Raw genomic sequence first — 144,179 nt, forward strand, 5'->3', positions numbered from 1 at the left:
ACCAAAAGTCCAAATATAAAAACCAAAAACGAAAATCAAAAATTGAAATTGAAAAGCGGCTTCATTATTTCACTGTCTCTTTTTAGTCCTTTTTTATTTGTGAATGAAGAAATGATAAAAAATTGTCTTTAAAAATGAAAAATGAATTCACAAAGTTCATCAAGGACAACTCTATAAAAAATTAAATCTGCAGCAATTTAACTATTTCTATTAAAGGGAGAACTTATAATAATTTATAATTAAAGCATCTTGTTTTCCATTTTTTCTGATTTATACAGATAATTACGGGAAGAGAATCATGTATTCTCTTGGCTCTATTTATTTTTTAATGTGGATAGAAACAGAAAATTGGTTTGCTTTTTGAGTGATTCTAAATACCCTCAAACATGAGTGCCAGACCAATAGCTGTGTAGGTTGGCAAAGGGGTTAAAAAAAATTAAGGAATTTTAGTAGAGGCGTAAACAGCAGCAGATACTGCACAAGGTTGTGTAGGAGGCTGGCCTGGCTTGTAGTGGGTACCAAGGGGTATTTACACTCTGTACCAGGTCCAGTTATCCCTTATTAGTGTAGAAGAGGTGTTTCTAGCAGCTTAGGCTGATAGAAGGTAGCTATAGCAGAGCAGCTTAGGCTGAACTAGGAGACATGCAAAGCTCCTACTATACCACTGGTGTCATATGCACAATATCATAAGAAAACACAATACACAGATCTACTAAAAATAAAGGTACTTTATTTTTATGACAATATGCCAAAAGTATCTCAGTGAGTACCCTCAGTATGAGGATGCCAAATATGCACAAGATATATGTACACAATACCAAAAATATGCAGTAATAGCAAAAGGAAGTAATGCAAGCAATGTAAAGTTACAGTAGATTGCAATAGGAGCAGATAGGTATAGGGTCAACACAAACCATATACTCCAAAAGTGGAATGCGAACCACAAATGGACCCCAAACCTATGTGAGCTTGTAGAGGGTCGCTGGGACTGTAAGAAAACAGTGAGGGTTAGAAAAATAGCCCACCCCAAGACCCTGAAAAGTAGGTGTAAAGTGCACCTATATTCCCCAGAGAGCACAGAAATCGTGATAGGGGAATTCTGCAAGGAAGACCAATACCAGCAATGCAACCAAAGTGGATTTCCGGACGAGTGTACCTGTGGAACAAGGGGACCAAGTCCAAGAGTTGCGACAAAGTCGAGAGTGGGCAGATGCCCAGGAAATGCCAGCTGAGGGTGCAAACAAGCTGCCACCGGATGGTAGAAGCTGTGGATTCTGCAAGAAAGAAGAGGGCTAGAAACTTCCCCTTTGGAGGATGGATGTCCCACGTCACGAAGAAGCTTGCAGAGGTGTTCCCACACAGAAAGACCACAAACAAACCATGCTAGCTGCAAGGGTCAAGGTTAGGGTTTTTGGATGCTGCTGTGGCCCAGGAGGGACCAGGATGTTGCCACTTGGATGAGGAGACAGAGGGGGCACCCAGCAAGTAAGGGAGCCCTCCCAGAAGCAGGCAGCACCCTCAAAAGTACCTGAACTGGCACTTGGAAGAGGAGTGAACCAGAGTCCACCCAAAGACACAAAAGGGAGTCCCACGACGCCGGAGGACAACCCATAAGGTTGTGCACTGCAGGTTAGAGTGGCAGGGACCCAGGCTTGGCTGTGCACAAAGGAAATCCTGGAAGAGTGCACAGGAGCCGGAGCAGCTGCAAATCACGCGGTACCCAGCAATGCAGTCTAGCATGGGGAGGCAAGGACTTACCTCCACCAAACTTGGATTTAAGAGTCACTGGACTGTGGGCGTCACTTGGACAGAGTTGCTGAGCTCCAGGGACCACGCTTGTCGTGCTGAGAGGGGACCCAGAGGACCGGTGATGCAGTCTTTTGTTGCCTGCAGTTGCAGCGGGAGGATTCCGTAGTCCCACGGGAGATTTCTTCAGAGCTCCTGGTGCAGAAAGGAGGCAGGTTACCACCAGAGCATGCACCACCAGGAAACAGTCAAGAAGGTGGCAGGAGAAGCGATACAAGGTTGCAGTAGTCGTCTTTGGCTACTTTGTTGCAGTTTTCCAGGTGTCCTGAGCAGTCAGCGGTCGATCCTTTGGCAGAAGGTGAAGAGAGAGATGCAGAGGAACTCGAATGAGCACTTGCATTCGTTATCTAAAGAATTCCCCAAAGCAGAGACCCTAAATAGCCAGAAAAGGAGGTTTGGCTACCTAGAAAGGAGGATAGGCTAGCAACACAGGTAAGAGCCTATCAGAAAGAGTCTCTGACGTCACCTGCTGGCCCTGGCCACTCAGAGCAGTCCAGTGTGCCAGCAACACCTCTGTTTCCAATATGGCAGAGGTCTGGAGCACACTGGAGGAGCTCTGGGTACCTCCCCTGGGAGGTGCAGGTCAGGGGAGTGGTCACTCCCCTTTCCTTTGTCCAGTGTCGCACCAGAGCAGGGCTGGGGGATCCCTGAACCGGTGTAGACTGGCTTATGCAGAGATGGGCACCATCTGTGCCCATCAAAGCATTTCCAGAGGCTGGGGGAGGCTATTCCTCCCCAGCCCTGACACCTTTTTCCAAAGGGAGAGGGTGTAACACCCTCTCTCTGAGGAAGTCCTTTGTTCTGCCTTCCTGGGCCAGGCCTGGCTGGACCCCAGGAGGGCAGAAACCTGTCTGAGGGGTTGGCAACAGCAGCTGCAGTGAAACCCCGGGAAAGGCAGTTTGGCAGTACCCGGGTCTGTGCTAGAGACTCGGGGGATCATGGAATTGTCTCCCCAATGCCAGAATGGCATTGGGGTGACAATTCCATGATCTTAGACATGTTACATGGCCATGTTCGGAGTTATCATTGTGATGCTATACATAGGTAGTGACCTATGTATAGTGCACGCGTGAAATGGTGTCCCCGCACTCACAAAGTCCGGGGAATTTGCCCTGAACGATGTGGGGGCACCTTGGCTAGTGCCAGGGTGCCCACACACTAAGTAACTTAGCACCCAACCTTCACCAGGTGAGGGTTAGACATATAGGTGACTTATAAGTTACTTAAGTGCAGTGGTAAATGTCTGTGAAATAATGTGGGCATTATTTCACTCAGGCTGCAGTGGCAGGCCTGTGTAAGAATTGTCAGAGCTTCCTATGGGTGGCAAAAGAAATGCTGCAGCCCATAGGGATCTCCTGGAACCCCAATACCCTGGGTACCTCAGTACCATATATTAGGGAATCATAAGGGTGTTCCAGTATGCCAATGTGAATTGGTAAAATTGGTCACTAGCCTGTTAGTGACAATTATGGTATACAGAGAGAGCATAACCACTGAGGTTCTGGTTAGCAGAGCCTCAGTGAGACAGTTAGGCATCACACAGGGAACACATACATATAGGCCACAAACTTATGAGCACTGGGGTCCTGGCTAACAGGGTCCCAGTGACACATAACAAACATACTGAAAACATAGGGTTTTCACTCTGAGGACTGGGCCCTGGCTAGCAGGATCCCAGTGAGACAGTGAACACACCCTGACATATACTCACAAACAGGCCAAAAGTGGGGGTAACAAGGCTAGAAAGAGGCTACTTTCTCACAGGTTGACACTGTAATTTGCATATTTTCATATAAGTGCATTGATTTAACTTCTGTAGGTATTCATGTCTCTGAAACCTGGCAGGCATTTAAGCAAAATTGCATTTTTATTGGTTAAATAAATGTGGAAATATGCCAGGTTCAGCTATTTTTTCATGCAAAACCCACAATAAAGATGGATAAATGCAGATACAATAATTAAAAAATAAATAGGGAGAAATACAGATGGTAATATAAAAAATAAAAATAAAATAAAGACCATAAAACCAGAAGCTCTACCCATAATCACTGCCAAGGTAAAATGTCTTTCTTCACCAATTGGCAATGAAACCATAAAGTTCAACTCAAAGGTAACTTCAAACTCCAGAGTTTTGAATTGATTCCGGATAGTTAACACAAAAGGTTGCAAATTCTCTCTCTCAGTCATTTACTGCAAAGTATGTCCATTCAGGAGTTAAGTGTTTTCAGCTTTGCACTCTTTTTTTCTTTGACCTCCTGCTTACTCGGTTCTCGGCATCACCATCAGTTTTACTCGACTTCAGTTTACTCAGCAATAGCCGGCAGCACTTGAATATCTGATACTGATTTTTGTTTGGGCCATTTGTCTCTGGGTATTGTGTTTTTACTTACTGCAACTCGTCTTTCAGAGGCATCGGCACTATCAAGGGTCAATTGCTTCTGTATTCACCCTTCTGTACCAAACGCTGGTATTGACTTGCTCAGAACTCCTTCAGACTGAGCATGCATTGTAGCTGCCACTTGTCCAGTCCCCACAGCTTGGCTAAGCAATCTCATGGTCCTCCCGATGAGGATCTCATGACAGGACAACCCAGTATTTTTGTGAGGTGTGCTCCACATACTCATCTGGCCAGTTCGGAGTTGTGGTCGTACAAACATTTGCCAATCGGGACATCAGGGTTCCATTATTCTGTTCTGCTAGCCCTGAAGCTTCTAGTCTGTAACTGCAATGTAGTCCTTACTCAATTTGAAATGCCGCACATAACAATTTGAAGACCTCACTGTTGAAATGAGTTCCTCTATATAATTCTAGAGAAGTCAGAAATCCAAACCTTGGGATCAACTCACTAACAGCTTTGCTACTGTGAGGCTATCATTTTTCCTGGTTGGGTAGGATTCCACCCAATGTGAAAAAATACAAACAATTACCAAAATGTCCTTCAAACCATCGGACTTCTTTCTGGATTGTAGGAAGATTAATTTTCATGATCACTGAGATTCTCTCTAGGGACACTTTTCTTGCACCCTTCTGAAAGTGGTGCCCTAGATACAAAACTTCTCTTTTGCAACACTTCAATTTGGTCGGGGAAACCTTATCTCCATTTTCTCCCAAATGATTCAAAAGTGCAAGTGTGTCTCTCCTGTATGCTTCTCACATCTATGTATTGGACTAGAACTGAGTGATAGGGTATTTTCAGGGCCTCAAGATTCTTTTTCAGGATCTGATTAAAAAGCGATGGGGACTCAGTATACCCCTGAAAAGTTCAGCGCCATGCCAAAACTTGACTGCCGAATTTAAAGACAAAAAGATACTGGCTTTCTTCGTGCAATGGCACAGAGACAAATGCTTGACACAAATCAATGACTGTGAACCATTCAGCTTCATATGGAATTTGAAATATTATTATTGCAGGCTTCAGTATCAGAGGACAATATGGAATGACAACCTTGTTTGCTTTTCTCAAATCCTGGACAATGCGGTACTCTCCATTGGGCTTCCTCAGTCCTAAAATAGGTGAATTACATGGGCTTCCCGAAATTTCTTTTAATATCCCTTGTTCAACAAAGGATTTGAGCAATTAAGTAAATTCAGCAATCACTTCTTAGGACACATTGCATAGGAGGAATCTAGGGATACACTGAATTGGGCGTCACCGTTACTTTAATAGGCTCAACTCCTTTGATAAGTCCTATATCTTTTCCTGTAAAATCCCAAACTTCAGGTGTCACTGTGTCTTTTGAGTCATCGGGCAAATCATAACATGTCAGCATTGGGTACAATGCTACCTTAGAACATCCCTTCCCTATTTTATAGGGCATGTCTTCTACATTCATCTTGATTTCTATCCCTTTGGGTGGTGTGCAGCTAATGGAACAGTTTAGCTTACACAACAAATCATGCCCAAGAAGGCTCACTGGACTTGAATCACAAGCCACCAATAGAATGCGCCTATTTTTACAGGAACATACTCTGTTAAAGGATCAGTCATTTGTCTATGTGCAACTCCTACAGCTTGAATTCTCCTTCCTGAAAGGGGCAAATTTGGCACTTCTGAGGACCTAACTGTGGAACGAGTAACTCCTGTGTCCACCAAAAAGGACATGTTATGTCCCATAATATTGGCACTTACATAGGGACCACGTTGATCAACTTCTAAGGATGCAGCTAACATGCAAACCTCATCATCAGAGTTATTGCTTCTCAGCAAGTCTGAAGAATTCATCATCACTCAAAGCTATAAGGGGAAACTGACAAGCAACCCTTGATTCATGTTTGCATTTGCAAATTGATTCATGTTTGGTTGTGGTACAATCATCTGCTGATGAGTCAGTACTTAGGGCACATTTAAATATTGCACTCGGGATCTTTGAATTCTTTCAACTTGAACCTGATTATTACCTTGTAACTGAACAATTCCAGCATTCTGAGCTTGATTATTCACATTGTCATAGGGACATTCATGTCACCAACATCCAAAATTTCTTCAAGCATGACACGTTTTCTTCAAAGCATGAATGCCAAAAAAAACTCCACTCTGATCAGCTTGAACACCACATCCTCTACCTCTAGGCTGAACAACACTTGTTACCTACTGCGGTACTCCTTGCATACCTACTATGTTCACCACCTGTGAATTCTGACTACCTTTCTGTGTAGCCTTTAATTGCAAAACCATCACTTTCTCTTTTGGTTTCTTCTGCTTCATGTCCAATTAATCTCTACAATGCTTCAATCCCTGAACAAATCTGAACACAAAATGACCCATAGCTTTAGCTTCAATTGTCTCAGTATGACTACGCTGCTTAATGGCTTGCAACAAACACTCATAGTGTTCTCTTGAGAAGTTCTATCAATTTTCTACCAATCAATAACTTTCTGGGACACTTTATTCTTCAACAATTCAATTATATTGCGGTATTTCTTCATCACCTCTTCAGATGGCGCATCTGTACCTGGATCTCTTGGTGGCTCACTGTCAGGCCAATAAAAATGAACTTTGCACACATTCCACAAATCAGTTAGAACACCAATGTCAAAAATGTATTCATATCCTCCCACAGGTGTTTCAAAAGCTTCACAAATCTCTCTGTCTACTTGTACTACTTCACAGGCTTCTGTCTCAATCTCAGGTATTCATTTGTGAATGATAAAATATATCTTCGACTCCATAGTACATGTACATAATCTCCACCTGGTATTTCTCTCATGGGCATCATTTTCCCTTGACTCTCAGCTTGATTCACTTCTGCCGGAGGCACAATCAGCTTTGCTTTCTCTTAATCGCTTTTTTTAACCATCTGCCTTCCCACTTATCTACAACTTCCCATTTCTATATGAGTGCAATTAATTCTTTAATGTGTGCTTTCATTCCTGGGTATCTCACGTTAATTATGTCTTTTGTGCTAAATTCCAATCTGTAATTGTGCTTTAATGGTTTTGACTTATCCAAATCCACATCATATTTCTTGGCCACATCAGCTAATTTCTCATAGGCTCTTCCTGAGCTGTGTGACATCCTTACACATGAACCATAGATTATCCTCAGTGTAACCTTCTAAGTGGGCAAGATCTATTGTTCCTGAAATCATTTAATTTAATTCTAGATGCAGTCTGGGCACATTTAGGCCCATATTTATGATAGGTTTGTGCTGCCTTTGCATCATTTTTTTATGCAAAGTGGTGCTAACTTAACTCCATATTCATATTTTGACAATAGACCCGATTAGCAGCCAAATAATTGAGTTAACGTCAATTTTTGGGCGCTTCAACCCACCTTGCGTCGTTTGGCGATAATGATATGCAAGGTAGACGTTCCCTTCCAAAAAATGATGCTTGATGTCAAGCACCATATTTACCTCCTGACGCAAAAACGATGCACACTAAGGAAGTGGACTCAAAAAATGATGCTAAGGCTGATTAGTGTCAGATTTTAACACCTGGTCAGACCAGGCGTTAAAGTGATGTTGGACACAGTTCCATAGGGAAACACAGTGTAAACACCTTGGAGTCCACCATGGTGTCACTATTTTGGCCACATAGAGGCCCACTTCAATCCCCAGCATCACCACCACCCACACCACAGGGACACTACAAGTGGAGGGAGCTCATCCTCCATAAGTATATGTGCTTGTCTGTTGTGTGCCACTGGGTCCTCTTACATGGGCCCTCCTGGCTGGCACTGCTTCTGTTGGGATTGCCCTCGGGACACTCGTCTCCTGTGTTGGACATTGTGGTTATGGTGCTTTCTCATGTCTATTCTTAGACAGGCTGCTTTTGCGATCGAAAAATGATTCTAGGCCGACTAGAAGCAGATTTTTGCCACTAATCAGTCTAGCAGCATTTTTGGCACACTAGTGCCATTTTTTTTACGCCATCCATCACCGGCTAGCGTCACTTTCACCATTGTGCATCATTTTTAAATATGGCGCACGGATGGCGCTAGCAAATGATGGTAGTTCGCAGTTGTGCATCATTTTACATAAATATGGGCCTTAATGTTCCATCTCTCTCAGGCTTCTCTTCTGTTCTGGCATTGCAGTGTGCGTTACCTGTTGCACCTTGAGGACTCAAATTATTTAACCATTCAGTCAGCTGTTGTGCAGTGAAAGCTCCCAAACTCACATTATGATTTTGTGCCACTTCGGCTCTTGATGAAACTAAACTGTGTTGAGTTGGGGTCCCGAAGTTTGTCATACTTTCTGGCTTATTATACAATATTAATCCTGGTGGGGCACTGTAAGTTACACGTGGGATCTGATCTGGTCTGGGCATCAAACAAAGTCTCACATCTGGAAAGGGTCTTGTTTGATTTAACCTGGGGCTCTGCACTGAAACTTGGGTCGAGGTTAAAGATCTAATGAAAAAATTCAGTTCTCTCTATTTCACAACTATTTGAATGTACTGAATGCGGCACACCAACTACTACATTTCAGTAGACGTAGTTGGCATATCAGAAATTGTCGGGACACTTACGGGCTGTGCATTATTACCATGTGCACCTGGGGCATACAGTGGAACAACAGGACCAATAGGCACAGGAACTGTAAAGGCTTCTGGAACTACATGATTTGTTGAAATCTGATGAAATGTCATTCCCATTCCTACACCTTGTCTGGTTAAGACTGTGTCAAAGCTCTGTCTTGTTTGACTTGAGGTAATATTTGGCATTGTCAGAACTGGACTAAACACAGGCACAGACTGATTTGGAACATAATTTGACACAGACGGATTCATCTGAGGTGTCTGCATCATTTGATTTGCATTATAATCTGGTACAACTTGATTTACAACTGAACTAGATACAGCCTAAATAGGATTAATATTCTGAACAGGTGTATTCACTACAGGTAATGGTGTTACCTGAGGTACAGGTGTACCTGATACTGTTTGACATGAGGTTTGTGCAACTGGGCATTTGGCACATTTGGGGTTACACTTTGGACTGCCTCACTTCTCTGGGCTGTCTCAACTGCATGATACAGTGGTGCGCGACTCATCAAAATCTGATTTATAAACTCATCATCCAAATCACTGTCATACGCTACTGTCTTTTTATCCTGAAGGTTCTGCCGTCTGTTCTGTCTTTCCTATCTTTTTCTTTGTCTTAGGTTTTGTGCTTTCAAATTTGTCAAAAAAAAAAAAACAACAAGTGATGGACGGAATGCTGAACATTGTCAAACACTCACCCCCAGTCATAGATCTGGGTTTAATCCATCGTTCTTTTGCTCACCATGCCACCCCAGTTTGGACCCAGCCATATGCAAATCAGTCTTGACCCTGTTCCTCAAGGGAACAGTCCAGACCGAACTGCCAAGCCAGGTCCTCACTGGACCGGAAACAAGCATCCTGGGACCGGTTTCGGGGTTTCACCCCTCATCAGCCAGGCTAGCTTGAATCCAGTGGCATGGGAAGCACGGGACCCACGTCTGGGCATACCCTTCCCACTTAGGGTGACAAAGCAAAAACAACAAGTGATGGACGGAATGCTGAACATTGTCAAACACTCACCCCCAGTCATAGATCTGGGTTTAATCCATCGTTCTTTTGCTCACCATGCCACCCCAGTTTGGACCCAGCCATATGCAAATCAGTCTTGACCCTGTTCCTCAAGGGAACAGTCCAGACCGAACTGCCAAGCCAGGTCCTCACTGGACCGGAAACAAGCATCCTGGGACCGGTTTCGGGGTTTCACCCCTCATCAGCCAGGCTAGCTTGAATCCAGTGGCATGGGAAGCACGGGACCCACGTCTGGGCATACCCTTCCCACTTAGGGTGACAAAGCAAAAACAACAAGTGATGGACGGAATGCTGAACATTGTCAAACACTCACCCCCAGTCATAGATCTGGGTTTAATCCATCGTTCTTTTGCTCACCATGCCACCCCAGTTTGGACCCAGCCATATGCAAATCAGTCTTGACCCTGTTCCTCAAGGGAACAGTCCAGACCGAACTGCCAAGCCAGGTCCTCACTGGACCGGAAACAAGCATCCTGGGACCGGTTTCGGGGTTTCACCCCTTATCAGCCAGGCTAGCTTGAATCCAGTGGCATGGGAAGCACGGGACCCACGTCTGGGCATACCCTTCCCACTTAGGGTGACAAAGCAAAACGGAACATTGTCAAACACTCACCCCCAGTCATAGATCTGGGTTTAATCCATCGTTCTTTTGCTCACCATGCCACCCCAGTTTGGACCCAGCCATATGCAAATCAGTCTTGACCCTGTTCCTCAAGGGAACAGTCCAGACCGAACTGCCAAGCCAGGTCCTCACTGGACCGGAAACAAGCATCCTGGGACCGGTTTCGGGGTTTCACCCCTCATCAGCCAGGCTAGCTTGAATCCAGTGGCATGGGAAGCACGGGACCCACGTCTGGGCATACCCTTCCCACTTAGGGTGACAAAGCAAAAACAACAAGTGATGGACGGAATGCTGAACATTGTCAAACACTCACCCCCAGTCATAGATCTGGGTTTAATCCATCGTTCTTTTGCTCACCATGCCACCCCAGTTTGGACCCAGCCATATGCAAATCAGTCTTGACCCTGTTCCTCAAGGGAACAGTCCAGACCGAACTGCCAAGCCAGGTCCTCACTGGACCGGAAACAAGCATCCTGGGACCGGTTTCGGGGTTTCACCCCTCATCAGCCAGGCTAGCTTGAATCCAGTGGCATGGGAAGCACGGGACCCACGTCTGGGCATACCCTTCCCACTTAGGGTGACAAAGCAAAAACAACAAGTGATGGACGGAATGCTGAACATTGTCAAACACTCACCCCCAGTCATAGATCTGGGTTTAATCCATCGTTCTTTTGCTCACCATGCCACCCCAGTTTGGACCCAGCCATATGCAAATCAGTCTTGACCCTGTTCCTCAAGGGAACAGTCCAGACCGAACTGCCAAGCCAGGTCCTCACTGGACCGGAAACAAGCATCCTGGGACCGGTTTCGGGGTTTCACCCCTCATCAGCCAGGCTAGCTTGAATCCAGTGGCATGGGAAGCACGGGACCCACGTCTGGGCATACCCTTCCCACTTAGGGTGACAAAGCAAAAACAACAAGTGATGGACGGAATGCTGAACATTGTCAAACACTCACCCCCAGTCATAGATCTGGGTTTAATCCATCGTTCTTTTGCTCACCATGCCACCCCAGTTTGGACCCAGCCATATGCAAATCAGTCTTGACCCTGTTCCTCAAGGGAACAGTCCAGACCGAACTGCCAAGCCAGGTCCTCACTGGACCGGAAACAAGCATCCTGGGACCGGTTTCGGGGTTTCACCCCTCATCAGCCAGGCTAGCTTGAATCCAGTGGCATGGGAAGCACGGGACCCACGTCTGGGCATACCCTTCCCACTTAGGGTGACAAAGCAAAAACAACAAGTGATGGACGGAATGCTGAACATTGTCAAACACTCACCCCCAGTCATAGATCTGGGTTTAATCCATCGTTCTTTTGCTCACCATGCCACCCCAGTTTGGACCCAGCCATATGCAAATCAGTCTTGACCCTGTTCCTCAAGGGAACAGTCCAGACCGAACTGCCAAGCCAGGTCCTCACTGGACCGGAAACAAGCATCCTGGGACCGGTTTCGGGGTTTCACCCCTCATCAGCCAGGCTAGCTTGAATCCAGTGGCATGGGAAGCAGGGGACCCACGTCTGGGCATACCCTTCCCACTTAGGGTGACAAAGCAAAAACAACAAGTGATGGACGGAATGCTGAACATTGTCAAACACTCACCCCCAGTCATAGATCTGGGTTTAATCCATCGTTCTTTTGCTCACCATGCCACCCCAGTTTGGACCCAGCCATATGCAAATCAGTCTTGACCCTGTTCCTCAAGGGAACAGTCCAGACCGAACTGCCAAGCCAGGTCCTCACTGGACCGGAAACAAGCATCCTGGGACCGGTTTCGGGGTTTCACCCCTCATCAGCCAGGCTAGCTTGAATCCAGTGGCATGGGAAGCACGGGACCCACGTCTGGGCATACCCTTCCCACTTAGGGTGACAAAGCAAAAACAACAAGTGATGGACGGAATGCTGAACATTGTCAAACACTCACCTCCAGTCATAGATCTGGGTTTAATCCATCGTTCTTTTGCTCACCATGCCACCCCAGTTTGGACCCAGCCATATGCAAATCAGTCTTGACCCTGTTCCTCAAGGGAACAGTCCAGACCGAACTGCCAAGCCAGGTCCTCACTGGACCGGAAACAAGCATCCTGGGACCGGTTTCGGGGTTTCACCCCTCATCAGCCAGGCTAGCTTGAATCCAGTGGCATGGGAAGCACGGGACCCACGTCTGGGCATACCCTTCCCACTTAGGGTGACAAAGCAAAAACAACAAGTGATGGATGGAATGCTGAACATTGTCAAACACTCACCCCCAGTCATAGATCTGGGTTTAATCCATCGTTCTTTTGCTCACCATGCCACCCCAGTTTGGACCCAGCCATATGCAAATCAGTCTTGACCCTGTTCCTCAAGGGAACAGTCCAGACCGAACTGCCAAGCCAGGTCCTCACTGGACCGGAAACAAGCATCCTGGGACCGGTTTCGGGGTTTCACCCCTCATCAGCCAGGCTAGCTTGAATCCAGTGGCATGGGAAGCACGGGACCCACGTCTGGGCATACCCTTCCCACTTAGGGTGACAAAGCAAAAACAACAAGTGATGGACGGAATGCTGAACATTGTCAAACACTCACCCCCAGTCATAGATCTGGGTTTAATCCATCGTTCTTTTGCTCACCATGCCACCCCAGTTTGGACCCAGCCATATGCAAATCAGTCTTGACCCTGTTCCTCAAGGGAACAGTCCAGACCGAACTGCCAAGCCAGGTCCTCACTGGAATGGAAACAAGCATCCTGGGACCGGTTTCGGGGTTTCACCCCTCATCAGCCAGGCTAGCTTGAATCCAGTGGCATGGGAAGGCATGGTGAGCAAAAGAACGATGGATTAAACCCAGATCTATGACTGGGGGTGAGTGTTTGACAATGTTCAGCATTCCGTCCATCACTTGTTGTTTTTGCTTTGTCGCCCTAAGTGGGAAGGGTATGCCCAGACGTGGGTCCCGTGCTTCCCATGCCACTGGATTCAAGCTAGCCTGGCTGATGAGGGGTGAAACCCCGAAACCGGTCCCAGGATGCTTGTTTCCGGTCCAGTGAGGACCTGGCTTGGCAGTTCGGTCTGGACTGTTCCCATGAGGAACAGGGTCAAGACTGATTTGCATATGGCTGGGTCCAAACTGGGGTGGCATGGTGAGCAAAAGAACGATGGATTAAACCCAGATCTATGACTGGGGGTGAGTGTTTGACAATGTTCAGCATTCCGTCCATCACTTGTTGTTTTTGCTTTGTCGCCCTAAGTGGGAAGGGTATGCCCAGACGTGGGTCCCGTGCTTCCCATGCCACTGGATTCAAGCTAGCCTGGCTGATGAGGGGTGAAACCCCGAAACCGGTCCCAGGATGCTTGTTTCCGGTCCAGTGAGGACCTGGCTTGGCAGTTTGGTCTGGACTGTTCCCAATAGGAACAGGGTCAAGACTGATTTGCATATGGCTGGGTCCAAACTGGGGTGGCATGGTGAGCAAAAGAACGATGGATTGAACCCAGATCTATGACTGGGGGTGAGTGTTTGACAATGTTCAGCATTCCGTCCATCACTTGTTGTTTTTGCTTTGTCGCCCTAAGTGGGAAGGGTATGCCCAGACGTGGGTCCCGTGCTTCCCATGCCACTGGATTCAAGCTAGCCTGGCTGATGAGGGGTGAAACCCCGAAACCGGTCCCAGGATGCTTGTTTCCGGTCCAGTGAGGACCTGGCTTGGCAGTTCGGTCTGGACTGTTCCCATGAGGAACAGGGTCAAGACTGATTTGCATATGGCTGGGTCCAAACTGGGGTGGCATGGTGAGCAAAAGAACGATGGATTAAACCCAGATCTATGACTGGGGGTGAGTGTTTGACAATGTTCAGCATTCCGTCCATCACTTGTTGTTTTTGCTTTGTCGCCCTAAGTGGGAAGGGTATGCCCAGACGTGGGTCCCGTGCTTCCCATGCCACTGGATTCAAGCTAGCCTGGCTGATGAGGGGTGAAACCCCGAAACCGGTCCCAGGATGCTTGTTTCCGGTCCAGTGAGGACCTGGCTTGGCAGTTCGGTCTGGACTGTTCCCATGAGGAACAGGGTCAAGACTGATTTGCATATGGCTGGGTCCAAACTGGGGTGGCATGGTGAGCAAAAGAACGATGGATTAAACCCCGATCTATGACTGGGGGTGAGTGTTTGACAATGTTCAGCATTCCGTCCATCACTTGTTGTTTTTGCTTTGTCGCCCTAAGTGGGAAGGGTATGCCCAGACGTGGGTCCCGTGCTTCCCATGCCACTGGATTCAAGCTAGCCTGGCTGATGAGGGGTGAAACCCCGAAACCGGTCCCAGGATGCTTGTTTCCGGTCCAGTGAGGACCTGGCTTGGCAGTTCGGTCTGGACTGTTCCCATGAGGAACAGGGTCAAGACTGATTTGCATATGGCTGGGTCCAAACTGGGGTGGCATGGTGAGCAAAAGAACGATGGATTAAACCCAGATCTATGACTGGGGGTGAGTGTTTGACAATGTTCAGCATTCCGTCCATCACTTGTTGTTTTTGCTTTGTCCCCCTTTCAAATTTGTCACCTGAAATAGCCAGAAACATTTTAACTCCATCTAAAATATCTGATCTCTGCAGTTTATTGCCTTCTGCATCCTATGCTCACATATGTTTGACAATCTCTCCCTGAAAATAAGTTCCTAAATGCTAAGAGCTTCAAATTGAATGAGTCTTGGAGGCAGTTTTATTTCATACAATATTTGCCTCAAATTGTATAAAATTCTCAAATAAAAAGTTCCATATCAGGGAAATGCTACGGCACCTTCTTTTTCAGTTATTTTGCACCATTGTTTAAGCCATGTACATGCGTGAAGACCTTTAAGAGAAGACACAACGTAACCTGAAGTCCCTTCTGGTGGCATTTCTATACCTTCTCTTACTGGAATAAACATGTCTCCTCTTAAAATACTCTTAAATGCTTTGAAAATTTTCATTTTTGTTCAATTTAGTGTACTCAAGCAACCTTATGATTGAATTAGGAAGTAATCTTCAATCCCACAATGCTTTTCTGTTGTTGTTCTCAACCAATAGCAATGCAGCACTGTTCACCAATACCTGCGCGGCTTCACACCAACCAACCTATACCAGAGTGGCACAAACTGACATCACACTCACTTCACTCAGCACTGCAATCGCTTGGCAATTATCTCTCACACAATAACTCATGCTTACCTAAATGCAAAAGTAATGCGAGAAAAAATCCACAACCTGTCTGCACACTACAGGGTAGGAACTCAAACACTTCAAAGCTGTATGGTGATTCGCTTTCCAACTGTAGCTTTCACAATCACACAACAAGTGAAATTTGACTACCAACTCACACCTTGGTTGATACGGATCCTCCACGTGCACTCAGGATTCACAAAATACCAAAATACCAGTCAACAACACACAATCACTCAAGGAAAAAACAAGTGGTACTGTCAACGACACCCAATGACAAGCACCTCACTGCAGACAATAAATTAACTAAGTGATTCCATACACTTGTGTGTTATACTGGGATCTTGGGCCACAATTAGCCCGTCAACAGCAACAACCATGGACATTTTTGAGCCAAAAAGTGGCACATTCACTTTGAGTACAATGACTCCGCCAAACATGTCACAACATCACACTTTACCGCAATCTTCAAGGCAAAAACAATGCAAGCGCAAGCACTATTTATACTCATACATCCATCACTTGTAGGCACAATGCTGGAACTTCATCAATCTTTGGAACAGAACATGGGACTGATTTTGGCCAGACAAGATTTGGACTGGGCATTCTCATGGGGCAATCCTATTCTCCCTTACACTGGACAAAACGATTCTCCCCCTTTTTGCGTCAAACCATAATTCTGCTACCAGAACTGCTGGAGCACTTTTCATCCTTCCCAGGAATCAAATGCTCACTGAGGTCAATGGATCTTTGAGTCCAGTAAAAGACATGGTAGAACCATTACACAATTTCAAATACAAACCAAATACATTTTACGGTATGACTAATGTGGCTATACATGGAAAACTCCAGACAGAAATCAAGTTAAAGGGAGTTTGTTACAAACGCAAGCTCAAAGTCATGTAGACAATTCCAAGAACAAGATTATTGAAATAAAAGATCACCAAGGGTTGACCAAGGTGACAAAATAAATGCAAGCGAAATAACATCAAAATGACAAGATTCTCAATTAGGATCATACAGAACATAAACAACAGAATCTGCAAATTAGAAAGAAAACTATGCTCATTTCTAAATAGCATTAGTTCAGTTTCAAGTTACAAAGTCAAACTACCGAGCAATAGAGGGTAAACCCTACTGCTAACCAAATTAGGGAAATACTTGTGTGGGGACGGACACATGTGGGCAAAAGATAAAAAATTCCAAAAGGACAAAAATAATTTGGAAAAAGACAAACTTGCTTATCAAGTAACTAACTATTGTTAGTAAAAGATAGGTAAAAAGTGAGAGCATCAGCATGTTATAGAGTTAAAGGCTCAATCAAAAGTCTTCTGATAGGACACAAGGGGAAATCTCTAAAACCTAGCAGGACATCTCCAGGGCAAAGTCAGAGAGGAATATACCACTCCAAGGGGCTCAGCATTCAGGGTTCTTCATCAGCAGTCAGGATCTGTGAGGAGTCTCTTGGGAACTTTCTCAGGAACTCCTTCAGGACTGACTCAAATCCATAGGTTCATTAGCATATCAAAGGGTCACATTACTCCGATTCGTCAAAGCGATCAGTCCATGTTACGTTGAAGGGGTTGCCATCTAATAAAAATTGATTGCACGCCTCCAAAAGTTGCAATGCCATCTTTTCCCATGTATGTCTTAAGAACACCATCTCTCTATGCCACACCATGCTATGTGTTGTCAAGTCTACATTTCAAGCTCATAATTCCATGTTAACTTGATGCATTTTCTATCATGTATAAGTGAATACTATAGTGTTGAACCTGGCTTTTTGACAGGGACATCCCCAAACTTTTTGCCTCCTTCCTCCTATTTTTTCTGACCTGTTGTTGTTGGCTTTTGACCTCTGGGCACTTTACCACTGCTAACCAGTGCTAAAGTGCATATGCTCTCTGTGTAAATTGTACTATTGATTGGTTTATCCACGATTGACTATTTAATTTACTTGTAAGTCCCTAGTAGAGTGCACTACATGTGCCTATGGCATGTAGATTAAATGCTACTAGTGGGCCTGCAGCACTGGTTGTGCCACCCACTTCAGTAGCCCCTTAACCTGGTCTCAGACCTGCCATTGCAAGGCCTGTGTGTGCGGTTTCACTGCCACTTCGACTTGGCATTTAAAAGTACTTGCCAAGCCTAGAACTCCCCTTTTTCTACATATAAGCCACCCCTAATGTGTGCCCTAGGTAACCCCTAGAGCAGGGTGCTGTGTGGGTAAAAGGCAGGACATGTACCTGTGTGGTTATATGTCCTGGTAGTGTAAAACTCCTAAATTTGTTTTTACACTACTGTGAGGCCTGCTCCCTTCATAGGCTAACATTGGGGCTGCCCTCATACATTGTTGAAGTGGCAGCTGCTGATCTGAAAGGAGCAGGAAGGTCATATTTAGTATGGCCAGAATGGTAATATAAAATCCTGCTGACTGGTGAAGTTGGATTTAATATTACTATTCTAGAAATGCCACTTTTAGAAAGTGAGCATTTCTTTGCACTAAAATCTTGTTGTGCCCTTCAATCCACGTCTGGCTAGGTTTAGTTGACAGCTCCTTGTGCATTCACTCAGACACACCCCAAACACAGGGTACTCAGCCTCACTTGCATACATCTGCATTTTGAATGGGTCTTCCTGGGCTGAGAGGGTGGAGGGCCTGCCCTCACACAAAGGACTGCCACACCCCCTACTGGGACTCTGGCAGACAGGATTGAACTGAAAGGGGGCTTGGTGCATTTCTTAGACACTCTTTGAAGTCAACCCCACTTCAAAGGCACAACTTAGTATAAAATAGGGCCTCTGCCCTACCTCATCAGACACTTGCTGGAGAAGAAACCTGAACCAGAAACTACATCCTGCCAAGAAGAACTGCCTGGCTGCTCAAAGGACTCACCTGTCTGCTTTTCTACAAAGGACTGCTGCCTTGCTGTTGGCCTGCTGCCTTGCTGAACTCTTGTCTGGCTGTAAAAGTGCTCTCCAAGGGCTTGGATAGAGCTTGCCTCCTGTTCCCTGAAGTCTCAGGACCAAAAAGACTTCTCGCTTTCACTTGGACGCTCCGTGCGCCGAAATTTTCGACGCACAGCTTGCTCCGCGGCAAGAAAAACGCTGCACACCGATGCTGATCGACGGGACGCCTTCGGGACGACCGAAACTTTGACATACGGCCTCGCAAGGACAACGCCGCCCGACTTCCAAGGAGAAAACAATGGCTACCGTGAGCTCGAAACTTTTATGCACGGCCTCGCAAGGACAACGCCGCACGACTTCCAAGGAGAAATCGACGCGACGCCTGCCGTGAGACCAAAACTTCGACGCACGGCCTCGCAAGGACAACGCCGCCCGACTTCCAAGGAGAAATCGACGCGACGCCTGCCATGAGATCGAAACTTCGACGCGCAGCCCCGCAGAACGACGCGCAGCCGGAAAACAAGCCGGAGAATCCACGCACAGACCCGGGACATCTGGTAATCCCCGCGATCCACAAAAAGAGACTGTCCGCGCGCCGGAAAACGACGCACGACTTCCCCGCGTGGAAAATAACGACGCAAGTCTGTGTGTGCTGAGGAGAAATCGACACACACACCATTTTTCCACGTATCTCTTCTCCTGTGGCCCTCTGAGGAGATTTCCCACCAGAAACCAGGTACTTTGTGCTTGAAAGACACTTTATTTGCTCTTTAAAGACTTAAGACACTTTATATCACTTTTCAGTGATATCTTTACAAATTCATATTGCAACTTTGATCGTTTTGACCTGCAAATACCCAGATTAATATTATATATTTTTCTAAACACTGTGTGGTGTATTTTTGTGGTGGTATATTATGGTATTGTATGATTTATTGCACAAATGCTTTACACATTGCCTTCTAAGTTAAGCCTGACTTCTCGTGCCAAGCTACCGGAGGGTGAGCACAGGCTGATTTTGGATTGTGTGTGACTTACCCTGACTAGAGTGAGGGTTCTTGCTTGGACAGAGGGCAACCTGACTGCCAACCAAAAACCCCATTTCTAACATTGGTGATCAGCGGTGAGGATAGGACTTGTGTTTGTGCAGTGACATACAGTAGCTAAGTATTTCACTACCTACCCACAGATGAAGGTCAACTTGATTTTTCATCTTTTTTGGCTTTTGGTTCTCTGATGTCCTCTTGGATATACTATTGATATTTTGGACTTTGGATTTTGTTTTTTGCTGGTAAGATCTTATCAGAATGGGATTGCTTACCTACTCATACTTTGTTCGTACTGATCACCTCACTAAGGCTGATCTAAGGAAGCTTTGCAGAAAATGGGGCCTTCCTGTAGCAAGGAGATCTACTAAGGCGGAGATGCTACATAACTACATAGTCTGGGGGGAGGAAAGATGGGCAGAGAGAGAGGCAGCAAGAAACTAAATGACTAAGTACCCCTCAGATGAGGAGGAGGACTACTCACATGAGGAGGAAGACTACTCACATGAGAAGGAAGACTACTCAGATGAGGAAAGAGACCCAGAGATAGCTGAATGGCTCCAAGGTCAAAGGCGACAGGAGCAACAATTAGAGGAGTATCTTGCAAGGGTTGAGGCAAAAAGACTCTTAGCCCTAGAAGAAGAAAAGATTGCAGCTCAAGAGCTGAGCTGTAAAGAGCTGAAACTGGAGGCCGAAAGGGCTGAGTCCAGTTCAGATGGTGGCAGCAAAAATCTTGCATCCGGTACTGCTGAAGAAGGGCACAAGCCCAGAGATGTGGTGCCCAACTTGAAGAAGGGAGTTGAAACACCCCAGGTGGTTCAAGAGTATGAGGTAGTTCCCGTTATGCACAGGGTCCCTGAGAAGGATTGGGGAACTGGCACAGGGAGTCATGTTCCTACTGGGGGGAGGGACACTTTACTGACTCTAGCAGAGAGTGACAGAGAAAAGGGTTCCCCCCTGGTGGACGTCCTGGATATAGAGTGTAGAGACATCCCAGAAGAGTATGGGTTGAGTGTCAGGGACAGGCAGATACTGTCTCACCAGTCTCAGGAGGGTGATGTAGAGTGCTTTTCCAAAGCTGAGTTACTGGGTGGTTGGGTGAAGGGTACTGTGGTTAATACATGTGAAGGGCAGAGTGATGTAATTGCTGGAGAGCATATGTCTGGTCCTTATTTTCCAGAGCTACGCCAACACCAGGTGGAGTGTGAGTTCTCTGACCCCAGGGAACTTACAATGGAGGCAGACTTCTGGGTGAGTACCAGAGAGTCTGAAGAGGCATTTGGGGGTGCTCCTGAAGGGAGTGGTCTAGGTGGTCCCAACCACCTAGAGGTGGGAGAGGATTGTAGTGTCCCAGGTAGGTCTCAGAGCCTAGCCTGTACCGTAGGGCCACCTTTTGAGGGAAGCCCCGCAGTGTCAGAAGAACTTGGGGGGGTGACTGTAGCCAGCATCCCAACAGTTCTGGTGTCTGGCAGTACCACTCCTAGTGAGGGGGTGCAGAAGTCCAGACATAGGGTTGAGAGGGGGTGGCAGACCCCAGTGGAGGACCTTGAGAGTCAGGGGTCAGCTCTGAGAGCAGAGCCCCCCAGGAATGACCCAGGTGAGACCATTTCTGGTTTGGGGGAAACCCAGACTCTGCCGGATGGGCAGAGGTCGGGAGACCTGCGCCAACCAGACTCTTGTGTGGCCCTTGGGGACAGTGTGTCCCTTGTGGGGGGTGAGAGTGCCCCCCAGGAAGTCCTGGCATGCCACGCAAAGATTCAACCTCAGGGTGGTGACTCTGGGTTGGATAACCGGGTTCAGAGGTTAAACTCTGAGCTGGTGGGGGGTAGGTGTGCCCCCCAGAAAGTCCTGGTATGCCAGGCAATGGTTCAACCTCAGAGTGGTGACTCTGGGTTGGATACCCCGGTTCAGAGGGTAAACTCTGACCGGGTGGGAGGTAGGTGTGCCTCCCAAGAAGTCCTGCTGTGCCAGGCAATTGTCCAACCTCAGGGTGTTGACTCTGGGTTGGATGGCCAGGTTCAGAGGTTAAACTCTGACCTGGTGGGGGGTAGGTGTTCCCCCCAGAAAGTCCTGGGGTGCCAGGCTGTTTTCCAACCTCAGGGTGTTGACTCTGGGTTGGATGGCCAGGTTCAGAGGTTAAACTCTGACCTGGTGGGAGGTAGGTGTGCCTCCCAGAAAGTCCTTGTGTGCCAGGCAATTGCCCAACCTCAGGGTGGTGACCCTGGGTGGGAGAATCAGGCTCAGAGGTTAAACTCTGACCTGGTGGGAGGTAGGTGTGCCTCCCAGAAAGTCCTGGGGTGCCAGGCAATTGCCCAACCTCAGGGTGGTGACCCTGGGTTGGAAAACCAGGTTCAGAGGTTAAACTCTGACCCGGTGGGGGGTAGGTGTGCCCCCCAGAAAGTCCTTGCATGCCAGGCAATTGTTCAACCTCAGGATGGTGACCCTGGGTTGGGTGACCAGGTTCAGAGATTAAACTCTGACCTGGTGGAGGGTCAGTGTGCCCTCCACGAAGTCCTGGCGTGCCAGACAATTGTTCAACTCCAGGGTGGTGACTCTGAGTTGGATGGCCAGGTTCAGAGGTTAAACTCTGACCTGTTGGAGGGTCAGTGTGCCCTCCAGGAAGTCCTGGCGTGCCAGGCAATTGTTCAACTCCAGGTTGGTGACTCTGAGTTGGATGGCCAGGTTCAGAGGTTAAACTCTGACCTGTTGGAGGGTCAGTGTGCCCTCCAGGAAGTCCTGGCGTGCCAGGCAATTGTTCAACTTCAGGGTGGTGACTCTGAGTTGGATGGCCAGGTTCAAAGGTTAAACTCTGACCTGGTGGAGGATCAGTGTGCCCTCCAGGAAGTCCTGGCGTGCCAGGCAATTGTTCAACTTCAGGGTGGTGACTCTGAGTTGGATGGCCAAGTTCAGAGGTTCAACTCTGACCTGGCAGGGGGTAGACGTTCCCCCCAGAAAGTCCTGGTTTGCCAGGCAGTGATCCAGTCTGAGGGTACAGACCCTGGGCTGGAAGACCAGGTTCAGGGTGTCCCCCCGGACCTGGAGGGAGGGGCTACTGATAACAGTGCCCTTACCATGTTGTCTTCTGAGGAGGCCACTCCTAGTTGGAGGGTGCTGGACCCCAGAAGGGAGGGCAGGGGAGGGAAGCCTCACCCCGGGCCCTAGTCCAACCTGAAGGTACAGACCCCAGGTTGGAGGGCCAGTTGCAGGTTAACAGCCCTGCACTGGTGGAGGAATGGTACAGGGCGACTTCTATAAGCACCCTGACCATGTTGGACTCTGGGGGTACTGCTCCAGGAGGGAGGGTACAGAGCCTCAGAGGGGAGGACCAGGTTCAGGCTGTCATCCCTGACCTGGTGGAAGGGAGAGTGGTTAAAGGGTGCCCTGCACCTGGGGCTACCGCCCCCCACTCTCCACAGCCACAGTGGTGGGAGAGCTTCGAGAGGCCTGGGGCCTGGCTCTCATCCCTGGCAGCTGTCAGTAACCACTGTGGCTTGCTGTCCGGGTGGACAGAGTTAGCCCTGGGAGGGGACAAGTGTCGCCCCCGGGGGTAGATTTGGCAACACCACTGTGTTAGTCCTGGTGGTACTATCCTGCTCCTGGGATACATCTGTGAGCAAAGTAAGGTTAGGTGCTGCACAGATGGGACCCGCAGGTAAGGAGAAAGGTTCCCCATGGATGGGCTTAGTGGGCTTAGTGGGCCCTGAGAGTATGGACAGAGGGATCCAATAGGAGTCAGGAAGGCGAAGAACTGGAGCATGCCCCTGCTGTTGTGGGCCTGGGTCCTCCTAAAACTTTTTGCCTCCTTCCTCCTATTTTTTCAGACCTGTTGTTGTTGGCTTTTGACCTCTGGGCACTTTACCACTGCTAACCAGTGCTAAAGTGCATATGCTCTCTGTGTAAATTGTACTATTGATTGGTTTATCCATGATTGACTATTTAATTTACTTGTAAGTCCCTAGTAGAGTGCACTACATGTACCTAGGGCATGTAGATTAAATGCTACTAGTGGGCCTGCAGCACTGGTTGTGCCACCCACTTCAGTAGCCCCTTAACCTGGTCTCAGACCTGCCATTGCAAGGCCTGTGTGTGCAGTTTCACTGCCACTTCGACTTGGCATTTAAAAGTACTTGCCAAGCCTAGAACTCCCCTTTTTCTACATATAAGTCACCCCTAATGTGTGCCCTAGGTAACCCCTAGAGCAGGGTGCTGTGTGGGTAAAAGGCAGGACATGTACCTGTGTGGTTATATGTCCTGGTAGTGTAAAACTCCTAAATTTGTTTTTTCACTACTGTGAGGCCTACTCCCTTCATAGGCTAACGTTGGGGCTGCCTTCATACATTGTTGAAGTGGCAGCTGCTGATCTGAAAGGAGCAGGAAGGTCATATTTAGTATGGCCAGAATGGTAATATAAAATCCTGCTGACTGGTGAAGTCGGATTTAATATTACTATTCTAGAAATGCCACTTTTAGAAAGTGAGCATTTCTTTGCACTAAAATCTTGTTGTGCCCTTCAATCCACGTCTGGCTAGGTTTAGTTGACAGCTCCTTGTGCATTCACTCAGACACCCCAAACACAGGGTACTCAGCCTCACTTGCATACATCTGCATTTTGAATGGGTCTTCCTGGGCTGGGAGGGTGGAGGGCCTGCCCTCACACAAAGGACTGCCACACCCCCTACTGGGACTCTGGCAGACAGGATTGAACTGAAAGGGGGCTTGGTGCATTTCTTAGACACTCTTTGAAGTCACCCCCACTTCAAAGGCATAACTTAGTATAAAACAGGGCCTCTGCCCTACCTCATCAGACACTTGCTGGAGAAGAAACCTGAACCAGAAACTACATTCTGCCAAGAAGAACTGCCTGGCTGCTAAAGGACTCACCTGTCTGCTTTTCTACAAAGGACTGCTGCCTTGCTGTTGGCCTGCTGCCTTGCTGAACTCTTGTCTGGCTGTAAAAGTGCTCTCCAAGGGCTTGGATAGAGCTTGCCTCCTGTTCCCTGAAGTCTCAGGACCAAAAAGACTTCTCGCTTTCACTTGGACGCTCCGTGCGCCGAAATTTTCGACGCACAGCTTGCTCCGCGGCAAGAAAAACGCCGCACACCGACGCTGATCGACGCGACGCCTTCGGGACGACCGAAACTTTGACGCACGGCCTCGCAAGGACAACGCCGCCCGACTTCCAAGGAGAAATCGACGCGACGCCTACCGTGAGCTCGAAACTTTGCCGCACGGCCTCGCAAGGACAACGCCGCACGACTTCCAAGGAGAAATCGACGCGACGCCTGCCGTGAGACCAAAACTTCGACGCACGGCCTCGCAAGGACAACGCCGCCCGACTTCCAAGGAGAAATCGACGCGACGCCTGCCGTGAGATCGAAACTTCGAGGCGCAGCCCCGCAGAACGACGCGCAGCCGGAAAACAAGCCGGAGAATCCACGCACAGACCTGGGACATCTGGTAATCCCCGCGATCCACAAAAAGAGACTGTCCGCGCGCCGGAAAACGACGCACGACTTCCCCGCGTGGAATATAACGACGCAACTCTGTGTGTGCTGAGGAGAAAACGACGCACATACCATTTTTCCACGTATCTCTTCTCCTGTGGCCCTCTGAGGAGATTTCCCACCAGAAACCAGGTACTTTGTGCTTGAAAGACACTTTATTTGCTCTTTAAAGACTTAAGACACTTTATATCACTTTTCAGTGATATCTTTACAAATTCATATTGCAACTTTTATCGTTTTGACCTGCAAATACCCAGATAAATATTATATATTTTTCTAAACACTGTGTGGTGTATTTTTGTGGTGGTATATTATGGTATTGGATGATTTATTGCACAAATGCTTTACACATTGCCTTCTAAGTTAAGCCTGACTGCTCGTGCCAAGCTACCGGAGGGTGAGCACAGGCTGATTTTGGATTGTGTGTGACTTACCCTGACTAGAGTGAGGGTTCTTGCTTGGACAGAGGGCAACCTGACTGCCAACCAAAAACCCCATTTCTAACATATAGCATAAGAGACACTCCAAACATTTCAGCTATATCAGTTGCAACTCACTATTATGAGTAAGTCAAGGGGAAAATACTTCCAAGGTTAATTTCTTTAATGGTTCACAACAAACATTTAATAGATTGATTTTTAGGGCATGCCATAATCAATCTGGCATTTCATAATAAATACAAACACAAAGAAAGTTTTATTGATTGTTTTCAAGTGAGCACCGCAGCAATTTTGAATAAAAGTCACAAGTTGAGGCTGTGCAAGCCCTGTGAAGTTTTATGAAGGGGAACCCCAGACACACATTCACATCATCAGTCTATTAAAAACATGTCAGTTTCACCCTTTAAATCATGATGGTAGGTGTAATTGCTATAAAGTTCATCCTTGAAAAACCAGGCAAAACGAGCATACTCCATCTTTAACCATAACATTATGTCCTGTATAAAACAGTAAATGTGCAACACCCAAAAGACACCTTGCACTGAGCCTATGTACTTTCAGCAACGGGAGCAAGTTCCAGTGCATAACATTACAGTGCAAAGTATTACACAACAAGTTGATCACCTTCTAATCACCTGTCTTTCATCATCTTGGTCAATTACTCAACCAGCAAGATATCTCCGGGAGGAGACGTGCTCGGGTGGAGCATAGTATTGGGCTCAGTATCTTCACCCCACACCACCACCATGTCTATAATCCAGTCTGGTTCTTTGGTATTTGGACCGTAATCCATCAAATACCTAGTCTGTTTTTTAGCTAGAAGTAATGAAACCACAGATAATCGTCAGACTGTGCACAGCCTGGCAGGGCTGCCACTGACATCATTGGTAAATATACATCTGTCACCCTTGGTTGAGAAAATGCTATTGTAATATACCCAGTGCTTTAAATAGGCCGATACTCAGGGGTACTGGGTACTGACACTTTTTTATTTCTCCCCTTGAGTACCAGAACCTTTCCTCATCAAAGGAGAATTCCTGCCTCAGCAGCAGCTTCTGCACGTCCTGTATCAGTTTAAACATACTTTTTAAATGGTGGAATCCTAGGCTGAGCTGGTATAAGAGCACGAGAACAGCAGCTCTTGTCCCTAGGAAACAACGATCTACGCTTTTTGAGCGTGGAGAGAATGTGTGTTAACTGTCCATCTCTGTCTTTTCCAGAGTGACTTTTGTGATGTTTTGAGATTTTGTGAAATTTTTTGAATTTCTTTAAGTCAGGCAAGGGCCAAGAGTTGGCAGCAGAAAGTGGGTGGAGTTAGAAAGAGCAAAGTCTGAACTTCTTTATTTTTTAAAATTCTGACAAGATCACTATGTTAATAGCTGTTCTGGCTTGCTTAACTGATCACAGCAGGTTGCATTTCAGAATATCACCTGGTACAGAGATCTTTATGTATGCAGCAAGTTGCTGGGCACAATTACACTTTAATTACTCTGGAAGTTAATGCACTTGCTGGAAAGATCTGGGTGCATTCTAATCAAAGGTTCAACTCAGCATGAAATTGCATAGAGGATCAAAAAGCCTGCCATTAAGCACAGCATGAAACATGCAGATCAGAGGTTTGTTTATGTAGGTAGCCCACTTGGTTATTGTTTTTGTTGCAGAGATCCTTGTGTTACCTGCAGTTAAAATGATTGGGATTTCACTTAGGTGATTCAGGATCCAGTATCAAGGAAAGGCATGCAAACTGAAAGGCATATGTTGGGAACCTTGCTGTTTTTCCACAATGTGTTGTTATTCTAAGATTGTTAAAGAAGGGTTACTTGGTTAATAATAAGCACTTATTATAAAAGTAGTATATAACTGGTTATTAGTGTAATCACTCATGGACATCACACATTCTAAGAGTGCATGCAGATTTCTGCCATACAAACCTTAGAAAGGCCAAAAACGTAGCCATGCCTCTTGCCCAGCCCTAAGCAGTACTCTTCTGCCCACCATAAACTCCACCCTAGTCCAGCACTCCTTTTAGTGAGTACTTACACATTTCTTTTCATTTAAAGCACTGAATACACTTGTAGTCATGATATATCTAGGCTACGTGTATAAAATCCACTATTGGTTGCTGACACCTACAGAACAATGGTGTAAAAACAGCAGATTATAATGATATTCATGTAAACATTTAAAACGTAAAAGCTTGTGTCTACTATTAATGGGTTAAACATTTATATCTCCGTGCATACTTTCAATGTCATATTCTGGTAAAATATCTAGAACTTTGTGCTGAGGCCCAGATTTACAAGAAACTTTCACATCAGTACTGATGCGCCAGATTTTTTGAGCCCTCCCACCGCCAGTTAACAACACTATGGGTGTGCCATATTTAAAATATAGTACACCATGGCGCACGTTAGGCCAATAGTGTCAACATCTTTTACGCTATTGTGGCGCTTTGCTCCACTAGTGTAAAAAATGTTGACGCTAGTGGAGCAAAGTGCAAGGAGGCCCCTTGATTTCAATGGGTGTGCCCTTTTAACACCTGCTTTGAGCAGGTGTTAAAAATGAGGCCAAAAATGGTGCAATGAAATCTTGAAGATTTCATTGCACCATTTTTTAAGGCCTCTTAATGCCAGAACACCCCCCCCCCGATACATTATGCCTGGCACAGGCATAATGTGGAGCAAGGGGTCGCAAAGTGGCGCACTGCATGCATTGAGCCCCTTTGTAAATATGACACAACGATGTTTGCCTTGTTGATCCACAATAATGTAGAAAAAGTTACGCTAATGTGGTGCAAGGAGGCGCTAGGGCCTTGTAAATCTGGCCTTGAATGCTGACTGACGAAAAATGTTTTTAAAGCAGTCACAGTTGCTAATCTCAAACAGAGGGCTCAGCATCTATCTCATAATGCCATGATGCTGTAATTTGGTTCGTGGAGTGTGCTTTATACATGCTAAGCATATATTAGAGTATGTAAAACCAAACCATTATAATTATAAGAATATTTTTACCTGCATGTCTATGCTCAACAAATCAATGGTTAAACTAAACCTGATGTCACTAGAAAAGACTCACAGTCTTCCTGAGCCCACTGTGTGGCCTGACGGTCCAGTGAATCTGTATGAAGGCTAGTTTTTATAGGGAGAAGAACATGGACGTCATTTAGGGGTTGCCAGAGGTCGCAGCTTCGACCCCTGGCTTGCCCCTTGCAACCTCTGGCACTGCCTTTGTGACCCCATGGCCTCAGAGGATGCAAAATCAGTGCCTTGTCCACAGGGGTAGCACATCCTAATGGACCTCAATTGGGGCTCCACTTTCCTGATTTTCAGTCAAATTTTTTATTACATAAATAGTGAATAATAATATTCACTATTTGTGTATTAAAAAATGAAGTATGATTCGCTGGTATATGACTCTATCTGGCAGCTCAGGTAAGCAAAAAATGCTTTCAAATGTATGTGGCATGCCGGCTTGCAGGTGAGAGTATGTTTATGTGGGAGAAAGTGTAAGCTTGTGTGTGAATTACAGTATAGATCAAATGGCTTGTGATGTAATTTCCGCTACCCCTGGCATTTTGGTGAATTGACGCTCATGGAGTGGCACCTACACATTCTTATTAACGCTGCAACTACCCGTTTAACGCTTGGATTATTACAGCTAAGCACTTGATGCTGGTAGTTGGGCGTACTGAGGTTGTCCTTGAGAAGGTAAAGGATGTGCTGCTGGACTATGATCTTTGCACCTCTGCTATACCATGAAATCACCATAGTTCATATAGTGATTGTAACATAATACAGATTTTCCTGCCTCAGTTTCTGTTCTCTGTATTTCGTTCATATTGGTTTTATTGTGTGCGGGCTTATTAAGTTCTGGGTCAATTTCCGTTATATCAAGAGTCAAAAGTAACGTGACATAATTTCCTGTGATGCCAACAGGGTCAAAGGCATAGTCATTTTCTGTGAATACTCGAGAGGAGGGGTGAAATAAAGGGATGTCTCCTCTGCTACCCCTGGTCGAATCGACGTTCATGCTGATTCTCATCCTGGCTCTGCTATTAAAGCTGTTCCTCTTGCTGGGCTGGCAGGTAGCACTTTTACTGCCCTGTGCGAATGGGTGGTGATGCTGGACCAATACTAGCTAATGGCAAGGCCACTGAAATTATGGAATTCTGCATAACTATGTTTTTGCCGCATTTGCAGTGTCTCATCTGCTGCATAGTTTTCAGATGAAACAATATTTCTAGCTCAAACGGATCAAAAGTTACCAAAAATGCCTGCAACTTTTGTTGCCGTGAAGTGAAAATAACTCTCGCTCAATTCGACTGGCCGCCTTTCCATTGCCAATTGCTGTGTTTGAGAGTTAAACTGTCAATAATGAGCAGGAACGTTTGGCCAGACAGTGTTCACTCGTAAACAAAGACAAATAATGCAGTGTTACTGTAGCAAAATATGCCACATTTTGTAGCATAAAGTTTCTTTTACTGACGCATAATTTGATACTCCCCTATCGCATAATTCCCGGCTGTTGTTTTTGCTTTCTGGGTCTACATTGCAAATGAAGGTCTTGTAGCTCACCTTAAAAATCGCAGCACTGGAATAATGTGACATTTTTCAGAATGGGCACATGAGGAGCATGTTATTTTTCATGACATTACATGCAACCCTGCGAGCCCTATCAAGGAGCAAAGGAGTTAAATGTTCACTGCACAGCTGGGCCCCTCCCTCGTCCTCTTGTCTGGATCTAGTTCCTATAAGAACCAGACCGGAAATGCGTAGTGGAAGAGGCTGCTGAGACAGCGTGAAGGCTGAAGTTCGCTAAGTGAGGCAAACTGCTGCTTGGGAAGAACAACGGCTGCTTTGGGCCACTTGGATCCTTTTTGAAGTAAGTGTATTTTGTTTCCTCATATTACAGGCTCCAAAATACAACTGATTATCTTAAATGGGCATAGCTATCGACGGTACAGCAGGTGCAGTGCCACCGTGGCTCAGGGGCGTGAGGGTGGACTGCACTTCAATTATAGCTTTCTATTACTATCTAACGTAGCTGCTAGCGTGTCTCACTTCCCCTGCTTGCCACTGGCGCTTTTGCTTCACCACTGATATTAAACTTGCAGACAAATGTTGAGTGCGCACAATCGGCAGGCAGAACTGGAGAGGTCAACAATTTTAGAAACTCAAAAAAACAAATTCCGCTAACAAGGATTTTTAAAGAAAATGAGCAGCATTGGATTAAAGAAAGCGCGCCAGGGCTACGTTACGTTTTATTGCAGAAATACACATAGTTCCCAACAATAAGCGTTGGCAAAGCCAATAGGTCTCGCCCACACTTGGGCTATTGGCTTTGCCAATAGTCTTTTAGCCATGTTGCACAACATTGTTGTTGCTGTGCAGCATGAATAAATGTTAGAAAAGAGCACTATGACATAGCCAGCACTGAACTTGTCAACGTATTTTTCCCCCCCTTAGACCAGGTAAGGGGTGGCAACACAGACAACGAGAGGGAGAGTGGGAAGTAAGGGGAACACAGACAATGGGAAGGTGGGTGGGCGTGCACGAGCAACAGGACATAGAAAAAAGCACTATGACATGGCCAGCACAGGCCGTGTCTTAGTGCTTAGGGCTCGTGTGGAAGAACACAGACAACAGGAGGTTAGCGGGTGGGAATAAACAACACAGACACTGGGAAGGTTGACGAGTGGGACGGAGTAATTAACAATGACAATAAGAGGGTTAAGAAGAAACACACACAACAGAAGGGGTGATTTGAAAGGGAAAAAGCAGCACGGACATGGGGAAGGGGGGCGGGAGTGAAGAAGCTACACCACAGCAAGAAGAAAAAAACGAAAACATAGTACGTCAATCGCAGAGGCAGAAGGTCCCTAATCAATATGAAGCAATTAGTATCTGGCCCTTGCTCCACCTGAAAGAATTTGGAACTGAAGCCATCACACGCTGGCCAATTGTGAGGCAGCAAATCAGAGTTGTAGGAAAGTTCCAACTTTCTGGCATAGTTACTCTTTTTGCCTGATGTCAGTGTGTTTGAACTGTAGTTCACTGGGATCCTGCTAATCAGAGCCCCAGTGACTGTGTTCTGTCCACTAAATGTAGTTGTTGGTAACCTTTCACACCCACAATCGGCTTACTGGTGCACCCATGTAAGTTCCTAGTATATGGTACCTAGGTACCCAGGGCATTTGTACACCAGGGGTCCCCCATAGGCTGCAGCGTTTATTATGCCAAACCTGACCACTGCACTTAGACATTATAACTCACCCATCTGGTAGGCCCTTCTGCCCAAGGCTAGGGTGCAAGTCTCTAAGTCTGAGGGTACCCCTGTATTAGCAGGGTACCCCTTCAGACCCCAGGAGAATTCCAGGACTCTATAAGTGAGAGGAAGCCTTCTAAAGGTATGCAGTGGACACTGGTCAACACTAGTGGTCCAACTACACCATGGCTTATCTGAATGCAGGGATGTTTGGTATCAAACATGTGGGAATCATGCAACTACACTGATTCCATTGTTAGTTGCATGATGCCATGTATTCTGGGGGTTCCCTAGGGGACCCCCCCAGTTCGGCCTGTGCAGCCTTGCGGGGTCCAGCTGCCAGCCCGTGCTGATGTTGACCACAGACACTGTTCTGCCCTCCTGCTGGTGAGCCAGACTCAGGCCTGAGGAGCAGAACAAAGGATTCCCTGCAAGGGAGAGGTGTGACCACCTCTTCCTGTGTATTAGGTGTCTAAGGGCTTGGGTGGGGTGGCATCTGAGTGCCACCAGACTGCTTTGAAGGGCATATTTGGTGCACTCCTTGCATAATCTGGTTTGCACCAGTTGAGGAACCCCCGCTTCCTACTCTGGAGCGAAACTGCACAAAGGAGAGGGGAGTGACCATGCCCCTGTCCAGCTCCAAACCTAGGGGGGGTGCCCAGAGGTCTGCCAGGTGGCCACTTGATTCTGCCATCTTAGAAATAATATTTGTGAAGAGGCCCCTTGGAGCATCTGACTGGTTGGGCCAGGTAAATGTTGTCCCTGACCTCCTCTGATAGGTGTGTCCCTGCAGAGAGTGACCAACCCACTTTTAGGGTTACTTAACGGCTCCTTCGTGGGTGGGTCCTCAGATTCATAAATCAAGAATTTACAAGGAACACCCTGCAACAAAGCTGATTCTGGCCTCTGGAACCACTGCTGGTCTTTGTTGGAACTGGACAAGTCTGCTTCTATATGGGAAGGCTCCCATTGCAACATTTTTCTCCGGATCTCCCTAAGATAACTATAACTCAAGCCCCGCCATGCAATGTTTTCATCAAAAATGTTACTGCAAATATTACATTGATATTATCAAAGGTGTCATGAGTGTCATAATTTGTGGGGTAATTAGCAGTGCATGGCGAGGGTGCGAGTTATAGTTACCTTAAGGCACGAGTTATAGTTTTTTGACTATAACTGGTGAATTTCTGTGGTTTCATACATTCAAAATATGAGCCTAACTATAACGCCCCTGTAACCTTTGTTTTTTTTAAGTGAATTTCTGTTTTTTTAAAGTCTATTTCCTAACTGTAACATCCCTGTAACCTTTGTTTTTTCAGTGAGTTTCTATGTGTTTTTAACGTGTAGTAATTTCCATTACTTCCATTACTATACATTAATCCAACCAATGCTGCACACGGCCTTTGCTGTTGGCAACAGATGCCAACCCCCTATAAGCACCCAACCTTGCACCAGGCATGGCTTTTGCCCATGTGCAGCATAGGTTGCCTGCAGCCAACCCCTCTAACCAACCAACCCCATGCTGTGCTCAGTCTTTTGGTTGTGCACGGCGGAAGTAGGCCGCAGCTTCTCTGAGTGTCAGAATAGGTGTGAGAGGATGTATCTGGGGGTGGGAGTGGATGTGAGACTGTCTGGGTGTGAGAGTGCGTACATCAGTGTTTTAGGGGGTGTGATAGTGTGTTTGTGAGAGTCTGATTGGGTCTGTGAGTGGGTGCCTAACTGTCTGAGTGGGTCTGTGAGTGGGAGTGTGAGGGTCTGACTGGGGCTGTGAGTGGGTGCACGAGGCCCTGAGTAGGTCTGTGAGTGGGTGCTTCAGTGTCTGAGTGGGCCTGTGAGTGAGTTCGCAAGTGGGAGTGGGTGAAATTGATTGGAAGAGAGACAGAGAGAGAAAGAAAGTAAGAGCGTTTTTCTCAGGCTTTGATGTATGATATACTTAGAATGAGATATTTCTGTACAATAAAAAAAAAATGTATCTGTCATTTAAAAATAATCAAAATAATTTGTACTTTAAGAAAAAGAAAAGAGGGAAGCAGGTCCGGCTGGACTCAAACCTTGAGTACTCAGTGTGAAAGTCTGTGACCTTTACACTGAGCAATAGCTTGCTTTTTTGCAAAAAATGGGCTACCTGGGACCACGAGGGAGGCCTCAAGGGCAACCCCACGGTCCCTACATAGTTATGTATTTATTTAATATTTACAAAATGTTCTTTAGGGGCTATCTGGCACTGCGGGGTAAGCCTCAAGGCTTACCTCACAGTGCCATTGATTCAGCATTGTAACAGCAGCTCCCTGCTTGCTGAAGCATTTTACGCATGCAGAGGACAGAGATGAAAGCTTCGTTTTTTGACAATGGGACCTGTTAGACAGGTCACACTGTAAAAAAACAAAGTGTTTGATGTGACTTGGCAAACAGCTGTGTCCCGGGACTGGGCACCCCAGGACATAGCAGAAGATGGCCCTGGGAGGTAGCGGTCCTCAGGGCCCCTCTCCAACGTGCTAGAAGCCCCAGGGAGGTGGTGATCCCCAGGGCAGCAGGGGGGATCACACGCCTCCCCGCATTATATATTTTTAAAAGCACCAGGGAGATGATGGTCCCCAGGCAGCGGGTATGCATTATACTTATTTTTAGCCCTGGGGAGGGGGCTCGCGGCCCCACTGCATATTATTTACCAGCCCCTGGGAGGTGGCGTTCCCTAGGTCAGCGGGAGGGGGCTAGTATGCCCCCCGCATTATTCTGCTAATGCCCTCGGGACTTGGCCCACCCGGGGGCTTTAAAATGATGAAGATCTAGAGCCTGGGCTTCGTTTTTTTTTTGGGGGGGGGAGTTTGCTGCAGATTCGCGACCCCATCACGACTCTGCTACAGCAAAAAATGTTTTACATGCTTTTTAGCCCTGGGGGGCGGAGTCCCAGCACCAGAGCTAAGGGGTCAGGGTGTTCATACTCTAGTCCCTTTTCTTTATTTTGACTGAATCTGAGTCCCAACATGTCTGACAACACTTCAACGGCTTCCTTGTTGAAGTGTTCTTAGCCAATCAGATCTCAGCATGAGATCGGGAGGGGTCACAAATCCCTCGCTTCCCTATATATACAAATTTGTTTTCCCCTCAATTTCTCAAAAACTACTGAATGAATTTAAACCAAAACAAAAGAAGGTCGCTTTCTGGAGCAGGACCTTCCTTTCTGACAAATTTAATGTAATTCCGTCCAGTAATTTCCATCCTATGGCTGTTCTAAATCCCTATGAAAAAATGAATGGTGAAAATGTGTTTTGGGACCCCCCTTTTTCTCCCACGCACCCCCCCTATCCCCGGATGGATCACCCCGAAACATTTCAGACAGCAGCTGTGGACATTTTTTTGGGAAAGTTTTGTGAAGATTCGTCAAGCGGCACCAAAGATATGGGCAAGTAAAGAAAAAAGCTTTTTATGCAGCAACTAGGTCCTAACTATAACTACCTAGTGGAGACCCCCACTAGGTAATATATATATATATATATATATATATATATATATATATATATATATATATATATATATATATATATATATATATATATATATATATAAAAATATTACCTGATGGTGGTCGACAGTAGGTAGGTATAGTTAAGACCATGTTTCCATATAAAAAGTGTTTTTTGAGTTGCCTATATCTTTGGTACCATATGACGAATCGTTACAAAATTTTCCCAAGAAAGTGTGCCAGTCATTCTTCTTGTGCATGGGAAGTTTTGCAGTTATCCGTCAAGCATGGGTCGAGAAAAACAGTGGGTCAAAAACCATGCATTTCCAACGTTAATTCCCATTGGAGTTTTGAACACGACTACAGCTTGAACCGCTGGATGTCATTACACCAAATTTCACTGTGACGGTCCCCAGTGACATAATTCAAGTACAAATTTGCAAGTAAGGCAGGCTTGTCAGCAAAAAGCACACATGGCAAAACATCATGAATTATGCAACTGGTGCACATACTACAAGTGAATAACTTATCTGCCCAAATAACATGAAATGGGTAAAACAACATGAGTTACTGTAGTGATATTTGTATTTTGACCACTGACTTCGTGTCACACCACTTTGCCCTTGGCTTAACTGGTTACCAGTTACAGATTCCATTTTGTATTCAGCTTAGCCTTAGCTTCACTGCTTCACTGCCATGTTGGAGGTGCGAGTAGTTTTCCGTACAAACATGTTACGAAACGTGTTTTCTATTTCTGGGTGTTTTCTTTCTCACCGAAGAGCTAGGACGTATCACCGAAGAGCTAGGACATAATATGGAGGAGTTAGTCAGTCAGCACGATAAGTATGTACTAGAATGATGTTTATGGTACAGCAGGGAACGGTTTGACTTTGGGAGGGACGCCTTGGGATTTTGGCCAATTCACAACATGTTTCTTTCAAAGCTTACCTAAACTAGCCAGCATTTTTGAATACTTCTTAATGGGAGGGGTATTCCAGAAAGCTCCTTCTCTGTTTTTTAAAGATATAAAAGATGACCCTGATCAACATTAGCAGATTCAGAGACCTCAATCAGGATTCAGACGTCGAATGCCTGATTTAGATTTCCCGTGAGGGCGTAGATGTTTCATTCTTGCCGTCGAACGGGGTCATCCGCTTGCTGGCAGAAGAAAGATGAAGCACCTGAGAGGCCCTACGGTGATGCATTTTGATGAATTATTTGCTTTGCATTGTGTATGAATATATATACATATATCAATATCAGTGTTTGTATTCTTGCATGTATATATTTGCTGTTTATAGACTGAAGATTCGTTATATATGGTCTTACTTCATTGTTGCACATTTTAAAAGTACACTTTTTGCTATTCAAGCCTTCCTTCACGAACCTTGCGAAAAGCTATAATAAATGTTTTCGTCAGATTAAGAAGTACATTCCAGACAATCTTTTAGACTCCTTTCAGTGTGTATATTTTGGCTCAGTCAAAAGTAAAGCAAAACAGTTACATAATCAGCCCAAGTAATGCAAAAGGGTTTAGAACACATAAATCACCACAGATGATCATACAGTGCCGGAACACCTGCGCTCCTCTTAGGTTAGGGGCAGAAATTCAGTGGTGTGGGGCTCCTGCACCCCACAAGGCAAGGCCAAGCACGGAACAAATGCCCGCTGGTATGTTCTGCCGGGGCGCACACACTGTAAGTATGGATGAGAAGACCTCGCCCGGTCTCCGTGTGAGCACGGTGCAGTGGCTGAGAGTAGGACACCATGGCTGAACCCCTCAAGGAGGAAAGCAAGCAGGCAGGAAATGCCCCCTCACCAGCCACACAGTACCTGCAGGTTGGAGGTGGTCTCCGTGACCCCTCTAAGTCAACCTGATTAGCCGTCCGCTTCGGCTCCAGTGGCATCTGCGAGTCACTGTTGTTGGGGCTAACAAGGCAGTGGTCTTCATTGCTGTCCTCAGCAGCTGAGGTGCTGGGTACACCGCATGTCCTTCGGCATGGAGCTGGGAATTCTTGTGGCAGGCGTCAGCAAGGATGGAGAGCAGAACTTGATGTTTCTCGAGTTCCTAGTGTTGCCGGACCAAGTGGTTATGCAGTGGGGCTTCTCTCAGCACTGCGGCATTCCTTTGTGAACCGGGGGGCATATTGCCCCTGAAGACAGGCAAAATTGGTCCAGTGACAATGTTCACCACCATCTTTTTAAAAAGGTAAAGCACTCTCCACACGCTGTGTTGCAGAATAAAGCACTCACTTTGCGCAGGTCAGAAGAAAGTGAAAAATGAAGCGCTCACCATGCTCTGGCCATAAGATAGTGTAAGATGAAGTGTGCACCATGTGCTGGTGTAAAAATAACTGCAAGGGTCAGACTCAGAGTCCCATAGCCAATTGTGGGACAGCCACCAGTCCCAGGAGAACACTTGGGGCCCAAGCAAGGAGCAGTAGACAGAAAGACCAGCACAACAAAACAAGTTGTTCCAATGGCAATCTCTCCTGGCAGTACCTCCATGCCTTGGCAGAACAGAGTCAGAGCCTAGCTGGCAGCCGGGGAACAAGCAGAAAAGCAATCCAGTTAGTCCTTTAGGCCACCCAACAATTAGAAGGCAGCAGGGCAACAGCAGAAAAGCATTTCAGATAAGTCCTTTAAACAGCGCAGCAGTCTTTCTGACAGAGGTTCGGTTCCAGTTCCTAAAGTAATCTGAAAACCCCTGTACTTAAACTCCAAAATGTCTTTGATCTAGGGGTACTTCAAAGGATCCCTTTCAAATGTACAAAAAAACCCTTTCAACCAAGCCCTGGCTCCAGACATCAGTAGGCGGTAATCTATCATTATCAAACTATCAGTATGCAGATGAATACAGATGTATCCCCTTTCATTCCCATACCTTCTTGTGTTGTGGCTGTCTGGAAAGTATGCACCAAATGTAGCTGTCACTCTGCACTAGACGTGGATTGGAGTGAGGCTGCAAAGCACATAGAGTTATATGGTCAGAGAAATGCCCACTTTCTAAAAGTGACATTTCTAAAATAGTAATGTAAAATCCAACTCCAACAGTAAGTAGAATTTCTCACTACCATTCCAAACAGAGCAGCGCTACTCTTTTCTGATCAGGAATTATCACTTAAAAGTATACAAAGGAATTCCCAATGCTAACCTAAGAGAGAAACATACCTCACAGTAGTGAAAAACAAAATAGGCTGTTTGTCGCTACTGGGACATGCAAAACGTAAGGGTACATGTACTACCTTTTATCTACACAGCAGTCCTTCCATAGGGCTACCTAGGCCCTACCTTAGGGGTTACTTGGGTGTAATAAAAGGGGAATTTAGGCCTTGGCAGATAGAAATGCCAACACAGGGTGACAGTAAACTGCGCACACAGGCACAGCAGGCCTAAAAGAGGTTTGAAAGGCTACTTCGGTCGGTGAGGTCATCAGCGTTGCAGGCCCATTAGCAGCATTTAATTTACAGGCCCTGGGTATAAGGTATACAACTTTACAAGGGACCTGCAGGTTAATCAAATATGTCACACAGGTGTAAGCCAATCATACCATGTTTAAGGGTAGAGAGCACATGCAATTTAGCACTGATAAGCAGTGGTAAAGTGCCCAGAGTCCTAAAGCCTACAAAAAGATTAGAAAGATAGGAGGAGGAAAGCAAAACGTTTGGGGTAACCCTGCAGAAAGGCCATTTCCAACAAGTGCTGTTTGACAAATCTTTACAATTTTTTAAAAACTGGTATGTCACTCACTTCAACTGCTATCTTGAAGGTTTCCGGGCGATTCGTCAAGCGGGGCCCATTTTCCAAAGGGATTTTTAGACACGACTATAGCCCAAACCGGTGGACAAAATTTACACCAAATTTAGCAGAAATGTAGCTCTTGGTCGAGAGAGCACCCTTTTCGTTATTTGGTGTAAGTCTGTTCAGTAGTTTCAGAGATATTTAAAGTTAAAAAAATATATATATATCGAGGGACGCGGATCCTACGTGGATCAAACAGTCCCTGTTTTGATATCTGAATTGCTACCAACACATCAACCAGAAAGTCTGTTGGCAGCCATGTTGGAAATAGTAGTCAGCTGAGTCCCAAAAATACAGTTAAAAATAAAGAAAAGAGAGCAGGGTAGAAATACCCTGATTCCCCCCTAGGCCTGGTGCTGGGATTACTCAGGGACCCCACCAGGGCAAAAAGCATTTTTTCTTTATATCTTTCCCACAAAACCACGGAGGATCTGTGGAACCCAAGAAAAATAATTTTAAAAAACCAAGCAAAGTTTTGCAAGCTTGTTTCTATTGTAGCTCCCAGGTGGCCAGGTCCCGAGGGAATATTTAAATATAAATAATCAGGGTGCGGGGGTGCATGCTGACCCCTCCCTAAGGCCAGTTTGGGCACCGGGGGCCCTCACCTCCCTGGGGCTTAATATTGTGAATTAAGAGGTGTGGGGTTGCCCAGCCCCCCTCCATAGGCCCTTAAAGGCCCCAGGGACCAACACCTCCCCAGGGCTTGGTCTAGTAATACGAGAGAGGGTCACGCAAACCCCCCTCCTGATTTGGAAATTGCTCCGGGGACCACCAAATTCCAGGGGCATGAACAATATTTAAGTCGGAGGGGGTCACGCAGCCCCCGTCCCGGTCCATGATTGGCCCCAGATCACCACCTCCTAGGACTGGCCCTATGGTAAAGGAAGGAGGGGGCACAGATCCTCCCTCCTAGGGCCATTAAAGGCTATGGGGACCACCACTCCTCTGGGTCAGCTGCCTATGTCCTGAGGTGCCCGCCTTCGGGACATAGCAGTTTGCTGTTGCTTGGCGGGAGCTATCACAACTCCAGCCAAGTGAGAGCAAACTGTAATATGGCTCTCAGCAGGTAGGAGCAGGAAAACTGCTCCTGCTCACTGGGAGCAGACTTTCCATCTGTTTTCCTGTTTGCTCTCCAGTGGGCAGCAAAACAGATGAAACAATTCCTCCCACATGCAGGGAGCAGCATTTCAACCAAAAACCCAATTTCTAACATATAGCATAAGAGACACTCCAAACATTTCAGCTATATCAGTTGCAACTCACTATGATGAGTAAGTCAAGGGGAAAATACTTCCAAGGTTAATTTCTTTAATGGTTCACAACAAACCTTTAATAGATTAATTTTTAGGACATGCCATAATCAATCTGGCATTTCATATAAATACAAACACAAAGAAAGTTTTATTGATTGTTTTCAAGTGAGCACCGCAGCAATTTTGAATAAAAGTCACAAGTTGAGGCTGTGCAAGCCCTGTGAAGTTTTATTAAGGGGAACCCCAGACACACATTCACATCATCAGTCTATTAAAAACATGTCAGTTTCACCCTTTAAATCATGATGGTAGGTGTAATTGCTATAAAGTTCATCCTTGAAAAACCAGGCAAAACGAGCATACTCCATCTTTAACCATAACATTATGTCCTGTATAAATCAGTAAATGTGCAACACCCAAAAGCCACCTTGCACTGAGCCTATGTACTTTCAGCAACGGGAGCAAGTTCCAGTGCATAACATTACAGTGCAAAGTATTACACAACAAGTTGATCACCTTCTAATCACCTGTCTTTCATCATCTTGGTCAATTACTCAACCAGCAAGATATCTCCGGGAGGAGACGTGCTCGGGTGGAGCATAGTATTGGGCTCAGTATCTTCACCCCACACCACCACCATGTCTATAATCCAGTCTGGTTCTTTGGTATTTGGACCGTAATCCACCAAATACCTAGTCTGTTTTTTAGCTAGAAGTAATGAAACCACAGATAATCGTCAGACTGTGCACAGCCTGGCAGGGCTGCCACTGACATCATTGGTAAATATACATCTGTCACCCTTGGTTGAGAAAATGCTATTGTAATATACCCAGTGCTTTAAATAGGCCGATACTCAGGGGTACTGGGTACTGACACTTTTTTATTTCTCCCCTTGAGTACCAGAACCTTTCCTCATCAAAGGAGAATTCCTGCCTCAGCAGCAGCTTCTGCACGTCCTGTATCAGTTTAAACATACTTTTTAAATGGTGGAATCCTAGGCTGAGCTGGTATAAGAGCACGAGAACAGCAGCTCTTGTCCCTAGGAAACAACGATCTACGCTTTTTGAGCGTGGAGAGAATGTGTGTTAACTGTCCGTCTCTGTCTTTTCCGTAGTGACTTTTGTGATGTTTTGAGATTTTGTGAAATTTTTTGAATTTCTTTAAGTCAGGCAAGGGCCAAGAGTTGGCAGCAGAAAGTGGGTGGAGTTAGAAAGAGCAAAGTCTGAACTTCTTTATTTTTTAAAATTCTGACAAGATCACTATGTTAATAGCTGTTCTGGCTTGCTTAACTGATCACAGCAGGTTGCATTTCAGAATATCACCTGGTACAGAGATCTTTATGTATGCAGCAAGTTCCTGGGTACAATTACACTTTAATTACTCTGGAAGTTAATGCACTTGCTGGAAAGATCTGGGTGCATTCTAATCAAAGGTTCAACTCAGCATGAAATTGCATAGAGGATCAAAAAGCCTGCCATTAAGCACAGCATGAAACATGCAGATCAGAGGTTTGTTTATGTAGGTAGCCCACTTGGTTATTGTTTTTGTTGCAGAGATCCTTGTGTTACCTGCAGTTAAAATGATTGGGATTTCACTTAGGTGATTCAGGATCCAGTATCAAGGAAAGGCATGCAAACTGAAAGGCATATGTTGGGAACCTTGCTGTTTTTCCACAATGTGTTGTTATTCTAAGATTGTTAAAGAAGGGTTACTTGGTTAATAATAAGCACTTATTATAAAAGTAGTATATAACTGGTTATTAGTGTAATCACTCATGGACATCACACATTCTAAGAGTGCATGCAGATTTCTGCCATACAAACCTTAGAAAGGCCAAAAACGTAGCCATGCCTCTTGCCCAGCCCTAAGCAGTACTCTTCTGCCCACCATACACTCCACCCTAGTCCAGCACTCCTTTTAGTGAGTACTTACACATTTCTTTTCATTTATAGCACTGAATACACTTGTAGTCATGATATATCTAGGCTACGTGTATAAAATCCACTATTGGTTGCTGACACCTACAGAACAATGGTGTAAAAACAGCAGATTATAATGATATTCATGTAAACATTTAAAACGTAAAAGCTTGTGTCTACTATTAATGGGTTAAACGTTTATATCTCCGTGCATACTTTCAATGTCATATTCTGGTAAAATATCTAGAACTTTGTGCTGAGGCCCAGATTTACAAGAAACTGGCACATCAGTACTGATGCGCCAGATTTTTTGCGCCCTCCCACCGCCAGCTAACAACACTATGGGTGTGCCATATTTAAAATATAGTACACCATGGCGCACGTTAGGCCAATAGTGTCAACATCTTTTACGCTATTGTGGCGCTTTGCTCCACTAGTGTAAAAAATGTTGACGCTAGTGGAGCAAAGTGCAAGGAGGCCCCTTGAGTTCAATGGGTGTGCCCTTTTAACACCTGCTTTGAGCAGGTGTTAAAAATAAGGCCAAAAATGGTGCAATGAAATCTTGAAGATTTCATTGCACCATTTTTTAAGGCCTCTTAATGCCAGAACACCCCCCCCCCCCGATACATTATGCCTGGCACAGGCATAATGTGGAGCAAGGGGTCGCAAAGTGGCGCACTGCATGCATTGAGACCCTTTGTAAATATGACACAACGATGTTTGCCTTGTTGATCCACAATAATGTAGAAAAAGTTACGCTAATGTGGTGCAAGGAGGCGCTAGGGCCTTGTAAATCTGGCCTTGAATGCTGACTGCCGAAAAATGTTTTTAAAGCAGTCACAGTTGCAAATCTCAAACAGAGGGCTCAGCATCTATCTCATAATGCCATGATGCTGTAATTTGGTTCGTGGAGTGTGCTTTATACATGCTAAGCATATATTAGAGTATGTAAAACCAAACCATTATAATTATAAGAATATTTGTACCTGCATGTCTATGCTCAACAAATCAATGGTTAAACTAAACCTGATGTCACTAGAAAAGACTCACAGTCTTCCTGAGCCCACTGTGTGGCCTGACGGTCCAGTGAATCTGTATGAAGGCTAGTTTTTATAGGGAGGAGAACATGGACGTCATTTAGGGGTTGCCAGAGGTCGTAGCTTCGACCCCTGGCTTGCCCCTTGCAACCTCTGGCACTGCCTTTGTGACCCCATGGCCTCAGAGGATGCAAAATCAGTGCCTTGTCCACAGGGGTAGCACATCCTAATGGACCTCAATTGGGGCTCCACTTTCCTGATTTTCTGTCAAATTTTTAATTACATAAATAGTGAATAATAATATTCACTATTTGTGTATTAAAAAATGAAGTATGATTCGCTGGTATATGACTCTATCTGGCAGCTCAGGTAAGCAAAAAATGCTTTCAAATGTATGTGGCATGCCGGCTTGCAGGTGAGAGTATGTTTATGTGGGAGAAAGTGTAAGCTTGTGTGTGAATTACAGTATAGATCAAATGGCTTGTGATGTAATTTCCGCTACCCCTGGCTTTTTTGTGAATTGACGCTCATGGAGTGGCACCTACACATTCTTATTAACGCTGCAACTACCCGTTTAACGCTTGGATTATTACAGCTAAGCACTTGATGCTGGTAGTTGGGCGTACTGAGGTTGTCCTTGAGAAGGTAAAGGATGTGCTGCTGGACTATGATCTTTGCACCTCTGCTATACCATGAAATCACCATAGTTCATATAGTGATTGTAACATAATACAGATTTTCCTGCCTCAGTTTCTGTTCTCTGTATTTCGTTCATATTGGTTTTATTGTGTGCGGGCTTATTAAGTTCTGGGTCAATTTCCGTTATATCAAGAGTCAAAAGTGACGTCCCATAATTTCCTGTGATGCCAACAGGGTCAAAGGCATAGTCATTTTCTGTGAATACTCGAGAGGAGGGGTGAAATAAAGGGATGTCTCCTCTGCTACCCCTGGTCGAATCGACGCTCATGCTGATTCTCATCCTGGCTCTGCTATTAAAGCTGTTCCTCTTGCAGGTAGCACTTTTACTGCCCTGTGCGAATGGGTGGTGATGCTGGACCAATACTAGCTATTGGCAAGGCCACTGAAATTATGGAATTCTGCATAACTATGTGTTTGCCACATTTGCAGTGTCTCGTCTGCTGCATAGTTTTCAGATGAAACAATATTTCTAGCTCAAACGGATCAAAAGTTACCAAAAATGCCTGCAACTTTTGTTGTCGTGTAGTGAAAATAACTCTCGCTCAATTCGACTGGCCGGCTTTCCATTGCCAATTGCTGTGTTTGAGAGTTAAACTGTCAATAATGAGCAGGAACGTTTGGCCAGACAGTGTTCACTCGTAAACAAAGACAAATAATGCAGTGTTACTGTAGCAAAATATGCCACATTTTGTAGCATAAAGTTTCTTTTACTGACGCATAATTTGATACTCCCCTATCGCATAATTCCCGGCTGTTGTTTTTGCTTTCTGGGTCTACATTGTAAATGAAGGTCTTGTAGCTCACCTTAAAAATCGCAGCACTGGAATAATGTGACATTTTTCAGAATGGGCACATGAGGAGCATGTTATTTTTCATGACATTACATGCAACCCTGCGAGCCCTATCAAGGAGCAAAGGAGTTAAATGTTCACTGCACAGCTGGGCCCCTCCCTCGTTCTCTTGTCTAGATAGAAGACATATAAGAACCAGACCGGAAATGCGTGGTGGAAGAGGCTGCTGAGACAGCGTGAAGGCTGAAGTTCGCTAAGAGGCAAACTGCTGCTTGGGAAGAACAACGGCTGCTTTGGGCCACTTGGATGCTTTTTGAAGTAAGTGAACTTTTGTTTCCTCATATTACAGGCTCCAAAATACAACTGATTATCTTAAATGGGCATAGCTATCGACGGTACAGCAGGTGCAGTGGCACCGTGGCTCAGGGGCGTGAGGGTGGACTGCACTTCAATTATAGCTTTCTATTACTATCTAACGTAGCTGCTAGCGTGTCTCACTTCCCCTGCTTGCCTCTGGCGCTTTTGCTTCACCACTGATCTTAAACTTGCAGAGAAATGTTGAGTGCGCACAATCGGCAGGCAGAACTGGAGAGGTCAACAATTTTAGAAACTCAAAAAAACAAATTCCGCTAACAAGGATTTTTAAAGAAAATGAGCAGCATTGGATTAAAGAAAGCGCGCCAGGGCTACGTTACGTTTTATTGCTGAAATACACATAGTTCACAACAATAAGCGTTGGCAAAGCCAATAGGTCTCGCCCACACGTGGGCTATTGGCTTTGCCAATAGTCTTTTAGCCATGTTGCACAACATTGTTGTTGCTGTGCAGCATGAATAAATGTTAGAAAAGAGCACTATGACATAGCCAGCACTGAACTTGTCAACGTATTTTTTCCCCCCTTAGACCAGGTAAGGGGTGGCAACACAGACAACGAGAGGGAGAGTGGGAAGTAAGGGGAACACAGACAATGGGAAGGTGGGTGGGTGTGCACGAGCAACAGGACATAGAAAAAAGCACTATGACATGGCCAGCACAGGCCGTGTCTTAGTGCTTAGGGCTCGTGTGGAAGAACACAGACAACAGGAGGTTAGCGGGTGGGAATAAACAACACAGACACTGGGAAGGTTGACGAGTGGGACGGAGTAATTAACAATGACAATAAGAGGGTTAAGAAGCAACACACACAACAGAAGGGGTGATTTGAAAGGGAAAAAGCAGCACGGACATGGGGAAGGGGGGCGGGAGTGAAGAGGCCCTCCTGCCCAAGGCTAGGGTGCAAGTCTCTAAGACAGAGGGTACCCCTGTATTAGCAGGGTACCCCTTCAGACCCCAGGAGAATTCCAGGACTCTATAAGTGAGAGGAAGCCATCTAAAGGTATGCAGTGGACACTGGTCAACACTAGTGGTCCAACTACACCATGGCTTATCTGAATGCAGGGATGTTTGGTATCAAACATGTGGGAATCATGCAACTACACTGATTCCATTGTTAGTTGCATGATGCCATGTATTCTGGGGGTTCCCTAGGGGACCCCCCCAGTTTGGCCTGTGCAGCCTTGCGGGGTCCAGCTGCCAGCCCGTGCTGATGTTGACCACGGACACTGTTCTGCCCTCCTGCTGGTGAGCCAGACTCAGGCCTGGGGAGCAGAACAAAGGATTCCCTGCAAGGGAGAGGTGTGACCACCTCTTCCTGTGTATTAGGTGTCTAAGGGCTTGGGTGGGGTGGCATCTGAGTGCCACCAGACTGCTTTGAAGGGCATATTTGGTGCACTCCTTGCATAATCTGGTTTGCACAAGTTGAGGAACCCCCGCTTCCTACTCTGGAGCGAAACTGCACAAAGGAGAGGGGAGTGACCATGCCCCTGTCCAGCTCCAAACCTAGGGGGGTGCCCAGAGGTCTGCCAGGTGGCCACTTGATTCTGCCATCTTAGAAATAAAATGTGAAGAGGCCCCTTGGAGCATCTGACTGGTTGGGCCAGGTAAATGTTGTCCCTGACCTCCTCTGATAGGTGTGTCCCTGCAGAGAGTGACCAACCCACTTTTAGGGTTACTTAACGGCTCCTTCGTGGGTGGGTCCTCAGATTCATAAATCAAGAATTTACAAGGAACACCCTGCAACAAAGCTGATTCTGGCCTCTGGAACCACTGCTGGTCTTTGTTGGAACTGGACAAGTCTGCTTCTATATGGGAAGGCTCCCATTGCAACATTTTTCTCCGGATCTCCCTAAGATAACTATAACTCAAGCCCCGCCATGCAATGTTTTCATCAAAAATGTTACTGCAAATATTACATTGATATTATCAAAGGTGTCATGAGTGTCATAATTTGTGGGGTAATTAGCAGTGCATGGCGAGGGTGCGAGTTATAGTTACCTTAAGGCACGAGTTATAGTTTTTTGACTATAACTGGTGAATTTCTGTGGTTTCATACATTCAAAATATGAGCCTAACTATAACGCCCCTGTAACCTTTGTTTTTTTTAAGTGAATTTCTGTTTTTTTAAAGTCTATTTCCTAACTGTAACATCCCTGTAACCTTTGTTTTTTCAGTGAGTTTCTATGTTTTTTTAACGTATAGTAATTTCCATTACTTCCATTACTATACATTAATCCAACCAATGCTGCACACGGCCTTTGCTGTTGGCAACAGATGCCAACCCCCTATAAGCACCCAACCTTGCACCATGCATGGCTATTGCCCATGTGCAGCATAGGTTGCATGCAGCCAACCCCTCTAACCAACCAACCCCATGCTGTGCTCAGTCTTTTGGTTGTGCACGGCGGAAGTAGGCCGCAGCTTCTCTGAGTGTCAGAATAGGTGTGAGAGGATGTATCTGGGGGTGGGAGTGGATGTGAGACTGTCTGGGTGTGAGAGTGCGTACATCAGTGTTTTAGGGGGTGTGATAGTGTGTTTGTGAGAGTCTGATTGGGTCTGTGAGTGGGTGCCTAACTGTCTGAGTGGGTCTGTGAGTGGGTGTGTGAGGGTCTGACTGGGGCTGTGAGTGGGTGCACGAGGCCCTGAGTAGGTCTGTGAGTGGGTGCTTCAGTGTCTGAGTGGGCCTGTGAGTGAGTTCGCAAGTGGGAGTGGGTGAAATTGATTGGAAGAGAGACAGAGAGAGAAAGAAAGTAAGAGCGTTTTTTAGGCTTTGATGTATGATATACTTAGAATGAGATATTTCTGTACAATAAAAAAAAAATTATCTGTCATTTAAAAATAATTAAAATAATTTGTACTTTAAGAAAAAGAAAAGAGGGAAGCAGGTCCGGCTGGACTCAAACCCTGAGTACTCAGTGTGAAAGTCTGTGACCTTTACACTGAGCAATAGCTTGCTTTTTGCAAAAAATGGGCTACCTGGGACCACGAGGGAGGCCTCAAGGGCAACCCCACGGTCCCTACATAGTTATGTATTTATTTAATATTTACAAAATCTTCTTTAGGGGCTATCTGGCACTGCGGGGTAAGCCTCAAGGCTTACCCCACAGTGCCATTGCTTCAGCATTGTAACAGCAGCTCCCTGCTTGCTGAAGCATTTTACGCATGCAGAGGACAGAGATGAAAGCTTCGTTTTTTGACAATGGGACCTGTTAGACAGGTCACACTGTAAAAAAACAAAGTGTTTGATGTGACTTGGCAAACAGCTGTGTCCCGGGACTGGGCACCCCAGGACATAGCAGAAGATGGCCCTGGGAGGTAGCGGTCCTCAGGGCCCCTCTCCAACGTGCTAGAAGCCCCAGGGAGGTGGTGATCCCCAGGGCAGCAGGGGGGATCACACGCCTCCCCGCATTATATATTTTTAAAAGCACCAGGGAGATGATGGTCCCCAGGCAGCGGGCATGCATTATACTTATTTTTAGACCTGGGGAGGGGGCTCGCGGCCCCACTGCATATTATTTACCAGCCCCTGGGAGGTGGCGTTCCCTAGGTCAGCGGGAGGGGGCTAGTATGCCCCCTGCATTATTCTGTTAATGCCCTCGGGACTTGGCCCACACGGGGCTTTAAAATGATGAAGATCTAGAGCCTGGGCTTCGTTTTTTTTTGGGGGGGGAGTTTGCCGCAGATTTGTGACCCCATCACGACTCTGCTACAGCAAAGAATGTTTTACATGTTTTTTAGCCCTGGGGGGCGGGGTCCCAGCACCAGAGCTAAGGGGTCAGGGTGTTCATACTCTAGTCCCTTTTCTTTATTTTGACTGAATCTGAGTCCCAACATGTCTGACAACACTTCAACGGCTTCCTTGTTGAAGTGTTCTTAGCCAATCAGATCTCAGCATGAGATCGGGAGGGGTCACAAATCCCTCGCTTCCCTATATATGCAAATTTGTTTTCCCCTCAATTTCTCAAAAACTACTGAATGAATTTAAACCAAAACAAAAGAAGGTCGCTTTCTGGAGCAGGACCTACCTTTCTGCCAAATTTAATGTAATTCCGTCCAGTAATGTCCATCCTATGGCTGTTCTAAATCCCTATGAAAAAATGAATGGTGAAAATGTGTTTTGGGACCCCCCTTTTTCTCCCACGCACCCCCCCTATCCCCGGATGGATCGCCCCGAAACATTTCAGACAGCAGCTGTGGACATTGTTTTGGGAAAGTTTTGTGAAGATTCGTCAAGCGGCACCAAACATATGGGCAAATAAAGAAAAAAGCTTTTTATGTAGCAACTAGGTCCTAACTATAACTACCTAGTGGAGACCCCCACTAGGTAATATATATATATACATATATATATATATATATATATATATATATATATATATATATATATATATATATATATATATATAAAAATATTACCTGATGGTGGTCGACAGTAGGTAGGTATAGTTAAGACCATGTTTCCATATAAAAAGTGTTTTTTGAGTTGCCTATATCTTTGGTACCATATGACGAATCGTTACAAAATTTTCCCAAGAAAGTGTGCCAGTCATTCTTCTTGTGCATGGGAAGTTTTGCAGTTATCCGTCAAGCATGGGTCGAGAAAAAGAGTGGGTCAAAAAACATGCATTTCCAACGTTAATTCCCATTGGAGTTTTGAACACGACTACAGCTTGAACCGCTGGATGTCATTTCACCAAATTTCACTGTGATGGTCCCCAGTGACATAATTCAAGTACAAATTTTCAAGTAAGGCAGGCTTGTCAGCAAAAAGCACACATGGCAAAACAGCATGAATTATGCAACTGGTGCACATACTACAAGTGAATAACTTATCTGCCCAAATAACATGAAATGGGTAAAACAACATGAGTTACTGTAGTGATATTTGTATTTTGACCACTGACTTTGTATCACACCACTTTGCCCTTGGCTTAACTGGTTACCAGTTACAGATTCCATTTTGTATTCAGCTTAGCCTTAGCTTCACTGCTTCACTGCCACGTTGGAGGTGCGAGTAGTTTTCCGTACAAACATGTTACGAAACGTGTTTTCTATTTCTGGGTGTTTTCTTTCTCACCGAACAGCTAGGACGTATCACCGAAGAGCTAGGACATAATATGGAGGAGTTAGTCAGTCAGCACGATAAGTATGTACTAGAATGATGTTTATGGTACAGCAGGGAACGGTTTGACTTTGGGAGGGACGCCTTGGGATTTTGGCCAATTCCCAACATGTTTCTTTCAAAGCTTACCTAAACTAGCCAGCATTTTTGAATACTTCTTAATGGGAGGGGTTTTCCAGAAAGCTCCTTCTCTGTTTTTTTAAGATATAAAAGATGACCCTGATCAACATTAGCAGATTCAGAGACCTCAATCAGGATTCAGACGTCGAATGCCTGATTTAGATTTCCCGTGAGGGCGTAGATCTTTCATTCTTGCCGTCGAACGGGGTCATCCGCTTGCTGGCAGAAGAAAGATGAAGCACCTGAGAGGCCCTACGGTGATGCATTTTGATGAATTATTTGCTTTGCATTGTGTATGAATATATATACATATATCAATATCAGTGTTTGTATTCTTGCATGTATATATTTGCTGTTTATAGACTGAAGATTCGTTATATATGGTCTTACTTCATTGTTGCACATTTTAAAAGTACACTTTTTGCTATTCAAGCCTTCCTTCACAAACCTTGCGAAAAGCTATAATAAATGTTTTCGTCAGATTAAGAAGTGCATTCCAGACAATCTTTTAGACTCCTTTCAGTGTGTATATTTTGGCTCAGTCAAAAGTAAAGCAAAACAGTTACATAATCAGCCCAAGTAATGCAAAAGGGTTTAGAACACATAAATCACCACAGATGATCATACAGTGCCGGAACACCTGCGCTCCTCTTAGGTTAGGGGCAGAAATTCAGTGGTGTGGGACTCCTGCACCCCACAAGGCAAGGCCAAGCACGGAACAAATGCCCGCTGGTATGCTCTGCCGGGGCGCACACACTGTAAGTATGGATGAGAAGACCTCGCCCGGTCTCCGTGTGAGCACGGTGCAGTGGCTGAGAGTAGGACACCATGGCCGAACCCCTCAAGGAGGAAAGCAAGCTGGCAGGAAATGCCCCCTCACCAGCCACACAGTACCTGCAGGTTGGAGGTGGTCTCCGTGACCCCTCTAAGTCAACCTGATTAGCCGTCCGCTTCGGCTCCAGTGGCATCTCCCAAATAAGGGAGCGGCGAGTCACTGTTGTTGGGGCTAACAAGGCAGTGGTCTTCATTGCTGTCCTCAGCAGCTGAGGTTCTGGGTACACCGCATGTCCTTCGGCATGGAGCTGGGAATTTTTGTGGCAGGCTTCAGCAAGGATGGAGAGCAGAACTTGATGTTTCTCGAGTACCTAGGGTTGCCGGACCAAGTGGTTATGCAGTGGGGCTTCTCTCAGCGCTGCAGCATTCCTTTGTGAACCGGGGGGCATATTGCCCCTGAAGACAGGCAAAATTGGTCCAGTGACAATGTTCACCACCATCTTTTTAAAAAGGTAAAGCACTCTCCACACGCTGTGTTGCAGAATAAAGCACTCACCATGCGCAGGTCACAAGAAAGTGAAAAATGAGGCGCTCACCATGCTCTGGCCATAAGATAGTGTAAGATGAAGTGTGCACCATGTGCTGATGTAAAAATAACTGCAAGGGCCAGACTCGGAGTCCCATAGCCAATTGTGGGACAGCCACCAGTCCCAGGAGAACACTTGGGGCCCAAGCAAGGAGCAGTAGACAGAAAGACCAGCACAACAAAACAAGTTGTTCCAATGGCAATCTCTCCTGGCAGTACCTCCATGCCTTGGCAGAACAGAGTCAGAGCCTAGCTGGCAGCCGGGGAACAAGCAGAAAAGCAATCCAGTTAGTCCTTTAGGCCACCCAACAATTAGAAGGCAGCAGGGCAACAGCAGAAAAGCATTTCAGATAAGTCCTTTAAACAGTGCAGCAGTCTTTCTGACAGAGGTTCGGTTCCAGTTCCTAAAGTAATCTGAAAACCCCTGTACTTAAACTCCAAAATGTCTTTGATCTAGGGGTACTTCAAAGGATCCCTTTCAAATGTACAAAAAAACCCTTTCAACCAAGCCCTGGCTCCAGACATCAGTAGGCGGTAATCTATCATTATCAAACTATCAGTATGCAGATGAATGCAGATGTATCCCCTTTCATTCCCATACCTTCTTGTGTTGTGGCTGTCTGGAAAGTATGCACCAAATGTAGCTGTCACTCTGCACTAGACGTGGATTGGAGTGAGGCTGCAAAGCACATAGAGTTATATGGTCAGAGAAATGCCCACTTTCTAAAAGTGACATTTCTAAAATAGTAATGTAAAATCCAACTACAACAGTAAGTAGAATTTCTCACTACCATTCCAAACAGAGCAGCGCTACTTTTTCTGATCAGGAATTATCACTTAAAAGTATACAAAGGAATTCCCAATGCTAACCTAAGAGAGAAACATACCTCACAGTAGTGAAAAACAAAATAGGCTGTTTGTCGCTACTGGGACATGCAAAACATAAGGGTACATGTACTACCTTTTATCTACACAGCAGTCTTTCCATAGGGCTACCTAGGCCCTACCTTAGGGGTTACTTGGGTGTAATAAAACGGGAATTTAGGCCTTGGCAGATAGAAATGCCAACACAGGGTGACAGTAAACTGCGCACACAGGCACAGCAGGCCTAAAAGAGGTCTGAAAGGCTACTTCGGTCGGTGAGGTCATCAGCGTTGCAGGCCCATTAGCAGCATTTAATTTACAGGCCCTGGGTATAAGGTATACAACTTTACAAGGGACCTACAGGTTAATCAAATATGTCACACATGTGTAAGCCAATCATACCATGTTTAAGGGTAGAGAGCACATGCAATTTAGCACTGATAAGCAGTGGTAAAGTGTCCAGAGTCCTAAAGCCTACAAAAAGATTAGAAAGATAGGAGGAGGAAAGCAAAACGTTTGGGGTAACCCTGCAGAAAGGCCATTTCCAACAAGTGCTGTTTGACAAATCTTTACAATTTTTTTAAAACTAGTATGTCACTCACTTCAACTGCTGTCTTGAAGGTTTCCGGGTGATTCGTCAAGCGGGGCCCATTTTCCATAGGGATTTTTAGACACGACTATAGCCCAAACCGGTGGACAAAATTTACACCAAATTTAGCAGAAATGTAGCTCTTGGTCGAGAGAGCACCCTTTTCGTTATTTGGTGTAAGTCCGTTCAGTAGTTTCAGAGATATTTAAAGTTAAAAAAATATATATATATCGAGGGACGCGGATCCTACGTGGATCAAACAGTCCCTGTTTTGATATCTGAATTGCTACCAACACATCAACCAGGAAGTCTGTTGGCAGCCATGTTGGAAATAGTAGTCAGCTGAGTCCCAAAAATACAGTTAAAAATAAAGAAAAGAGACCAGGGTAGAAATACCCTGATTCCCCCCTAGGCCTGGTGCTGGGATTACTCAGGGACCCCACCAGGGCAAAAAGCATTTTTTCTTTATATCTTTCCCACAAAACCACGGAGGATCTGTGGAACCCAAGAAAAATAATTTAAAAAAACCAAGCAAAGTTTTGCAAGCTTGTTTCTATTGTAGCTCCCAGGTGGCCAGGTCCCGAGGGAATATTTAAATATAAATGATCAGGGTGCGGGGGTGCATGCTGACCCCTCCCTAATGCCAGTTTGGGCACCGGGGGCCCTCACCTCCCTGGGGCTTAATATTGTGAATTAAGAGGTGTGGGGTTGCCCAGCCCCCCTCCATAGGCCCTTAAAGGCCCCAGGGACCAACACCTCCCCAGGGCTTGGCCTAGTAATACGAGAGAGGGTCACGCAAACCCCCCTCCTGATTTGGAAATTGCTCCGGGGACCACCAAATTCCAGGGGCATGAACAATATTTAAGTGGGAGGGGGTCGCGCAGCCCCCGTCCCGGTCCATGATTGGCCCCAGATCACCACCTCCTAGGACTGGCCCTATGGTAAAGGAAGGAGGGGGCACAGATCCTCCCTCCTAGGGCCATTAAAGGCTATGGGGACCACCACTCCTCTGGGTCAGCTGCCTATGTCCTGAGGTGCCCGCCTTCGGGACATAGCAGTTTGCTGTTGCTTGGCGGGAGCTATCACAACTCCAGCCAAGTGAGAACAAACTGTAATACGGCTCTCAGCAGGTAGGAGCAGGAAAACTGCTCCTGCTCACTGGGAGCAGACTTTCCATCTGTTTTCCTGTTTGCTCTCCAGTGGGCAGGAAAACAGATGAAACAATTCCTCCCACATGCAGGGAGCAGCATTTCATGCTGTTCCCTGCATGCAGGAACAATGAGACAATGGGGCAATTGAGGCTCCTGCCGTGGTCTTTCAAAGAAAAAAGAAATGTAGGAACATGCTTGAGGAACAGTCGCATGGTCAAAATTACACAGACATGGTCACTGGAGGCCCTACCTCGTGGTCCTTGCACAGAGTTAGCCTGGAAAGAGAACTATACATTTACTCAATTATATAGCACTTACTAATTAGCCAGTAGAATGTCCTCCAATGGGATAGACATTTTAGGCAACACTGTGACCTCTACTTCGATAAATAGGCAGATGAGGATCTATTCTGGCACTGATGCTCATTTCACAGAAATGAAACTTCAGCATGAAGCTCCTACAAATATAAACATAGGTGCACCAGTTGAAGCTTTGCTTCTACAAAGGAAAAATCCTCCCAACTTATTAAACTTAACCAAGGCAAAACAAGAGTTTTTTATGTTGGATGATTAAGGGGGCTTGGCCACAGGGCCTGGCATCAGGCCAAGCCCTTCGGCCGACCCCCTGTGTGCATGGCCAAAGGCTGTGTTCGTCGCAGGGTTTAGGAACTTAGAGTGGGTTGGCCACATGGATCTCCGGGCCCTGGAGACCACCAACTCTCCGGGGTCAGTTTGTCCCTTAAAAAGGGTGGGGGGGGGGCATGCACGCCTCCCACCCTGTGCCCATTTTGGCCCCAGAAACCCCATTTCCAGTTGTAATGCTCCTGCTTGCTGGGAGTGGAGTTATGTTGACATTTGCTTGGAGGTAACTTTCACAGCCATTTATGGCCCAGGAGGGGGCCCACGTGGCTCTCCAAAAACATTTATGGCCCCAGGGAGGTGGTGAATGCCATGGTCAGGGAATCCATATGGACCCCCCCTCTTTATATTTGCCTGTGGCCCAGGGAGGTGGCAGTCCCTGGGGCACCGGTGGAGGTAGGCGCTGCCCTCCACCAATTCCTATTATGTAACCCCGGGAGGTTGTGGTCCCGGGGCCGGGGGGGAGGTCCATGCGGTCCACATGTTTATTTTTTAAATCTAGCCCCAGGGAGGTGGTGGTCCCATGGGGGGGTCTGTGCGGCCCTCCCCTTACAAATATTGCTTTTATGCCCCTGTAGGTAGTGATCCCTGTGCTCGGGCTGGTCCATGCGTCCCCCCAGTAATCATTTAATAAGAATTGCTCAGGGGAGGTGGTGGTCTCCTGGGATTGTAAAAGCCCTAGGAGTGGTGTCCGTGCACCCCCTCCTTTATTAATAATGCGGGAATGCCCCAGGACGTAGCCCACCTGGGGACAAAATGAATTAAGAACGCAGTAGACTGCGTTTTTTTAAAATTCTCTGAAAAATCCACAGAGCCCTGGACCAAGGCTAGGGAGTTAGGGTGTTCCTCCCTAACCCCTTTTCCTTTTTTTGTGTCTTTTTGGGGGGGGGGGCTCAGCTGAAGCCGAGTGCCAAAATGGGTGCCTTGTTAAAGTGTTAGCTGCCAATTAGATCTCAGCTTGTGATCTCCGGACTATGTTGTGCCTCCGTGTCCCTAGATATCTATATTTCTTTTTCCTTTAATATCTCCGAAACTGCTGAATGGATTTGCAATTTCATGTAATTCCATCTAGCGGTTCGGGCTGTGGTCATGTTCAAAATTCCTATGGGATAATGCATGGGGAAAAAGTGTTTAGAGGGCCCCCCTTTTTCTCTATCCCTGCTTGATGGATCAGTCTGAAACATTCAAGCCTGCTGCTAAACTGACTGTTGTATTAGTTTGACTGTTGTATTAGTTTAGAAAATTTCGTAAAGATTCATCAAGCGGCACCAAAAGGTATTGGCAAAACAAAAAACACTCTTGCTCTGGGAAACTAGCTCATACTATAACTACCTACTGGCAAATTTAAAAACAAATAAAAATATAAACAAATTCTATAACATTAATCTTGTAAACAAATATTATTAAAAAGATATATGTAACCAGTATTAGGAAATGTATTGGAGTCTGGAAATAAAAGATACACTATTCACAACTCCAGTTTATGCAACAGTAAAGAAATTGTAGGACTTAAGAGGGGTTTAATATATCACGAACACTCTGAAATGGGGTCTCTAGTTGGCAGTCGGTTTGCACCCTGTCCAAGTAGGGACCCTCACTCTAGTTAGGATAAGGGAGATACCCACTCAGATAACCCCTTCTCACCCCCTTGGTAGGTTGGCACGAGCAGTCAGGCTTATTTCAGAAGCAATGTGTAAAGCATTTGCACATAACACACAGACATAAATGAAGACACTACAAAAGAACACGTCACCAGTTTTAGAAAAATAGCCAATATTTATATATATAAAATAAGACCAAATACGATAAAAATCAATAATACAATAATAAATATATGGATTCTGCAAGATTTACTCAAAATTACAGTTCCTTGAAGTCAATAGCTCCACCTGAGGCTATCACGGCATCGTGAACCAAAACCAACAGTTCAGGCCAGCGAGGTGTCGCGGGCCAGCTATGGTGTCAGGAAGACCCGCAAACATTACCTATGGAATTGCAGGGCATCGTGATTTTTACAGTGAGCTCTGGAGAGCGGCGTTGCGGTGTCGGTTCCGGAGTCGGTGCGGGATTCATCAGGCCCTTGAAGTCACACGCATTGCAGATCGAACTCTGGGCTGATGAAGTCAGGAGCGATGGCGTGGATGGCTTTGGGGCTGTGGTGCGAAGCGTGACGATGCGATGTTGGGTGCCCACAGGTCATGGTACAGGCAGCAGCTCAGTGACAGAGTCCAGCGGTGTCAGTGAGACCAGGGCTGTGGTGTGAAGCGGGTCGGTGTGACGTGTGGTGTCCACAGGCCACGGTGCAAGCAGGGATGCCTGGTGACGACACTGGAGTCAATGGTGCTGGAGTTGGTGGACCGGGGCTGCAGTGCTGTTTGGGACGGTGCTTTGTGTACCTCACGAGCGGTGCCCACAGGCCACGGTGAAGGTAGCGGTGCTGCTGTCAGCAGGAGCGGTGCCGTTGGGAATGCCCAGGCTGTGGTGTGTGCATGCGATGCCAGAGTGTGGGGCCCACAGGTCGCGGTGTGAGCAGCGGCTCGGTGAGGTCATCAGATCACGGCGTTGGTGGGACCAGGATTGGTGTGCGAAGCGGGGCAGTGTGGGTCTGTGTGGCATCAGCAGGACGCAGTGCAGGGCAGCGGCATTGTTGACGGCGTCGCAGTGGTTTTTCTCCTTGAACAGCACAAAACACACAGTTTCCAGTGCTATGGGAAGAGGAAACTGAAGTTTTTGATATCCCTGAGACTTCCAACAGGAGGCAAGCTCTACTCCAAGCCCTTGGATAACTTTCTCAAGCAGGACACACAGCAAACTTCACCCTTTGCACTCTTGTCAGGCAGAAGCAGCAACTGCAGGCCAGTCCAACAAAGCAACACAGTAAAGGGACAGTACTCCTCCTTCAGCTATTCAGCTATTCAGCTCTTCTCCCGGGAAGAGGTTCCTCTTGATTCGAGAAAGAGTCTAAAACTCTGGGGTTTTGGGTCCACTACTTATACCCAGTTCTGCCTTTGATGTATGCCTACTTCAAAGAGAAGTCTCTGTTGTTCACAAGATCCTGCCTTGCCCAGGCCTGGCACCAGACACACTCCAGGGGGTCAGAGGCTGCATTGTGTGAAGGCAGGCACAGCCCTTTCAGATGTAAGTGAACTCTCCTCCCTCCACTCTTGCCCAGATAGCTCATCAAGATATGCAGGCTACACCCCAGCTCCCTTTGAGTCACTGTCTAGAGGAGAGGTGTGACCAGCCCAACTGTCAAACTGACCCAGACATGGAATCCACAAACAGGCAGAGTCACAGAATTGTTTATGCAAGAAAAGGCCTACTTTCTAAAAAGTGGCATTTTCAAACTCACAATCTAAAAGACAACTTTACTAAAAGATGTATTTTTAAATTGTGAGTTCAGAGACCCCAAACACCATATTTCTATCTACCCTCAAAGGGAATCTGTGCTTTAAAGTTATTTAAATGTAGCTCCCATGTTAACCTCTAAGGGAGTTGGGCCTTGCAACAGTGAAACCCAAATTTGGCAGTATTTCTCTGTTAGGACATGTAAAACATATCAGCACATGTCCTACCTTTTAAATACACTGCACGCTGCCCATGGGGCTACCTAGGGCATACCTTAGGGGTGCCTCACATGTACCAAAAGGGAAGGTTTGGGCCTGGCAAGTGGTACACTTGCCATGGCGAATTGGCAGTTTAAAACCGATCACATAGACACTGCAGTGGAAGGTCTGAGCCATGTTTACAGGGCTACTAATGTGGGTGGCACAACCGGTGTTGCATGCACAGTAGTAGCATTTGATTTACAGGCCCTAGGCACCTCTAGTGCACTTTACTAGGGACTTACTAGTAAATCAAACATTCCAATCAGGAATAAACCAATCAACAATACAATTTGCACAGAGAGCATATGCACTTTAGCACTGATTAGCAGTGGTAAAGTGTCCGAAGTCCTAAAGCCAACAAAAACTGGTCAGAAATATTAGGAGGAAAGATGCAAAAAGACTGGGGATGACCCTGAAAAAAGGGCCAGGTGCAACACAGTCCAAACAGTGTAACAGTAGGGAAATCAATGGAATTTAGAGGGGTTCATTTACTATTTCCACTCCAATCTGTGGAACATTAGGGAAAGCCTCAGACTTCAAGGGGTTGAATTTACTATTGCTACTCCAGTCTGTGCAAATGTAGGTAGGATAAGCGTTGGACTTCAAAGGTGTAAAATTTCCTATTCCCACTTCAGTCAGAGCAAAAGTAAGGAAAGCATTGGACTTTGGAGGAGTCAAATTTATTATTCCCTCTCCAGTATGTGCCAAGGTAGGGAAAGCATTAGACTTTGGAGGGGTTAAATATACTATTCTCACTCAATCTAAGCAAAAGTATGATGAAATGTTGGACTTCGGGAGGGTTACGTTTACTATTCCTACTCCAGTCTGTCGAACATAAGGGAAAAAATTGGAATTTGGAGGGGTTAAATTAACTATTCCCATCCCATTTTAGTCTGTGCAACGGTAGGGAAAGCATTGGACTTCAGAAGAGTAAGATTTACTATTCCCATTCTAGTGTGCAACAGTAGGGAAAGTACTGGAATTCAGACCGGTAAAATGTATTATTCCCACTCCAGTCTGTGCAAGGGTAGGGAAAGCTTTGGACTTTGAGGCAACCTCCCAGCTGGAGCTATTATGGGTTTCCTGGCCAGCGGCAATGCTGTCACCTGCAGGGTGCACTAGCACCCTCACAATGTTCACGGTATACAAAGCGGAGAGTGAACATTGCGATGGTGCTGGCCAGGTGGGGCCCCCTGCACCTAGTTTTCCGCCAGAACCGCCATGAAACCACTGGCGGAGAACGAGGTCGTAATCCCTGGCAAATTAGGATCTCCACCACCGTCAGACCGCTGGGACCCAAGATCCTGGCAGTCCGACCCCCAGGGTTGTAATGTAGCAGTCGGACTGCTGCTTTGGCGGCGGTTCAGACCACCACCGCCAGTGTGGCAGTCTATAAACTGCCACACTCGTAATAAAGCCCATCTCTTGTGCATACTGACCTCATTCCATGGTGCTTTACCCAGTGTCGTATCTGCAAGTAGCATAGTCTTTCTTCCTCTGTGATGTTGAATTCAATCATCCAGCCAGCATTCCCAGTGTAATGTCTGTATTTAAGTGAAAGCATGTGTGTGGAGGCAGCGAGGTTATTAGTCTTTGTGAGTGGTGTCCCACGATTTTAAAACCTGATGCACCAGTATTCTATGATATGAGTTTAACTGTCACCTATATTTAGGGAGCCTTTCTGTATCCCCACAAGGCCTGTCCATGACTGAATTTTCTATATGTACCCAGAGATTATCCATTTCCAAGAGGAAGCTTTTTCCAGTACTTTGTGGCAAAGCATGAGAAGGAATGACCACCAGCTCTTGCATGACAATTATTAGGAACACTGACTTGGAGAAGGATGGCTTCACAAAGAACATGGGGTAAGTTGATGAAAGAAAAGTTTCTTAATGAGTGAAGCAGATACGGAACAAGCATACAAGGAGAACTATTTTTGTGAGTGAAATAAAGGGTTTTAAATGTGGCTCATGTATTCAAAGAAAGTCAATGTGGCTCAGCAAAGTTGAGCAACAGCATTTTGAACCACCCAAAGGAACAGCATTTTTAACCACCTGATGGCAGTTTATCAAATGTTGTTATATGCCTGGGAAGAGGTATTCCCATAGTCCAAACTTGAGTTGACTAAGGGCCTGATTTAGATATTGACAAGCAGGTTATTCCGTCACAACAGTGACAGTTATCCATCCATCAAAATCTAAATCCCATTATGTCATATGGGATTTAGATTTCAGGGGATGGAATATCCGTTGCTGTTGTGACAGAGCAACCAATCTGCCAATATCTAAATCAGGCCCCAAGACCTGAATCACGATCTTCCAGCAAACCATAATTTTCAGAGGTCTTCAACTTGTGGGGTTATATTGGTGCATAAATATTTAACCTGATTCGTGGACCATTGGCTCTGCACCTGGAGTTTGTTTTTTGCTGCAATTCTTTCTCCTAACTCAGGGTCAAATTTAATATCTCAAATTTGTTCATATTTATTTTATATTCTGCAACTTGCTTGAATAGTTCCAGTTGTATCAGCCCTGGCAAGGATGCTGCTGGGGTCCTGAAGGTGAGGAGAACATCATCAGCAAACAGTGTTATCTTATGTCTCATTGAATTATATAGTATACATTTGATATCTGAAGATTGTTTCACATGGCATGCCAGGGGTTCTACGCTAAGAGCAACCCCTATGAAGTTTAAAAGTCCTAGGGGTATATCTGTTTAGAATGATGCCTGCTTTTATGCTACATAGTTAGCCATAATCTTTGCAAGTATATTATAACCCAAACCCTAATTTTTCCCGGATCAACTGGAGGAAGGACCTGTCAACCTATTTAACACATTCTCAGAGTTTTAAGACACCAAGAATGTGGGTGCAAACTTTTTATGTGCTTTCACGGCTACATAAATCGCTCTTCTATTATTGTTTTGTATTTGTGATCCCTGTATGAATCTCAACTGGTCTGGGTACATTAGGTCACAGAGCAACTGTTGTATTCTCTGTCTAATACTTTGTATATAGTTTTGGATCAATATTAAAAATGGCTATTGAGTTGTAAGAGAAGTAAAGTTTAAGGTCTTTCCTGTGATGATGCATAATTTTGGTTGCACCTTCATATGTTACAGAATTGACATAATTATGTAATCAACAATAGATAAATTGTTCAGCCTTAACGTTACTAATGTAAAGTGAAGTATCAGAATTGTATTATGGAAGCTGTATTCAAAATAGAAGTTTATTAGTTCCTGTATATTTGTGTTCTAATATTTGACTTTAACATGCTGAATTGTAGTACTCATGCACATATATAGCCATGTATTTTGATTTATATTGTCATGTTGAATTGCATATAATCACGTTTCATTTATAATTCCTGCTTTAATTTATAATTGCAAGATGCCCTTATAATCTTATAATCATGTATTTTGAATGTGCATTGCATGTTTTATTAAGTTGGCATAACTAAGGACCTGAATTATTATTTTTTTTTTGTGTTTCACCTTCAACTTGGAGTTTTACTTGTGTTGCTATAGTCTTTCTTTGCAGGTGCATCTGTGTGAGTCTACAGTTAATAAAGGGCATATTGTGTGTTGAAAATAGTGGGGTACAGGTGGAAACTTTGGCAGAGACAAGTAGTGCTAACAAACTGAGAAGAAAAGTCTTCTGTTTGTGTACCAGACATCGGGAACATTCAAGGTCATCCTGATGTTCAATTTGTGGGGTGAGAACTTGAGGGCAGTTGCCAATTTTAACTGTGCAAGGAAGATGAAAGAATAGTGGTGTGGATGACGTGGCTTTAACGAAGGTTCTGTAGGATTAATTGGTATTCACCCAGTAAGACGAAGGCAGAATCCCTTGAGTCTTGGAGGGGTACAGAACTCTCACCTCTTTATTCCTTTGTGTGGCTTTATGCTATACATTACCTCTCTAACAGAACTTCTACTGAGGTTTCTTTTAAGCTGTCACTATCCTATATTTCCTGAGACTTAATTAGGATTTTCCTTTAGTTTAGTTTAGGGTACTTATATTAACTTTGATTATCCAATGATCAGGCAAGAGGACCGCCGCAACTTATGTACAGATCATCAGATTCTGTTTCTTATCTTTTGTATTGCCTCAACTGAAATTCTCATATGCCTGATGCTTATACAATTTAATTTCATTTGATGCTTTACTTCACCTTTGGTGATTTTGCCCTGCTATTGCATGTTTTTGAGATTCGTTTATATCAACTTGGCTCTTAGGCCCTCATTATGACATTGGCGGTAAATCCCACTTACCGCCATGCTGACTGTCGCCAACATACCGCCGCGGATATCCGCCAACCATATTATGACACACACATACCAATCCATCACTATAAAGCCACACACACAAGTCCTCCAGCCCAAAGGTTAGTGTTAAACTGGCGGTATCCAAACCCACACCGTTACGCCAACAGAAGAACACCCACAAAATTATGACCCACGAATCACTGCGGCGGACATTCAATGGCGGTAAACCATTGGCGGTATATCCCGCCGCGCTCAAAATACACACACACATACAAAACAACATTACATTGGTCAAGTTAAATAACACACTCATACACACACCACATCCACACCACTATAAAACATACACCCACATTACCCACAACCCTTTAAGAATACAATTGCCAACGGAGAGAGAGACAGCAAGAGCACCCACACAACCAGAGCCACATACCACCATAACCTATACACCACCCACACACCTCACAACACACACCCCAACACATCAACCTACACACCCTCACCCACACCACTCACACTACACTCATGGCACCACAATGACACCCCAGGTTCTCTGAGGGGGAGCTAGGGGTCATGGGGTAGGAAATCATCCGGGTAGAGACACAGCTATTTGGATCACAGGTGCAGCAGATGTCCATTGCTAGGAAGATGGAGCTATGGCGAAGGATTGTGGACAAGTTCAACGCCGTGGGATAGCACCCCAGAACAAGGGATAACATCAGGAAGAGGTGGAACGACCTACGAGGGAAGGTACGTTCCATAGCAGAAAGACACCAACTCACTGTACAGAGGACTGGCGGTGCACCCCCACCTCCTCCCCGCAACTAACAATATGGGAGGAGCAAGTCTTGGCAATCATGCATCCTGAGGGCCTGGCCGGAGTCGGAGGAGGACTGGACTCTGGTAAGTCAATTCCCCATTAGTACCACCCTCGACCTGCATGCCATCGCATTCCCACCCTCACCCTCACTCCCATCACTCCACCAGCTCCCACACACCCCACCATCACAACTCACTCATCCCAATGACAAGCCCTGCATGCAACACCAATGTATGTACACCCCTCACAGACCTGCATGGACACCTATCACCACAGCATGCACACTAGAGAGAATCACCTAGCCCACTAAATAACAACTCACACAAGGCAAAGCTGCCAGGGCAAAAACAAACATAGAGGGCAACACACCCATGCACAATATGCAATATGTCACACGCAGAAACAATAACACTGCATTTACATTCCCAGAGGTAACCCAGCCAATGTCGCAGGCGAAAAGGTGCCAGGAACATCCAGTCTCCCCACGAAAGAGTCCCACAGTGATGACAGCAGCTCTGGTCGCCTGGATCTGGAGACCAACCTGGCCCATCAGGGACCTCCAGACAGTCGGTTACCCAGGCACACTCCCCCTCAGGAGACACCACCACAGCACCCATCTAGAGGGCCCATACCTGTGTCCACAGGACACGTCAATCAGCAGTGTGTCCACCACTACAGGGACCCCAGGCCACCCCACAAACACAGGACAATCAGGGACCTGGGGTTAGTGGCAGTGGACACACGGTTTGGGGGACAGAGGCAAAGGACAACAGGGATGCCGGGAGGACTGCTGTGTGACGGGGAGGACATGACCCTCCAGGAGACACTCACCGCAATCTTGGGAGCATACCAACATTCCCAGGATACGCTGTGCCAGATCCTGCAATATGTGTTCCATCGATTGCCGCAATGATGTAGAGGATATGTCTCATTGCATAGAAGTCAGCTTTCACTGTGGCCAAATCCTCCACCTGGGAGAAAACGATGTAGCTGCCCATGTGTTTAATCAAGGCAGACAACATTCTGGTCAGCACTATTGAGAACATTGGCTGTGACATTCCTGCTGCCAAGCCCACTGTCACTTGGAAAGAGCCAGTTGCCAGGAAATGGAGCACTGATAGTACTTGCACAAGAGAGGGGAATCCCGGTCGGGTGACGGATAGTATATTAGGTCAGGCTCCAATTGGGCACACAGCTCCGTGATTGTGGCCCTGTCAAGTCTATAGGTGAGGATAATGTGCCTGTCCCCCATTGTTGCCAAGTCTACCAGGGATCTGTACATGGGGGGATGTCTCCAACTCCTATTCAACCACAGCGGTTGCAATCTATGGGGCAAATGAGTGAGCAGCTGGTCATTATCTGTACATTCCAACCACTACAGTTCAGTGCATATTGTGATTGTAACATAATTTTGTTGGAGATGTCCAAATAATGCATTTTTGTGCTGTGACGCAGTTAGGATCCATGGCCTGCACCCCCCGGAGATGAGGTAATTCCGCTGACATTATGCGCTGTTGTGGGAGGCGGTCGAGAACCGCCGTGCAACTCCTCATTGGTTATCATTGGGCCCCATGGGGTACAGTGGCCAATGGTGATGTACGCCGGCGGTGACGGTGCGCTCCGACGGTGATGGTGCGCACTGCCACGGACGTGACCGCCATTTTCTATCTGTTCACTCACTTGCTATCTGACCTTCAACAGGAAATGACCTACACTGCAAGTGCTGCTGTGTCCTGTGTCTGGAAACGACCATGGCTTGTGTTACTGGAGAAAGGACCCCTGCCTTCACCTCGGTTGAGTTGGAGTGACTAGTGGATGCGGTCCTACCCCAGTACTGACTGCTGAATGGGCATCCAGACCAACAAGTGAGTACACCGTGAGTACGATGCATGGAGCGTGAATGCATGGAGTGCTGTGTGTGAAGGCCTCATGTGGGGGGGGGTTGGTGGATGGGCCCTGGGCAGCGTGCAGCATGTATGGTGGGCCATGTCTGTGCTAATGGGAATGGGAAGGGGCATGGTGGGCCATGAGTGTAACAGGCAGAACGGTCGGACTAATACCTTTCCCTGTGTCTATTTCCCTGCAGGTCAGCACCCATCAAAAGAAAGGTATATGGTGTGCCATCGCCAAGGACGTGCGGACCCTGGGGGTCTACAGCAGGCACAGCACCCACTTTTGGAAACAGTGGGAGGACCTGAGATGCTGGACACATAAGACGGCGGAGGCCCACCTTGGGTTGGCCTCCCAATGAGGAAGGGGTGCCCGTCGAACCTGACCCCCCTGATGGCCCGCATACTGGCAGTGGCCTATCCAAAGCTAGATGGGCGCTTGGGGGCATCATAGCAGCCACAAGGGGGTGAGTACAGTGCCCTAAATTACAACTTACACCTAGTGGGGTGGTATCCAGGTGGGGGGGCATTGCAGAGTAGGTCCCTTGTTGGACAGGATTCTGATGTGCTAGTAGGCATCCACTACTGGGCGGGGTGCATGGGTCCTAGGTACGCTGCAATTTGCATTAGATTTCCCTATCCATGGGCTGGTGACTAGCATTGTGACTGGTGGTGCATTGCCTAATGCGTAGGGCTGTTCCCTGTATGTGTGTGTGTTGTGTACGCCAACGGTGGTGCTGTTGCTGCCATTGACCAAGTGTATCCTTTGTCTCTTCCCCCCCTTTTTGTTTTGTCACCCTGTCCTTATGTGCATTAGCATCATCTGGCACAGAATCAGAGGCACCGGCGACAGAGGGAGATGCATCCCACAGGACCCAGGAGGCTGAATTCACCAACTGTGAGGGCACCAGTGGGACGGAGGGTGAGGGGAGCACCACGGAGGGGACTGGAGGGGACAGTTCGGACATGGATACCTCCTCCGATGGAAACTCCTTGTTGGTGGCAGACACCTCTGTGCCCACCCCAGCTACAGGTCCAACCGCCACCCTGTACCAGCACCGCCCTCCCAGCAGCCCCTCTTTGAGTTTCCCGTGCCCGCTCACCCAGGAGGGTGGGCATGTCTTTCACCCCTGGCACCTCAGGCCCTGCCCCAGTTAGCCCTGCTGCCCTGAGTGAGGTTTCTATTGATCTCCTGCGATCCATCTTTGTTAGGCAGGCAACCATTGTGAATGCCATCCAGGGGCTGCAGCCCAAATGCAACAGTCCAATGCATTTCTGGAGGGCATTCACACTGGCTTGGCGGCCCAACATAGATCAATCCAGGCTCTGGCCTCCTCTCTGATAGCAGCCATTGTCCCTGTTTCCACCCTCCCCCCTCCAACTTCCTCTTCGCACTCCCATTTCCCCTCAACCCCAACCTATCCCAAGCACACAGTCAGACGAGCAGGCACCCAGGACAACACACAAGAGTGGACATGGCAAACACAAGCACCACACTTCATCCCACAGGCATTACACAAACAACAACCTGAATCAGACATAGCAACATCCACTGCCTCCACTGTGTCCCCCTCCTCCTCATCCTCCACCTCCCTCCCAGTTGCGTCTCCACTCACACCTGCATGCACTACATCCTCATCCATTACCACCATCACCAGCACACCTATCAGTACACACCCCTCACTGGCAATCACCACCCCCACATCCATGCATACATCCCCAGTGTCCTCTCCCAGTGTGTCTATGCCCCCTCCTCTCAAAGTACACAAACACAAGCAATCAGACACCCAACAGCCATCCACATCAGAACAGCATCCAGCCCATGCACCTGCACCAAAACACAGCAGACTGACACCTCCTTCCACCACTCCCTCTTCCTCCACTCCCAAACCATCTCCCTCTTCCCGCCCCAATGTCCCTAAAGAAGCTTTTAAACACCAACATTGACCTCTTCCCTAGCCCTCCCGCTCCCATCCCTCACATCAGGCCAGGGTGGTCAAAACCCAGGCAAGCACCTCAACCACCCAGTCCACGGGTACGGTAGTGTTGCCAGCTACTCCCGCTAGGAAAGGATCCCTGCCACCAGCCAGACAGACGGAAAGGGTGCCTGTCCCAAGTGCGTCAAGGAAGGGCAAGGAGTCAGCCCCAGCTGCAGGAAGGAAGGGCAAGGAGGCATCCCAAGTTGCAGGAAGGAAGGGCAAGGGGCCTGCAACAGCAGGCAATAGAGACAAGGGGCCTGGTGCTGGGACTCAGTCGGAGCCCCCACCACCAACCATGGTGGTGCAGCTGTCCGAGGCTGCAGGGGATGGGCTGGAGCCTCCCCCACAACTGCCAGCACCGCCACCAGCAGCAGCAGTCCCAGCGAGCAGCTGTCCGAGGCTGCAAAGGATGAGCTGGAGCCTCCCCCACCACTGCAAGCACCACCACCAGCAGCAGCAGCCCCACTGGGCAGCCATCCAAGGCTGCAGGGGATGGGCTGAAGCCTCGCCCCACCACTGCCAGCTCCACCAGCAGCACCACCACTGCCACCACTGAGCAGCCGTCACCGCCGGCGGACAGTGTATAGTCCTGCGTCCATGGGCTGTTGTGCGGCCTGGCCCCTGCAAATCCTGTGAGTATGACTGAAAGACTATGACCTTGCACTTCCCAAGATCTGCATCACAGAGCACGATGCCCCCTCCAGAACCCGTGGAGAAGACACCAGTTCAACCCATCCTCCCCAAGATGAAGCTCACAGGGCACAATGCCCCCTCCAGAACCAGTGGAGAAGACATCAACTCACCCCATCCTCCACAGGATGAAGCTCATAGGGCACGATGCCCCCTCCAGAACCAGTGGAAAAGTCACCCACTTGGGAGACTTTGGCCTTGCACTCCTCAGGACAAGTCATTGAGCAAGTCACCCACTTGAGAGACTGTGGCCTTGCACTCCCCAGGAATGAGCACAGGGCATGTTGCCCCCTCCAGGACCAGTGGCTTTGTACCATCTTCCGGCTGAGGAGCCCTTCCCCCATTCCCCGTCCCCCTGAGGTGCCTGGCAATTTTCGACCTGATGCCCCTGCAGTGTTCTCTCCGTGTTGTTGCAGGAGTGAGGTGGGGCCTTGGATTTTGTGATGTGGCCCTGTGGCCCACGAACATTGAGGACTGGGCAGTGTCCCTTGATTTGTGAATATGTATATACTTTTTGATTCTGATGCACATATTACTACTATATTTATCTCACTACCCTCTTTTTACTCTATTGTAGTTGTCCTTGCATTATTCCTGAGGGGTGTGGGGTGAACATGTTATGTTACTGCATCTGCTTATGTGTATGGTGTAGGTGTGTTGCATGTGTGTGTCACTCTTTTTCCTCCTCTCCTCCCCTGTGTGCCAGCCAGCAGTACTCGCCGTGGTCGTCTTCACCGATGTTGGTATTCATAGTGGAGAAGCACATAGAGTATGGGGAACACATGCAAATCAGGCTCCATGGTGGCGTGGTTCTTCCTTGAGTCTCCAGAGGTGAGTCGTTTCCCTTCTGCGCAGTGTTTCCGTCTGGCTTTATGATGTCGTTGGTACCACCCCGGAAAAGGTGGCAGATTGGTGTGTCATTATACAGAGGGTGGAACATTGTCTTCTGCCTGCCTGTAGGTGGTTACCGCCATGGTTCCATTTTGATTTCGCCCTGGCCGTCGGTGTGTTAAAGTTGCTGTCTGTCTGAGCGTTTCCGCCGTGGTCATAATTTCAAAGTTATTACCGCCGGCCTGTTGGCGGTATTACCCCCACTTTATCACCAACCGACAGGGCTGTAATGAGGTCCTTAGTTTGTAATAAACCTTTGTACCTTATTTACCGCCTTCTGGATTTAATCTGTGACCAAATAGGTTACCTGTCAAGCATCCTACAAAGGTCAATCAGAAGAATAAGAATAACAATATGGGAACAGAGTGTCATCACCTGCCTTCAATATATCATAGATTTCACCTTCGCTCGTGGAGTGAGTAAACATACTTCTGTGAGCTATGTAATTGAAACAGTGGTCAATATTGAAACTGCAATCTCAATGCGATCCATATTGATGGCAGAATATAGAAAATAAATATCGACAGTTAACTCTAGTTTTTTTAACACTAACTCCCCATATATATACCTACATGTTACATATATCTTCATGGTATGTAGAGATGGAGTTAGGAACAGTAAATCTATACTTTCCTACATGCACTTACCATTCAATACTTTGTCCCTCAATATTCTGTTCTTGATGTCTTTGTATCAGGATATTGTTGGTGTTGGGATCCAGTAGAATAACCTAAAACAGGCAATTTTGGCACTAATTGGGAAGTGGATGACATACAGAAGCCCCCTGTTTATGCATTTGCCCCTGCATGCCTTGGAGACGTTGGTCTTTTTGATAAATAATTGGTTCTTCTATGCCGATATAGGTATTCCAGTGCTTCAAAACAGACCTCAATTAGTGTTGACAATTTAATATATGTACTATATTCTGTATTTCTCTGGAGTAGCCGGCTTCTTACATGGAGACGGACGCGTTTCCAGGCTCGTTGCTGGTTCCTTGAGATTAAGGACAGACCGCATGATTATATATATCACAGAGTGTTCTGTATTGCTCTACTTTACCTGAATGCCTTGAGAAAGCCCTGGCTTACGTGTCCTTGGGGCGAAACACGTGTTGGCTGAAGTTTCACATGTTGTTGTTCAGGATTCATTACTGATGTTACCTACGCTGGAAACGTTTTGTTCTACCTATATTAATAAATAAGGAACTTATGGACCAATCATGAAGCTGGAAACTTTTTGTTCTACCTATACTAATAAATAAGGAACTTGTGGACCAATCATGAAGTAATCGTGTTTACTATACTTCTCATCAAATCTCAAGTATTTGGACTTCTTCTGTAAAGACTTTAATTATAAGGGACTTTCCCATAATCCCATTTTCTACTTTTGTACTTTAGGAGGACTAGGGTCCATGTCCTCTGGCTAAGTCCCTTCGTACTATTCGTTCATACAAATCAGGCACTCTTACAGGAAGCCAGTGTTTTGGACCCTCTCCATTTTTTGGAGCACGCCTTGTATGTCCCTTATTAATGTTGACTGCAAAATCTTTGCAAAAGTCCTAGCCTTACGGATTAATCATTTTATACCAGACTTAATAGACATTCATCAGTCAGGTTTTGTTAAGGGGCGATACATATCGGATAATTCTAGAACTTTTCTCAATATTATCCATCTTGCCTCTAAGTCCAGGGATCCTATAGCTGCCATAACTCTAGATGCTGAAAAAGCCTTTGATCGAGTTTGTTGGGATTTTATGTTTGGAGCATTAAAATGGCATGGTTTTAGTCCTCATATTATTAAACATATTAGAATGTTATACTCTTCACCCTCTACATCAATTTTAGTTAATGGTAAACAATCCCATTACTTCCCCCTGCACAGAGGTACTAGACAAGGTTGTCCTCTATCACCTCTGTTATTTATATTAGCACTTGAGCCCCTTCTAGAGAAAATACATAGGTCATCTGATTTTTTATGGTTTTAAGCATAAAGACACTGAGATTAAATTCACAGCTAATGCTGACAACATTTTACTTTGTATCCCTAATCCTCAAAAGACTATTCCGGAATTGTTTAACTTACTACAAGAATACTCAAGTGTCTCAGGTTATATGCTTAATGTAGACAAATCAGAGGTTTTGCCATTAAATGCTTATTATCTACCAGACATGTTTAAATATACTGGTTTTATGTGGAACTCTAAGCATATCAAATGCCTGGGCATATCCTATTCCAACTCTCTTAAAGACACTATTCGTACTAATCTCAAAGAGGTAGAGTCAAAGATTTTGAAATCACTTGACAGATGGGATCCTCCTTATTTAACTTGGTGGGGAAGATTGGCCACAATTAAAATGATGTTGTTGCCCATTTAAAAATTGTATTTATCTATGCTCCCAGTTAAACTTCCTTCTAGTTTTTTTAAAACTATAAATGCATTATTTATGAAATTTTTATGGAACAAACGTAAATCTCGTATATCTCTAGTCAAACTGCAGGAACCTAGAGATAATGGAGGTGTAAATTATCCATGCCTAAGAAGATATCACTCTGCATTTGTTTTAAAACAAATTACACCATTTACATTTAGAGATGCAGTTCGGCTTTCAAAACCTCCTAAATCTCTTTTCTCTCTGATAATAACTCATTCTATTTCTATTGCCAGGCCATTACTTCTTGCCTCTCACTCCTCATTTGATAACCTTAGGCGAACTCATATATGGTACAATAATGATATTAAATTTCATAATAGAAGTTTAGTATGGAAAGAGTGGATGCACAAAGGCATTATAACTTTAGATCATTTAATTTTAGATAATGCTGTACTTTAATTTCAAGATATTTGACTGACATTTCATATCTCCACTTATTACTCTGTGTAATACCAAACTCCCTTTGCTATCCTCTATAACTTGTTGTCTCAATCTTTGGAGGCTCCCTCTTCTACACAGCCTATTTCCCAACCTCATAATTTTTCATCACAAGTCCCAGTGTCCTTTATATACAGAACCCTTACACATACTAGTCTTGTGAGACCAAAGTCTAAAATAGAATTAGCATGGGAGCAGGATTTCAATCAAAACATTCCTATATCTACATGGAAACAAATATGGTCAAAAATCCATACAACAATCCGTTCAGCATCTACAACCCAAACGTTATTTTACCTTTATAATAGGTTGTACTGTACGCCTGTAGATCTTTATAAATTTAAACTTACTACAGATATCCAGTGTTGGTCGTGCTCTAAAGAAAACAGCCTTTAGATGCACATGTTTTTTGAGTTCCCTTCAGTTCATACTTTTTGGGAACAAGTTTGGGATTAAGTCAATCAGATTTTGTCCATCAATGTACCTTTCAATATATTACATATTTTTGGGGGGAGTGCTTCATCTATTTGGCATTCCCAACCACTGCTTGGTAAATTGGCTGATTTTCTCATTGCTAGTGCACTGCATATTATACCTTCTAATTGGAAAGATACCACAAAAATATCTGTTGTAGCTTGGTGGAATCTGATTTGTTATAATCACAGAATGGATCGAGCAAATGCTAATACTACTCAACTGTTAATTAAAAGGGACATGCTTTGGCATCCTCTCACCTCTTTTCTTTCGCAACACAAGACCTTTCATACTACTGTTAATACTTAATGGTTGCTTTATTGTAAATATGTGATTTTTAATTTGCATCTTTTAAATTTGTATTTTCTTTCCTTTCACTCTTCTCTTTCTTTCTTTACTAAAACATAACAAAAAATGCTATTATTCTATAGTACAATATTCTAGTCTGGTTGTATATACAAATTGTTTTTATAGGTATAATTATCTTTATGATTATTATGTTTTTAGTTACAATGTATTTATCCTATTGTACTAGTGTATGCTAACTTATTCAATAAAGCATTATTAAACGAAAAAACAAACAGTATATCTCATAAAAAAGTCAAAATAGGCAGCAAATCACGCTGCATTTCGAATTCTTCAACATGGACTCCAAAGAAATAAATAAAGACGGAATGCATAGCCTGCTGGCAAATTAGTACACAAGATGGATTCAATATTATTGTGTGTTCCATCTATAATATACTTGTGACTTGCGTATTTTTCAGAAAGTTGTTCGAATCTTGCTGTTAGATGTCATGACTTGGTACAAAACTGGTCCCAAATTTGGTGAAATATCCAAAATTGAAATCTTTGTGGCACATTATCTTTGAAAATCTTGACTAATTTACTGGGACTGAAATTAAGTTGATGCTACAGTAGCAATGATCAGGGAATTCCTGCATATGCCATAAATGTGGTGTTCTTCACGACATTGAACACCATATCTTTAACTGCTCAAAACTAGAGATCAGAAGTGAATTCTGTTATCTCGTGGGCTGGTCTTAGCTCACTTCAGCAGACCCAGAGGGGAGAAATTGCAAGGCACCCCCTCCTCGTTACACTAAAATGGATTAAATCATCACGTGGCTTGAAGGTATCAATAAAGAGACCCGCGGTCTTCTGCCCGGGTTCAATGTGTTATAATATTGCTGGAGTGTTATTTTATTGTTTGGCTTATATTACTGCCTAAAACACATACGTTCGACCTACCAGTTTGCATTGGGGACTTCTGAGCAGTCATAACAGATTCCTCCTCGCTTTCATGGCTAGTAAGGCTAATGTCTATTATGTTTTTTTGCAGTTTTTAATAGCACAAACCTGGCAATGAGCATTAGATACCTTTACAGCAGAGCCAGACTATATCATACATTTTTTTACTTTTTAGAAACGGGGGAGTAAGTGATTTGCTGCAGATCACAAAGCTGAGATTGACACCAAGCTCCCCATGTTCCAAAATTTGCAGCTCTAACCACCTGGCCACCGCTCACTGCTATTGTAAAAGAAAGGTGTCTTAGATTAAATTCTACATACTTGAGAGGCATTGCAAGTGGCAATGGTGAACTGTGAGAAAATTGCTATATCTAAATTGGTCTGTACAAAACTGTTATTTGTGCATTTTTTATTTTTATGATTACTAGTCAGTCATTCTGTTAGTTTGATATCTTGATATTCGAGGAATGATAATCAGTGTGAATGCACAAAGGCATTAAATATTCAATGCCCCAAAAACAGTTCAAAGCTTCAGCCCAGATCGCTTGTGAAGCAAAGGCTGCTCTATTTTTTACACTTGACACCATAAGTCAAAACAGCACCTAGTCTTGCAACCTCTACAAAAGTACCTTTTCCAGCCTTTTGTTAGGTGTTACCTGGAATGCAGCTTCTCTCCCTCTATCTCCTATTGAAGGATTCATTCCACAGTTGAAACATGGAGGCAGCAGATGTCAAATCAAGTAGCGTAAAAAAATATTGAAAGATTCCATTACGGGTACTGTATGTGGTTAAATGTCCATGCTTAGGTTTCAATTTAAGGCCTCCAGAATATTCAGGCCCTCATTACAACTTTGGTGGTCTTTTTGCAAGACTGCCAAAGTCGCTGCCAGTGTTGGCTGTCCGAAGACCACCATATTTGGAGTTGCTTGGATTTCTGCCCGTTTACGGGCGGAAATCTATCCCCGTCGGCCTGGCCGACAGAAGAAGAGAGGCGGTTCCACAGCCAGCACTGCCATGCCAACAGGACTCCGCCTGCCGTATTACGATGTGTAATACGGCACAGCGGTGTCCTGCACGGCGATGCGGTGCTGGCGGTGGCATACGCCAGGACCCATCCCCTCCCACACAACCACCTTGCCAAAACGGATAAGTGGACTGTTCGAAAGGGTAGGGGGCTGTTGGGTGCATGTGTGTAGTGTGTACATATATGTGTAGCGGAATTGGTGTGCGTGAGTGCTTGTGTATGTATGTGTGCATGGAGGGTGTGTGTCTGCAGGCATGCGGATGAGTGGAGGGTGTGTGTGTCTGCATGTGTGCGGATGAGTAGGGGTAGGTGCATGGAGGTGTGTGGATGTGTGAGGGAGGTGCATGGAGGTGTGTGGACGTGTGGGTGTGTGTTTGCCGGTGACAGGAATTGGGATTCCTGTCTCCTGGTGCGTTACTGCCAGGCTTTTCGTGGTAGGGCAACTGCTGCGAAATGCCTGGCGGTATGCTGCCTCCTAATACGGCGGTCTGAGGCCTGCCACCGGCCCAGGGGAGCTCACCACCAGCCGCATTGGTGGAATGCATTGTAATGCGGCGGTCTATACTGCCGAGTTTGATGCTGTAAGACCACCACCACGGGTGTGGCAGTCTTAAGACCGCCACACTCGTAATGAGGGCCTCAATGTGGAAAAAATTGTTTCCTCAAAACAGAAATCAACCCTAAGATCTTTGAAAACAAATGAAAATTAACTATAATAGACGATAATTCCACACACAACCTTATATTTCACATTTTTTGTGGAATGTAGCAAAATCCACTCCTTGGAATTAACCAGTTCAGTCACCTCCACCATCTACATTTTTTCCGCCTTTTCGCTTAATTCTTCCTGCACTCTAATTGTGAAATACTCAACTCTCTATTTGGTCAAAATGTAACTCTCCTTTAACTTAATATGATGAGAAAACCTCTTGAAAGTTCTCATTTCCTTGCAGAAACCGTGTTTGAACTTATTCAAAGGACTTTCCAATCCTTGATACTTCACACTAATACAGTACATTAGAATTTTTGTCCCTGCGTCCTAGATAGTACTTAAACTTTCCTGGTGACTCCATCCAAAGCCAAGGAATGAATAGTGCATCCAGTGATTTCCAATTTTGAAAAAAATGGTGACACATCATACATATTCAAAGAAATGATCCCCTTGTCATATGTAAAGCTTTAAACATCAATTTGCTTTAGTTTCTTTTTCTAGCTGTGATAAAAATAACTGTCCAAAATTATTTGAAAATGTGAACCTGATTTGGCTCGCACCTCCAGCATCTTCATCAAAAGTACATACTCGCTCAGAGTCATGTAACATACTGGTATTCTCCTGTTGCATACTCAAGTCAGATTGATATATTGACTCATTTTTACACTAAACTAAGCCTTCCATTGCTTTTTACTATGTATGTTGGTTAAGTGTCAGATCAAAGTTTATTCCTCCCCGCTTTCATGGCTAGTATCCTGTTATATGTTTTTTTTTATCATTTGTAACTTGGCCACGGGCATTAGAGAACTGTACAGCAGAACCAGACTATGTGATACTTTTTTTTCTTTTTTAGGAACAGGGAGATTAAGTTGATTAAGCGTCCCTTTTTATTTCATTTATAATATTATTTGCCTAAGGTGGATTAAACCTTGCAATTGGAAACATGTATTCTCAATCAACATTTAAAACATTTAGGGCCAGATGTAGGAAGCATCTTGCATGGTGCAAACTGCGAAAATCTCAGTTTGCGCCATCCAAAATGCTAATCGCGATGCTCATTCACAATTTGCAAATCGGTAAAGACTCGCGAATTGTGAATGCGACTCGCAAATAGGAAGGGGTGTCCCCTTCCTATTTGCGACTCGCATCGCGATGATAAATTGCTTTGTGACCGCAAATGCGGTCGTAAAGCAATTCGCAGTTACCACCAGTGTCACACTGGTGGTAACCCATTCGCAAAAGGGAAGGGGTCCCCATGGGACTCCTTCCCCTTTGTGAATGTTGCCCAAAATGTTTTTTCAGAGCAGGCAGTGGTCCAGTGGACCACTGCCTACTCTTAAAAAATGAAACCAAATGGTTTCGTTATTTTTTTTATTTTGCAACTCATTTTCCTTTAAGTAAAACGGGCTGCAAAATAAAAAAAAAACTGCTTTGTTTAAAAAGCAGTCACTGACATGGAGGTCTGCTGTCTTCAGCTGGCCACCATCCCTGTGAGTTTCAGGGACTCGCTATAGGGTCGCAAAATGCGACCCACCTCATTAATATTAATGAGGTGGGTCTTTGCGACCCCATAGCGAATCGCAGACGGTGTCTGAGTCACCATTCTGCATCTGATTTTGCGAATCGGAAATTGCGAGTCGCACCGACTCGCAATTTCCGATTCGCAAAATCGGATATTGCTACATCTGGCCCTTAGTTCTCCCTCAGACATTTACACTGCCCTGTCCTTAGTTTTCCATATAGTGTCTTTTTCTGCACTTGGCTTGCTGTTTACCAATGGCACTTCTAAGATGCAGTGTTTGTCTCACTTAGGGCCTCATTATGAATTTGCTGGTCTGACGGTAACACTGCTCCGGTGGCAGATGCCAAAAGACTGCCATGTTGGTGATCATCCCACCGCTGTATTAAGAGTTGCAAAGCTCAGTCCACAGAAAAACAGCCAAGTTCCTGAAACAGCTAGGACACTGGAGGATGGAAAAAGGCAGTTCAACAACGAGCACCGCCAGCCCGACAAAAATCATCCGATCAAATTATGATCCACAAATCACGAGAGCGGTTCTTCCATGACGGAAAACCATTGGCGGTGCGAACCGCGACGGTCTGAACTCACATCAGTCAGAACACTACACCCCATTGGATAGTTTGAATACCCCACACCAGTCACAGATTCACACACCTATCACACCTACACACTGCACTATATAACACACCCCTGCACAACCCACAATCCTTTGCAACCAGATGCCACACACAGCCACAGACAAGCAATATTTTTGAGAGATAAAAAATCAAGAATAGGCACCCACACACATTTCACTATGCACACATCCCACACCTGCACAACATATACAACAGAAAATTTACTACCACACATAATACACAACTGTCACCCACTCACATCACAGCACCCACGCCTCATCACTAAAAAAATGTTCATCCTTTTTTCACTACCTCACCATCTTTACCACTACTACCATGTCCCCACAAAAACATCCATGTTTCACTGATGATGAGTTGAGGGTCATGGTGGACGAAATTGTCACAGTAGAGCCACATCTGTTCAGATCACAGGTCCAGCAAATATCAATAGTCAGGAAAATTGAGTTGTATTGCAAAGGATAGTCAACTGGTTGATTGCTGTAGGCTGTTACCCATGCACATCAGGAAGAGTTGGAATGACCTCAGGGTGAAGGTATGTTCCATGCATCTGGTCACCAGCTGGCAGTCCTCGAGACTGGTGGTGGGTCCCTACCTCCTCCCCCATAGTTCACATCTTGGGAGGAGAAGGTCTTGGACATCTTGCATTAGAGTGCCTGACAGGAATACCTGGGGGAGTGGAGTCGGGTAAGTAACAACAACATTCATGTTACCAAACAGTTTTGTCTTGCACGCTCACTGATCACCATTCCTCACCCCAATGACCAAACCACCTACCACCCCTCTGTCCAAATCTCCAAATATCCCTCTCTGCCATGCCACATGTCATGTAGACTCACCTTGGCCCATAGTGTTTGGTAAGGGCAGGTGAAGTACTGGGAACTGACAGCACTACAACTCCCAGAAGGCACTGTTCCACCATTAAGGAAACCAGAACAGTGCAATAAATGTGAAATGTCTTGGATGTGAAACTAACAAAGTAACCCATCCTGAATGGTCCACCATTTAACAGTTCATGGCAATGACAGCTATGCAGTGTCCCACTACCAGCAGCATTACAAACAAATCACAGCTACAGCTGTGTCCCATACCAAACTGGCCTCTGAGAAAATCTCCCTCATAATGACATTTACTCACCTGGGGGGGGGGGCAACTAAATGGCAAAATGGATGCACTTGAAGTACATCCAGACAGAGGCCCAGGTCACATTGTAACTCCTGCATTGTGTGCCAGCTCCGACTCCATTGTGCATTGTTCAGCTTTTAGTTGACTTAATGATGCGTACACCTTACTAGGAGAGAAACATACATTATCATGCCTTTACTCAGATAAGATATGATGGTATCAGCAGCCACCTAAACACCAACATGCTTCAAGAGCGTGGAACATGCTGTATGCAAATGCAAATCTCTGGGTCCCACATTGCACTAACCCAGATTTAGTAGCAGCTGTCATTGTCTTTTCAAGGGATCATGTAAAGGCAGTGCGTGCATCTCACATACTATATTTAGTTGTCTAATTTATCTATCATTTGTTGCATCACTTACAGCAACTGTGTGTTCCACTTCTCCTACAAGTCACCTTGGCATCCCCATCATGGAGAGGACACCAGAGGCTGACACCACCCCTCTGGATGAAAGCCCCAGTGAGGAAAACACCCCTGGATGTTTGGACACTGAGGACGAAGCTAGCCCATCAGGGACACCTGGTCATTCAACAACTGCCAGCCTAACCCTGCACACAGCAACTCCTCTCAGCCCCCCTGTTGCAGCTACATCACAAGCAACCATTCACCCCCAAACCTGTGTCCCAGGGATAGTCTCTTTCATCCTGTGCCCCCCAGTACAGGTACCTGAATCTCCTAATGTTACCCCTGACAATGATGGTCCTACCACCAGTGGGAGTGGGCACAGGTACGTGAGGGCAGGGTGCATAGGAGGGATGGTGTGGGCCAGAGGATGGGGGCTCCAAGGGACAAAACTGACCAGGAGGCCATCTCCCAAGCTTTGGGAGCCTACCCAAATTCCCAAGGCATGATGAGCTAGATACTGTCCATGATGGGGGAGATCCAACAGCTGGAGAGAGACAACCACCAGGAAACCATGCAGCAGTTGCAGGCCCAAAATGCCATGTTGGCTTCCATTGCTGTGGTGCTGAACACAACCCTGAGTAGGTTTGGCACCCAGCATCTGGCCTCTTCCACTAGCAATGAGACATCAGGCCCTTCTACATCTGTGACTGCTAATGGAATTGAGGCCCTGCCGGGGGAAGGGAATGCCTCAGACACCCCACCCTCTGTAGCAGAAGAACCCCCCTAGCAAACCTGGACATACACCCAGACATCCAGGAAGACCAGATGTCAAGACCAAACCTACGGCCAGGAAGTGAACCTCTCCTGATTGGTTCCCCTTGTGTGTCACTGGTACACCCTGTTGACTGTTCTGAAACCTAACTCAATTTTCCCATGGTGCAAGGACACTGGACTTGTGTTTCCTAATGGTGTAGCAGCTAACTGATGATTTCATCAACCATGACTGAACCCTTCACTGTTAACTTTGTGTTATTTCTGTTTCAAATCTCACATTTTGTTGTGCACTCCCCAATAAATACCACTTAACCACAGATCCTGTGTAAGTGCGATGTATTAGCCATATACAGCTGTCATGTATGACAACTACTGTAGCAAAATATTCCTCTCCAATTTTAAAACTTTATTATGGTCATCACACATGTCCTGGATAACCAGGATACCTATTGAATTGGGATTGCAACATAGATATGACACAAATCACCTGCATTGTACATCTCTATACTGTATATTTATTTGGAGAATGGAAATTAGCACATAGCGAAGTACTGCTGTGGACTTCAGTGTTTCAGCTTAGGAGTCATTAACTACCAACCCACAAAATAAAGAAGTTAGGGACATGTCAGTCTTTCACCATCCGAAGAGGCAGGTTCCATGTATAATCGGCTAAACCCTTATCACATACCCATACCTTACCTTCCAAATGACCATACCACATGAAACAGACAGAGGTCAGTACTAAGCTTCCCAGTCATGGAGCCTTCCAATTACCATGGTCAGATATCTGTAGGCTTGCCACTCACTTATGTTAGTCTTCAGACACATGCACATTGGTCTGCAATGAGGAAACACCCTGACAGCTATGCACAAGTTAGTACACATAGACCACAAACCATAATGATGGTTGATGGTCTGGGTACCACATTATGATATGTGTTAGATACAAATGAGCACACATATGGCACCATTTGATCCACCTCCAGTACCAAACAGGCCTTTTTTGTTGAAAAGGACACTTCCATCCCACTGTCCTAACAGTGTGGGCGTATAACACGCACACCACAAATCACATGCTAAGCAGTACCTGGTTTAATCAATGTCCATTTCTTGTGTCAGTCTGCAAATCCCTTCTCCCTGTGACACTGTATGAGATTGCCAAGTGATGATGAACCAAGCAAGCAATCTGTAAATCTGTGATTGACAAATATTAGGTATAGGCCACAGTGGAACACATACATTACATTGTCAATGCATAACCTCAAATGTGTATTTGATCATGCATTTTCAAAACAATATACTATATACATAACAGTTCTCTACACAACTCCAACTAACAATCTGCATGCATATCTGAGTCATGGGCTTAAGACCTCACTGATGTTAATAAATAAATCATTCCATGGCATGTATAATATAAGCAATAGCCCATGGAATCACTACTGTAACATCACATCTCATACCTTGACTCAGTTGAAGTACTGATGTCTCCAGCTTCATCCTCATCATGCTCATCCTCACTTGGCAAATCTGCATTTCCACCCCCTGCGTCTGCTGGTTCCCTTTCATCTGGTATGAATGGTACCTGACGTCTCAGGGCAAGGTTGTGGCACATGCAGCATGCAATAGTTATTTACCATACCTTGTAGGGTGAGTGGAGGAGGGCTGCTCAAGACTTCTTTATGCTGTGAAACCTTGCCTGCAGGAGTCCAAAAGTCCGCTCCACGACACGCCTTGTCCTTCCGTGGGCCTCATTGAAGCAGACTTCCAGTGGCATAGTTGGGTACCTCACTGGTGTCAATAACCAAGGACTGTTTGGGTGGCCAGAATCCGTAAGGTATAGTAAAACCAACATATATGGTGTCAGGAAAAAAAGGTACAGACACACATGACATATATGACTTACTAACCAGCCAGGCCCTCTCTGTGTTTAGTTGTGTCATCAGAAGTGGGATATTTTGTGCGTGTGAATGTGTATTAGTTGTATGTTTTTATGTGTCTTGGATCTGTGTTTTATCATAACTGATGTAATTGTTATCTATAGTATATCAATGGCTGAAACAATAGGTTTAAGCACAAATGGGACCACTGAAATTATGCAGCAGTAAAAGACCAAATTATACAGCAGGGTTGACTCAATAATTCTGCAATAAAAGGCAAATTATGTGACATGCTTGTATGGTTAAGGGTCAATAAAGAAAAATGTTCTATGGCATTATTTAGCTGTTTTGATCTTTTTACATACACACCGATTTGAAAAGGGATGTCAGTGCTCCCAAAAGACAGGTGTCTTAGGAAAGAAATCTATGCTATTTAGCAGATTTGCTCAAAATGTTATGCCCCGACAGTCATTAATTCTGTCTTGCATGAAAGCAGTGGGACACCATTTAATAAATACCACCCATTCTAGCACTCAGCTTTATAATGTAAAAAAAAGTGTGCATTTAACTGATGAAACCCACACATTTGTGCACTTATTGTCACAAAAGTAGCCCTCTATTTACTCAGCACATCCATGTTATGGTCTCATAATTGTATTTAGTTTCATGCTTACTTTGTTCGTGCCATGTGGTCCCTGAAAATGTCTCTTTTCATTAAGAATAACCAGGTAGAACTGTATGGATTATAGATATTCATTATTGACGAGTTTTTTTTTTCCACAACATATTTTATTGACATTTAGCAAGGAAGCAAGGCCAAAACAGCCACATGCATGTACCAGAGAAGGATATATTGTACCTGCGTATCTAATGAACATTACATAACATAACATAGTAACTGGTACAATTTACCACATTTCCACTCGCACATCTATTTCATATCTGCAGTCAGTTATCATGAACATCATCTTAGCGTATTGTGACACTCATATAGGTCTATAGTTTGACACCTCAGCAGCTAACAGGGAGATAGTGGTGCAAACCGGTTGTAGGACTATGCGTTGATAGTCGGCCCAGCATTGCCAGATCTTAGGATGCTTCTGGGGGCAACCTCTAACCCGGAATACTGCAATTTCTAAACTCATATAGTGGACCATACCTCTCTGCCAAACCTTAGCAGTTAGAGGGGTTGTGTCTTTCCAAAGCCTGACAACATCCTTTTTTGGCTACTGTGAGGCCCAGGTATAACAAATGGCGTTTGTATCGGTTCCCCTTCACCCCTTCTGTTCTGTGAAGGAGAATTACTTTAAGTGCAATTGGAATGATCCAGTCAAGATGTCAAGGCAGTATTTCACTGCATGCCAAAAGTGTGCCATATTGGTGTAACATCTCCCAAGCTTTGGGAGCCTACCCAAATTCCCAAGGCATGATGAGCTAGATACTGTCCATGATGGGGGAGATCCAACAGCTGGAGAGAGACAACCACCAGGAAACCAGGCAGCAGTTGCAGGCCCAAAATGCCATGTTGGCTTCCATTGCTGTGGTGCTGAACACAACCCTGAGTATGTTTGGCACCCAGCATCTGGCCTCTTCCACTAGCAATGAGACATCAGGCCCTTCTACATCTGTGACTGCTAATGGAATTGAGGCCCTGCCGGGGGAAGGGAATGCCTCAGACACCCCACCCTCTGTAGCAGAAGAACCCCCCTAGCAAACCTGGACATACACCCAGACATCCAGGAAGACCAGATGCCAAGACCAAACCTACGACCAGGAAGTGAACCTCTCCTGATTGGTTCCCCTTGTGTGTCACTGGTACACCCTGTTGACTGTTCTGAAACCTAACTCAATTTTCCCATGGTGCAAGGACACTGGACTTGTGTTTCCTAATGGTGTAGCAGCTAACTGATGATTTCATCAACCATGACTGAACCCTTCACTGTTAACTTTGTGTTATTTCTGTTTCAAATCTCACATTTTGTTGTGCACTCCCCAATAAATACCACTTAACCACAGATCCTGTGTAAGTGCGATGTATTAGCCATATACAGCTGTCATGTATGACAACTACTGTAGCAAAATATTCCTCTCCAATTTTAAAACTTTATTATGGTCATCACACATGTCCTGGATAACCAGGATACCTATTGAATTGGGATTGCAACATAGATATGACACAAATCACCTGCATTGTACATCTCTATACTGTATATTTATTTGGAGAATGGAAATTAGCACATAGCGAAGTACTGCTGTGGACTTCAGTGTTTCAGCTTAGGAGTCATTAACTACCAACCCACAAAATAAAGAAGTTAGGGACATGTCAGTCTTTCACCATCCGAGGAGGCAGGTTCCATGTATAATCGGCTAAACCCTTATCACATACCCATACCTTACCTTCCAAATGACCATACCACATGAAACAGACAGAGGTCAGTACTAAGCTTCCCAGTCATGGAGCCTTCCAATTACCATGGTCAGATATCTGTAGGCTTGCCACTCACTTATGTTAGTCTTCAGACACATGCACATTGGTCTGCAATGAGGAAACACCCTGACAGCTATGCACAAGTTAGTACACATAGACCACAAACCATAATGATGGTTGATGGTCTGGGTACCACATTATGATATGTGTTAGATACAAATGAGCACACATATGGCACCATTTGATCCACCTCCAGTACCAAACAGGCCTTTTTTGTTGAAAAGGACACTTCCATCCCACTGTCCTAACAGTGTGGGCGTATAACACGCACACCACAAATCACATGCTAAGCAGTACCTGGTTTAATCAATGTCCATTTCTTGTGTCAGTCTGCAAATCCCTTCTCCCTGTGACACTGTATGAGATTGCCAAGTGATGATGAACCAAGCAAGCAATCTGTAAATCTGTGATTGACAAATATTAGGTATAGGCCACAGTGGAACACATACATTACATTGTCAATGCATAACCTCAAATGTGTATTTGATCATGCATTTTCAAAACAATATACTATATACATAACAGTTCTCTACACAACTCCAACTAACAATCTGCATGCATATCTGAGTCATGGGCTTAAGACCTCACTGATGTTAATAAATAAATCATTACATGGCATGTATAATATAAGCAATAGCCCATGGAATCACTACTGTAACATCACATCTCATACCTTGACTCAGTTGAAGTACTGATGTCTCCAGCTTCATCCTCATCATGCTCATCCTCACTTGGCAAATCTGCATTTCCACCCCCTGCGTCTGCTGGTTCCCTTTCATCTGGTATGAATGGTACCTGACGTCTCAGGGCAAGGTTGTGGCACATGCAGCATGCAATAGTTATTTACCATACCTTGTAGGGTGAGTGGAGGAGGGCTGCTCAAGACTTCTTTATGCTGTGAAACCTTGCCTGCAGGAGTCCAAAAGTCCGCTCCACGACACGCCTTGTCCTTCCGTGGGCCTCATTGAAGCAGACTTCCAGTGGCATAGTTGGGTACCTCACTGGTGTCAATAACCAAGGACTGTTTGGGTGGCCAGAATCCGTAAGGTATAGTAAAACCAACATATATGGTGTCAGGAAAAAAAGGTACAGACACACATGACATATATGACTTACTAACCAGCCAGGCCCTCTCTGTGTTTAGTTGTGTCATCAGAAGTGGGATATTTTGTGCGTGTGAATGTGTATTAGTTGTATGTTTTTATGTGTCTTGGATCTGTGTTTTATCATAACTGATGTAATTGTTATCTATAGTATATCAATGGCTGAAACAATAGGTTTAAGCACAAATGGGACCACTGAAATTATGCAGCAGTAAAAGACCAAATTATACAGCAGGGTTGACTCAATAATTCTGCAATAAAAGGCAAATTATGTGACATGCTTGTATGGTTAAGGGTCAATAAAGAAAAATGTTCTATGGCATTATTTAGCTGTTTTGATCTTTTTACATACACAACGATTTGAAAAGGGATGTCAGTGCTCCCAAAAGACAGGTGTCTAAGGAAAGAAATCTATGCTATTTAGCAGATTTGCTCAAAATGTTATGCCCCGACAGTCATTAATTCTGTCTTGCATGAAAGCAGTGGGACACCATTTAATAAATACCACCCATTCTAGCACTCAGCTTTATAATGTAAAAAAAAGTGTGCATTTAACTGATGAAACCCACACATTTGTGCACTTATTGTCACAAAAGTAGCCCTCTATTTACTCAGCACATCCATGTTATGGTCTCATAATTGTATTTAGTTTCATGCTTACTTTGTTCGTGCCATGTGGTCCCTGAAAATGTCTCTTTTCATTAAGAATAACCAGGTAGAACTGTATGGATTATAGATATTCATTATTGACGAGTTTTTTTTTTCCACAACATATTTTATTGACATTTAGCAAGGAAGCAAGGCCAAAACAGCCACATGCATGTACCAGAGAAGGATATATTGTACCTGCGTATCTAATGAACATTACATAACATAACATAGTAACTGGTACAATTTACCACATTTCCACTCGCACATCTATTTCATATCTGCAGTCAGTTATCATGAACATCATCTTAGCGTATTGTGACACTCATATAGGTCTATAGTTTGACACCTCAGCAGCTAACAGGGAGATAGTGGTGCAAACCGGTTGTAGGACTATGCGTTGATAGTCGGCCCAGCATTGCCAGATCTTAGGATGCTTCTGGGGGCAACCTCTAACCCGGAATACTGCAATTTCTAAACTCATATAGTGGACCATACCTCTCTGCCAAACCTTAGCAGTTAGAGGGGTTGTGTCTTTCCAAAGCCTGACAACATCCTTTTTTGGCTACTGTGAGGCCCAGGTATAACAAATGGCGTTTGTATCGGTTCCCCTTCACCCCTTCTGTTCTGTGAAGGAGAATTACTTTAAGTGCAATTGGAATGATCCAGTCAAGATGTCAAGGCAGTATTTCACCGCATGCCAAAAGTGTGCCATATTGGTGTAACACCATACTGTGTGGAGAAAGGTACCCACTTCTTCCCCACATCGTAGGCATTTCGCTATTAAAAAAATTTGAGGAAAGATAAATGAATGTTAGAAAAGTACACTTATTAATTAACATCAAATATTACAAATCTTGAAAGTCTGTGTTTATACAATACAATTTTACTTCTCATATCATTATACCCATTATTATAATCCTGTACATATATTCACCTACTATGTATTTACATATCTATTAAATTATTCATTTAGTCCTACTGTACTAGAGAAAAACTAAATAAAAATATATAAAATGAAATAAGTAAATACATTTTTTTAAAATACATAATTAAATACAAAATAAATAAATTAAATAAAATGTACTCTCTCGTAAGCTTTATTCTTCCCATCACCCTAAGTCTCTATCAATCTATCCTCCATCCCCACTCTGACTCGCCCCAAACCCATTCTACTACTTTGATCTCCAAAATAAAGCTGCCTTAGCTCTACCGCTCCTGGCTTAGCCGACACCTCAGTTTACTACTATGAGCTTCCTAGCAACCCTTCTAAAGTCTCCCACATTTACCTCACCTTTGACTCATTGAAAACCCCTTCTGCCACTATGATCTCCCTAGCCCCTTTCCACAGACTCCTCCCTCCTTCGTCCCTCCTTTACCCATCCAAAGCCTCATCCTATTATTATAAACTCCCAATTAACACTTCTGGATTCTTCCCTCCTCTATCCCTCCATTACTCTAGTCAGTCCAACTAACAAACTCACATATCCTCTGCTTAAATTGACTCATACTAATAGTGTACTCATATTTCCCTATACTAATCCACCACTGACTTCCCTTGGGTTCTGGAGTAGAGTGCTACTCACCGAAAAGCGCTTTGAAGCCTCGTCAGGGGTAGTAAGAGCTAGATAAATACAATTACAATATTGCTGTTCCGCATGATGAAAGAATCATGGACTGATCCTATATACCTTGCACAAACTTGTGAAATGTATAGGTCAGCCAAACTGACCACTTGGACGTTTATGGAGTGGAAGTTTTTCCTGTTCCTATACACTTGTTCATTGGCACTTGGGGGTACCAAGGCTACATGGGTGCCATCTACGGCTCCAACCACATGTGGAATATGTCTCAAAGCATGGAAATCTGCCTTCACATGGGCCAAATCCTGTCCAGGTGTTTTAACAATGTAGACAGTACAGCCTTCAAAACCAGACTGAATATGGCTGAGACATTGCTGCAGTTAGGGCCACTGTGTTCTGAAAGGACCCAGTGGCCAGGAAGTGCAATACTGACATGACATGAACGATAGGAGATATGCAATTGGGATTGCGAATGGCAGGCATCAGATCTGGCTCAAACTGAAGACATAGATCCATAATTGTATTCCTATCCAGGAGATATATTTAGATTAAGGGGGTTATTCCGACCCCGGCGGGCGGCGGGCACCGCCCGCCGGGATAAAACCGGCCAAAGACCGCACCGCGGTCAAATGACCGCGGGGGTCATTTTAACTTTCCCGTTGGGCCGGCGGGCGATCTCCAAAAGATCGCCCGCCGGCCCAGCGGGAAAGCCCCTGCAAAGAGGAAGCCGGCTCCGAATGGAGCCGGCGGATTTGCAGGGGTGCGACAGGTGCAGTAGCACCCGTCGCGATTTTCACTGTCTGCTAAGCAGACAGTGAAAATCTTTGTGGGGCCCTGTTAGGGGGCCCCTGCACTGCCCATGCCAGTGGCATGGGCAGTGCAGGGGCCCCCAGGGGCCCCACAACACCCGTTTCCGCCAGCCTCTTCCTGGCGGTGTAAACCGCCAGGAACAGGCTGGCGGGAAGGGGGTCGGAATCCCCAAGGCGGCGCTGCAAGCAGCGCCGCCATGGAGGATTCCCTGGGCCAGGGGAAAACCGGCGGGAAACCGCTGGTTCCCCTTTTCTGACCGCGGCTTTACCGCCGCGGTCAGAATAGCCCAGGAAGCACCGCCAGCCTGTTGGCGGTGCTTCCGTGTATCCCGGCCCTGGCGGTTTGAAACCGCCAGGGTCGGAATGAGGGCCTAAATGTCACTCCTCCATGTTCTGCAGGTCTGCTAGTGGACGGTACACTGGAGGTTGTCTTGCTCTCCTCAAGCCAGGGTAACTATGTGGGACAACACCAGAATGTATGTGTAGTTTTCTCACACCAACGTCGCAAATATACCAAAATCATGTCACATGAAACAGTGAATATGTGGTATTCAGCACATAGCTAGGCAAAATATGAAAGTGTACTGGATTCAAATCCCCTTAACCCTCACTTGTTCTCTGAATGGAAAGTAAATGGACAGTAAAAGTTACATCAACCTAGTTGACAAGTAATACATATTTGTTGCACCTCTACTATCTTCATATTGTCATTAGTATGGTGACAACACTGTTTCATGTACGTAACCCAAAATGCCTCATTTCATTTCCTCTACTAAGTACATGCACATTAATACTTGCAAACAGAAAACCAGCACTTAACACATCATCATAGATATCAGTTTTCAGTAAACACACTTTTCACTACTTCATCGTACATAAATGAGCCCTAAAATGGCAGCTGCCTGACCTACTGTACAGGACATCAGGAAGTAACTTGACTCTGCCGGTGGATGTTGTCATGGCAGTAGGTGGTTACAACCACGGTGGACATTGCCATTGGAACACATTGCTACCTTTGGTGGACTTGGGCCAATTACGACGTCCGCTGGAGGTGACAGTCCTGTATGTGGTGGACGTGACCACCATCTCCTGCACAATTCCTCACTTGACTTCTGACACTGCTGCCCGCAAGACCTCCATGACCTGAGCTGCTGTGTACTGCCTCTGGGAGCAATTATGCCAAGTCCTGCAGGTGATGGGTCTCCTGCCTCCTCTGCAGAAGAGCTGGACAAGCTTGTGGAGGAGGTCCTACCTTTGTATGAACAGCTATATGGTGCACCAGAGAAGCAGGTGAGTCCAGTGGGTGAAAGGTAGAGTGTATGATGATGTAGATGAAATGTTCAGGAACAAAGGATTGAGCTATCATGTGTGGGTAAATGGACATGTGTACATTTCCACAGAAAGACTGTTACCCCTGATACATAGCAGGTAGTGTGTGATGTATGTACCCTGATCCACAAATATTAATTACAGCATCAATGTTGGTGTGAGAAATAGTATTTGAGTTATACTTTTTAAAGACATTCTTGTGGTCTGGTCGTATGTTTCTAGCGAAAACCTGGTATTAGTTATGCACTTTACACAAGGCCTGACTGCAGATGGTGACTTGGAAAATAGTTTGAAGTGTGAGGAAGAGTATGTTTGGCTACTTACAATAACTTGATTTTTCAGCCTACTTCTTTTGGGATGAAGCATGTGAACATGACTTTCTCCTCTTATCTGTGTCATCCATGCAGGTCAACACACATTAGAAAAAGGGGATCTAGCATGCCATTTGCAAGAAAGCGGGGACCCTGGAGGTCCACAGCTGGTGGAGTACTCACTGTAGGAAGTGGTGGGAGGACCTGAGACACTGGGCCCAGAAGACCGCGGAGGCCCAGTTGGGGTTGTCCTCCCAAGGAAGAAGGGGTGCCCGTCAGACCTTTACCCCCCAAAATGGGCCGCATATTGGCGTAAGTGCAAAAAGTAAAATGTCTCCTAGGAACACCTAGATGTACAGTTGTCAACACTGGTACATAGGTGTGCACATAGTATTGTGTATATGGGCATATTACTCACCTATACCTTCCCTTCTGTACAGTAGCATATGATTATGCACATGTGACTGTGTCATATGTGTGTACCACTATGCTGCTCTTTATACCCTGCTGGTTTACCCTTGCCACCTACAGATCCGTACTCCCAAGATCCTGATGGTAAGGTGTCCTGGTCTTTGCCCTCTGTCAATTCCAATGCTCCTTTATCCATCTCTATGTGCAACATAGAGTCTGACAAGTTGAAAACAATCCTACTATTCCTTAGGTTTCAAATGAGTGTGAGGCAGTGATCTCAATCTGACATTTCACATGCCACACTTGCTACACTTACTCAGACCTGCTAGGAGCTGTCCCCATTGGTAAGTGAGGCCTATACATTGGCACCTGTAATGTTTTATCAGAATGGACATTCTGAATGTTGGAAACCATGGTGGTATAACTAGACTCCTAATGCAACCCATATCATTGATATGAGAGCACCATGTACATGTTCTTTGGATGGTAAGTGGCTACATAGCAATTTCCTATTCCAATGTGCTGTTTTTGCCAACATCATATGCACATTGTTAGGCTCTGCCATATATCAACATTGTGATATAACTTAAACATACTTACTTTTTCTATTGTGGATATGTTTTGAAGTATTTTTCTACGGAATCCTATTGTCTTATTGTTTGTACTGACTTAATTGTGTTGCAGGTGTGGTAGTTCACCTTCACATATTGGTGAAATGGTATGTATAGTCAGTCATTTGGCTTGCCTCAAGGTGTATGTCTGTTTTGGTAAGCTCAGAAGTGTGTATTCATACACAGATGTGAGATTACTCATATCTGAATTGTGGATATTGATGTTGCCACTTGTAATGTGGGCTATTAATTTTGCCACTCTTCATGATTCGTTGTAGTGTATGTGGCCTTCATGCACATGAGAGGTGTCCATTGTATTTAAGGTGTTGTTATGGTACCTGGGATTGTTTTTGGGTAAATCCTTGGTAAATCCTTTGGGCTGAGTGGGCTCCTATAAGTGTACATGACTTTGTTTACAGGTAAAGAATGACTAAGATGAGTAGCTCAACAAAGTATGTATCATCTTTTCCTATATAAGTATCGGGACATGTGTCGGTAACATGTTGTAGGAGGCTGGCCTGGTATGTAGTGGGTACCAAGGGGTACTTACACTCTGCACCAGGTCCAGTTATCCCTTATTAGTGTAGAAGAGGTGTTCTAGCAGCTCAGGCTGATAGAAAAGGTAGCTTAGCAGAGCAGCTTAGGCTGAAATAGGAGACATGCAAAGCTCCCACTATACCACTGGTGCCATATGCATAATATCATAAGAAAACACAATACACAGATATACGAAAAATAAAGGTGCTTTATTTTTATGACAATATGCCAAAAGTATCTCAGTGAGTACCCTCAGTATGAGGATAGCAAATATACACAAGATATATGTACACAATACCAAAAATATGCAGTAATAGCAATAGAAAGCAATGTAAGCAATGTACAGTCACAATAGATTGCAATGAGAGCACATAGGTATAGGAGCAACACAAACCATATACTCCAAAAGTGGAATGCGAACCACGAATGGACCCCAAACCTATGTGAGCTTGTAGATGGTCGCTGGGACTGTAAGAAAACAGTGAGGGTTAGAAAAATAGCCCACCCCAAGACCCTGAAAAGTAGGTGTAAAGTTCACCTATGTTCCCCAGAGAGCATAGAAGTCGTGAAAGGGGAATTCTGCAAGGAAGAACAACACCAGCAAAGCAACCAAAGTGGATTTCTGGACGAGAGTACCTGTGGAACAAGCGGACCAAGTCCAAGAGTCGCGACAAAGTCGAGATTGGGCAGATGCCCAGGAAATGCCAGCTGAGGGTGCAAAGAAGCTGCCACCGGATGGTAGAAGCTGTGGATTCTGCAAGAACGAAGAGGACTAGGAACTTCCCCTTTGGAGGATGGATGTCCAACGTCGTGAAGAAACTTGCAGAGGTGTTCCCATGCAGAAAGACCGCAAACAAGCCTTGCTAGCTGCAAGGGTTGCGTTAGGGTTTTTGGATGCTGCTGTGGCCCAGGAGGGACCAGGATGTCGCCAATTGCGTGATGAGACATAGGGGGCGCCCAGCAAGATAGGGAGCCCTCACAGAAGCAGGCAGCACCCACAGAAGTGCCTGAACAGGCACTACGAAGAGGAGTGAACCGGAGCTCACCCGAAGTCACAAAAGAAGGAGGACAACTCAGGAGGTTGTGCACTGCAGGTTAGAGTGTCGGGGACCCAGGCTTGGCTGTGCACAAAGGAAATCCTGGAAGAGTGCACAGGAGCCGGAACAGCTGCAAATCACGCAGTACCCAGCAATGCAGTCTAGCGTGGGGAGGCAAGAACTTACCTCCAACAAACTTGGACTGAAGAGTCACTGGACTGTGGGAGTCACTTGGACAGAGTTGCTGAGTTCCAGAGACCACGCTCGTCGTGCTGAGAGGGGAACCAGAGGACCGGTGATGCAGTCTTTTGTTGCCTGCGGTTGCAGGGGGAAGATTCCGTCGACCCACTGGAGATTTCTTCGGAGCTTCTAGTGCAGAGAGGAGGCAGACTACCCCCACAGCATGCACCACCAGGAAAACAATCGAAAAGGCGGCAGGATCAGTGATACAAGGTTGCAGTAGTCATCTTTGCTACTTTGTTGCGGTTTTGCAGGCATCCAGAGCAGTCAGCGGTCGATTCCTTGGCAGAAGGTGAAGAGAGAGATGCAGAGGAACTCTGATGAGCTCTTGCATTCGTTATCTAAAGAATTCCCCAAAGCAGAGACCCTAAATAGCCAGAAAAGGAGGTTTGGCTACCTAGGAAGGAGGATAGGCTAGCAACACAGGTAAGAGCCTATCAGAAGGGGTCTCTGACATCACCTGCTGGCACTGGCTACTCAGAGCAGTCCAGTGTGCCAGCAACACCTCTGTTTCCAAGATGGCAGAGGTCTGGAGCACACTGGAGGAGCTCTGGGCACCTCCCCTGGGAGGTGCAGGTCAGGGGAGTGGTTACTCCCCTTTCCTTTGTCCAGTTTCGCGCCAGAGCAGGGCTGGGGGATCCCTGAACCGGTGTAGACTGGCTTATGCAGAGATGGGCACCATCTGTGCCCATCAAAGCATTTCCAGAGGCTGGGGGAGGCTACTCCTCCCCAGCCCTGACACCTTTTTCCAAAGGGAGAGGGTGTAACACCCTCTCTCTGAGGAAGTCCTTTGTTCTGCCTTCCTGGGCCAAGCCTGGCTGGACCCCAGGAGGGCAGAAACCTGTCTGAGGGGTTGGCAGCAGCAGCAGCTGCAGTGAAACCCCGGGAAAGGTAGGTTGGCAGTACTCGGGTCTGTGCTAGAGACTCGGGGGATCTTAGACATGTTACATGGCCATGTTCGGAGTTACCATTGTGACACTATACATAGGTAGTGACCTATGTATAGTGCACATGTGTAATGGTGTCCCCGCACTCACAAAGTCCGGGGAATTTGCCCTGAACGATGTGGGGGCACCTTGGCTAGTGCTAGGGTGCCCACACACTAAGTAACTTAGCACCCAACCTTTACCAGGTAAAGGTTAGACATATAGGTGACTTATAAGTTACTTAAGTGCAGTGGTAAATGGCTGTGAAATAACGTGGCCGTTATTTCACTCAGGCTGCAGCGGTAGGCCTGTGTAAGAATTGTCAGAGCTCCCTATGGGTGGCAAAAGAAATGCTGCAGCCCATAGGGATCTCCTGGAACCCCAATACCCTGGGTACCTCAGTACCATATACTAGGGAATTATAAGGGTGTTCTAGTATGCCAATGTGAATTGGTGAAATTGGTTACTAGCCTGTTAGTAACAATTTGGAAAGCAAAGAGAGAGCATAACCACTGAGGTTCTGGTTAGCAGAGCCTCAGTGAGACAGTTAGTCATCACACAGGGAACACATACAGGGCACACTAATGAGCACTGGGGCCCTGGCTGGCAGGGTCCCAGTGACACATACAACTAAAACAACATATATACAGTGAAATATGGGGGCAACATGCCAGGCAAGATGGTACTTTCCTACACATGTGTTTGGACTCTATCACTCTCCAATTTAGGAAAAGGTAATATAGTTGCATGTTTGCGATTGTCAATTGTGAAGGTTGTGGACTTTGTGACATGAAATGGTTTTGGCTTGTATGCAACATGCCTTGTGTTTGGCATAAGAAAAGGTTCCTATCCTGGTACATGACATCAGCTAATAATGTAGGTGTATGTGGAATTTGTGTATGTGGTATGTTGAAATGTATGTTACCACTATTTCCCATTGCTTGGTTGACTATATTGCTGTGGATAACGACTCACAGTCATGTTGGCAAGTCAGGTTGTCATGGAATGGATATTTTGATAGCTCTACTGATATGATGGTATAGTAGGTGTGTGATAGGTGGCTTAGCTGGTGTGTGACATTGTTGTAATGTAGGGGTGTAGATGATATCTACTTGTGACATGATGTTGGCACTAACCTGGTTCTATCTGGGGGTGTAGTACAAGTGGTTGCAATGTGATTGATGAGTACAGTGTGATGTTTGTGTTTGAAAAGATTATGATGACCCTACCTCTCTTTCTGTTTTCCAGCATCAGCATCAGCAGATGTAGGAGATGGGGCACAGACATGTGGGGAAGCTGCTGGCCATGGGACCTCAAGTCAAGATACCACCTACACCGAGGGACCCAGTGGCCCAGAGGGCAAGGATAGTGCCACGTGGGAGACAGGATCCACAGCATCGTCTTTGTAATCCTCCTCCATTGGACACTCCCTGGCTGTGCAGGACCTATCTGGGACTACCCCAGCACCATCTCTGTCTGCCATCCCCTTTCTACCACCCCTTCCCGGTAGCTCCCCACCCAGTTGGCCGTGCCCTCTCACCCAAGAGGGTGAGCATCTCCTTTGCCGCAGGCACTTCTGCCTCAGCCCCTGTCAGTCCTGCTGCCCTCAGTGAGGAGGCTATTGAGCTCCTGAGGTCCATCTCTGTGGGTCAGTCGACCATTGTGAATGACATCCAGGGACTGGTCACTCAAATCCAACTGAGTAATGCGTTCCTAGAGGGCATTCACAGTGACTGGCTGGACTTCAGAGATCTTTTCAGGCTCTGGCCTCCACACTGAGGGCAGCCAGTCATCCTTTGTCTACCGTCCCCTCCACCTACCTCTTCCCAATCTCAAACTCCTCTTCCCATACCCAACCAACGCACACAAACAGACAGGAATGAATTCACCTCAACATCCAAGGGTAGATCAGAAAAACATAAGCACCACAAGACACACCACCGGCATGCACACAAGCAACATTCAGATGCACACACAGCAACAGTCACAACCTGCCGTGACAACCCCATCACCCCCAACATCACAGATGGCACACCCGACACACTTGCAGACACTGCATCAACATTCACAGATCCAGCCACTACACCTGTCCTACCCACAGACAGCAGACCCTCAGAAATCCGCCCAGTCACCACAACCACTGATACCTCTACATGCAGCACATCCACCATACCTGCAGTCGCCACCCCAACAGACAGTCACTCACCTACCACGGCATCCCCCACACCTCCACCCCCTCAGCCCAAGAAACATAAACACCCTTACTCACCCACCCAACAGACACCCACCACCCACAAGCACACCTCCCACAAACACACACCCAAGGCGACCACACCAACACCTCAGACAACCATTCCCTCTCCCTTCACATCCAAACCCTTTTGCCATTACCATTCCAGTGTGTCTAGAAAAGCTTTCCTTTTGAAGTTTCACCTACTCCTCTCCCTCCCTGTGAGACCCCTAAACATTCTCTTTTCCTCCCCAAGTCCGTCGCTTCCACCTCCAAGGTCTCCCCTACCCCTTGCAAGTACCCATGCCCCTCCCCCTGCCAAGAGGTCTACCCTTCCAAAGACCACCCTCCCCTAAGCCTAAACCTAAACCCCCCCCCATAAGCCAAATCCCAAAGGCACCCCTCCCAAGCCTAAGCCCAACCCCCCTTCCCCCCACAATCCCCCCCAGATAATCCCTAAGGTACCTGCCTGCCCCCTTGATGATGCCCCTACCTGTGGAGGTTACAAGGCAGTCAGGAGTCAAGTTCGGGGCACCCATATGTGCATTGTGTGCACAGAGACTTTTGACTATTTACTGGCCTATGGTCTTTGACTTTTACATTACTCATTAATGAATATATTATAACCATCCTATTGTTGGTTTTGAGGTTACATCTTTATCATGAATTTATTTTCCTAATGTAGAGTTGTTCCTGGCTGACATTGATTGTGTGTCAGTATTTGTGTGTGTGTGTGGAGCTTGTGCTACCTGTATTATCTGGGCAGTATGTGAGGTTATGTGCAGTGCTTTTATCAAACAGTGATAGGGAGTCTGAGGTGTGATGGACATGTGCCTGTTCAAAACATTTTGTTGTCATGGTATTGAGTGGTGTTTGTGTTGACGTGTTTGTTACTGTGTTGTGTGGCTTTGTGTGCTTTAACTGTGTGCATGTGCATGTTTAGTGTATGGTATGATAGATACGATGTGCTATGTGTGATGTGTGTGTGGATTGGTAAGTTTTATGGTTGTGTAATTTTGTGTGTTCATTCCCTGTTGGTTGTAGGTTGTGTTGTATGTGTGATGTGCCCCTGGGTAGTGTCTATTGTGAGTGCTTGCCAACGTATTGACAATGGTGTGGTTTTGGTGTTGTGACGTGTCGTGGTGTTGTATGGTATTGTGTGTGACTGGGCCTGTGCTGTGTTTCTGTGCGTAAGTGTGTGTTTTTGACGTGTGTGTTGGCCGTTGTGTGTGTACTGTGTATGTGCATGTGTGTGTGTAGCTGTATGTGAGTGTGCGTGTCAGTGTGAAGTTGCGTGTGGTTGTCGCCCTCGCACCCCCTTCCCGATGGCATGTTGTGTGAGTGTACAAACAATGACAGTACGCAACAGCTACAGGTAAGTGTGTGTACTTACGGTTGCTGTCATCAGCGAAGATTCCGAAGTATTTGTGCAAGCAGGAGCAGCGTGATGACGTCTGTCCATTGCGACTCTGGAGGAGTATGGCTTCCTGAAGGAGGTTATCCCCTTTTATGCAGTTCGTTTCCACCTAGGTTTCCGTGTTGGTTTGAACACGGTGGAAACCTTGGCGGTGTGCTACCTCGTAATCTGTCCGGCGGAAACATTGTCTCTGCTGCCTTAGAGGTGCCTTCCATCGTCTGTTGCAGTCTGACCGCAGTGGCGGTGCAGGCAGTGCTTTGGCTGTATTCTGTTGGGAACAATGCCATGATCATAATTTGGCGGTCTTCTTTACCAGCCTGTTGGCGGTACGACCCTAACATGGCAATAATGAGACTGCCAAACTCGTAATGAAGCCCTTAATGTCTTGATGAAGAGTATAACTCATCATGCAGTCATAAATGTATCAACTAGTTCACAAAGAGAGGTTACTAGCAATAGTTAATCCTGAATTCCTTTATTTGGACAGTGCACCACTAGTCAATCATATATGTGTTTTATCTCAACTGCCCAAAATAACAAAAACTCTTACAGCCACTATAGAAACTTTTGTAGCTTCCTGGGGATATAGATAACAGGAAAGAAATGTGCACCTTTACATGATTTTAGGGAGAACGTCAGTAAAATCTAGTCTAAGTATAGCAAAAGATGATATGTACACATTCTAACCTCCTACTGCTTTCACTAGTGGAGGCAAATACAAAGGTACATGTTTAAAACTGTTTTCTCTTCCACCCCTCATACATTTTAAAGCACTGATTTCTTATCTGTATTATTTTATGATAACTATTAACCCACATTATCCGTTTCTCCATGTCATTGTAGGTCCTCTGGGATTTTAAATAAATTGTGCTACTTGGAAACATCTCAGAATGTTTCTGGTAATGTACAGGAACACTATTAGATTAACTACAGCTGTGTTGGAAGTTTTAAACATAGGCTGTGACCAATTGTGATGAAAGGGGCAACATTTTGTCCAATTTTCAGCATCAGTAATAGGGCCAGGATGCAGCACTTAGATCAAATGGTAATATGGGATGTCCCAAAAAACTCAATTATGAAGTGGGGGTTGACGACTATTCTCCCAACTCTGCTTTCAGAACTAATGCATTTCAAGGTGATTTTCACATCTCATATTAGTAGTAGTGCTGGCTGTCTCTGATTAGGCATCCAATATTCACTATGGCCTTCACATCTCCTTATGGCAGCACTATCTGGCTTTTTGCTTAAATCCAATCTGGTTGGTGCATCTCTTAAAAGCAGTGCAGAGTGGTGTCCTACTGTTATGACTGGCTGTAGCTGCCTGTGATGTTCCCACAAGCACATCAACTTGCTGAGTAGTTCTGGCTCCATAGCTGTCTTTTTTTTTAGTCCATCTACCAAGTTTTAAGTCTTGTATGAGTTTCAAGGCATGCTTTGTAGGGTAGTGCCAAATGTTAACTCTGATGCCATTCCCTTTCAAAAGAGATTGTAGAATGGTACTCCAGTGATGGAAAATTGAGTTTAATGGAGACTGTGGCCCTTAATACGACCTTGGCGGAGGGGATTACTCTGTCCCAAATGTGACAGATATCCCGTCCACCGTATTACAAGTTCCATAGGATAGAATTTTACTTATAATACAGCAGGCAGGATGTCTGTCACATTTGGGACGGAGTAATCCCCTCCGCCAAGGTCGTAATCAGGCCCTGTGTTTCTAACAAGTTCAATTGTGAAGTACATGGTTTTCGAACCTTTCTGCAACAAAGCCTTTCTATTCAAAGTAATGCCACTATCTCTCCTCTCCCTGACTGAATATTTTGTGGTCCAAAAAGAGTAACTTATAAATAATTATAATAAAGTTGTCTATAGCCAGGTATCCATGAAGCTGAGAAACTTATATTCATTTTTTGCAGTTGAAATCTTGATGTCAGGATGTGTTTATAAACTAAATGATAATGGATCTGACCTGCTTTTGTAAATAGGTTGGTAGGAGAATAGGATTCAGTGGCAGGAGTGTCAAGTTGTAGGTATTTTGTTTTGATGTCTTTCTTATATCTTATACTCTTGGAGAATCAGTGTCTCAGAGAGGATTTGTTGTGAAGCTTGTATCTTGGAGTTGTCTAAACTGAAGAGGGTCCTTAAGCTGTGGGAATCACATTCTTACCTCAGGGACAATGTATTTTTGTGTTGACCTAATTTTGAGAGGCTTTGTAATCTGGGACTTTGGTAGTGAACGTGGAGGTGTTAAACTACCTTGGGTTGTTGGCTTAAGGGCAGCTATATTGTGTCTGCAGTCTAGAATGTAGCAATCCATTTTCTAGTAGTGGAAAATAGATTTGTCTTTATTTTACAGTTACCTATAAGTGCAAAACCACATAAAATGTATGGGAAACTGACCGCCAAATGATACCTGATAGGCTGTTTATGATCACCCTTTACAATGAAAACTTTTGTCATTGGGGAATTAACCTTTCCAACAAAAGAATATGTTTACCTTGTGGCTTTAAAATTGGTATCTACCCTTTTCTGTTAGCAAATATTGCTGAAACATACCTATTTTCAAGCTGACTGAGGTGGGGCAGTGCTAACAAGTGTTGGAATGAGAGGAAGTTGCTACTTTTCTGTGGCATGCTATGACTGTCACTAGCATCTTGCATAAGACTATTCATGATACCCTGTTAGGGGATCTCATGTAGTGCATTTATAAAGATTCAACCCAGCCCTTTTCTCTGTATCATTTGATAAAATGCAAAAAATGTGAATCACAATAAATAAAAATGAAGAATTTCTATGATAATGTACAAAACATATTTTTGTGACAGTTTGTGTGATTGCACTCAGCTGATAAAATGTTTATTCTCCACAGGACTGAGAATGAACTTAGAAGACTATTTTTCAAGAATCCATTTCAAAGGCTCTCCGGTAAAGTGCACCTTTCAAAATGTGATGGAGATATTCCAGCATCATATTAGAGCTGTGCCCTTTGAAAATCTCAGTATTCATTGCGAGGAAGTGATACAGGTGAACATAGATGCAGTTTACAACAAAATTGTGAGGAAGAGACGTGGAGGTTGGTGCATTGAGCAAAACCACCTCTTATATTGGGTGCTAAAGACAATGGGCTATGAGGTCACAATGCATGAAGGAAATGTTTACCATCCATTACAGGCGATATATAGTGACCGGCCGTCTCATCTTATCCTAAAAGTGGTTGTTGAAGGTAAAACTTACATTGTAGATGCTGGCTTTGGTGCTTCCTATCAAATGTGGGAACCCATGGAGCTGATATCAGGGAAAGACCAGCCTCAGATTCCTGGCATCTTTCGTTTGACAGAAGTCAACGGGTTTTGGTACTTTGAGAAAATCAAAAGAAAGCAACATATTCCTGATGAACAATTTTCTAGTTCTGATCTACTGGATAACGCTACACACAAACAAGTGTACCGCTTCACTCTCCTGGAGAGAACTATTGAAGATTTCATCCCTGTAAATACGTTCCTACAAATATCGCCAGACTCACTGTTTAAAAAGAAATCTATTTGCACCCTTCAACTCACTGATGGTGTTAGATCATTGGTTGGCTGGACTTTGACTGAGATGAGATACAACTACAAAGATAATATGGACTTGGTGGAATTCACAACTTTCAATGATGAAGATGTGGAGATGGTTCTAAGAGATAAATTTAATCTGACATTAGAAAAAAGATTTGTACCAGTAAACAGCAAAACCTTCTATACAATTTAGCATACAGCTCAAAAATCAATTTGAAAAGAAAATGCATTTAAATACTTTGTGATTTAACAAAAAAGTCTTATGGCATGAATACATGTACTTAAGTTTCTCTTCAGTAAGAAACTAGAGAAATCTATCTATTCAACCTATCTTGGATGCCTTGTAGTTTCAAATTGGCATTCACAAACATGGGACTTAGTGCTAGGAGGGGAAATCTTTTCCAAAGGTGTTCTGTAATTCTTCTTTAATCACGTATCATACATGTATGTGTTTCCTACTTGAAGTTTGGCAAAACAGCCTGTCTCTGTTTTCAAGCTTACTTTTTAAATTATTTAATTGTTTTGACTACAAGACCTCTCTCTCTCTCGCTCTTGTTCATCTTTTTGTATCCTACCAATGCTTTAGTTACTAATTAGGATAGTTCTTTCACCTTTCCTTCATATAGTATGAACATGTAGAACATCTATTGTTAATATATTTCATATTTTGGAAATCTTTGTGTCCCTTGAGCATTGTTCATTCATTTTTATTTTGCATATTTCTCTGTTGATTGTGTACCTCTTTACCGATGACCAAACTAAAAACGGCATATATTAAAAACAGCTCCCTTTGGAATTCTTCCATTGTTTTCACCTTCCTCCTTTTTAGCCCCTCCTCCTTTTTTAGGTAGCCTTTTTTACTCACTTGCCAAGCTCTTCATTCCTTTTATGGGAGTCAAGCCCCGTTAATCCTCCGAACCCTAATATTTTGAATACTCCAATTCTTACCCAATTAATTTGACTTTAAAATCTTCAATAGATCTAGTGGTATTGGATAGGAAATGGAGTATTCAACATATTGTGGTAGGAATTTTTTCCAAACTGCATGTAATAAACACATAGATGTATGATATGTGACTAAAACGGACATAAGGAAAACAAAAATGTCTCCCAGCAGCAGCCCATGCCATGAACAAATTGAATAAAATAAAGCCTACGGTACTAAAGCCCAAGAGTTTTTATACACATATCTCTTAGTCTGTCAAATGGATGCTGCAAATTCATCATGGTTACAGTTGCACTTTCAAATCACAAAGAACAATGCAATATTTTAAATCGTTAGCACTAACCTATTTCCTAAGGTAAGAGACATCTTCCACCTACTCTCTCAGCAACTGCATTCCGGAGATGGGCAGCAAAAAATGTGGAATTCCTTGAATATAATACTTTAGGTACATGATGGAAGCATTGTTCTCAATACAAACTTTATAACACAATAGTTAAATTTTGAAACATTTACATCATTCACTTGATGGTCCGCAGAAAAAGGAAGTTAAATGATCTGCAGTAGGACATTGACTGGGAGGGGATATAAGCAGGAACAAGAGGAACAAGACACCTAAAACTACATTAATGTTACAACAAATGGTGTCTCATATGAAAATATTTGATAACTACTTCACAGTACTAATTACATTTCTAAATGACTCAGTAAACTCGTTTCAAGTGCCACATTATTAATTCATCATTTAAAACTCTAAGCATCAGAGAACCTTCACATTTCAGAAATAATTCTCAGCCTACATTACACATTTCATATTTTAAAGATCACTATTACAAATCCCACCTTTGATTATTTTTTATATAATCACTTAAACCCAATTAGTAACTTTAGTAGTCAGCAATTAGTCTTTTGAAGTCCTTATCTTCTTGGTTAATTCAAACATTCTAGTCCATCTGCTTTTTGTTTTGGAACACTCTATTCCAATAATTGTCTAGTTGAAAGTCTGCTGATATTTTTGATCTTTTCCATGAAAAATTATCATCATTACTTCTATTCTTATTGTTTTTTTGTATACTTTCTAAACATACCTTCTATTAGTTTTGAATATGAAAAATTGGGAAATGGCACAAATTATTATTATTATTATTATTATTATTATTGGTGTTAACACAGCTTGTAAACCTCCACCACCAAACTACTTAACCACTCACATACCTTTCAAAAACCCCTCTCTATTTTTCTCATGCAAGATCCCATAATTTCCCACAAGGCTGGTTCTTCTAATTACCTAATCTTATGAGTTAAATTATTTATATTAGTAATGTAAGAATAAATCACTCCATTATAGTCTAGTATCAATGTTCAACACTTTTTTGCCTTATCTACTCAGCAGACACTGCCTCCCCTTGTCAAGAGTATATCTGAAGCAAGGTAATGTTGCATCACGATTGCTCTCATTACTACATCTCTACATTTACTAATTTAAAGTACCTTGCAGGATCTACAACAAGGCTGTCTACTACTCTAGATATTTTCCTAACCTTTACATTCTAGGCTATTCCCATGTTGGAATAACATCTCCTAAAACATCCACAACTACTTGTCCAAAATATCTTTTCACACTCCTCAAATCATGTTCCTTTTCTAATTCTATTATATGAAAAATCGTAGGGAAATCTAAAGCTAAAAAACGTGAACCTACCCAATTCTTTGGTAGATTGAAATAAACAGTCTCTACATAAACATAATAAAACCCTCTTGTAACATGTTTTTCTCTAAACAAAAGACCTCCGCAAACTTCATACAATTTATCACATATAGGTGGTCATTCTGACCTCGGCGGTAAAAGGCGCTTACCGCCGGTCAGAAGACCGCCACAACACCGCCGTGGTCGCGGTAAACCGCCACGGTCATTCTGACCCGCAAGAGGCAAACCGCCAAAAACCCGACATCCACAAAAGTCCGCCACACCAACGGCCAGCGATAAACTGGCGATGACCAAACCTCCACCGTCACGCCAACAGAAATATGCCCATGCCATTACGACCCACGAATCCACGCGGCGGTCTTTCAACCGCAGTATTCCATTGGCGGTACACACCGCTGCACTCAAAATACACACACAGCTCCAAAACACAGCCACATTGGACAATTTGAAATACACACACCTGAGACACATACACACAACACTCCCACACACCCAATTAACTATAAAACGCACACCCACATCACCCACAAACCCCTATGACCACAAATCAGAGACGAAGGCCAGAGAGAGACAGCACAGAATAGAGAACACCATCACACAGGGGCACACTACACCATCACCCACACAACATGCACGCACAAAACACCACACACCACCACACTCACCACACTCATCACCGCAAACACCACCCCACACCTCATCCACACCACCCCATGGCACCCCCCAAGACACCCCAGGTTTTCAGACGCTGAACTCAGGGTCATGGTGGAGGAAATAGTTCGGGTAGAGCCCCAGCTCTTCGGGACACAGGTGCAGCACACCAGCATTGCCAGGAAGATGGAGCTATGGCAAAGAATAGTGGACAGGGTCAACGCTGTGGGACAGCATCCACGAAATCGGGACGACATCAGGAAGCGGTGGAACGACCTACGGGGGAAGGTGCGTTCCATGGTATCCAGGCACAACATCGCGGTGCAGAAGACTGGCGGCGGACCCCCACCTCAACCCCCAGAATTTACAACATGGGAGGAACAGGTCTTGGTGATCCTGCATCCTGAGGGCCTCGCAGGAGTAGGCGGAGGAATGGACTCTGGTAAGTCTAATCTCAACTACTTCATCCCCCCACCCACCAGCATGCCAACTCATACCCCCACCCTCCCCCCACCCTATCACACATCCTCCTTGCTAATGTCTCACCATCACAACCCACCCATCCCAACACCAAACCCTGCATGCCACCACAAACCATGGACACCCATGACCTAAGCATGCCCACTGCACATACCCATCTCCCCCCCAAACCACTGTCACAACAGCCCCCACAAGGGAATGCCAGCACTGGGGTACACGGGAACCCACCCATTGCACGCTATGGCACACACAGAAGCAATAACCATACTCTTATACCCCTGCAGGACCCGAACGCCACCACACCGCCCAGGAGGGTCCAGAAATGTCCATCCCACCCCCAGAAGAGGCCCCCAGTGATGACAGCAGCTCGGTCTCCCTGGACCCAGATGACCAGCCCGTCCCATCGGGGACCTCGGGACAGTCGGTTCCCCTCACACAGCCACAGGCCACAGCAGACCTACCCCCCCTCTGGGAACACCAACACAGCCCCCACCCAGCGGACCCATGCCTCTGTCTCCAGGACACGTCAAGCAGCGGTGTGTCCACCACTTCAGGGCACCCAGGTTAACCCACCACCCCAACAACAACAGGGACCTGGGGACAGTGGTAGTGGGCACAAGGTCCAGGGGCCGGAGGCCCAGGGAAACAGGGGAACTGGGAGGGCTGCTGTGCGACAGGGGGGGACAGGCCCAGGGAACCCACTCTCCACGAGGCCCTCTCCTCCATCATGGGAGCATACCACCACTAACAGGAGACAATGGCCACGGTCCTGGCCAGGTTCCAGGAGATCCAGGTACTGTAGGAGGAACAGTTTATGGGGTTCAGGGAAGAACTCAGAAACATTAGTTCTGCAATGGGCACCATCGTTGTGGCTCTCAACCAGATTTTCACCACATTGCGGGACCATGTGGCACCACAAAGGGCCCCTGTCACTAGCATGGACCAAGAACAGGCTACCACCTCCGCCGGCGCCAGTGGACAGGAGGCCCCCACACAAGAACAACAGGCCACCAAAACCCCACCCCCTGCAGAAGGAGAACCACCCCGCAAGCGGGGCCTGAGATCTAGGAAGAAGACAGAGTAGGATGGCAAAACCCCCACCAGGAAAGGATACCCCCTGATGTCATCCCACTGTCCCACATTGTCACCCTGTCCAACCTTAAACTGCCCCTGCTCCACCTTCCACAGGCATATGGACAATGCACCTGTGAGACTGAGAATCTGGACTCTGCCATGGACATTCCTCCACCATCACCCATCACCGATTTTCAACCATGTCCCAAAATTGAGCACTTTAATAAACACACTTATTGCACAAAAATGATCTGGAGTCTGCCTGTATTTTTGAACAAATGTATTAGATATAACCGTGCCAAAATGTCCAGTTACATTGTGATGACAACATACCACTGTCACACAGCTGTAGTCCATGGGGAAATAAAGCAGAGGTCACGCAGTGGGGCCCATATCTCTGAAATTGGAAGGGAAAGTCACAACTCAGTTAGCATACACTGGGTGAAAAGGACAGACAGTAGAGAGGCAGGAGACTGTAAGTAAATGTAAAATGCCGGTGTTGATTCTTACCTGTGTGTTATTGAAAATACTGCTGTATTACTGTGTTCCTGTTGTCTGTGTCGTCCTCTTCCTCCTCTTCACTCTCCGCAGGCTCCACAGCTGCCACAACACCACCATCTGGAGCATCCTCCTGCAGGAAAGGCACCTGGCGCCGCAAAGCCAGGTTGTGAAGCATACAGCAGGCCACGATGATATGACACACCTTCTTTGGTGAGTACATTAGGGATCAACCTGTCATAAGCAGGCACCTAAACCTGGCCTTCAGGAGGCCGAAGGTCCGCTTGATCACCCTCCTAGTACGCCCATGGGCCTCATTGTACCGTTCCTCTGCCATTGTTCTGGGATTCCTCACTGGGGTCAGTAGCCACGACAGGTTGGGGTAACCAGAGTCACCAATTAGCCACACACGGTGTCTCTGTAGTTGTTCCATCACATAAGGGATTCTGCTATTTCGCATGATGTACGCGTCATGCACTGACCCAGGGAACTTGCCATTTACATGGGAGATGTACTGGTCAGCCAAACAGACCACCTGGACATTCATGGAATGATAACTTTTTCTGTTCCTGTACACCTGTTCACTCCTGCTGGGGGGACCAAAGCCACATGTGTCCCATCAATGGCACCAATGATGTTGGGAATATGTCCAAGGGCATAGAAATCACCCTTCACTGTAGGCAAATCCCCCACCTCAGGGAAAACTATGTAGCTCCACATGTATTTCATCAGGGCAGACAACACTCTGGACAACACCTTTGAAAACATAGGCTGAGACATCCCTGATGAAATGGTCACTGTTGATTGAAATGACCCACTTGCCAAAAAATGGAGTACTGACAGAACCTGCACTAGAGGGGGGATCCCTGTGGGTTGGCGGATGGGTGACATCAGGTCTGGCTCCAGCTGGACACACAGTTCCTGTATAGTGGCTCGGTCAAGCCTGTATGTCAGTATGACATGTCTTTCTTCCATTCCTCCATCTCCTCGCAAGTCCCAGCGGACGGTGCCTAGGAAGGACAACAGCGAGTACAGAGTCAATCAACCCACAGGTACGTTCCCACAGCTTGCACAGTACACAATTCTCTATACATTGAATGGCTTGTATGAGTGTCGATGCAAGGCCTAGGTATGTGTGACGCAGTAGAAATTAAGCCATGTGGGCCCTTGAAATGGCGGCTGCCTGCCCTGTGAAGTGCGACAATGGGATGTGAGGTAAATGCGCTGGCGTAGCACACCGTGGCGGTAGGCGGTCGAAGACCGCGGCGCAAGGCCGCATTGGTTAACATTGAACCCTATGGGTTTCAGGAGCCAATGACGAAGTGCGCCGGCGGTCGCGGTACGCACCGCCGCGGGCGTGACCGCCATTTTCTATCTGCTTAATCACTCGATACCTGATCATCCACAGGAGAGGACCTATACTGCAAGTGCTGCTGTGACCTCAGTCTGGAAGAGACAATGGCTGCTGCGACTGGGGAAAGGGCCCCTGCCTTCACTTCTGAAGAATTGGAGAAACTCGTGGATGGGGTTCTCCCCCAGTATGCGCTACTCTACGGTCCTCCAGACCAACAGGTAAGTCCACTGGGAGCATGCTTTGTGGGCAATGCCTGTGTTGAGTGGGGTGGATGAAAGATGGTGGGGAGGGGAGCGATTGAGGCATGCATCAAACGACAGATGAGAGCATGTGCCACATGGCAAGGGTGGGGATGGGGGGCCACTCACATCGAGCATGCAGAAAATGATGATATTTTATTTTCTCCCCCTGTACATGTCACATAGGTCAGCGCCCATCAGAAAATCGACATTTGGCGTGCCATTGCCAAGGACGTCCGGACCCTGGGGGTCCACAACAGACGGGGCACCCACTGCCGCAAGAGGTGGGAGGACATCCGCCGCGGGAGCAGGAAGACCGCGGAGGCTCTGCTGGGGATGGCCTCCCAACGTAGGAGGGGTGGCACTCGTCAATTGACCCCCCTGATGTCCCGGATCCTGGCGGTGGCCTACCCCGATTTGGATGGGCGCGTGAGGACATCACAGCAGACACAAGGGGGTGAGTACAAGCACATTCTGCTGATTTTGCACACATTGGAGGTGTCTGGGTGGGGGAGGAGGGCTGTGGGTATCCCTAGGCCAGGGCGATTTCCGTAGGCTAGGCCCCTCCATTAGGCATGGCCCTGTGCCCCCACCCTCCACCTCTGTACGTTGCCTAGTACAGCTAATCATGGCCCTGTGTCACCTATGTGTGGATTTGTCGTCCATAGGCTTGTAGGCCATGTACCACGGATTGAGTAGTGTACCCCAAGTGCGTGGCGTAGTGCAGGGGGCTTCTGTGTCTGTCCTCTCCGCCAACTGTGTCGCCAATGCATGCACTCAACATGTCTTTATTTCTCCCCCTCCCTTTTTTGTTGGTCTTCCTGTTCATGTGTGCATTAGCATCATCAGGCGGAGGAGAAGTGGCATCGGAGCACGAGGGAGCTGCATCTCACATGGCCCTGGAGGGCCATGCAACCGACTCGGAGTTCACCAGTGAGACGGAGGGCGAGGGGAGCTCCACAGCGGGGACACGTGGTGACACCAGCGACACAGACACGTCCTCGGAAGGGAGCTCCCTTGTGGTGGCGGCAACATCCGTGCCCACCGCAGCAACAGGTACAGCCGCCACCCAGCGCACCAGCTCCGCCCTCCCAGCAGCCCCTCAGCGTTCGCCCCGTGCCCGCTCACCCCGGAAGGTGGGTATCTCCTTCGCCCCAGGCACCTCAGGCCCTGCCCCAGTTACCCCTGCTGCCCTCAGTGAGGAGGTCATTGACCTCCTCAGGACGCTCATTGTTGGGCAGTCTACCCTTTTGAATGCCATCCAGGGTGTAGAAAGGGAGGTGCACTGGAATAATGCATACCTGGAGGGCATTCATTCGGGTCAGGCTGCCCATCAGCGATCGTTCAACGCTCTGGCCTCAGCACTGACGGCAGCCATTGTCCCTGTCTCCTGCCTCCCTCCTCCAACTTCCTCAACCCAGTCCCACACCCCTTTTCCTCTGCCTATCCCAGACACACCTACAGACCAGCCTGCACACACCTCAACACCCAAGGGAAGCTCATCCAGACATAAGCACCACACATCACACAAGCATTCACACAAGCAACAGCCACATGCAGACATGCCAACAGCCACTGCCTCCTCTGTGTCCCCCTCCTCCTCGTCTCCCTCCTCCCTCCCTGTGACATCTCCACTCACACTTGCATGCACAACATCATCAGCCACTACGTCCATCACCAGCACACCCATCAGAACACTCCGCACACGTGCAGTCACCACCCCCACTGCCATTTACACGTCCCCTGTGTCCTCTCCCAGTGTGTCTGTCACCCCTTCTTCCAAACCACACAAACGCAGGCAGCCACCCACCCAACAGCAATCCACCTCACGACAGCCTCCAGCACAACCACCTGCACCCAAAGATACCAGACTTGACTCACCTACAACCACATCCTCTTCCTCCACTCCCATACCCACTGCATCTACCCTTCCCACTGCTCCTAAAAAGTTTTTCCTGTCCAAAATTAACCTCTTTCCATCACCTGACCCACCCCCTCTATCTCATAAGAGTCCAATCAGCACCTCAGCCACCACAACCCCTGGACCTACAAGGACAATAGTCCAAGGATTTTGGAGTCCACCACCTTCAAGGGCAGCCACTTCGGCTAGCAGTAAAGGGACAGCCAGCCCACCCCCTGGAAAAAAATCAAAGAAAGCCAAGGCCCGGCGCGAGAGGCCAGAGACAGCAGGCTCCACAGGCACTACCCTGGCACCGTCAGGAAGAGGGGTGCCACCTGGCACACCGACAAAGGGAGGAAAGGGCCACAGAGGAGCAGGGAAGGGTGGCAAGGGCAGCACGCCCGACAAGTCCGGCAGCAGGCGAGCTGCCCAGGAGGGCCCCACCAGCCCTATTCCAGGTGTGAAGGAGGACACCCACGGGCCCGGGACGCCAGCACAGGAGGGTCCCGCAAGCGAGAGACAGATGTGCACGAAGGGCCCGGCAGCCACATGTCAGGTGGCGAGTGAACTCCATATCATGGCCGGATCTGGTGCCCTGGAGACACATGTCAAGCACCGCTGAACAGGGCCCTTCAAGTCAAGCACCGCTGAAGAGGGCCCTTCAAGTCAAGCACCGCTGAACAGGGCCCTTCAAGTCAAGCACCGCTGAACAGGGCCCTTCAAGTCAAGCACCGCTGAACAGGGCACCGCCGTCTCAAGAACCGCTGAACAGGGCCCTTCAAGTGAAGCACCGCTGAACAGGGCACCGCTGTCTCAAGCACCGCTGAACAGGGCACCGCCGTCTCAAGCACCGCTGAACAGGGCCCTTAAAGTCAAGCACCGCTGAACAGGGCACCGCCGTCTCAAGAACCGCTAAACATGGCCCTTCAAGTCAAGCACCGCTGAACAGGGCCCTTCAAGTCAAGCACCGCTGAACAGGGCCCTTTAAGTCAAGCACTGCTGAACAGGGCCCTTCAAGTCAAGCACCGCTGAACAGGGCCCTTCAAGTCAAGCACCGCTGAACAGGGCCCTTCAAGTCAAGCACCGCTGAACAGGGCACCGTCGTCTCAAGCACCGCTGAACAGGGCCCTCAAAGTCAAGCACCGCTGAACAGGGCCCTTCAAGTCAAGCACCGCTGAACAGGGCCCTTCAAGTCAAGCATCGCTGAACAGGGCACCGCCGTCTCAAGCACCGCTGAACAGGGCCCTTCAAGTCAAGCACTGCTGAACAGGGCACCGCCGTCTCAAGCAGCACTGAACAGGGCACCGCCGTCTCAAGCACCGCTGAACAGGGCCCTTCAAGTCAAGCAGCGCTGAACAGGGCCCTTCAAGTCAAGCACCGCTGAACAGGGCACCGCCGTCTCAAGCACCGCTGAACAGGGCACCGCCATCTCAAGCACCGCTGAACAGGGCCCTTTAAGTCAAGCACCGCTGAACAGGGCCCTTCAAGTCAAGCACCGCTGAACAGGGCACCGCCGTCTCAAGCACCGCTGAACAGGGCCCTTCAAGTCAAGCACCGCTGAACAGGGCACCGCCGTCTCAAGAACCGCTGAACAGGGCCCTTCAAGTCAAGCACCGCTGAACAGGGCACCGCCGTCTCAAGCACCGCTGAACAGGGCACCGCCGTCTCAAGCACCGCTGAACAGGGCCCTTCAAGTCAAGCACCGCTGAACAGGGCCCTTCAAGTAAAGCACCGCTCCGCTGGGCACCGCCGTCTCTGCACCGCTCCGCTGGGCCCTTCATCTCAAGCACCGCTCCGCTGGGCCCTTCATCTCAAGCACCGCTCCTCTGGGCCCTTCATCTCAAGCACCGCTCCGCTGGGCACCGCCGTCTCTGCACCGCTCCGCTGGGCCCTTCATTTCAAGCACCGCTCCGCTGGGCCCTTCATCTCAAGCACCGCTCCGCTGGGCCCTTCATCTCAAGCACCGCTCCGCTGGGCCCTTTATCTCAAGCACCGCTCCGCTGGGCACCGCCGTCTCTGCACCGCTCCGCTGGGCCCTTCATCTCAAGCACCGCTCCGCTGGGCACTGCCGTCTCTGCACCGCTCCGCTGGGCCCTTCATCTCAAGCACCGCTGAACAGGGCACCGCAGTCTCAAGCACCGCTGGCCTATTGGCAGAAGGGGCAGGCCCGGATCTGTGTCGGGCAGGGCTGCACGAAGCACTCTGGGCACCATGCCTCCTCCAGAACCAGTGGAGTCTGTAATCCACTTGATAGACTGTGGCTTTGCACTCCCCAGGATGGCACAGTGGGCAACCCACCCACTGTAGAGACTTGTGAGACTGTGGCTTTGCACTCCCCAGGATGGTACAGTGGGCAATCCACCCACTGTAGAGACTTGTGAGACTGTGGCTTTGCACTCCCCAGGATGGTACAGTGGTCAACCCACCCACTGCAGAGACTTGTAAGACTGTGGCTTTGCACTCCCCAGGATTGAACAGTGGCCATTGAGGCCCCTCGTGGATCTGGCGTCGTGGACTCATCTGGCTGAGGTGCCCCCCCCTTCCCTTCCCCCTGAGGTGCCTGTAGTTTTGATATCTGATACCCCTGCAGTGTTCTCTCCAATGGATTCGGGTCTCCTGTGTGGGCTGTGCCCATGTGTTTAGGCCCATTGGCCCACGTACAATGGCTGATACCCCATTGGGCCAGGACAATTTACATATGTATATATAGTTATAGATGTTTGATATATTTTTTTACTTAGCTGTACAATATACTTCAATTTGCATGATCATTTTATTTTGTCTTTGCATTCTTCCGGGGGGTTTGAGGGGTGTCACTCTGAGTTGTTGCTCTGCATTGTTGATGTGTATGTAGTTGTGGGTGAGGGTGAGGGTGGGTGTGTCGCGTATGTGTGTCCCCGTAATTTTTTTCCTCCCCCCTCCCCTGTGTCGTAGGTGCAGTACTCACTGTTGTCTTCTGCGCCGGCGTTCGTGCTCCTGGTAGACGAGCAGGAAGACAATAGCTGGTAGGATGTGTAGTTTGGGTTCCATGCTGTCCAGATTCCTCGTGGAGTGTGTAGAGGTGAGCGTTTGCCGTTCGTAATGTCTGTTTCCGCCGTGTTTTTATCGGCGGGGCTCCCGCCCCGGAAAAGGTGGCGGATTGGTGGGTTGTGATAGGGTGGGCAGTACATTGTCTCCCGCCTGTCTGTTGGCGGTGACCGCCGCGTTGTTTGTTTGTCCCGCCGTGGTGGTCGGAGTGTTAAAGTGGCGGTCTCTGTTGGCGGTTCCCGCCAGGGTCAGAATTCCATTTTTTTGACCGCCTGCCTGTTGGCGGTTTGGCCACCGCTTTAACACCAACCGCCAGGGATGGAATGACCCCCATAGTCTCACTAACAAACTCCACTCTCTCTCGTTTCGTGGGAACACTTGTTGCTATACACATCTCACATTATCTTTTTTGCTCCATCTCAAACCTTGAATGTACCCCTGAAAAACCTAAATCCTTCCTCTCTAATTTCGGCTAAAACAATCTTTTGCTTTTCCAAATTTCTCACCACCTGTGTACCTCTTTCATTACATTCATTAATGAAATTGGGATCTTCACTACTTAATAAACACAAATACAATTCTTTCATATTAGCATTGGTGCTGATGTATTCAATCTCTCTCAAATACTTACCAGACTCCATCTCCTTATCAATCTCAATAAGGAGTACATTCTCCAAAGTCACATTATAATCAGTTAGATATCGGGAAAGAAACACCTCTTCATTAAAAATAGCTACACAAACACACACACAGGAGAGTGAGTGGCAAAGCTCCACTTGGTCATAGGTAGCTTCTTCACCAGCTGATGTAGGAATGCAAATGCATACATAGCAACTTCTAACTTTCAAAATTTCAATATATTCTTTATTCATTTTAGTATGCATATTTTCTCTAAAACCATTACCTAAATGTTTTTCACATAAAGATGCTACGTGCTTAATCTTTTTATGACTAGTTCTGCTTGTAACTACACTAGTTATGTGATCTGAAACATTTCCAAAAGGAGTCAGTAAGCGCACCAGCAGGCCAACTAATACTATTAATATTATTTTTAATATTTGTTATCCCTACAATTTTCACTTCTGTTTGTTTCCAACCTCATGTTAGGACTGAAAAACAAAAAATAGTGGTAAAAATTAATTCTTCTTTCAGTCATAATAAAAGTCAGTATTCACTTCTCCTTCTTATGAAAAGGAAAAAATAAAAATTCAAAATGATAGCACAAGCAATTTAGCACTGGTCAGTCCTAAAACCAGCAAAAACAAGGTCAGAAAAATAGAGGGAGGCAGGCAAAAAGTTTTGGGAAGCCCAATCTAATGCTGTCAGGTCTAACATGTGCCCCCCAGCTGAAAGGAGAGCTACCCAACCCCTTTGGGGTTCTCTTCCCTAAGGGACCATCAGCATTGGCATGCTCTGACGCCAGGCAGTGTTCTACCATATATTCCATTCCCTGTAGGGAGATAGACCACCTCAACAGTTTGGGATTTTCACTCCTCATCTGCAAGAGTCATATGAAGTGCCTGTGGTCTGCCTGAACCTGGAAGTAATTCCCAATCAGGTATGGTCTCAGCATCTTCAGTGCCCAGACCACAGCAAAAGCTTCTCTTTCAATGGCACTCCACCTCTGTTCCATGGGAGTAACCCCCTACTAATGAAGGCTACCAGTTGGTCTAGGACCTCCTCATTCAACTGTGCTATCACTGCCCCCATGCCACGCTCTAGAGCATATGTTTGCATGATGAATTCCTTGGAGAAATCGTGGACCTTGAGCATAGATGAGGTGCCAATGGCTTCCTTGAGAGAGTAAAAGGCTTTTTGTCAAGCCTCTGTTCAGATCATCAACATGCGCTTATTCTTAGAACTGAAAAAAGAGGGGGACCGGGAGATTGATTGGTCCAGTGCACGTTCTCCCAATCTACTATATAACACAATGAGTGCACTGTTCCAACATGTGAGGGTTATATTTGACCTCTCACTGGCACACGCTCATTCAGAAGCAGGAGCCCTCATGCATCATCATCGGGCTCTGCTCCACATCAGACTGGCACTGCAATGTCTGACGGGGTTCTACAAGGAACCAACAAGCCAAAACAAAGTTGTTTTTTTGTGTATTTCAGCACCAACAGCAGTCTTGGGTTGCCAAAAAGCAACTGGAGAGAATGAAATAAAATAAAATTGGCTCGGGTACCTCCTCAATGTGAGCAATTTTTAATGAAAAAGAGGGCCTGGTCAAGATTAAAAACACAAAAGGAAAATGAAGTGAAAATGATGGTTCCACACTTTCTATAATCGCGGAAAAAGTATAGTGACTTCTGCCTCTAGAAAAAAAGTCAACATGTTTTTGCACCTTCAAATTGTCAAAAAATACCTAATGGCGCTTCATTAGGACTAAGCATTAATCTAACTCCAGGGTATCACATTAATGTATACAAAATGGTCACCTTCTACCTTAAATAGGAGCAGAAAATTGTTATACTCAATACGGTTCTGTGCATATTAATATAAGGACTACTGGTGACCATAGTACAGGAAGGGACTACCTCCGCAGGGACATGTGACTACCATCAGTCTGGATATTCGAGCATTATCAAATTCAAAATGCTGACATCCTGGAACCGCCGGCATTCTCTAACTGCCACTTCTTAGAAGTCAGCTCACATAAATGGGAACAATGGTGCCATATCCCTTAGAAATCTCCAGTAGTAGCCAGTGAGGCCTAGGAAGGCTCTCACTTCGGTTTGAGTTTTAGTTGGTTGCCAGGCCATGATAGTTTCAATCTTGGCCTGGAGGGGCTGCTCCTTGCCTCCACCTACCAGGTGCTGCTCAAATGTGGATTAACCTTAAAATAATGAAAGACAAGAGGCATTTGGCAAAACAGGAACAGTTGGATTAATTAAATAAAGCGGTCAGGAAAGTAGTACAGAGTTTGGGTTTGATGACTGTCTCAAAGTACATTGGTTCTGAGTGCCATCATGTGCATTTCTTGAAGCGTCATAAAACAATTCTATGCATTCTTTGGAGAAAGGAATCTGGGCTTAGTAACAGAGTCATAAATGGGTCTTGACCTTGTGTGGACATAATGCAAGCCAGTAGGTAACATGTCCTGATTCCGGCATGGAGAGCACGTGATAACTGGGTGTTGTGTGTGAGCTGTGTTCTAACTGGCTGAGTATTCCTAACTTTATGTGGTGTCTAACTTTTATGGTGTTTTGGGAATGTATACCCCGTCGGCCAAATGTGTTTTACTGGGGGCAAACCTCCTAGGACAATTATGGTGTGGTTGCCTATCAGAGGGATCAATCTGGGTTTTTCATGTTTGCGCGTTTGTCTGCAGGCTACGTGTCACCCCACCTGTGATCTGTGAATCAGTTGCTTAAGGCCTAGGTTGTAGGGCTTGCCTGACCACATATTTCTGACTCAGGATTGATGAGGAGGTCGCAGTGGGTGGATTCGACAACAGCGATGCAAGTTTGTTGTTATGCGTCGACATGTCATGGCGTCCATTAACATAGTTTTTATCAATATTAACATTTCCCCCTCTACTACATTATCCCATACTTCATGATAGTCACATTATTTGAGGTTTTGTGTGTTTCTGTTGTGTCTATTACTATTTCCCTATTTACTTGCATTCTGCCTAATTTGAGGACTGCGTTTTTACAGCAGGAAACTTTCACTTGTAGGAAACAGCACAAAGACAGCACAAGAATGAGTACAGCAATGACATGCACAGTCTGGTTACCCACCGGGGGAGCCAGGAAAACCATTCAAAAAACCAGTACTGCTCAGAGGCACCGCCCTCCTTCTTCATATTAGCTTGTAGATGATGCAGTGCTTGGATGGCAAAAGTTTGTGTCCCATTGTTCACAGTGTTACAGTGGATAAATGTACAACAGGATGCACTGATCATAGCGCAAGCCCCATCTTCCATCATGGTCATCAAGACCAACACATACCGATGTTTCATCACCATGAGATAACTGGCTCTTAATATTTCCTTGTTGGCATTTAGGACGAGCTCAGTATCGTTGATCATTTTTAACATCTCCAACATTGTTATTTGCAACCAGAAGGTGTTTGCTTTTGCCTACAGGACGAAGAAAGGTATTGACCCTCTTGCGTTTATGTGAGTGCCAGTGAATACTCTAAATTCTTCGAGAATGTCCTTGTACTGAGCCCAACCAAAATAATCAGCAGTTCTTTTTTCTTGAGCCTGATGCAACTGAGTTGTTTTCTTCTTTCGCAAATGTTGGAACAACTCAGACAGGTCTTCTCCAGGGATGGCCAGGGTCGGGTGTGTATGGTCACAAGGGAAAAAAGGCCCTATCTTCCAAGGATGAGTTGCACATAGACAGATTCTCCAAACTGCTAGTAGAAATCCATCAGTGCGGAGGTGCCCCAGTGCATGTCTGGTACGTGCAGTATTGCTTCACAATTCTCATTCGTGCCGAGCGGGATCGTCCCTTTGCCTCTGAAGCACAAGAAATACAGTGTAAGTTTCTGTGCAATTAGGGGTTGCCCCTTCCCTTCTAACCACATGTACCTATCTATCTAAGCAGCCCAGACATGGGGTATCTATGCTGGTATTCAATCCTCCGCTATGTGACTCATTTCCCATTGTATCATTGAGGTGGATGGCCCTACACAATAACTTCATATCTGGAGTCCATTTGGTATTAAAGAAGACTGCCCCCAGTATGAGAGGCACATTTTCCCATGGCCAGGCACTTAGGTAATGTTAGCAGATCTATTGTAATTCTAGGAAATCTCTGAATGTGACGGGTAGCATCTGATTTTAGAAACCCTCGTCTTCTCCACCTGCCAGTCCTAGAGTGCATCGTGGTGGTGACATAAGCAGAGTCGGAGTAGATGGTTACCGTTTCCCTGAGCTTTGGGTGACTCTTCAATCAACGCTGTCAGCTTCGCCACCTCTGCTGACTAGTGGGGGTGGAGAGTCAGTTGTGCGATGACGTGCATCGTCTCTGAGGCTGTGTGGCTACGAGCCATCATTACCGCTGCCCCTATGTGCTTCACATCCATTTTTTGGTCTATTGTGGAAGATCCATAGATGAATAATACCTCAGTTTCTAAGATGGGATCCTCCTCTGCCTGACAGATCCCTAGGTTGCACAGTCGTGGGTCTCCTCTCCCTCCTTGACCTCGTGTGCTAGAAAGGTGACTGGATTCACTAGATGGCACAGTACTATTTTAAAACATGGTCTAGAGAGCATTAGCTCGTATCCCGACACTAATGATGTCATTAGCGTGCTCTTGCTCTTCTGTATGACTGCAAACACTGAATGCTCTGCATGCAGTTTTAGCAGTGCTCCATCACTATGGAGGTGTTTTTATCAATGGCAAAAGCTGCTGCTGCCAGGGCCTACTAGCATAGGAAATGACCCTGCATGACTGTGTCTAAGAGCCCATTATAATACACAAGAGGGTTGTGTCCCAGGGGATATTTTGGGTTAGTATGGCTGTCATGACTCACCATTCTCTGTGGCTAAATAGGGAAAATACCTTCTTGTAGTTGGGCATTCCTAGTGCAGACGAGTGTAATATCTCTGTTTTCAGTTTTTTGAAAGTCTTGTGCATCTCAGGTATCCATGCTAGTTCCTCATGGCTCACTATCACCTTCATATCTCTGAGTAAGGGAACGATGAGTGTGCTGTAGTCAAAGACCCACTATTGGATATAGTTGCATAATCCTTAAACTTTTGCATACCATTTATTTATTTTGGGGGTAGTATAGTCCTGATAGAGCGGCCCAGATAGCTATCCTCTGGTTGTATATACTGCACCGTTCCCTTTTCCACTTTGTACCCTCTGGTGGCAAGTGCAGTCAGAAGGGCTATCGTCTCTTGGTGACGGGTCCTCAGATGGACTGCTTATTAAGATGTTGTCAGCATACTGTGTAAGGGTGCTGCTGGGTTGGAAGTTTGTGAGGTCTTTTCTCAGTATGCTGTTGGAAATACTGGGGAATTCACAGTACCCCTGAGGCAGTCTCCAGTATAACAGCTGGCTCCACAGAAGTAGAATGTGGTCAAATACTGACTGTTCGGGTGCAGTAAAATGCTAAAGATTGCTTTTTTATGTCTACCACGTAAAATTAGCAGGCATCTGCTGGTACGCTAGTTCGTATGACAGAGGGGTCTAGTACTATGGGGAACTCTGGGACAACGTTGTAATTAGGAGCAGATCCTGCACCATGCGCTAGGTCCCTCCTTTACTCTTTTTGACCAGGAAGATCTGCATAATGCAGGGAGAGATTTCCACGTGGAGGACCTCTTGATCAATTAGAACTTGGATGTTGGGTTCTATACCTTCATCGACCTCCTTGGAGAACAGGTACTGGCGCACCTGGGGTAGGATAGCCCCTTCTCGCAGTGTTATCCTTACGGGCGTGGTTGTGTTAATGAGCCCTACATCTTAGGACCCCTTGGCCCACAACTATGACTGTGGCCAAATCTTGTAACTGCCATGTTGTTAGTAACACCATGGTGACAGGGCCCCATTCTGTGACCTTAAGCTGGATAGAATCGGCGAAGATCATTTCTCAGGCCCTTGATCGTTCACCAAACAACTGGTCATCAGTCAACTCCTGTATGCTAAGGCCGGGTGAGATGAAGATGACACATGCCCATAATGCATCCACTTGGTTGGTTGCCCGCAGGATCCCAAATCTGAGTTGTATTTTGACAGCCTCCAGGAAGAGCAGTACAAATTCTTGTGGCAATTGCAATTTCTGGCCTGACAGCTCTTGTGGGTTAGCAGTGAGGGTGAGGACGGCGTAAGTGAAGACCGGCAGACCAATAACTGTCACTCTTGCTAGTCTGTCTGTGCAATGTGGGCGAATCAAGGACATGAGTCTTGCCGGGGCAACCCCAGGGGTCGAGCATGTCACTTTGTCCCATCCTCTGCAAAATTAATGGTCATTTCTAGTTTGGCCATCAAGTCTCTTCCTAGAAGATTAGTTCTAGATAAGAGTTAATATACCTTTCACTCGGCTTGCTCCCATGTCTAACTCTAGGTGTTTCGTGAAGGGAACCCTAATGACCATGCCTGAGAACCCCACCATGTCCATTGAGTCCTTGGACAGGGATACAATCCCTTCCTTTAGGCAGGACTTTGTTGCCCCGTGTCAATCAGGAAGCTGAATGGTATGCTATTCATCAATATCTTTTCGGTGGGCACCTCATTGGATTGTCAGGTAACCAATAGTATGGGACACGTGAAGTGGGGGTGTGAGTCTCACAGGGTGAAGGCCTGACTTGCATCGGCCCTGCTGTTTATCTGGTTCAGTGAGCGGAGAGGGGAATGTGTCACAGTCCCAGCCTTGGGCGTACTCTGGACAACTTCCTTGAATCTCGTCACTACATGCTAAATCGTTCCCGAACCTCTGCGGCAATTCCCCTCATTGATGCTGCTGCCTTCTGCGCCTTTGCGGCTACAGGTTTTTTGACCAGGGTCCCCTGCTCAGAGATTCTGTAGCAGTGTCCTGATCCTGTTCTGGCTTCTTCCTACTCTCTCTCACTTCCCTTCTTCCCTTGACTTATCTTCTCTCCCACCTTATGAGGCATCGCTGAAATTAGGGGATAATTCCAATTGGGATATCCTCTCCCATATCTAATGCAATCCTTCGCCATCACCAAGTCCTCTGGCTCAAAGGCTCCTATCCCGGGCAAGGACCATCTTAATCGGTTCCCCTCCTTAATCCAGTCTGCTAGCAGGTTGCAGAATGGATGGGCAAAGCCTTTTCCATCATCTCTCACTATTACTTTCGGAGTCAGCTGGTAATCACCAGGCGCTTGGGTCTGGCAGCGGCCAACCTTGCCATTAGATCTCAGTAGGTTGGAAGCCCTTTCCCTGCCTTCACTTGTGGACTCACTGTCCAGGACCACTATGAAGTTCCCAGTCACCTGAGAGCACTCTACCAGAGGGGTTGGAGTGTATTCTCCCCACGCTGCTGGGGTTTGAACGACTGAACAGGTCAGACGGGGAGTCGAACTTGGGGGAACTCTATCGGCAAACTGGGATGGGGCTAAAATCATCTGGGCCTGCTGGTCTTGCGACCCCCCCCCAGCTCTGGATCTAGCGGCTTGCTGTCCGGCGAGGGGCCCTCTGGGCCCCATAACCAGGAGATTGGTGTAACCAAGTGCAGAAATGGCTGGGATGGCAGGCATCAGAGAGAACACATCCGTACCTACGTATGGTGGGGGAGGTGCAGAAACCTTGCTTGCTTCTGGGTTGTTACAGGTCAGGCCACCTCAAATATGGCCCATAGTTCTAGCAGTGCCTCTCTTTTAGCCTTCTTTCACCCTACAAATTTGATCTGAATGTGTGTTCTCGTGTGTTCTATTGTGTTGGTGTCAAAGGTTCCACCCTCCGGCCAGGGGAAGGCGTTTTCCTTAGAATGTGTGTGCAGTTCACGGCAAAATTTACCTAGCTTTTTAGCCGGTGTGGGGAATCTACTTTGCGTGTAGCTTTAAGGTGACTCCTTGATTGGTTGGGAACCCTTTTTTCGAGGGACTGGTATAGTTTTAACTTTCTTGAGTTTTAAATCATCCTAAATTCTACTCTGATTGTGGGGAAATATGTATACAGGATTATGCCAGCAATAACTATTAGCTAAAAGCTCAACTTTAGACCAAGATGCATGAAACAGACTTTTCACAATAAATAAAACAACACATATGAAGGGTCACCACCATAAAGAAAGTTCAGTGATTAATTCAAATCATTATGAACCATTTTTTAGCAGTGAAATAGCAGATATGGAATAAAGATTTGTGAGACAAAGATATCGACTTCTTCATGCGCACATTAAGGGGGTCATTACAACCCTGGCGGTCTTTGACCGCCAGTGCTGTTTTGGAGGAAGCACCGCCAACAGGCTGACGGTGCCTCCAGGGGAATTACGAACACGGCGGAAGCGCTGTGTCCCACCGCCGGGATCGGCAGATTCCTGCCACATTGGTCCCGGCGGTTTAAATTTTCCAGGGCAGCGCTGCTTGCACCGCTGCCCAGGGGTTTACGAGTCCCCCTCCCGCCAGCCTTTCCATGGCGGTAAGAACCGCCATGAAAAGGCTGGTGGAAAGGGGAGTGGGGGCCCCTGCACTGCCCATGCCACTGGGATTGGCAGTGCAGGGGCCCCCTGCCACGGCCCCTTGGAGCTTTTCACTGTCTGCTATGCAGACAGTAAAAAGCGCGACGTGTGCAACTGCACCCGTCACACAGCCGCAACACCGCCGGCTCCAGCGGGGATCTCATAATAGACCCCACGGGAGTGCGGCCGCATTGGCAGCGGCCCGGCGGTTCAACCAGGTTGTAATAAGGGCCTAAATCACTTAACAAGGCATAGCATTTCAACATGAAATATATTTGAAATAGTTTATCAGCACCACAACATCAACAATGCATCAATTGAAAACCACAATGTAAATAAAGGAGAAGAACAAAATCATGACAGAGAAAAAATTATGACTTTGTCTTTAAAGAAAAAAACCCTAGCCCGCTCCTTGTGCATGCTGCCCGATGCAGAGGGGGGGATACTCTGCATGATACACGGGGCCAAGTGAGCCCGATAGTCTGTCGATTTTGGCTCTGGGACAAAGGTAGCAACAATTAATGTGGAGAAGTAGGAACAAGTTGACAACTACAAGCCCTCCTCGGTCAAACACAAGCTACACCTAATCTTCAAGATATTTTCCTAACGTCCTAATTACACGCTATATCACACCCAGTGGTCATGCATACCATCAGTATCACGCCTAGTGGTCCAAGCAAATAACACCTCTCACTTCTTTCAGTTTCCCACTGTGTTAAGAAACCAATGGCACTGAGAAAACCTTTCAGACTCAAAAGTAAGATTCAGGTGTTAGTCCTATTTCACACCCAGGTCCTACGCATACTGTTGGTGTCTGGCCCAGTGGTTCAAGCAGTGAGGCTTCCCTACTATGTCACACCCAGGAATTAAGCGTACCATCTGTTTCGTGCCCAGCAGTCCAAGCGATACCCTGTATCACACCCAGGGGTCAAGCATACTATCTTTGTCACACCCAGCGGTCCACACAGCTAAACAATACTTTCACCTTCCCTAGCCATGTGCCGACTATCGTAAAAAGGTGACCTCTGCGGGATTGCTTCTGAGGCCACCTTGAGGCTACTCAGTTTGGACACATGAAATGTGCAATATGTCAGATTTCTGTCAGTGGTAGGGCACTCAGGTTACATCTTCTTAGATTGCCATATGCCAAATGCAGGGACTAAGGATCAGATGTAGTCTCTTACCCACTGACAGTGGCTTCAGGATGATTCAGCAGAACTTTCAATCAATTGCGATGTCTGCTCACCTCTTTTGTTGCACATATGTGAATCCTTACGGGTGGGGCCTTCTTCCCGCTGCTTTATTCGGGTTAAAAAACATATCTCTCTACTGGCTGGCTCTCCAAAATGTTGCTCGAATGTGGATTTGCCATAAAGAAATGAAAGACAAGAGGCGATTCGCAAAACAGAAACTGGTGGCATATTTAAACTCAGCAGCAAGGAGAGCAGTACAGATTTAGGGTATGATGACTGTCTCAAAGTACATTGGTTCTGAGTGCTATTATATATATTTCTCAGTGCTTCATAAAACAATTCTATGCATTCTTTGGAGAAAGGAATCCGGGCCTAGTCATGGAGTCATGATTCTGACCATCTGATAAAGTGTGCAGGTGGGTCTTGAGCTTACATGGATATAATGTTGGCCAGTAGGTAACGTTCAGATGTCCAGCATGAGGAGTGTGTGATGTGTGTGTGCTGTGTTCTGATTGGCTGAGCGTGCCTAAGTTTCTGTGGCGTCAACTTTTAGGGTGTTTTGGGAACGTGCACCCCTCTGGCTAAATGTGTTTTATTGAGGGCCAATCCCCTAGGACCATTGTGGTGCCACTGCCTGTCTGAGGGATCGAGCTGGGTTTTTCCTGTTTGTGCATTTGTCTTCGAGCTACGTGTCACCCCACCTGTGATCTGTCAATTAGTTTCTTTAGGCCTAGGTCGAGAGCTTGTCTGAACACGTATTTCTGACTTAGGGTTGACGGGGAGGTCCCATTGGGTGGATTCGACCACAGTGATGAAAGTTTGTTCTTATGTGTGTATATATCATGGCGTACATTGACATTGTTTTCATCTGTATTAACACAGGTGTCCCAAATACACCACTGAGCCATGCCCAATCTGGCACTTGCTGGTCTTGATTGTCAGGCCTGCCTGGTGCAGGACCTGAAGCACCTGGTGGAGGTGATGGAGGTGTTTCTCCCAGCAGGAACTGTAGACAGCAATGTCATCTAAGTAGGTGGCACAGAAAGCCTCCCTACCTTCCAGGACCCTGTTAACCAACCGTTGGAAGGTAGCAAGGGCATTCTTCAAACCAAAGGGCATCACCCGGAATTGGTAATGACCATCTGGAGTTGAGAATACTTACCTCTCTTTGGCCCCCTCAGTCAGAGCATTCTGCCAGTACCCTCACGTCAAACTAAAAGTACTGAGGAATTTGGCAGCACCCAACCTGTCAATAAGCTCATCAGCTCCGAGGATGGGATGTGCATCAGTCCTGTGACTGAGTTGAGCCTTCTTGTTAGACCTGACAGCCTTAGGGTGGTTACCCCTAACATTTTGCGTGCCTCCCTCCATTTTGTTGACACTGTTTTTGCTGGCTTTAGGACTCTGCGCACTTTACCACAGCTAATCAGTGCTAAAGTTCATATGCTCTCTCCCGAAACATGATAGCATTGGTTCACACCCAGTTGGCATATTTGATCTATTTGTAAGTCCCTAGAAAAGTGCACTACATGTACCCAGGGCCTTTAGATTGACTGCAACTAGTAGGCCTGCAGCACTGGTTGTGCCACCCATGTAAGTAGCCCCTTAACCATGTCTCAGGCCTGCCATTGCAAGGCCTGTTGGTGCATTTACAAATACTTGCCAAACCTTAAACTCCCCTTTTTCTACATATGGCACCCCTTAGGTAGGCCCTAGATAACCCAGAGAGCAGGGTGCTGTGCAGGTAAAAGACAGGACATATATCTGTGTGTTTTATATGTCCTGGTAGTGGAAAACTCCTAAATTAGTTTTCCACTGCAGTGAGGCCTGCTCCTTTCATAGGCTAACATTAGGGCTACCTTCATAAACTGTTTGAGTGGTAGATTCTGATTATAAAGGGGTAAATAGGTCATATTTAGAAAGGCCCAAATGGTAATACAAAGTCCTGCTGGCTGGTGAGGTTGGATTTAATATTACTACTTTGGAAATGCCAATTTTTGAAAGTGAGCATTTCTCTGCACTTAAAATCCTTCTGTGCCTTACAGCCTGTCTCCAATCCACGTCTGGGCTGGGCTGGTTGACAGATCCCTTGGGCATTTCACCCAGACAACCACAAACACAGGATGCTCTGTCACACCTGCACACACTGAATGGGTCTTCCTGGGCTAGAAGGCTAAAGGCCCTGACACTTATATTTCAAAGGACAGTGATCTACCTTCACACAATGGACTGCCAAACCCCCTACTGGGACCCTGGCAGACAGGATTGTACTGAAAGGGGACCTTGTGCACTTCTAAGCCGCTCTTTGAAGTCTCACCCACTTCAAAGGCACATTTGGGTATGTAAACTGGGACCCTGACCCTACCAACTCAGACACTTCTTGGGACAGACACTCTGCACCAGAACCTGCAACCTGCCAAGAGAAGCTACCTGGATGCCCAAAGGACTCCCCTGTACTGCTTTGCTGTAAAGGACAGCTGCCTTGCTGTTGCCCTGCTGCCTTGCTGGCCTCTGGCTCTACTGAGAAGTGCTCTCCAAGGACTTGGATTGAGCTTGCCTCCTGTTTCCCCAAGTCTCAGGGCCAAAAAGACTTAGGTGGTCATTATGAACTTGGCAGTAAACACTGCCGCGCCTGCAGCAGCAGTAACTACCGGCAACAGGCTGGCAGTCCGGAACGCCAAATAATGAAGCCAATGAAAAACAAGTAGCAGTCCATCCGCACACCACAATCTTTGTAGTCCAGATGAGGACGGAGGAGGCAACCCACAGGCCGGAGGAAGGGTCCTACCCACCTACCAAATAATGACACACAAGACCGCCATCAGGTCCGGGGCGGGAACCACCACCAGGCAAAGCGTGGCAGAAATTAACAATATAAAAGGACACACTCACCGGAGGCACACACAACACACCGACACAGACATGGAGAGAGAGAGTTGGAAATAATGCCAGTGCTGATCCTTGCCATATACCTCAAGGACCGTGACCACCGACGATGACGGTAAGTACCGCAGCCTAGTACACATGGGAAGAAAGGGCACAGTTACACATCCACCCCACCCACCTTGCAACGCACCGCCAAGCCCTCACAGATCCCAAACCACACATACCATGACAAAATGTACTTACCAGACACAAACCAACAAAGACCTGCACCAAAGTACACACATGTGCACATCACCCTCCATAGTGAAATTCTGTGCAACGTCACCATATTGTGCCAATAGCACTACCGTGCACTGAAACTTTATTTGCAAAGACATTACGTCATGTCCAAATAAGGCAATTGGCCAGTCCATTACAAATAGCTTTACTCCCACGTGTGCAAAGGGTACTCCACTTGAAAGGGGCATCAATGGAGCAGCCAGGCACCTCAGGGAACAGAGGCAGGGGGCCGCGGGGGTGGGGACTTATGTCTGGAAGGGGGCGGCTTGGGCTTAGGTTTGGGAGGTGGAGGGGGGGTTGTGCTGGCCCTTTGAAGGAGGGGGAGTGGGCTTGGACCGGGGGGTGGCAGAGGGACCTTGGGCAACACGGGGCTTCTTCCTCACTGGGGAAGGGGCACGGGAATGGGAAGGGCGGACTGGGGCAGACTTGGATGTGGAAGGTGTGGACTGGGCAAGGAGATGGGCACGTTTAGGGACACGACGGGGTGGGCCTGTGGGTTGAAGCAGGTCAACACAGGAGAGGAAAAGCTTCTTAGGGGCAGTTGGAAGGGATTTGGAGGTAGGTATAGGAGTGGAGGTTGAGGGAGTGCTTGTACCAGGTGTAGATGTGCCGGATGTGGATGGAGGTGCCTTTAGAGTATGCTGATATGTCGTGGATGTGTGTGGTGTGGATGTCTGCAAATGTTTGAGTGTTTTGGGAGGAGGGGGGTGGACACAATGGGAGAAGACAGGCTGCCAGTGTACATGGATGTTGTCTGGGTGTCTGCAGGTCTGGTGATTATGCTGCAAGTGTCTGACAATATAGTCGTAGTGAGTGCAGGTGTGGTGTCTGGGGTGCATGTCTGGAAGTCAGATGTTGCGTCAGCAGCAGTGACTGAGGGTGCGTGGGGGTGTGCATGGTGAGGTGACAGATAGGGTGGCTGGGGAGGTTGACACACTGGAGGAAGTGGATGTTGTGTGTGCTTTGGTATTTTGGTTGTGTGCCTGCCTCTGGTGGGAAGTGTGGTGCTTGTGTTTCTGTGTGTGCTTCTTGTGTGTTGATCTGTGTGCATGGCTTTCTGTATGTGTGTTTGGGATGGGTGAAGGCAGTGGGGTGCTGGAAAGGGTAGAGGTGGTGGGAGGGGGTACCGAAAGACCAGGGAAACTGGCTGCCATCAAAGAGGAGGCCAGAGCCTGAAAAGATCTCTGTAGGCCAGACATGGCACCGTAAATGCCTTCCAGGTATGCATCGCATTTCTGCATCTGTGATTCTAGCCCCTGGATGGCATTCATGATGGTTGCCTGCCCTACAGAGATGGTCCTCAGGAGGTCAATTGCCTCCTATGTGAGGGCAGCAGGGCTGAATGGGGCAAGGGATGAGGTGCCTGGGGCAAAGGAGACGCCAACCCTCCTGGATGAGCAGGCAAGGGCAACTGGGTGGGGAGCAACTGGGAGGGTGGTGATGGCATGGGGGGTGGCAGAAGATGGCAGAATGGGTGTGCCCAGTAGGGTCCGCCCCCACCAGGGAGCTCCCATTGGAGGAGGTATCAGAGTCACTATCTCCAGTGGTAGTGGCCTCCCCGTGGTATTCCCCTCACCCTCCAACCCACTGGTCCCCTTGGCGTCCATCGACTCTGCCTCCTTGGAAGCGTAGGCTGCTGCATCCCAACTCACTGGTGCCACTGCTCCCTCACCAGATGATGCTGATGTACACAAAGGACACAAGAGCACAGGGGTCAAGAAACAAAACAAGGGAGACCCCTGTCAAAAACTGAATATATGTACATATGTGGCTCACACACACTCCCATCAGGGTCACACACTTACACGCAGCACATACATTATACGTCATGATTGTGCCCCTGACTAGTGTCCATTACCCCAGAGTACACCACATAACCCAAATGAAACACGGACCTGATACACTTTGTGTAGTATACACCCATGAGAGACCATGCCCAGCCAATGCACTTACAAGTCCATGAGGCCAGATGAGAGAAAGGGGACCCCCCATGGCCTATAGAGACTGCCTAAACTAGCCCTCACACCATTCCAGGGACTTTGAGGGAGCAGGGCTGCAGGGGCACACCTGTCCAAGTGCCTGGCACTAGAATGCATACATACCACAGCACCAACATATATCCATCTAAGCAGTATCACAACAGTGTTGATACACCCTTGTGGCTGCTGTGCTGCCTTCAAGTGCCCATCCAAATCTGGATAGGACACTGCCAGAATGCGGGCCATTAGGTGGGTCAGGGTCCGACGGGCACCCCTTTTTTGTTGGGAAGCCTTCCCCAGCTGGGCATCTCCGGTCTTCCTGGCCCAGCGCCTCAGGTCCTCCCACCACTTCCTGCAGTGGGTGCTCTGCCGATTGTAGACCCCCAGGGTCAGCACCTCCTTGATGAAGGCTTGCACCAGGCCTTTCTTTTGAGGGGCGCTGACCTGCATGGGACACACAGACCAAAAAAACGGACGTCAGTATGTGTGCACCGAATACAGATGACATGTCGTTCCCTATGGAACAGCCATTGTTGAAAGGCATGTTATCAACTCACATACAGTACATGTCAGACAGTCTATGGCTGGGCAGTTACACATCAAACCCACGTACATACAGGCATCCAACACAATCACACACATCTAAGGATGACAGATGCCAACTCACCTGCTCCTCTGGTCGGCCATACAACTTCACTTTCAGGGGTAGGACCCTGTCCACCAGCTTCTCCAGCGCCGCCACGGTGAAGGTCGGGCCGTTCCCCTGTAACCCGTGCCATCTCAGGGACCAGAGTCAGGACACAGCAGCACACTCAGTGGAGTACTAGCCTGCACGGGAATCACGAGTCAAGTGTCAAGGGTCTGACAAAATGTCATAGCTACCACAGCGGTGTGCTCTGTCACCGGCGGCGGCAATCATGATTGGCCCAGGTTCCCCATTGACAACCATGTAATCTAATGATCAGGTGCATGGCGGTGAACACCGCCTTCCGCCATGACGATCAAGCGGAATAAAGTCACGTCCACTCTATCATACCTGGATGGCAGGAGGCTGCTATTTTGCTAGCACCACATCACCATAGCCTGGCCAGGGGCCTCATCCAGGGCCTCAAAATCTCCACCCTTAGTCGCTTGCTGACATGAGTCTAGGATCCTCACATGTACCCATCTTTGGAAGTGTGTCCACACTGGGATGCCATTATGACAGAGTTAACTCAGCACACATATGCCTGACGGTGTACTTCATACTTGCGTTTGTGTGTGTTACCTACGTGTCGCACTTACAAAGATACAGTGACATTATGGGATGCAAGTGTAAGTTGACACTCAGATTGTGTTCTTTCCTCTCCCATAGGGACAGACCCATGTGGCGAGGGAGGGCCCCATCTGTTTACAGACCCCTCGTTGATCTGGAAACTTTTGAGGAACGTCACATCATTGTCACCTACAGACTTAATAGAGCTACTAAACATGACCTCTGTGCATTAATGGATCCTGTACTGAAACTGGCAAATCAAAATCAGCATGCCATCCCTACAACTGTACAAGTGCTATCTGTACTCCATTTTTGGCTACAGGCTCATTTCAAGTGACAGTGGGCATGGGTGCAGAGGTCTCACAGCCTATGTTCAGCCTCATCCCGTCAAAATTCCTGGATGCATTCGTCCAACACTTGCAAACATATGTCCAGTTTTCCCAAAGGGCTGAACTTTCTGCCATCAAATCTGGATTTTATGCCTTTGCTAACATCCCCCATGTGATAGGTACCATTGATGGAACCCACATAGCTCTCATACCCCAAGAGTGAATGAACAGGTGTACAAGAATCATAATAACTATCACTCCATGAATGTGTACAATTGGTGTGTACTGCTGACCAGTACATATTACATGTCAATGCCAGGTTCCCAGGCTCAGTCCATGATTCCTTTGTCCTGAGAAACAGCAGTGTACCACACATGATGGAACAACTACAAGGGAACAGAGGATGGATGGTTCATAGGTGAGTGTGTATGACACTGGATCTGTACATAGCTGACAGCCAGGCTACATACATGTAAAATCTGTTTATTACGGTCCTGTTTCGCCCACTTTTGCAGGTGATTCTGGCTACCCCAACTTGCAATGTGTTAAAAATTGGGTCTTTGGTTGGCAGTCAGGTTATCGCCTGTCCAAGCAAGGATTCTCACTCTAGTCAGGGTAAAAGAGAATCACCCTCAGCTAACCTCTGCTTACCCCCTTGGTAGCTTGGCACGAGCAGTAGGCTTAAGTTCAGAATGCTAGGTGTGAAGTATTAATGAAAACACTACAAAATGACACAACACGGGTTTAGAAAAATAGAAAATATTTATCTAAACAAAACAAGGCCAAAAGGGCAAAAATCCACCATACACAAGTCAAGTTATCACTAAAAAGCAAAAAGAGTCTTCATGTATGTAGGAAAGTGCTTCTTTTTGCCCTGGTCACCCCAAACGTTTTGGACAGGTACTGGTGGTTACTGACTCTTGGCTGTGCCCTCGGTACTGCTTACCAGTGTCAGGGTCAGTGCTCTGTGTAAAGTGGATATGCAAATTAGGCTAATTATAATTGGCAAAGTAAACTTACCTATAAGTCCCTAGTATATGGTAGGGCATGGAGGTTTAGTGACCCCAGCATAGGTAGTGCCCCCATAGGTGCACTGCTGAGGTGCCCAGTGTCATTTTAAAGGTAGGCCTGCCTTGCTGGCTGCTTTTAAATTAAAGTTACATGCAAATTTGACTTTGGAATTAAAATTAGTTCCAAAGTCTTAAACTACCTTATCTTATTTTTACATATAAGTCACCCCTAAGGTGTGCCCTATGTGCCCTAGGGCTGGGTGCCCTGTAACTATAAGCAGGGACCTTATAAAAATAGTTTTATAAGCCCTGGTGAGGTAAAACAGCCAAATTTGTGTTTCCCTCACTGTAATGAATGGCCTCCATAGGCTAGAATGGGGAGACTTTATTTTAATTTTAAAAGTCCCCTTAAGTTACAGATACCAGAAGTTTGGTATCAAATTAATTGTTATAATAAATCCCACAACATACATTTAACTTGTTCAGGTAACGAGTTTTAAACTTTACCTGAAAAGTTGCCAACTTCAGCCCTGCAGTGTTTTTGCTGCTGTGCTCTGATTGGCCAGCCTCTTGCAGTCTGGCCAGGCTGCATTGATGAGGTGTGAAGTGGCCTGGGTCCACACAAAGTGATGTGCCTGTGGGAGGAGATCTCCCCTCAGCAGATGGTGAAGCAGGAAGGGGGAGGGCTGCCAAACTGGTCTTCAAAGGCAGAGAAGGACATTTTGAGCAACCCAGCAACACCCTCACATCCTGCAAACCTGGACAATTATGTGCCCCCTTGATTAGATTAGGAGAGGGCAAGAGAGGGGTCTGTTTAGGATTTGTAGCCACACCAGTGGGTGGGCTCAGCCAGATGTAACCTCCAAAAATCACTTTGGGCCATGATGGATTTTTGAGGAATGTTGCTCCCTGGGATTGATTTTTGCCACACTTCCCAGGAAGTGGTCATCACAGGGGGAAGGACCCCGCCCCTGATTGGAGAACCGGGACCCCCCTATTTTTCACCAAGGAGCAAGGATAAAACTGGCAGTCCTGCACCCACACCTCAGATCCCCGTCAGATTCCAATAAGGAAGAACTACAGGAGAAGGACTGCCCTGCTGGACCCCTGGCCTGCACCTGGACCCTGCACTATGTAGGACTGCACCAGCTGCACACTTGGGCTTTACCACAAGAAGGACTTTGCCTGGCTTCAACTGGTTCAAGGAGGGACTCCCTGTTTGCTACAGGTGACAAATTGCTAACCAGAGTCCCCTGCACCAATTCCTGAAGAAACCAACCAGCTGACCACTGTCCAGTGGCCAAAAAGGAGTTTGCACCAGGTGCATTTGGGAGTTGTAGTCCACACCCCCAAGGAGCCTCTCAGAGCTTCTGGAACCTTGGGGTGAGCTGTGGACCCCAAAAGAACCTTAAAAGAACATCTGGAAGAAGATCCAGAAGTTTGGAGAACTTTGGAGAACTTTTGGAAATAAGCTCCATAGACGGACCCGGCCTGACTTGCAGGTTCATCCCGGTGAAGAAAATCTCCAAAAAAGAGACTAAGTCCGAATGTAGGAAGTTGACCGGGACGTCCCAGCCAGCGTATCCGGGCAGGGATCCTAGGACGTCGGATCAAGATCCAGGTTTGCCCCGGTCGAAGGATTTTCACCTCGAAAAAACGACTGAGTCCAAAGGTAAAAATTTCCACCGAGGGCTCCTGTGACACGTATCTGAGGAAGAGTTCCAGGAGGTCAGATTGGACTGGCAGGTTCGTCCCGCTAAAGAAAATCTTCAGAAAAATGACTAAATCATACGGTAAACTTTTGACCGAGGTCTCCCACGGGCTGTAGCCGAGCCAGGCTCCATCACAGTCAGCCTTAAACTTTGACTTTGCTCAGGTCAAGGTGCGACCAGATTAGCGCATTTTGTTTCTATGCACTAGAAAGCAATAATTCTTAAAAAATTCATATCTCCAGTTCCCCTTATCCAATTTTATTCGTTTGTCATTCTAATGCTAAAAATATTTCCTATCTTTATAAATTGATTTTGGATTTTTAAACTGTTTCCTGTGTTTTATTTAATTTCTGTTTTGTGATATTTGAATGCTTTACACTCTGTCTCCTAAGTTAAGCCTTGTCGCTCGTTGCCAAGCTACCAAGGGTTGAGCTGGGTTTAATTTACTGAGACCTAATTGGACCTAAGTGGAGGTTGGTGGCCTATTGCTAAGTGTAGGTACTTACCTGCCCTTACCAATAACCCATTTCCCAACATTTTCGGTGCGCAGTGGTGAGATCCTGTACTTGTGTTCAGTATCACATTACAGTTTTAAAACAAATTAATAATCCTTTAAATTGTCCTAGTGCAAAAAAATTTTTAATTTTTAATTTGGATTAATTTCAATTATTGAATTTTTGTTATTTTTCTAAATTCTTGTTTCCAATTTTTGCAAAACGTTTTTGTTGACACTAAACAAGGGAACCATGGAGCTTGATCTGGCTAGCCTACCCACACTGACAGTAGTCCAGCTTAGGGGATTGTGTACTGCAAGGGGGTTGCCTGCAACCACTGACCTCAGGAAGCATGTCCTGATTAAATCCCTGACAGGATGGGCTGAGGCCCAAGAAGTAGGCTCAGAGGAAGCCACAGAGCAGAAAGAAGCAAGGGAGGATGCTAGCTCTACCCACTCAGGGGAGGGAGGGCATCTGAGCCTAAGTGAGGAGGAGCAAGACCGGTCCTCACTGCACACAGTCACTAGGGGCATACCCAAAGCTAGTTGGGGGAAGGTGTTCCCTTCAGGAGTAGAGAACTTGTCCCTCAGGGAAAGAGAGGTGGAGGCCCAGTTAGCATTTATAGCTTTGGAGGAAGAGAAGCTGGCCCTAGAAAAGAAAACGTGGGCAAGGGAAGAGAAAAGAGATGGTGGCAGCGACAGAGAAGCTGAGGTGTCCATGGGTATTTTTTTTTGCCCCAGATTACCCAAGGGGGTGGTTCCTGCCTCTGTAGAGGGGGGTGATATAGATAAGTTGCTGGGGGCCTTCGAGAGGGCCCTCCAGATGAGGAGAGTTAAGCCTCAGTACTCGGGTTCACTTCTTTGGGAGTTGGTCCCCAAATCTGGGAGGGATAGGCTCCTAACCTTGAGGGGGCAGGAGGCAGATTCATACCCCAGAATGAAGAGATGCTTGACTAAAAGGTTTGGTCTGACCCCAGAGCAGTATAGGCTCAAGTTTAGGGACACCCAAAAGACAAGCACCCAGTCCTGGGTGGACTTTGTGGACATCTCAGTTAAAGCACTAGAGGGCTGGATACAGGGCACCAAGGTAGGTACCTTTGAGTAGCTGTACAATTTGATTATGAGGGAGCACCTTCTAACCAATTGTGTCCAAGAGAAGCTCCGCCAGTATCTAGTTGATTCTAAGTTGACCAACCCCAGAGAGCTGGGGGAGGCAGCAGATGATTGGTTAAGAACTAGGGTTAACCCGAAAAACCCAGGGGGTGATCAGAAAAAGGGAGGACATGGTTCTTCTCAGGGGAAGAACCAAGGGAAATATGGTAAAAAGCCCAAGGAATCCTCACAAGAGTCCCCAAAAACTTCTCAGGGTGGGGGAGCCGAGCCATTCCACTTCTAAGGGGAAAGTATATCAGGGAAAGCATTATGATCCTGTTAAAGCAGGAAAGTTTCAGGAGCTTGCTAAGGCCGGCAAGTGCTTTGGGTGTCATCAACCTGGACACAAAAGAGGAGATGCTATCTGCTCCAAGAAGCCACCCACTGGTGGGCAATCACAGGGGATTTCTAGTGTAGGAATGGGGGTGGAACTTGGCCAACGGCTGGGATCAGGGTACACAGTGGTCACCTTAGTATCCGTGGGTGGGGTGGACATTGCAACTATGGCCACTTTACCTCCCAGCATGGAGAGGTATAGGCAGTGGCCTAAGGTCAATGGGACTGGGGTGGAAGCTCTGAGGGATACAGGAGCCAGTGTGACAATGGTCATAGAGAAGCTGGTTTCTCCAGAGCAGGTCTTACCTGGTGTCTTCCACCAAGTGACTTATGCAGATAGCAGAACCAAACTCCATCCCATGGCTATGGTGAGCCTGGAATGGGGAGGTGTGACTGGCCCTAAGAAGGTAGCTGTAGCTCCTGCCCTCCCAGTAGAGTGTCTGCTGGGAAATGATCTTGAAGCATCTGAATGGTCAGAGGTGGAGAGAAGGGTCCATGCACAGATGCTGGACCTCCTTGAATCGGTGTGTGCTGTGACCAGCACAACAGGGAAGTGCTGGACACTTGGACCCTGGAACAATGGTCCTAGCCTCCAAGAAGAAGAGAAAGGGCACTGGGTCTGGCTTGCCATCCTCCACAAGTACAGAAGATCAGGAGGAATCCAAACGTGGCGGGGAGGATCTGACCTCTGAGGGAGGGCCACTTCACCTGCAAGCTCTGCCTGACTTGGCAGAACTGCAAGGGGCAGGTGGGCCCACCAGAGAAACGTTGTGCCAGGGACAAAGAGAGTTTCCCACTCATGAGGGCCTAAGGCAGACTGCTGCCAGGCAAGAACCAGGGGATACCAGTGGGACCCACAAGGTTTACTGGGAGGATGGGGTTCTCTACACTGAGGCAAGGGACCTCAAACCAGGGGCAACCAGGAGAGTGGTCGTCCCCCAGAAGTATAGAAAATTCCTCCTCACTTTAAGCCATGATATTCCCTTAGCTGGACATTTGGGACAGACCAAGACCTGGAACAGGCTGGTCAACCATTTTTATTGGCCCCAAATGTCAGAAAAAGTCAGGTGGTTTTGCAGCTCCTGTGTTACCTGCCAAGCCAGTGGCAAGGCAGGGGGCAAGCCAAAGGCTCACTTGATACCACTGCCAGTGGTTGGGACTCCCTTTGAGAGAGTGAAGATTGACATTGTTGGTCCCCTAGTCCCACCAACTGCCCAAGGCAACAGGTATATTTTGGTGGTTGTGGACCATACCACCAGGTACCCATAAGCAATACCCTTCAAGACAGTCACTGCTCCCACAGTGGCTAGGGCCCTACTTGGTGTGTTCACCAGAGTGGGATTCCCAAAGAAGGTGGTCTCAGATGGGGGCACAAATGTTATGTCTGCCTTTCTGAAAGCCATGTGGGATGAGTGTGGTGTTACTTATAAGTTCACCACCCCCTATCATCCACAAACCAATGGTCTGGTGGAAAGATGTAATGAGACCCTGAAGGGCATGATCATGGGTTTGTCTGACAAACTCAGGAGGAGATGGGATGTTTTCCTCCTATGCCTGCTGTTTGCCTACAGAGAGGTGCCACAGAAGGGGGTTGGATTCAGCCTCTTTGAATTACTGTATGGGCACCTTGTGAGAGGCCCATTGTGCTAGGTGAGAGAGTCTTGGGAGAAGCCTCTCAAAGAGTCCAAGGAGAATGTGCTGGATTACGTGCTGGGTCTGCGGTCACACATGGCTGAGTACATTAAGAAGGCAAGCAGAAACCTGGAGGCCAGCCAAGAGCTCATGAAGCTCTGGCATGGCCAGAAGGCTACCATGCCTGATTATCACCCAGGACAGCTGGTGTGGGTTTTGGAGCCCATGACTCTTAGGGCACTTCAGGCAAAATGGACTGTGCCCTATCCAATTGTGGAGAAAAAGGGTGAGGTCACCTACCTAGTGGATCTTGGCACCCCTAGAAATCCTCATAGGATCCTGCATGTCAACAGATTGAAACCCCACCAGGACAGGGAAGACATCACCATGCTGATGGTCACTGATGAAGGGAAGGAGGATAAGAGTGAACCTCTGCCAGACCTCCTGTCCTCAAATGAACAAGATGGGTCAGTGGAGGGAGTGGTACTTTCTCCCAAGTTGACAGACCAGCAACAAAAAGACTGCAGAGAAGTTTTAGAGCAGTTTGCTAGTCTGTTCTCCCTGACCCCTGGACTCACCAATTGGTGTGTGTAAGACGTTGATACTGGTGACAGCTTACCTGTCAAAAACAAGCTGTACAGGTTGTCTGACCAGGTCAAGGCCAACATCAAAGCTGAAGTGGCTAAGATGTTGGAGCTCAAGGTAATTGAGCCCTCTGACAGTCCTTGGTCCAGTCCAGTGGTATTGGTGCCCAAACCTAACCCCCAAGGTAGGAAGAAGGAATTGTGATTCTGTGTGGACTACAGAGGTGTAAATGCAGCCACTAGGACTGATGCCCACCCCATACCTAGAGCTGATGAGCTTATTGATAGGTTGGGGGCTGCCAAATTCCTGAGCACATTTGATCTGACCTCAGGATACTGGCAGATTGCCTTAAGTCCAGGAGCTAAGGAGAGGTCAGCATTTTCCACACCAGAGGGCCACTTGCAGTTCAAGGTGATGCCCTTTGGCCTGAAAAATGCTCCTGCCACCTTCCAACGGTTGCTGAATAGAGTCCTGTCTGGGTTGGAATCTTTCAGTGCAGCTTATCTTGATGATATAGCTGCATTCAGTTCCACCTGGGAGGACTACCTGGTCCACCTGAAGGAAGTGCTTCAGGCCCTGCTTCAAGCAGACCTGACTATCAAGGCAAGCAAGTGCCAGATAGGGCAAAGCTCAGTTGTGTACCTGGGCCACCTTGGTGGTGGAGGCCATGTACAACCTTTTCAGCCCAAGATCAAGACTATTCTGGATTGGGAGGCTCCTAAAACCCAGACTCAGGTCAGGGCCTTTCTTGGCCTGACTGGGTACTACAGGAGGTTTGTTCAGAATTATGGGACCATAGTGGCCCCTCTGACTGAGCTTACCTCCATGAAACAGCCCAAGAAGGTTATTTGGACCCCAGAGTGTCAGAAAGCTTTTGACACCATAAAACAGGTTATGTGTTCAGCACCAGTGTTACTGGCCCCTGACTATAGCAAGGAGTTTATAGTGCAAACAAATGCTTCAGAGGAATGGATTGGGGCAGTGTTAGCACAAGTTAATGAAGAGGGCCAAGATCAACAAGTTGCCTTCATCAGCAGGCGACTACTCCCCAGAGAGAAAAGATGGAGTGCCAGTGAGAGGAAGTCCTTTGCTGTGGTCTGGTCCCTGAAGAAGTTGAGGCCATACCTGTTTGGCACTCATTTCCGTGTACAAACTGACCACAGACCTCTCAGATGGTTGATACAAATGAGGGGGGAGAACCCAAAACTGTTAAGGTGGTCCATTTCCCTACAGGGGATGGACTTCACAGTGGAGCACAGACCTAGGGCTGCCCATGCCAATGCAGATGGCCTTTCCAGGTTTTTCCACTTAGCTGATGAGGATTACCAGGGTGTAGGTTAGTACCCATCACCTTTCATCTGGGGGGCAGTGTAGGAAAGTCCTCCTTGTTGCCCTGGTCACCCCCAAACCTTTTGGACAGATACTGGTGGTTACTGACTCTTGGCTGTGCCCTCGGTACTGCTTACCAGTCCCAGGGCCAGTTCTCTATGTAAAGTGGATATGCAAATTAGGCTAATTATAATTGGCAAAGTTAACCTACCTATAAGTCCCTAGTATATGGTAGGGCATGGAGGTTTTGGGACCACAGCATAGGTAGTGCCCCCATAGGTGCACTGCTGAGGTGCCCAGTGTCATTTTAAAGGTAGGCCTGCCTTGCTGGCTGCTTTTAAATTACATGCAAATTCAACTTTGGACTTAAAAGTAGTTCCAAAGTCTTAAACAACCTTATTTTTACTTATAAGTCACGCCTATGGTGTGCCCTATGTGCCCCTAGGGCTGGGTTTCTTGTAACTATAAGCAGGGACCTTATAACAATAGTTTAATAAGCCCTGGTGAGGTAAAACAGCCAAATTTGTTTTTCCCTCATTGTAGTAAATGGCCTCCATAGGCTAGAATGGGGAGACTTTATTTTAATTTTAAAAGTCCCCTTAAGTAACAGATACCAGAAGTTTGGTATCAAGTTAATTGTTATAATATTTCCCACAACTTCCAGTTGTTGGATTTAATATAACTTGTTCAGGTAAAGAGTTTTAAACTTTACCTGAAAAGTTCCCAACTTCAGCCCTGCAGTGTTTTTGCTGCTGTGCTCTGATTGGCCAGCCTCTGGCAGCCTGGCCAAGCTGCTTGGATGAGGTATGAAGTGGCCTGCTCCACAGAAAGAGATGTGCCTGTGGGAGGAGATCTCCCCTCAGCAGATGGTGAAGCAGGAAGGAGAAGGGCTGCCAAACTGGTCTTCAAAGGAAGAGGAAATTTGGAGCAACCCAGCAACACCCTCACATCCTGCAAACCCAGACAACTAAGTGATGGATGTTTGAAGAATGTTGCTCCCTGGGATTGATTTTTGCCACACTTCCCAGGAAGTGGTCCTCACAGGGGGAAGGACCCTGCCCCTGATTGGAGAACCAGGACCCCCCCCCCCCCCCGTTTTTCACCCAGGAGCAAGGATAAAACTGGCAGATCTGCACACACACCTCAAATCCCCGTCAGATTCCAACAAGGAAGAACTACAGGACAAGAAGGACTGCCCTGCTGGACCCCTGGCCTGCACCTGGACCCTGCACTCTGAAGGACTGCACCAGCTGCACAATTGGGCTTCAGCACAAGAAGGACTTTGCCTGGCTTCAACCAGTTAAAAGAGGGACTCCCTGTTTGCTACAGGTGAAAAATTGCTAACCAGAGTCCCCTGCACCAACTTCTGAAGAAACCAACCAGCTGACCACTGTCCAGTGGCCAAAAAGGAGTTTGCACCGGGTGCATTCTGGGAGTTGTAGTCCACACCCCCCAAGGAGCATCTCAGAGCTTCTTGAACCTTGGGATGAGCTGTGGACCCCAAAAGAACCTTAAAAGAACATCTGGAAGAAGATCCAGAAGTTTGGAGAACTTTGGAGAACTTTTGGAAAAAAGCTTCATAGAGGGACCGACCCGCCACGGCAACTCTAGACGGCTTGCCTCAACCGCGACCCGGCCTGACTTGCAGGTTCGTCCCGGTGAAGAAAGTCTCCAAAAAAGAGACTAAGTCCGAACGTAGGAAATTGACCGGGAACTCCCAGCCAGCGTTTCCGAGGAAGGCTCCAAGGACATTGGATCAAGATCCAGGTTTGCCCCGGTTGAAGCATTTTCACCTCAAAAAAATGACTAAGTCCGAAGGTAAAAATCTCCAACGTGGGCTCCCGCGATGCGTATCTGAGGAAGAGTTCCAGGAGGTCGGATTGGACTGGCAGGTTCGTCCCGCTGAAGAAAATCTTCAGAAAAACGACTAAGTCCTAAGGTAAACTTTTGACCGAGGCCTCCCGCGGGCTGTAGCCGAGCCGGGCTCCATCGCGGTCGTCCTTAAACTTTGACTTTGCCCCGGTCGAGGTGCGACCAGATGACCAGATTGGCGCTTTTTGTTTCTATGTGCTAGAAAGCAATAATTCTTTTAAAAATTCATATCTCCAGTTCCCCTTATCCGATTTTATTAGTTTTTGTGTCATTTTAAAGCAAAAAATATTTCCTATTTTTAGAAATTGATTTTGGATTTTTAAACTGTTTCCTGTGTTTTATTTAATTTCTGTTTTGTGATATTTGAATGCTTTACACTCTGGGGGTCATTACAACATTGGCGGTAAAAGCCACTTACCGCCGTGCAGAAGACCGCCAATACACCGCGGCGGCGGCGGGAGACCGCCACAGCTATTATGACACACATCACGGAATCCGCCGAAATTCAGACACCCACGCAAGTCCGCCACACCAAAGGTCAGCGATAAATATGCGGAAACAAATCCTCCACCTCCACGTCAACAGAAACACGCCCATGCTATTACGACACACGAATCCACGCGGCGGTCTTTCAACCGCGGTATTCCATTGGCGGTACACACCGCCGCGTTCAAAATACACACACAGCTCCAAAACACCGCCACATTGGACAATTACAAATACACACACCTGATACACATACACACACCACTCCCACACACCCAACACAATATAAAACACACACCCACATCACCCACAAACACCTACAACCATAAATTAGAGACGAAGGCCAGAGAGAGACAGCACAGAATAGATAACACCATCACACAGAGGCACACTACACCATCACCCACACAACATCCACGCACAAAACACCACATACCACTACACTAACCACACTCATCAACACATACACCACCGCACACATCACACACACCACCCCATGTCACGCCAAAGACATCCCTGCTTCTCCGAGGAGGAGCTCAGGGTCATGGTCGAGGAAATCATCAGACTAGAGCCACAGCTATTTGGCTCACAGGTACAGTACACATCCATAGCCAGGAAGATGGAGCTATGGCAAAGAATAGTCGACAGGGTCAACACTGTGGGACAGCAGCCAAGAAATAGGGAGGACATCAGGAAGAGGTGGAACCACCTACAGGGGAAGGTGCGTTCCACGGTATCCAGTCACCACATCGCGGTACAGAGGACTGGCGGCGGACCCCCACCTCCTCCCCCACAACTAACAACATGGGAGGAGCAAGTCTTGTCCATCCTGCATCCTGAGGGCCTCGCAGGAGTTGTTGGAGGAACGGACACTGGTAAGTCAAATCTTCACTATCATATCCCCCACCCTACCTGCATGCTATCACACACCCCCACCCTCACACCCTCCCCTATCACCCTAAATCCTCACTAATCTACCCATAACGCCAACCACCCATCCCAACCCCAAGACCTGCATGACACAACTAAGCATGGACACCCATCACTAAAGCATGCCCACTGCACAGACCCACAACACCCCCCAAACATCACCACACAAGCCCCCACACAGGAATGCCTGCACTGGGGTTCACGCACACCCAACCATTGCACACCATGAAACACACACATGCAATAATCATGTACTTATACCCCCGCAGGAACCAGAAGAAACGTCACCACACCAGAGGGTCCAGACAACACCACTCCACCCCCAGAAGAGGCCCACAGTGACGACAGCAGCTCTGCCCTACTGGATCTTGATGACCAGCCCGGACCATTGTGGGCCTCAGGACAGTCGGTTCCCCTTGCCCAGCCACAGCCCAACACCGAGCTTACACCCTCTGGTAACCCCAGCACAGCACCAACCCACCGGGCCCATACCTCCCTACCCAGGACAGGTCAATCAGCGTTGTGTCCACCACTACAGGTCACCCAGGGTAACCCACCACCCCAACAACAACAGGGACCTGGGGGCAGTGGTAGTGGGCACACGGTCCAGGGGACAGAGGCACAGGAACACCGGGGAACTGGGAGGGCTGCTGTGCGACAGGGGAAGGACAGGCCAAGGGAACCTACTCTCAACGAGGCCCTATCCTCCATCATGGGAACATACCACCACTCCCAGGAGGCGATGGTAACGGTCCTGGACAAGTTGCAGGAGACCCTGCGTCTGCAGAAGGAGCAGTATTTGGGGTTCAGGGAGGAGCTCAGGACCATCGGCTCAGCCCTGGGCACCATCGTAGGGGTGCTGACGGACATACAAAAGACCTTGAGGGACACCGTGGCACTCCAAGGGGCCCCTGACACTAGCCAGGACGATGAAATGCCCACCACCTCCGCCGGCGCTAGTGGACAGGACGCGCCGCCACAGGACCAACACACCAGCACCACAACCCCTGCAGACGGACAACCACCACGAAAGCGGGCCCTGAGATCCAGGAACAGGACAGAGCAAGATGGCAAGACCCCGCCAGGAAATAAGACCACCCTGATTGTCCCCCCACTGTCCCACTTTGTTACCCTGTCCAGCTTGGAACTGCCCCAGCTCCACTTCCAATGGCCAGATGTGCAATGTACCTGTGAGACTAATAGACTGGACTCTGCCATGGACATTCTTCCACCATGACCTCTCCCCATTTCACAAAACCCCTACATTTTTATCCACTTCAATAAACACCCTTGAAACCTCAATAATATTGGAGTCAGTCAATGAATGTGAACTTTGTATTGTCAATTACAGTGTTAAAAAAGGTTACCCATTGGAAGGTCAACATACCAATGTCACACATCACACGCCTTTCAAGGGTGCAAGCTGTTGACACGTACGTTACCACATTACTGAAACTGAAATGGAAGAGGACAACTCAGTTACTAAATAGGGAGTGAAATGTAGGTACAGGATAGAGGTAGACGTGTGAAATGTAATATGATGTGAAACATGAAATTGTACTCACCTGTGTCTCATTGAAAATATTGCTGTATGACTGACTCCCTGTTGTCGTTTTCATCTTCATCAGCTTCATCCTCATCACTGTCCACAGGCTCCACAGGCTCAACCGCTGCAACAACACCATCATCTGGATCATCCTCCTGCAGAAAAGGCACCTGGCGTTGCAATGCCAAGTTATGAAGCATGGAGCAGGCGATGATGATGTTGCACACCTTCTTCGGTGAGTAGAATAGGGACCCACCTGTCATATGGAGGCACCTGAACCTAGCCTTCAGGAGGCCCAAGGTCCGCTCGATCACCCTCCTAGTCCGCCGATGGGCCTCATTGTACCGTTCCTCTGCCCTGGTCCTGGGATTCCTCACTGGGGTCAGTAGCCAGGACAGGTTGGGGTAACCAGAGTCCCCCAATAGCCATACACGGTGCTTCTGGAGTTCACCCATCATATCAGGGATGCTGCTATTCCGCAGGATGTAAGCGTCATGCACAGAGCCAGGGAACATAGCATTTACCTGCGAAATGTACTGGTCTGCCAAACAGACCATCTGGACATTCATGGAATGATAACTCTTCCTGTTCCTGTACACCTGTTCATTCCTGCGTGGGGGGACCAGAGCTACATGGGTCCCATCAATGGCACCTATGACGTTGGTGATATGTCCAAGGGCATAGAAGTCACCTTTCACTGTAGGCAAATGCGCCACCTCAGGGAAAATGATGTATCTCCTTACGTGTTTCAGCAGGGCAGACAACACTCTGGACAAGACGTTGGAAAACATAGGCTGGGACATCCCTGATGCCATGGCCACAGTTGTCTGAAAAGACCCACTTGCAAGGAAATGGAGCACTGACAGCACCTGCACGTCAGGGGGGATTCCAGTTGGATGGCGGATTGGTGACATCAGATCTGGTTCCAACTGGGTACATAGTTCCTGGATTGTGGCACAGTCAAACCGGTAGGTCACGATGACATGTCGCTCTTCCATTGTCAACAGGTCCACCAGCGGTCGGTACACCGGCGGATTCCGCCATCTTCCAATATGTCCCAACTGACGGTGCCTTAGAAGGACAACAGCGAAGAAACTGTCAGCATTCCTCCAGGTATGTACCCACAGTCACACACAAGACTACACCAGACAATTAACCCATCCGGGAAAGGTTTTGAGTGTAGGCCTC

The 144,179-nt window shown here is 46.6% G+C and overlaps 1 protein-coding gene across 3 annotated transcripts; it reads left to right on the plus strand.

Annotated features, from left to right (window-relative positions):
* The first annotated feature begins 30,285 nt into the window (after positions 1-30,285).
* LOC138268135 (arylamine N-acetyltransferase, pineal gland isozyme NAT-10-like) lies at positions 30,286-102,968 on the plus strand. Of its 3 annotated transcripts, XM_069217547.1 has the most exons (3): positions 30,286-30,389; positions 60,294-60,427; positions 100,320-102,968. In XM_069217547.1, the coding sequence occupies exons 2-3, from the start codon at positions 60,406-60,408 to the stop codon at positions 101,198-101,200; spliced, it is 903 nt and encodes a 300-aa protein (XP_069073648.1). In that variant the 5' UTR covers positions 30,286-30,389; positions 60,294-60,405; the 3' UTR covers positions 101,201-102,968. The 3 variants fall into 3 exon arrangements, with proteins under 3 accessions (XP_069073648.1, XP_069073650.1, XP_069073651.1); XM_069217549.1 differs by lacking the exon at positions 60,294-60,427 and having other exon boundaries at positions 100,320-102,966; XM_069217550.1 differs by lacking the exons at positions 30,286-30,389; positions 60,294-60,427 and adding an exon at positions 44,960-45,053.
* The last annotated feature ends 41,211 nt before the right edge of the window (positions 102,969-144,179 follow it).

Source organism: Pleurodeles waltl, chromosome 12, assembly GCF_031143425.1.
Source record: "Pleurodeles waltl isolate 20211129_DDA chromosome 12, aPleWal1.hap1.20221129, whole genome shotgun sequence".
NCBI classification, from domain to species: Eukaryota; Metazoa; Chordata; class Amphibia; order Caudata; family Salamandridae; genus Pleurodeles; species Pleurodeles waltl.

Bases quoted from the DNA above. Each gene is read 5' to 3' on its own strand.
- LOC138268135 (XM_069217547.1), top strand. From the start codon at position 60,406: ATGGCTTCACAAAGAACATGGG. The intron at 60,428-100,319 runs GTAAGTTGATGA...TATTCTCCACAG, and splicing joins GGCTTCACAAAGAACATGGG to GACTGAGAATGAACTTAGAA.